General features: G+C 42.7%; 1 protein-coding gene across 1 annotated transcript; it reads left to right on the plus strand.

Moving 5' to 3' along the window:
• The first annotated feature begins 25,923 nt into the window (after nt 1-25,923).
• MOCOS (molybdenum cofactor sulfurase) lies at nt 25,924-115,226 on the plus strand. Its single transcript, XM_081885835.1, has 16 exons — nt 25,924-26,086; nt 31,287-31,376; nt 31,886-31,952; nt 42,071-42,709; nt 59,923-59,999; nt 83,164-83,363; nt 85,459-85,575; nt 87,535-87,984; nt 97,677-97,839; nt 103,018-103,099; nt 106,285-106,409; nt 108,179-108,284; nt 109,608-109,734; nt 111,338-111,442; nt 112,548-113,025; nt 113,056-115,226. Exons 1-15 carry the CDS (start codon nt 25,954-25,956, stop codon nt 112,659-112,661), a joined length of 2,595 nt encoding a protein of 864 aa, XP_081741961.1. The 5' UTR covers nt 25,924-25,953; the 3' UTR covers nt 112,662-113,025; nt 113,056-115,226.
• The last annotated feature ends 9,697 nt before the right edge of the window (nt 115,227-124,923 follow it).

The following is a 124,923-nucleotide window of genomic DNA, read 5'->3' on the forward strand; positions in this document are numbered from 1 at the left end:
GTAAAGTAACTGCCTTTTGGTTCCAGAGGGTACAGCTACTATTGGTTCATTTAAACTGCTGTATTTGGATCCTCTGTCTTATTGGTTTCCTCCAAAAGGCAGGACTGTGATTGCCTGATATTGCTCCCTCCAAAATGTATCCTTTCTAGCTAGTTCCCTGTCCCTATAAATGTAGCTCTCCCTTCCTCAGGCCCCAGTCTTGTTTGCTTGAATAAAGAAGTGTTACTAGAGAACTGTCTCCAGCATATTATGTCAAGAGAGCTGAAATCACAAACCCCACGTCACAACACAGAGATTGACATCCTGAGCAAGCATAGTGACAGCACTGAGGCAACAAATCCCACTGCGCAACACTTACCGGTATTTAATGCCCATTTTTAGTTATATTTATTGTTCATTTCTCACATATTCTTGATGAAGGACAGTTTATATATTAATAAATACAATTTTAATTAATAAATTAAGCTTGCGTGGTAGCACAGAATAATGAACTAGGAAGGACAGAGCTGAGGAAAAGAGGTAGCAGAATCACACACAGGCCGTTTTTAGCTGGTTAATTGAGCCTTAGCGCAAGTTATCTTGCCTGAGGCGTCTGAGGACAGGAATAACATGGAAAGAATATCCTGAAACTCTCCCTTAAGCAAGCTTTGAAACTTGAGCTTTAAGATTAAGGGCTATGAAAGGCAGTATAGCATTCTTTGTTATCCATATAACTTCATTTAAATTGACGGAATAATTCCAGGAGACTAGCAATGAGCATGCAAACTGCTGTGGTGCCTTGGATGCTGGGGGCATAACCAGACTGGCTTTGATGTTATCTGGTATATTGCTTATTTATATTGCTTTTACAGTCAACACATAATGTTACCCATGTCTGCACCACACTGTAAGCTTAATGGCAGACCTCATTAACTAAATCTTTCACTGTTCTTTCAGGGAAGGATAATTTTAATTGATGAGAGAAAATATTTAGTATTGAGGTTGCAAGCAAAGGGCACAGAGTGAGTGCAATTCTGTTAATTCTCCTGGACTCTTCAGTGGCTTTTGCTTTCATTGACCATGGTACCCTTTTGTAGCATGTAAACTAGTCACTGTACCCAAGTCCTTCCATTCCTATCTTAATAATCAGCCACAGAAAGGGGTGCTCTGCCCAACGGCACTGTGGTGTTCAGCAGGTTGTCATCATGTTCCCCATGCTGTTTAATATCTCTTTAGACTTTGTGGGGTTCCCACTCCCATCAACCCCACAAGCACAGCCAGTGGAAAAGGTGGATGGGAGCTGCCATCAAACAACAACAGGAAAGCCACAGATCCCCCCTTTGCTGACCTACATGAGGCCACCAGAAGAAATCATCCAGGGACCTGAGCTCAGGTGTCATCCACTTGCCTCCCAATGTCCTGACTCCCAATTGCTGATGGATGCAGATGATGTCCCACCCCCCAAAAAAACTTTAATGCTCAAATAAATGTGATATGCAGGTAATTTGCAATTTATGGACATTTGACTTGTGCACATTCTGCTTTATGCTCTTGGCAATTAAAAAGAAATTAAAAGGGGGGTGGGTGTCCAGGGAAAAAGACTTTGGCAATCACACCTGCCATTGCACTCAGTGTGTTTTGACTATACGTGATTTTCACTTTATGCACTATTCCAGGAATGTAACCCCCATGTACGTGGAAAGTTGACTATATGCAAAAAAGCTGTTCAACAGGCAACACACATATCTACTCAAAGGCTCATTTGCACAAAGGCACTGCAGGTAATATGGCTACTCAAGCAATGGCATTGATCCAACAACAGCCCCTTGCAATCCTGTTATAAAGGAATGGGTCATGCACCACTAAGCACACCCAGCGGTTCTGTCCCAATCTAATGTGCCACCTGGACGAGGGTATGCCATGGGAGTCTATTGTTCAAAGAGGTTTGGCTTTTCCTTTCAAAAGGCCCAAAAGGCCTTCAATGTATCCATTGGTCTACTGGAAACTTATAGATTCTGTTCTTAACTTCATTTTATAAAGTGCAATAAGGCCAAACAATAACAAAAATCTTGTACACAATGACTTTTCTGGTCTGACTATTTTTTAAATTGGGAGACAATTTGTTGTTGTTTAGTCGTTTAGTCGTGTCCGACTCTTCGTGACCCCATGGACCAGAGAACGCCAGGCACCTCTGTCCTCTACTGCCTCCCGCAGTTTGGTCAAACTCATGCTGGTAGCTTCGAGAACACTGTCCCACCATCTCGTCCTCTGTCGCCCCCTTCTCCTTGTGCCCTCCATCTTTCCCAACATCAGGGTCTTCTCCAGGGAGTCTTCTCTTCTCATGAGGTGGCCAAAGTACTGGAGCCTCAGCTTCACAATCTGTCCTTCCAGTGAGCACTCAGGGTTGATTTCCTTCAATATGGAGAGGTTTGATCTTCTTGCAGTCCATGGGACTCTCAAGAGTCTCCTCCAGACCATAATTCAAAAGCATCAATTCTTCGGCGATCAGCCTTCTTTATGGTCCAGCTCTCACGTCCATACATCACTACTGGGAAAACCATAGCTTTAACTATACGAACCTTTGTTGGCAAGGTGATGTCTCTGCTTCTCAAGATGTTGTCTAGGCCTGTCATTGCCCTTCTCCCAAGAAGCAGGCGTCTTTTAATTTCGTGGCTGCTGTCACCATCTGCAGTGATCATTGAGCCCAAGAAAGTAAAATCTCTCACTACCTCCATTTCTTCCCCTTCTATTTGCCAGGAGGTGATGGGACCAGTGGCCATGATCTTCGTTTTTTTGATGTTGAGCTTCAGACCATATTTTGCGCTCTCCTCTTTCACCCTCATTAAAAGGTTCTTTAATTCCTCCTCACTTTCTGCCATCAAGGTTGTGTCATCTGCATATCTGAGGTTGTTGATATTTCTTCCGGCAATCTTAATTCCGGCTAGGGATTCATCCAGCCCAGCCTTTCGCATGATGAATTCTGCATATAAGTTAAATAAGCAGGGAGACAAAATACAGCCTTGTCGTACTCCTTTCCCAATTTTGAACCAATCAGTTGTTCCATATCCAGTTCTAACTGTAGCTTCTTGTCCCACATAGAGATTTCTCAGGAGACAGATGAGGTGATCTGGCACTCCCATTTCTTTAAGAACTTGCCATAGTTTGCCGTGGTCGACACAGTCAAAGGCTTTTGCATAGTCAATGAAGCAGAAGTAGATGTCTTTCTGGAACTCTCTAGCTTTCTCCATAATCCAGCGCATGTTTGCAATTTGGTCTCTGGTTCCTCTGCCTCTTCTAAATCCAGCTTGCACTTCTGGGAGTTCTCGGTCCACATACTGCTTGAGCCTTCCTTGTAGAATTTTAAGCATAACCTTGCTAGCGTGTGAAAGGGAGACAATTTAGTACATGTTAATTACCAATACCATGTATGTATGTCAGTGACTAAATACTTCAGTGAATTGTTGCATGTGAAATTACCTAGGCTGTTCTTTATTATTCAAAAATATTTTTGGTTTTCCAATGCTATGGCATCCAGGCAGAAGCAGCAGCTAACAGCTCCTTGCTGACTCAGCAGGTATTGCGTGGACAGGCGGAGTCCCCAGATCCTGTGCGGTCCCCCCGTCATGTGGAATAACAACTCAAGACAACGTGCTATGGGATTAAATTGGCCACAACTTTATTAAATTTCAAATGTGGGTAGACCTTGGTTCAGGCATTGGGCGTTCTCCCTCCCCAGTCCCCAGCCGGGGACCTAGGGAGCATCAGGGTTATCCAGTGGGGGGGGGGATGGGCCGGCTCTGGAGAACATATGTTCAAGCAGAGATAGCCGCCCCCGTAACGCCGCTGCTGCAGGGGAGAGCAATGATGACCTTCCGGCGTACGGTCAAAGCCTCCCTTCAGAAAACCCCTTTAACGGGGAACCCTGGTATCGCCGCCGCAAAGAGGAAGATGGACTAAAGGATTCCGCCCAAGGCCTGATACCGCCAAAGTTGTGACGTTTCGCTACGGGAAAGGCGAAACCTGCCAATGCAGGGAAATTCCCTTCCGGCCCTTTAACAGCGACCTTAACGTAGCAGCGCCCGCATACCTGTGAAGAAAGTTAACCTGCAAAATAAGACATTAACTGAGGGTGGGTAGGGTGGGAGAAGCTCTGGAGCCAAGTGAGGATTCCCAGGTAAGATCCTCCCTCCTTTCTGTGGGCAGGTAATCCCTCCCCTACCTGGCCTGGTCTCCTTGGCAACTCTTCCCCCAGGTGGAATTGGACAACTGACTGAGGTAGGCGGAGACCTCCAGGTATCCCACCTGAGGGAAGATGAAGTCAAGCCTATGCTGATGGAGCCGCTCCAGATCTAGGGGCTGCATGCGTCCACGCAAAGGGCGCCCCCCGTTTTAGGCGGGGAGCGGTCATTGTAGTGAAGATCAAATTCTACTGCTTTCAAGGAGCCTTGAAATTAGGCAGACCTGATGAGTTGAGTAGTATCGTTCTGAGGAAATGCATAAAACTCATTTGGGGATTTCAGAAAGGAACTGTGCTCTACTCAGCTATAACCTAAAAGCTCACTGCTTCAGAAAGTGGAATTACAGTCATACCTTTGAAGCTGAACACCTTGGCTCCCGAACAAATTGGCTCCCGAACGACTGAAACACGGAAGTGAGTATTCTGGTTTCCGAACACTTGGCTTTGGATACCTTCAAGTTCTGAACTAGGAGCAGGGTTTGGGACACTCAGGAGGCCAGTGCTATTTGGGGGCTTATCTTGAACTCAAGGCCCCTATATTCCCTGAGAGTTTGCTGTGGGAGCTTTCCCTGGACTGCACAGTTTGACCTAACCTCAGTTAGTTAGAACCTTGATCATTGCTACTTTTTTGTTGCTGGATTCTCATCCAAGCCTTGTTCAGCACTTTGTGGACCTCACAGCTTATTTATTCACCACTTTGGCTACTTAGATACAGCTAAGCCAGGGGTGCCTGCTGGCATGGATTGGACACTGCCCCCGCCCCCTCCCCAGCCCAACTGATCAGTAATCTGCTTTATTTTGCCTTGGGTTGTTTGGTTTCCCTTGGGTTCTTTGTTCTTGGCTGCCCCCTAAATCCAACCCAAGGTTGATGGGAAAGGTGCGGAAGCATTGGCACTGAGAAGAAGGCAAAGTCAGGGGTGTGTGTGTGTGTGAGAGAGATCTGCCTCTTGCAAGATTTTGGAACTGTCCACTGCCGGATTTACGTATAAACTATACAACCTATAGCTTGGGGCCCCACTCTCTTGGGGGCCCCCAAAAAAATTAAAGGAAAAAAAACCTGGATGTACTTTTCCAAAATATAAGATAAAAAACAAATAAAATAAAACCTACATACAGCAATAGTGTTTTGTGTTGTGTTGGCTCCTATGATGTAAATAATGGGTCCTGCTTGCTAGCCTGCTCCCTAAATTACTTTGATAAAATATGTATTTTGTTATGTGCAAATGGCTTTAGATACCTATCAGGTCCATAAATTACCATATAGCATATATTCAGCACAAAAACAGTGACAATTTGTTGTTGACAAAGGGTCCCATTACCTTCAGTAGCTTAGGGCCTCACCAAACCTAAATCCGGCCCTGGAACTGTCCAAATTCCCAACAGCACACCTGGATGTGGAATCTCTAAAGGGAGTCTATGTGGTGAGTAACCTCTCCCAGACTCCTAGCATTGTTATATTATGGGCATCAATGGCCAGTGTGGGATTGATTCGGACAGCATGCCTACAGTACTTAAATTCAGCCTGTGCTCCTACCTTTCAGCCCTGCAAGGCATCTTGTAGTACCTTCAAATAATATTAATATAAATACAAATTAAATAAAAAAATAAAAATTATAAATATAAATAAAAATAAAAAATAAAATTAATAAATGTCTTGTGCTACAAGACTTTGTTGCTTTGCTGCCTACAGCAGAATAAGAGGCTACCTCCCTGATTTGCCTCTTGCATGTTTGTGCTGCCACTGGGCATAGCGTCATAACGATCCATAGTTTAAAGTAGAAGTCAGCAAATGTGTCCTCTTTTTTGCTCTTCAAAATGTGGAAACCCTAATTAATGGTTCTCAACTATGTAACTCAGAAGGAGAGTTTACTTATATAAGCAATTCCGCCGCAAGTGTAGTAGATTATATGATGATTACTCATCTCTTTCAATCATCATTTCTTCTCTTCACAGTAGGCTCCATAGTTGGTAGTGATCATCAGCCACTCAGATTTTCCTTGCATTGGTCTAATAGTGCTACCATAAAGGATGACACTTATCTAAATTTTGAACAAGCGCTACTAACTTCAAACAAGAGGATTAAATGGAATCCCTTGTTGTAAACAGATTTACAACAGAGGCTTTATTCAGAAGAGTTTTTGAAATTAAGAAACGATCTGCTACATGTATCCAGTATTGAATTAGCAAATGAACTATATGTACAACTTATAACTTATCTCAGGACATTTTTCCTTTAAAAAGGTATCCCTCATGGAAATTACCAAATTAAAAAGGACAATGTATGGTTTGATAAAGAATGCAGGACTTTAAAAAGACAGATAAGAGAAGTTTTAAGATCATATCACATCAGTAATTCTCCCACAATTCCCTCAGAATTATACAAAATGCACAAGAATTATAGAAGACTAGTCAGAGAGAGAAAAGGTCTATTATGAGGAACAATGGAAGGAATTAGGCCTCACACTCTTGCAAAAGAACCCAGCTAAATAAATGGGATATACTTGCAAGACTGGAAAAAAGAACAGCTCTCGTTCTGGAAGGAACTATTGGTAAAAGCGATTTGGAAAGCACTACTTTCCAGTGAAAACTGGAAATCAGAAATATTCCACTCTCCTTCATGCAGATGCTGCAAACTTGATCTCTTATACCCAACTGGGTTTGCGCAGACTGCTGAATCAGTTTAGTTTGTACTGCAAAAATGAACATATTTTTATCAATTATTACAAAACAAAAATTATGAAATTTGGAAAATTCAAGAAAACTTACAACTGATCACTTGATGGAAATAAACTGGAACAAATATTTTCCTTTAAGTACCTTGGTGTGGTCTTTCAGAGGATAGGGAAATGGTCTGCACAGGTCCAATCAAGCACCTTGCAAGCTGGTAGAACCTTAAATGGACTATTACAATTTCATAGTCTTGTGCAGCCTGCTTTAGAACTCTGTAAGACCAGGGTGTTGCCAAAGCTGCTATATGGAGCACCATTGTGGGCTATGGCCAATTTACATTCACTGGAAAGAACACAAAATATTTTTTTTTGCACAAACTACTTCCAGTCCCTATTGCCACAAAAATATCATTACTCCTTGCGGAATTGGATGTAATGTCCATTAAAGCTGAAGCTCTTAGACTAGCCCTGCTTTTCTGGTTGAAAACTATTTTTAAGCAGGTATCAAATTTTCTCCTGACAATTTTGGAAGAGATGGGCCCAAACTCATGGAGGCATGAAATGCAGAAGGTTGCCATGAGTTTGGGATTCTCTGTCTGTTTTCTTTTGATGCAAGGTTTCAAAAGAACTAAAGAATTAATACTTCAAAGGCTTAGGGATGTTGAAATGCAGTCATGAGCTGATGAAATCGAGACTTGTCAATCCAATAATTTGTAAGCTTCCTTTATTCCATTGAATATATCCCTTCCAAGATATCCAGTTGACGTCCAAATGTTAAAATGAGGATAGCCTTCACACAGTAAGATTAAATTTCCTTCCACTAGCAGGTTGGATGGGCTGACACAAGGGAAATCCGAAGAAGGAGGCGTTTGTGTGTCCAACTCTGTGTCCATAGAAGATACAACTCATGTGCTCCTTGAATGCCCTTTTTATAATGATCTTAGAAACAACTATATTTACCCCTTGTTAAGATCACAGAAGGGAAGGTCATCCCCAGAAAAGACTTGTTTTTTGCTGTCCAGTGTAGAAAAGTATATATCCAGAATATCTAAATTTCTTGCTTGGGCTCTACAAATCCCTGCTATTAAATTTAAAGAGGATATGGGAAAAGATTTATCCTTTAAAGATTAAGGAGCAGGTATGTGAATCTGTTGTTGTTGTTGTTGTCATTTTCATGTGTATAATGGCTGTCTCCTAAAACACAATAATCTGACTTGACTGGGACTATGACTGTACTCCTTTTCACAGCTCTGCTGTTGAATTCCCTAGTGGTAGCTGTGGTCAGAAGCACTTTTTCCACTTGATTAAAGAAGTCAATTGAAACTTTTTTTAATGAAACAAAGATATTGCCACAATTTTGCCTAGCTAGCTAAACTCAAGGCTCAATAGTTTGAGGTACTCTGCATGAGGCTTCCCTTAAATTTTAGTGTGAAACTGCAGCTGGTCCAGAAAATTGTGACTTACCTACAAGGATAAAGAAAATGAATAAACAAAGGTGCTTCAGAGAGTTATGGACCAGGGAACTTAGACAGCATAGAGTTGCCAGGGCTCGACCCTGAGATGGTACTTTATTTTACTTGTAGAAGGATAATCATGGTCAGGTGTGATTTTTCCTGTTCCAACAGTGCTGTGACCCAAGCAACCCAAATGGCCAAGACAAGGCAGAGAGGGGTGGGATATAGATTGAAATATAGATTTGAACTAAAAGCTGTAGGCTTCTGGTACAATTTTTATTTTAGTGAGTATTGATCACAATAAGCTATCACTATAGGTTGTTCTATCTACAGACATGAGAATGGAATAAATTGATTGGATTGTATAACAGAAACATTGGGTTGCATCTGTCTAAATCATACTCTGAGTAAGCCCTTTGAAATCAATAGGCAAGTTAGACACAACTAACAAGTTTATTGTTTTCAAATGAGTCTACAGTGGCTTGGATACAAACCCCATTATATTTAATGAAGTCATTCACATTTCCATAAAGCTAACTTGATGCTCTTTTGTTGTACAGCTCTACATGTATCGAAGCTGTAGGTTGAAAGGCCACTTCACAGATTGAAGCCCAGGATGGGATTAGATAGGGCCCTCTAGGCAGGGTCTGCTCTCTTGCCAAGACCAGCGTTGGCGTGATTCTGCTGTTGACCAAGTCTCATCTGAAAAATTTGGCACAGCCTTTATTCATCTGAACAGATGGATTTTTAATTGGTTCTGTCACTTCATTTTTTGTTTACTAAATACACATTAGTCTGTGTGTCAGGGAACATTAGGATCAGCTGCAAGGGGCACAATAATCCCTAAAAAGAATGTGATGATAAAACCAAAGCATAATTAGAGTATAAATGAGATGCTCTGTGATATACTATGCATGGCTCTAGTGAATCACTATTAAGGCTACAGACCTCTGTGTACTTACCTGGGAGCAGCTCCCATTGAATTCAGTGAGATGTACTTTGGAATAAACACATTTAAGATTTTACTGGAAATCACTCCTAAAATCTTGCCTGTTTGGCTGCAGCAGGTATGCCTCAGGTTTTGGGGCAACCTGATGCCCATGATAGTCGTGCAGCTTGTGCAGCATAAATATGTTAGTCTAATTATGTTTCATCTTACAGAGGTACCATTTAAGATTTCAGATGAGGGGGGTTCTTAAAGGTAAAGGAACCCCTGACCATTAGGTCCAGTCGTAACCGACTCTGGGGTTGCGGCGCTCATCTCGCTTTACTGGCCAAGGGAGCCGGCATACAGCTTCTGGGTCATGTGGCCAGCATGACTAAGCCGCTTCTGGCAAACCAGAGCAGCGCATGGAAACGCCGTTTACCTTCCCGCCAGAGCGGTGCCTATTTATCTACTTGCACTTTGACGTGCTTTCAAACTGCTAGGTTGGCAGGAGCAGGGACCGAGCAACGGGAGCTCACCCCGTCACGGGGAATCGAACCACTGACCTTCTGATTAGCAAGTCCTAGGCACAAGCCCTGTGGTTTAACCCACAGCGCCACCTGTGTCCCGGGGGAGGGGGGTTCTTAGCAAGGCTTAAAAGCCTTCTTTTAGACATGGTATAGGAATTCTAAGGTCATATATATATATATATATATATATATATATATATATATATATATATATAAAATGTTCATAAATGAACAAGGCAAACACACATGCACAAGTATAGTGTCTGAAACAGTACAGGAGAGCAATCCTAAAGCCATTTTGACTCTCCCAAATTGACCTCAAATATTTCTCTGCAAGGAGGAAGGAAATGGGAAAAGCTTTCCAGTTGTCTTTGGAATGTAGGGGCTTACACCTCCCTTTGCAGACAGGTTTTCTGCTGTAGATCGCCCCTCTGTGTTGTATGTATGATGTTTTGGGGGGTGGTCTTGAGCTACAGGGGAGGCAATTTCAAAAGTCTATATAAGAGCTTGCGCACCAATGGTCAGGATTCTCTCCTCCCTCCTGTGTGTGGTGAGTGAGGTCCCTGTTGCAACAGTTAATAAAGATCATGCTTCCTAGCTGCTTTGCTTCTCAATATTCTCTGGTTGGCCTCTGTTATTTTCTCCTACTGATAGAGAACCTATGGTACATAAGGACTCTGTACGGGCTCTTGGATACCCCATAAGGGGAAATGAGCAGTTTTTTCTTATAACAGTTATATTCAAGAGTTTGCGTGCCCCAAAGCACTTCCTTTTAATAATATTTGTTGCAGTTACTTTTTATAGCACACTGTAATTATAGCAATACTATCAGTATAGGGCACACAATCACTTTGTTAACCCCCCCCCCAATGTTTGTATATTTGACATGTTTGCTTCGTACAAACATCCGCATTGTTTACAGAAGTAAGCAGTGTATAGAACCAACAGGATGGAGACAGATGTTGGGGATAATCCTATGTTTCCTGAGCTGTGGATGGTGGCAATTGGTGCCACAGCCCTCCCTAAACTGCAGCCCAGCAATAAGAGTTTCTAGATGCCTGGTATTGCTAAAGTGGATGAGAATTCCAGGTTTTATTTACATAATTAAATTTCAGTTCCTCCTGGAGAACTATAACAGGCTGAAAGTGAGGTTGTTGCTTAATTAGAGGGCACTGGACGTCTTTCACATCCCAAAGACCAAGGTGCCAATTCCCCCTTGTCCCTGATATCATTAGTTGCCCAAATCAGGAGAAAGCTCTCTTCAGACTCTGCCACAAAAGCTTTTAGGTCCTATAGACTATGCCACAGTTTTGATAATTGTATGGAATAAACAGCATCACTGACATTAGAGTAAGATGACTGCTTAGCTTGGGGAGTGAATCTGCTTTCTTTCACAGAGTTAAATCAATCAGTGTCTAGAGGGGAATAGAAATCTGCCTGGAGCACCATATTTCAAAAAGAGCTTGATAAAGAAATGTTGGATAAATGTTGACTTTATTGGCAATACAGTTCACCTTTTAGCGTAATGGTTCCATTTCATATTTCACTTACTTTGAACATCAGTTGTGTTGAGCTCAAAAGTTGAGACCACTGACAATGTCCTCTTGGTGGAAACGTTTTGAGTTTCATTTGAGCAGAGAGCTAAAAATGCACAAGAGCTTAGTGTACTCATCTTAACAATATTAACCTTTTTGGGAAATACCGGTACGTTTCAGCTGGCTCCATCTCTCTACATCTATTTTTATCATGTTGCTGTTGCTTAGTCGTCTTAGTCGTGTTCGACACTCCGTGACCCCATGAACCAGAGCAAGCCCTGGACTCTCACTTTCTTCTCAAAGCTTCTCCTTTTTTATGTACAAATCATATTTCTATATTAAAACTGGATCCCTTACTCAGGGTTTTTTAAATGGTAATCTCTAAGTATTTGATCCCTTTATCCCCCACATTAAAATTATTTTTTAACTGAAGTGCCCTTTAATATCCTTTAGATAGCAGTAAAAACACCAATTTATACCAATTAGCTTAGACATGGAATATCTGCATCTGTTTAAATATTGAACGGATAAACATCAGTAGACTAGCTGACAAGCAGGGTGGAATAGAAGCTGCCTAAAGGTACCGGTAACTTGACCGAGGTGAAAACAAGTAGCCCAGAGTCATTAATCAATGGGAACTCTGTTTTGGCCATTGGGATTAGTGATTTGGGTGTAATGCACAACTAAATAATCAAAATGTCATATACTTCTACAGGTAAGTGTAATTGGCTGAGTAAAGTGCAGCCTTTGGTTTAAGTCACCTTTTAGCATTAGCTGCCCAGCTCAATTGCAGGCACATTTTAGATTCAGATCGTGTCTGGAATTGCACAAGTGCTTTGCCCGTGGGGGGGGGGGGGTCCAGTTGCAGACACAGTTTGAATTCATATCACGCCTGTTGCAAAAGGGCTTCCTCTCTGTGCCCATCCAGCTCTTTGATGCCTCTTTGAAGTCATCACCTGATTGTGATCATTACATCAGGCTACTGACAGATGAGTGGTCCTGCCCACCTGTCAAAGTTGGTCCATGGGAGGTGGGGAAGTAAGGATCTGGCCCCTTGGTGCTGATGTAGTACGTGTTGCTGATGTTATTTCTGTTGTCTGGTCTTTCACCACAATGAAGATTGATTGAATGGTGAAGTAAGTGAATTTAAAATGTGAAATTGAACACGCTTAGAATATTTTTTCGTTTTTAATCAAGGTTGGCAAAATGTTTTGTTTGTATTTTGCTGAGAGTTATGAAACTCCACAGGCTCCAAATATTTTTGTAATCCATGAAAGTTCATGCTGTAATAATTTTTTTATTCTCTAAGATACCACAAATGGGACACGGGGTTAAACCACAGATTCTAGGGCTTGCCAATCAGAAGGTCGGCGATTCAAATCCCCATGATGGGGTGAGCTCCCGTTGCTTGGTCCCTGCTCCTGCCATCCTAGCAGTTCGAAAGCACAAAGTACAAGTAGATAAATAGGTACCGCTCCGGCAAGGAGGTAAATGGCGTTTCCATGCGCTGCTCTGGTTCACCAGAAGCGGCTTAGTCATGCTGGCCACATGACCCGGAAGCTGTACGCCGGCTCCCTTGGCCAATAAAGCGAGATGAGCACCGCAACCCCAGAGTCGGCCACGACTGGACCGAATGGTCAGGGGTCCCTTTACCTAGGATGCCACAAAGCATTTTGTGGAACCTTAGTTCATGTGCTCCTTTTAGAGGAGGTGAGGTAGCTTTTAGGGGAAAACTGCAGCAGGTCCCCCCCCCTTTAATCTAACAGCCGAAGCCCCTCCTTACCTCTTGCACCAATCCCATGCAAAACTCCCCGTTTGCTGCTCCTGCTCGCTTACTCTGGGTCATGAGCAATCTATGCTATGCAAGGCTCCCACATGTAGAACAGGTATTCTACAGCTTCAGCATAACTGATTAGGTGTGTGAATGGCCCAGTTATGAGCACATTTATCTGCTCTGCCATCTCTATAAAGTGAAATATATACTGCATTGGAAAAAGAAGATAACTTCCACCAGACTTTCTACCTCTGGGAATCAAATTAAAACAGCTTGTATTATTGTTTACATTTGCATCTGGATCATGCAAGTAAGAATGACGTTCTTGTCTTTTCTCACCTGACCTCACTGGCAGGTGAACTAGGACACAGGGCTTTAAAATGTCTGGATACCCTTTAATGGTGAGCCCTAGAGGCTTTGATATGGAAATTCTTAGTAAAGTTATTCATTTATTCTGTTTGGAACTTGCAGCAGTATAAATACAGAGTTACAAAAACATGAAACTAACTCCCTCTATGCTTAAAGAGGGAAGACCTAAACCAAACACTGTGGATGCCTATCTTAACAGTTTCAATATAAAAGTCTGCATTGTATCTCGGTTTCAATGTAGATCTCAATGTTTTTCAGAGTTTATGAAAGTATTGTAACCTGAAAGCAATTTTAGTACTGTTATCTGACATGTAGCAGGATCCTCTGTACCCCATGCTTCTAACCGTTTACACAGTATCATCCAAATGATGCGCTGTATATTACATTTTATTCCCCGCCTTGCTCCAAGAGGTGATATTGTACGCCTTATCTTGACCTCCCTCCTGTTTGTAAAATTGAGAGATGGTGGTTTAATGCTGGTTTACCAACCATGATCGTAAAGAAACTTCAAATTGTGGTTTAAGCCCCTTGTTAGAAAAATGACATTAAACTACTTTAATGTTCCTCAGTTTGGACATGAAGGCTCAACTCAGCTGTGGCTTAATTAAACCAGGATATAAGCTGTAAGGAAGTGAGGCAGCAAAGGGAGGGGGGAGGAGCAATCATGTGGTCCTGTTGCTGGTTCCCAGCTGCTAAATAATGGTTTAACAAGCAGGGAATTGGGTGTCTAAACCAGGCCAGTATTTTCGTACAGCCAGATATTGAAGTTATTTACTCAGAAGTGCCAAATCTAGTGGGACCCATTTTCTAGCTTGCTTGCTCAGAACTGAAGCCTTAGCATTTTAATATCATAGCTTTTACAGCATCTCCAGGAGGACCTATTTAAAGCTGATTTCCTTTGAAACAAATAAGCGCTATTTCTAGATTTTATAGCAATGCTTATTGGAAAATGGATGCTCTTCCTTTAAGCATTTGATTAGACTTTTATCATCACACTTTTGCTCACCCTATCAGTAAAGCATCAGAATGATATAAATTAGGCCAAATATTGTTTCTGTCTGACGGTTGTCATGATATGTCACAGAATAATTAATCTTCTCTTGCATCACACTTACCCGTAAGTAGTGTACAACAACACCTCAACCTCCTTAACTAAATTCATCAAATTGTGAGGCTGATATTATTTTATACACTCTATTTACAGTAACTACTACATGATATAATTGGGCCATAGGAGCCAACTCCTAGGGGCTGAGGGGTCTTCACCCCCCATAAAAGATTTTAGGGGGCTGCCCCCCCAAAAGTTGATGGGCACTGCTATTCAAATGGCATCAGTGTCTTGCATCATGTAATTGATTATGCAAGGCAGGTTGGGGTGCCCATTTTATTCACATTGGCACCCCTGACCACTGTGTTTTATAGTTCTACTAATTATAAAGTATTAACGGTAATTTTGATAAATACCTTCATAAATTAAAAGGGCCCACTTTTATTGCATTTGCAGCAAAGAAGGAACATGTGTATAAACCATCAAAGACACATAGGAACATGTGGATCAACACTTTTTAAATGGGCAGCTACTGAATCCATGTTTTATTTTATTATTACTGGATATTGTTCAGGTTGTTTCGGGAGGAACGGGGGGGGAGGGCTGTAATTGATGGCATATTTGTTTCTGTATTCAAAATTATTTTTAAAAAATATAAATAAATAAATACCTTATTTCCCCATAATATTTCTTTGGGTACACATTCCTAGCTTGAGAGGCCTCCAGATATCTTCTTCTTTGGCAATCACTCGTAGCCGAGTAAGATTGTCTTCCATAAACACGGTTTTAACAATGAGTCTGTATGTCACTGTGGAGGTCAAATCTGGATCCACACATCCTTCCATAGTGGGGACATTGGTTTCCAGGCGGGAGCTGATCACAGTGTGGATTTGCCAAGTGTTTCTTCCTCCTAGCACATTTCTCCCTTGTGTCTTGAGTTTGAGTGTCTTCAAAGCCCATGACACCTTAGTCAAGGCTGTTCTCCAACTGGAGCGCTCTCAGGCCAGTGTTTCCCAATTGTCAGTGTTTATACTACATTTTTAAAGATTTGCCTTGAGAGAGTCTTTAAAACTCTTTTGTTGACCACCAACATTACGCTTTTCATTTTTAAGTTTGGAATAGAGTAGTTGCTTTGGAAGACAAGGATCAGGCATCCGCACAACATGACCAGTCCAACAAAGTTGATGTTGAAGAATCACTGCTTCAACACTGGTGATCTTTGCTTCTTCCAGTACACTGATATTAGTTCGCCTGTCTTCCCAAGTGATGTGTAAAAAATTTTGGAGACACCGTTGATGGAATCTTTTGAGGAGTTGGAGATGGTGTTTATATTTGTTTCTATATTTCTTTGGTACACATTCCTAGCTTGAGAGGCCTCCAGATATATGCACAGGACAGCACTTGCTTTGACTCCAGCTAGGGATCCTTCTGGGAGTAGATCAGGCAAACCAATTCCAGAGAGGCCAAAGGGTCTTCAGCCCCTTCAATGTCTGCGCTGGTGCATCACTCTGATGATTGCCAGGGCCCCTTTCAGGAAGGTGTGCTGGAAATCTCAAAGGAATGCACCAAAGATTCTTGCAGAGAGGGAGGAGGTGGACTTGCCACGGCAGCCTTTGCTTTGTGGTGGTTGCAGCAGCAAAGAAAGGTAAGGTGTTGGGTGGCAGGCGGTGGGTGGTGGGCCAAGTTGGCCTGGTTGGGTTGGAGGGGGGGTTGTGGCACGCATGATGTCACACATGGGCGATGCCCCCCCCCCAGTGTTGGGTGCAACTCAGTGCCTCTGAATTGGGCACAGTGCCCAAGATATGCAGCTATTCCTGCACCTGCAAACTTCAACACACAATGATGAAACCCACACCTATATTTTAAAAAGCAATATTCTAGTCTTCATAGGGAACCGTTTGGAAATAAGGCGGCAGAATGTAGTAAAATCTTCAAAAACAGCAGGGATATTAGGTGAGACTAGCCAGGGAACTTTATTGCTTTCCTAGCCCACCATCTCCCCTGGATTCAACTCTCCTGGATTCCTAGCCAACCAACTCCCCTGGATTGAAGTACATTCTAGCATAGGTTGTTCCTGGCACATGGGGGCTCATCTTGTACAGTGAAATTCTGTCTGATCCACTGAGTTGCTAAGGCAAACACAGAAACCTTATATGTAGTGTATTCATCCCCATCCACCAACAAAGAACAGATTTACTTCCTATTATTCAAAAAGTAAATTTTCTAGAGGATTCCTTTGAGAACCCGTCCCTAGGAGAATTATACAAGGAACAATGCAGAGTATTACAATATTTTCCACCTCTCCCTCACTGCAGATACACAAACAATGATTTGCAGGTATTCTGGCATATCTTGCATCCAAATATGTCATGGCCAGTGTTTGAAGGGTGGAATACAAAGGTGTAAATGCTCTCTCCAATGCATTAACTCTTAAATAAATAAAAATCTGGAAGATTCACAGAATCACAGAATAATAAAATGGTGAGAATTGCATTGTTTGGGCATGACATCAAATCAAGGCCCACTCCCTTGATTTTTTAATACCCTGCTTTGCAACTATAGGGGCAGCAGTCTTAAGGGCATCAACTCCCAGTTCATACTTGATTATTCCTGGAATTTACTTACAAAACTCTTCCAAGATCAGATTCATGTGCTTTTCTGTATAGCAGTCAGAAAAAAAATTGCACAGGGAGTAAAACTTTTTTTGGTTACAAAATGGTAATAGCTCCTAAACTATTGGTATAGGAAAACATTTGCTCTTGTCTGAAACAACAGAGGCTGGTTAAAGGCATGCGGCTGGAGGGAGCAACTCAAGAGTTCCTCAAACACTGAATTCACATGTAGACTGAGTACAACAAAAGGCTTGGTTGCCCATTTATTCCCAAGGTGAGAGGAGGTGACATAGGCTAAGTTTACTCTATGGCTTTAACCCCTTTGTGCATCAACTAGACTTGAGTATGGTGTCTACATGAGGCTGGTCACCCTACAATTAAAAGGGTTTCCAATGTATTGGCCTGGCTTTGTATGGATTTAATGGGAATTTGCTCCAGATAACAAGGGGACGGGCAACCTTGTATCCAGCATACAATGCAATTTTCACTGGTACAGAAGCAAGCCAATGTGAATTCTGGACAATACAGGGGTGGGGGTTCAACCTCAGATCTCATCATGACAGTGAAAGTGCCACATGGTGAAGGAATGGGTTTCCAAAACCCAAAAGTGACTGTGCAGGCAGTTTTTAAACTGCACCAAAATCCCCATTTCTCCTTAGCTAGAATGCATAAACTTTAGCCGTTGAGCAAATGCAAAACAAGAACACAGCTCTCTCCCTTATCAGTTTGACGGCAAGACTGGCCTTGACTTTACCAGTAGAACAGACACAGACATATCTTATGTCCTGACCACAAATGACGGCAGAGACCCAAGTCTGGGACTAACGCCAGAGCATGTTCTCGGAAGTAGTGACCTCTTGCTCCAAGATAGGAGTAGGAACAGGAATATCCTTTTATGGTCAGGAGTATAGGAAGGAAATCCCTTTTATGGTTAAGAGTGCTGGAGCAGGAACATCTGTGATGTCAACCTACGTATACAAGCTGACATGGTTGGAAGGAGGGAGAGGGTGCCTGGAGGATATATATAATGCATGAAACTTGTCATTTCTTTGGACTTGCTGTGGACTTGATCACACAAGTGCCTTCTGCTATCCGGAGAGCAGAATAAACTCTTTCTTTGAATCAACCTCAGGTGTCGTTTGACTTCCTTCCTCCTGTCCCGGAGCAACGCTGACCCAATCGGTGAATTCCAATAAGGCTACAATGGGAGGTTCAAGAATGACCTCAAAAAGAAATTCTGAATGGTTTCCAAGAAGCCCACACATATCACCTAACTTTAATGCACCGTTCCCTTCCTTTCCTTCATCTTGTCACTATTTGACATTTAGGTGCAAATACAGTCTCACTTTTCAGAAAAGCACCAGAAATGCTGATAATCATACATAAGTGACTGTCTTCTCCAATTAGAAGTCTTTCTAATTGGACTCAAGGGCATCCTGATCAAATTTGCAGATGACACCAAACTGATAACACCCCAGAGGACAGGATCACACTTCAAAACGACCTTGACAGATTAGAGAACTGGGCCAAAACAAACAAGATGAACTTTAACAGGGAGAAATGTAAAGTATTGCACTTGGGCAAAAAAAATGAGAGGCACAAATACAAGATGGGTGACACCTGGCTTGAGAGCAGTACATGTGAAAAGGATCTAGGAGTCTTGGTTGACCACAAACTTGACATGAGCCAACAGTGTGACGCGGCAGCTAAAAAGGCCAATGCAATTCTGGGCTGCATCAATAGGAGTATAGCACCTAGATCAAGGGAAGTAATAGTGCCACTGTATTCTGCTCTGGTCAGACCTCACCTGGAGTACTGTGTCCAGTTCTGGGCACCACAGTTCAAGAAGGACACTGACAAACTGGAACGTGTCCAGAGGAGGGCAACCAAAATGGTCAAAGGCCTGGAAACGATGCCTTATGAGGAATGGCTAAGGGAGCTTGGCATGTTTAGCCTGGAGAAGAGGAGGTTAAGGGGTGATATGATAGCCATGTTCAAATATATAAAAGGATGTCACATAGAGGAGGGAGAAAGGTTGTTTTCTGCTGCTCCAGAGAAGCGGACACGGAGCAATGGATCCAAACTACAAGAGAGAAGATTCCACCTAAACATTAGGAAGAACTTCCTGACAGTAAGAGCTGTTCGACAGTGGAATTTGCTGCCAAGGAGTGTGGTGGGGTCTCCTTCTTTGGAGGTCTTTAAGCAGAGGCTTGACAACCGTATGTCAGGAGTGCTCTGATGGTGTTTCTTGCTTGGCAGGGGGTTGGACTCGATGGCCCTTGTGGTCTCTTCCAACTCCATGATTCTATGATTCTAATTAAGACTTCTAAATGAAGGAGATCTATAAGCATTACTGTGCACTATAAGAATATGAATGCAACCTGCCAGGCTTTGTACCCCTGGCAGGAAGAAATTCAACAGAAACAGCCATCCCCACCACTTCATCTCTATCAGAGAGGGACTTTGTGATGGCCATCTGGCAATGGCTTTCCCCACCTGCCTTGCCCCACCCTCCAGCCCTAGGAGCCTTTCCCAGACCCTGACTAACAGCTGGGAAGAGAAAAGAGGAGTTCGGGGATATTAAAAAAATAATGCAGTGGTACCTCGGGTTACAGACGCTTCAGGTTACATAAGCTTCAGGTTACAGACTCTGCTAACCCAGAAATAGTACCTCGGGTTAAGAACTTTGCTTCAGGATGAGAACAGAAATCGCGTAGCGGCAGCGAGAGGCCCCATTAGCTAAAGTGGTGCTTCAGGTTAAGAACAGTTTCAGGTTAAGAACGGACCTCCAGAACGAATTAAGTTCTTAACCTGAGGTACCACTGTAATTTCATAGGTTGTCTTTGTTTCTCAATTTGATCCTTTTACATGGTTTTGTATGTTTTGTGCTATTCTACACAGTTTGACTTGTCGTTCTTTTTATTGATTATAGTTTATAAATTCTTTATGGTAATTTTTAAGTGCAAACTCTTTATTATTTGCTGGTATTTAGTTTTACTGCTTACTATTATATTCTAATGAATTGTGGGATATTGCTTTATTTGATATACAGTAAGTTGTTTATTTTAAAGTTATGTTTTTATTATGACTTATATTGGATCATATTGTTATTAGGTGTGTGAACTTTGCTGTCTATTTTGTTGTTTCTTCAGCTTGTAAAGCAGATGGTGTTTAGTAATATAGAAAAGCGGTATACAAATTTAAATGAAAATAAATGAAAATGAAAAAATATTCACCAGTACATTTGAGTTTTGGGGACAATTCCTCTGAGATTGTCTATATCCAACAAATGTTCTGCTATAATTTTTTCTACTGTATCTTTAACACATTCCCTCTTTGTTGCTGCTAAGTTAGTTGGCCTTCTCCCTGCAAACTCCTGCCTTGCACCCCACCATCTAGAGTAGCTGGCAAAAGTGAAGTCCCCCGTTTGCTTGTATTTACTTTTGCCCTATCACTGGCTTTTTCTCTGGAACGGGGTGTGGAGAGTGTGGCTGAATGGGACACAGCCATGGGCAGCCTGAGGAAGTGCCCTCCATCTTGGGGCTGCCCATAAAAACCAAGTCTAGTGTGAGAGACTGGGGTCATGCCTGCTATTTCCAGGTACTCTTCTCACTGTGAGACTTTTGTGGGTGAGCTGAGTGAGAGTTTGGACCCTGGGTGAGAACCCAGAGCCTGAGAGGGAGGGTGTGTCAACAGGAAAACAAATTGGTATTGATTTTTGTGTGTGTGTAGCTTTGTATTAATTTAACATTTTTATATGTAACAGTGTATTTTTGTAAAATTTTGTTTAAGTTTTCTGTATACCTCTTAGAAATATTTTTACTATATTAAGCAGTATAAAAATTAAATTAGCAATTAATCAATTTTCTATTACATTTTTCTGAACAGTACTTGGAATTCTGTTCTCCCTGCAAACTGTCACGCTTTTCTTTTCTACCTTGAAAAATGTCATAACAACTTCTCACTCCTCACTTCTTCCCATAAATATTTGCCTGCTTTATTCTTCTGCTTCTTTTTAAAAAAGAAACATCAGCACATTGCCGTGGTGTGCTGTCTCCCCTTCTGTCCTTTTTCACTCCTGCCAGAAGGGGGCCACCGGTTCTTAAGCTTTGCCTGCTTAAAACACAGCTAAGTCTGCACTTGCCTAGAGCTATAACCCCCGAACCGAATTCATCTCCTCACCAGCAATATCAGACCACGGGGGATGCAAGAACCAGACCCAGATGCCAGCTTCTTCCCCTTTCCTACTCTGAAAACACTGTTGCTGGAACAAATAACATCAGACACAATATCAGGAGCTCACTCACTTACTTTTTTTCTTTAACTTTAACTGACTCAAGAAAATCACCATTTTATAGTTCAAATCGGGGGAAATAAATACAGTAAATGGACAAAAGTACAAAGATTCACAAAATATTTAGGGGTGTGCATAGCCCTGCGTCCCCCCAGAAAAAAGCACTGGTTGCAAATATGGCATATGCCCTCGTCTGTTAGCAATGCTCTTCTGCATATAGCACAGATAGGCGAAGCTCTACCAGTGCTGTGCTGAAAATTTTGTTGGGGAGTGATGGGCCGCCAGGGACTTCCTGGTCTTTTGCTGGCACCTTATCCTTCCAGTAGCTACCAGTCCACACCACCAGCACCAACCAGCCAATGGCTCTTGGGGAGACCAAAACTGGATACTGCCTGTAGGCACCACCTGTGCTAGAAAGGGCAGGGCAGGGCACACTTATTCATCTGCCAAATGGGTGGGGAGGAGCTTGGCTGCAGGGCCTCTGGCAGAATGAAAGGCACAGAGGTCTGACTGATAGAAAATGCCTCAGAGGGAGAGGAGTAGGGAGAGAGATGGCAGGTGGTGGAGGCACAGGAAAGAGACTGAAACTGCTAGGACTCTAAGTGAATTACCTGCCAAAGGCCATCTTATGCCCCCCCCCTAAGCCCCACTGACCTGAGCTAGAGAGGAACAATTCTAGCTTCACCCAGCCCCTTTTCTCCACAGGCAGGCATAAGAGTCCTGGACCTAAGCCCCAAAGCCAGGCACCCTGGGAGAGGAGGCCGACTGAAGGGCCTTCCTTATCGGCGAGAGCAACCTGTGCCATGGGTGGAAGCAGACCTGGGAAACAACATATCTGGAATAAAGCAATACTTGTAACAGACCAAATGCGGACCAATGCTTTGTTTCTTTAAGCCTCTTAGTCCTGCATGGCCCATGGAAGAAGAGGTGGAGCGCTCCTCTTTTGAGGCACCCCTTCCCTTGGGGTACAGCACAGTGTGTTTTACCATTCTTTACCAATCAGTGAGAAAAGGAATTGTATTCAGAAATTCAAACAAAAGGGAAACGTCAATATATTTCTCATAGATGAGGTGAGTGTTCTTTACTGAGCTTATCTTGTTCTTGAGATGGCCAAGGGATTTTGTGAGCATGCAGACTTTTAGCCAGTAGTCTGTGTTTACAGTCTTCCTGGGTGTCTGCACTTTCTAAAAACACAAAGATTTTATTGGCTGGGCTTTCCTGAAAGAATGGGAAGACAGAGAGGATTTCCACATTCTGCAGTGCCAGATTTAGGACAGTGCAGGCCGCCCCCCCCCCGGGCACCATGTTGAGGGGACGCAAAATTGAGAAGATCCATTTGGGGGCACCAACAGTTGGCCTTGCACGGTCCCTGCTCCTGCCAACCTAGCAGTTCGAAAGCACTTCAAAGTGCAAGTAGATAAATAGGCACCGCTCCGGCGGGAAGGTAAACGTCGTTTCCGTGCGCTGCTCTGGTTCGCCAGAAATAGCTTAGTCCTGCTGGCCACATGACCCGGAAGCTGTACGCCGGCTCCCTCGACCAATAAAGCGAGATGAGTGCTGCAACCCCAGAGTTGGCCACGACTGGACCTAATGGTCAGGGGTCCCTTTACCTTTACCAACACCCACCCTTCCTATCTGCCTGACAATTGCTCATCATTACTTTTCAAAAGGAAGTGTTTTCTGTTTTAAAGAAATAACAGCAAGTGCACCAGCCTCAGTTGCCTGACAGCTAGCATTCCCTGGCTTTCCACATTTCCAATTAAAGTTCAGAGGAAGAAATCACTAGGTAAGCGCAGGCTGCAGAATCCCAGAGTAATGTATAAATACATGCTGCCCTTGTCCACCTAACAATGATAGGTAAACTCAACCCAGCACCTGCCAAACTAATAAATAAATTCTAAAGTGGGGGGGGGGGAGGGACAGGTTTTAGTATATAGCATTAGTCTCTGCACAAAATTATAGATGGACACAGATCTTCAGAAATGACAAGACTGAAACCTCAATAAACCAATAAAACTCTAAGAGAACACCCCCCCACACCTGCAACTGCAATGGTATGTTGGTTGAGCTAACATAATACAGTGGTGCCCCGCAAGACGAATACCTCGCAAGACGAAAAACCCGCAAGACGAAAGGGTTTTTCGGTTTTTGCGACGCTTCGCTAGACGATTTTCCCTATGGGCTTGCATCGCAAGACGAAAGCCCATAGGGAAATCTCGGGGACCTTTTTTTAAATGCTGGCGGTGGGGAGCAAAGCCTTCCCCCCCCCTCCGGACTTCAGAAGAGGTCCAGGAAGGCCGGCGGGGGCGAAAGGCTTTGCTCCCCACCGCCAGCATTTTAAAAGCGGTCCGGGATAGCAGGGAAGCGCTTCCCGCTATCCCGGACGGCTTTTGAAGGCAGGCAGGGGGGGCAAAGACTTTTGCCCCCCGCCCGCCTTGGGAAGAGGTCCTGGACCTCTTCCGAAGGCGGGCAGGGGGCAAAAGTCTTTGCTCCCCCCCTGCCTGCCTTTCCGGGAGAGCGGGAAGGCAGCGCTGCCTTTTCCGCTCTCCCGGAAAGGCAGGCAGGGGGGAGCAAGGACTTTTGCCCCCCCTGCCTGCCTAACCGGGGGCTTTTAAATCGCCCCGGGACTGTCCGGGGCGATTTAAAAGCCCCTGGACGGCTTTTGAAGCCTCCCCCCGCCGCCCGGCATCGGAACGATGTCCCGAAGCCCGGCGGCGGGGCGGGAAAGCCTGGGCGCGCTGGCAACTCTCCGCAAGGAGCGCTCCCGCTGCTTGCGGAGAGGTCCGCGAAGCCTGTCCTGGACCTCTTCTGAAGGCAGGCAGGGGGCAAAAGTCTTTGTCCCCCCTGCCTGCCTTCCCAGGGGCTTTTAAATCGCCCCGGACAGCGGAGAAGTCCTCCGCTGTCCCGGGCGATTTTAAAATGCCGCCCGCCAGAAGAGGTCGGGGGAAGGCGGTTTCCATAGGAACGCATTAATTGATTTTCAATGCATTCCCATTAATTGATTTTCAATGCATTGCAAGACGAAAAACTCGCAAGACGAAGAGACTTGCGGAACGAATTAATTTCGTCTTGCGAGGTACCACTGTATTCTGTATCTGTTTGAGAAAGAGAGAGAGAAAGTATTCAACAGGTGTGGCTTCCTCCTTCCCCGCCCCCAATGCATGATGAAAGAATGGGAGAGAAGCTGTTCCTGTGTAGTTGCTGCCTGGGGTGTGTTGCACAGGTGGAAATGCAGGAATTTCACCCCCGCTGTGCTGCTCATCTGGAAGTCCCTGCACTAGGCACCTCCAGCGCTGCATTTCTCAGTCCAAAGGTTAACTATAAGAATCTTCAGCCTTGGTATGGTTCAGAAAAGAGTAGGATTTAGATTCCTCTACCACACTGCCCTTTCTTACAGGGATCTTGCTGGTGTAGCTGATCACTCTCCTGAGCCCAGCGCTAAGAAGGATCCTGTTACCTCTTCAGCTTCCAGCACCTCCTCTTCCCAGTCCTCTCTCCGATCACTCATCACCACCACCAATCCTGGAGCTCTGAGACTTCTTCCCTTGGGGGTTCCCCTCCCACCATTCCTCTGCATCCAGACTGCCTGGCACCTTCATTATACACCTTTAGGCGCCAGGCAAAAATGTTCCTTTTTAGCCAGACCCTTGGTTGATTGGATTGACACCCTTTTAAAATGTGGTGGCTTTTGGGGGGGGGTTATTGGGTTGTAGCTGCTTTTATTTTATGCATTTTATGGTTTCATATTTTATTCTGTGAACTGCCCTGAGACCTGTGGATATTGTTGTTGTTTAGTTGTTTAGTCGTGTCCGACTCTTCCTGACCCCCTGGACCAGAGCACGCCAGGCACTCATGTTTGTAGCTTCGAGAACACTGTCCCACCATCTCATCCTCTGTCGTCCCCTTCTCCTTGTGCCCTCCATCTTTCCCAGCATCAGGGTCTTTTCCAGGGAGTCTTCTCTTCTCATGAGGTGGCCAAAGCACTGGAGCCTCTGCTTCAGGATCTGTCCTTCCAGTGAGCACTCAGGGCTGATTTCCTTCAGAATTGAGAGGTTTGATCTTCCAGTTCATGGGACTCTCCAGCACCAGAATTCACCTGTGGATATAGGACGGTATATAAATTCAATCAATCAATCAATCAATCAATCAATCAATCAAATATTGAGAACTACAATTTTATTTTTTAAAAGATGGCAGCGCTCAAAAAGCCACCATTAGCTGACCTTAAAGTACCCACCCATGAGCCAAGCAACTTCAGAGCGACTACAATATGAACTTGCAGTTCCTCCCATGCTGCCACCCGGGAGCCGGATCAGGCCCGGTTTTCGGTCCCCTCTCCTCCCCCCGCCCCGGAGGCGCCGTCTCTGGCGCGGAGCCCGCGCGGCGCCGCTCTGCCCGTGGGAAGCGGCGGCGGCGGCGGCGGCGGGAGGAGCCAGGGCCGCCCCGGGGGCCGAGCGCCCTTCCTGGTCGGCGCGGGGCGGGCCGGGCTGCGTCTGGCGTCCCCGGAGGTTCCGCCGGCCGCCCGCCATGGCTCTGGAGCGCTGGGCAGAGGCGCTGTCCTTCGGCGCCTTCCGGAGGGGGCTGCCCCGGGGAGCTGCCTACGGCTACGGCGGGGAGAGCCCCGAGGGGCTGCGCCGGAGGGAGCTGGCCCGCCTGGCAGGTAAGCCGCCCGAGTCCCGCCGCGCTCTCCGCAAGCCGCCCTTTCGGGCGAGGAAGGCGGGGAGACTGGCCCGGGCGGCCACCTTTCTGCCGGCGACTAACTTTCTCCGCCGGCTCCCGACAGGCAGGCGGCGGGGGGGGGCGGGGGGGTTGCAAGCTGATCTCTCCGCGCCGGACCCCCCGGGGCTGCTTGGCTTCGTCTCCTTTTCCCTCGGTTGCCGGAGAGGAAGGGGCGCCGCGCGGGGACGTGGAAGTTTGGCCCGCTGCGACCCAGTTAAGGCACAAGACCCTCCACTCCCAGGCTTACTTTGGAGTAAACAACAAGGGCATATCATGTGTGACAGCGGGGGAGTAATTTGCCCTGCTCTCAAATATCCGAGCGGCCGGGGAGTTTTCTCTCTTCAGCCTTAAACAAAAGTGGAGTTTAAAGTACACGAGCAATAGGAAGGTAATGAAACAGTGGAAGCTGTACTGAAAGATTTGTGTCCGTGGTTCCGTGGTGTGTGGTGTCTGCCCTAGAAAGATTCATTTTGGTCACTGTTTTAGTAATGTTGTAACCAAAGTTGCCTTTACAGGTTTTCACATGTTATATAGCCTTTTTGAAAAAACAACCAGCTCATACTTATTTAAATGCATAGATAAACCGCTCAATATTTTAAAAAAACATTTTAAGTGGTATCTCTAATTGGCAGAATCTTTTCCCACACCCCTCAAAAATGTTCATTTACGGAAGTATTCCAGATGCTAAAGTATATATTATAACGTACATCAGTATTTATTTCTAACCAGGAGCACCAGCAAGACTTTCTGAGCCCAGTTCGTTGCAGGTGGATTGGGCCCTTTGCTGCACTCCTGAGCAAAAAACAATCAGAATCTGCATAATGCAAATCTATTATATTGTATTACACATGTAATATAATGTCTACCAGGCAGAATACCAACAGGTGAAGCTTTCTCCATAACTGCAGTTCCATGCTAGAAAAGATTTACCCTGTATAATTTCTGCGTCCTACATAACTTTTAAAGGTGACGAGAGTCCTGCTGTACTTCAATGTCAACTTTAAAGCATGCAAAAGAGTTCAAGTTTCCTAAGTTGTACATGAGCTATGCTACAGTCTGTAGGTCTTTCTTTCAGCAGACCAGGTATTGCACTTCCAATGAATGGGGGTCAGAAGTGATTTAAGCTTTATAGAAGTTCTGTTCAGATGCACATGCTTTGCATAAATCAAAATTCAGTGTTAAAAAGTGCGCAACATATTCATTTGTTATGGGTACTCATTAACATTTTATTTGTTTCTTAAAATTCTATACTGCTCTTCATCCGATGATCACAGGGCAGTTTGCAATATCAAAACACAAAAATACATACTATAATGACAAATAAAGTAATACCCCCCAAGTTTAAAAGGCCATAGATGGTTTAATTAGCCAAAGGCCTGGGAAAAGAAAAATGTTTTCACCTGGTCCCAAATATATGTAATGAAATTGTAAGGCAAGACTCCCTGGAGAGAGCATTGTACAAACAGGGAGCCACCACAGAAACGGCCCTCTTGTGTTCCTTTCCTCTAGACCTCATGGACCAGGCACATGAAGAAGCATCTGTAACCTGAACTGAGGTACCACTGTAAAGGGCAATATACAAATTTAATAAATAACATAAATAATAATCATCATCATCATCTAGCAAATCTAGCAAATTTGCAAATAATCTGTCAAATCTAGCAACTTTTTTCTCACAATGGCCAACCAGATGGGAGGCACGCAAGGAAGACTTGGGTGCAAGAGCAGCCTTCATAATGGCAGGCGTTTCAATAGTATTTCATAATGACTCCCTACACCCTTAAATCTGAGGAATAAAATCATATGAGCTACATTATCATTCAAAGAAGGCTGGGTTATCATTAAAATAAAATGTGGCTGATGTGCTTCAGGCATGTTCTGAGTTGAGAAGTCTGCACCATGTTACAATTGTAAGAACTCTACTTGATGCCATTAATTTATTAGATATGCTCAGAAACAAATTTAATGCCTCAAGGTGTCATCTACCCATAAAGCTTCTCCCTTAAAGGGAGTACATTCTGTTATGTTTTGCACTCTGGCTAGGCAATGTCCTTAATTGCATTTATCAAATGAGTAAAAGAAGAGGTAAGACCATCTCTTAGAAGGGACCCATTTCTTGGGATGAGTAGTTATTTCCCTGTGCCAAGGATGCTCCTCGGGTGGTTGTGGGTGTGAGTGTCTAGGAAATATGGTTGTGGGTGATTTAACAAGGTAGCACATAGTCATTGATCACCATATACTCCATGAATTTGTCTAATCTTTTGAAGCCATCCAGTCAGTGGCCATCACTAACTCTAGGTTGCACATCCCGTAGTCTAGCTACGTGCTGTTTGAAGAATGTACTTCCTTTCATTTATCTGGAATCTTCCAACATTCAGATTTGTTGGATGGCTCTAAAAGGAGAAAACATTTTCTTTATCCACTTTTTACAAACCATGCATAAATTTATACATCTTTCATGTTCCCCTCCCCTTACTTGCTTTTTCACTAAATGAAAAGGTCCTAAACGTTCGTCCTGGAAGCAATATGCCACTGAATATGAGTTGTTTGGAAATGCAGGAGTTGAAGGAATGCTGTTGTTCTCAAGGGCTGCTTGTGGGTCGGCCACTGTAGGAAGAGTGTTAGACTAACTAGACCAGGGGTCAGCAACCTTTTTCAACCGTGGGCCGGTCCACTGTCCCTCAGACCATGTGGGGGGCCGGACTATATTTTGAAAGGAAAAAACCGAACGAATTCCTATGCCCCACAAATAACCCAGAGATGCATTTAAAATAAAAGGACACACTCTACTCATGTCAAAACACACTGATTCCTGGACCGTCCGTGGGCTGGATTAAGAAGGCGATTGGGCCACATCCGGCCCCCGGGCCTTAGGTTGCCTATCCCTGGACTAGATGGACTTTTGGCCTTATCCAACAGGGCTCATCTTATGTCCTTACGTGTTCTTGGGATGTTGGGAGTTGTGATCCAATATATGGATACCCACATGCACCAAACTAGCCTTTGCCAACCTCCTGCCCCCCACCCCCTAATCTTTAGGACTGGCCAGCCTTCCTATACTGGCTGGGGCTAATGGCAGTCATGTTACACAGTATCTGGAGGGCAACAGGTTGGCCAGTGGTGCCCTAAACCAAAGGTGTGGACTTGCAGTGCTCTGTCCTCTTCCTCAAAGCTTCACCCTTTATTTCCTATAACCATCGTTTAATGTGATGTCCTTGTTGGCACCCTATGGTTAATGGCACCCTATGGTTAGTGCTTGTCTTCTAAACCAGAATCAGAAACCATTCCAAATCCTGAATCACCAGCCATAGTTTTTTGAGTGGGACATCTCCGTATACCGGTAATTAATTCTGGACAGAAATGCGCGAGAAGCAAAGAGTAGGCTGGGGGAAGAGGGAGTGTGCAAGCTTGTGTTTCATTCATACTTCCCAAACCACCTGCCTTCATTGTTTGAGGTTTGATTGAATTGCACATAAGAGTCTTGTGATATCCTAAAGACTAAAATATATACGATGGAACACATTTTTATGCTTTTGTTAATCAAGAGTCAGCAAGTAAAGCGATTCCCTTGATAAATTAGTTGATGCAGTACAGTATTAGCTGCTGAATCTACATTGACCCAGCAGCTTGCAACAGGAGAATGCAAATAGGTGAAACCGTGGAGAACTTATTCATGCCTGAAGCTAGAACAGAAGCTATTTTTCTAGAAAAAGAGGTGCCAGAACTCACTATGAATACCTCCCTTGTTCTCTTATAATTGCAATGTTGCCCACCTGAGAGGTGCCAGAATCAGCAGTGACGCCCGCCCTGTGGAACGCCCTCCCATCAGATGTCAAGGAAATAAACAACTATCTGATCACAAGGACAGGCGGCCCTGTTTAGGGAAGCTTTTAATGTCTGATGTTTATCACATTATCATTATTATTATCATTATCATCAGTTCTGTTGGGAGCCACTCAGATGGGTGGGAAATAAATAAATAAATAAATAAATAAACAAATTATTATTATTATTATTATTATTATTATTATTATTATTATTATTATTATTGAGTTCCAGCTATGTTCCCTATGTTTTTAGCTGCTCTTGTTTTTATCTGTAAGCTGCCTTAAGTCCCTGTCAGGGGAAAAATGAGGGATATAAATAACTATATAATGCTACTAGTAATAATCCCTTCTGGATCAGACCAAGGGCCTGTGGTGGCCAGTGAGACAGGAGCAGGCACAAGGACCTCTTGTTTGCAGAGGCCTGCTCCCACTGATCCTCAAGGTATGGCTGCTGCCCATTGGTGTGATAGAAGTCGTTCTAAAGTGTGTTTCTAGAGCAAGATAGCTGTAACTGTGACCTCATTGTTAACGGTGGCTATGGCAATTGTACCAGTGACCTCATGAAAGTAGACTTACAACAACTTTCGTGCGTCCCTCCCGGTGTGACGCTGCGCGCTGACGTCACGGGGCTGTGGTGTGCCTCGAGATTTTTTTCTTGAAACAAGTGTGCCTTTGCCCAAAAAAGGTTGGGAAACACTGGTTTAGAACCCAAATCATGGTCTTAGTTTTCTTAAAGTACATGGAACACCATGTTTTAGAGCCAGGTGTCTTTTTGCTTTCCACATTTTTGGAATAACTATGAGTTGTCAGTTGAGAGAATGGCTGGTGTGTTGAATCTGGCTGTAATCAGCAAAGCTGCTCAATGACATGGATATTGGAAGCCATATTGTACAGTGGTCCCTCGGGTTACGTACCTCTCTGGATACATAATCTTCGGGTTGTGAAAGCGGCAAACCCGGAAGTATTTTTCCAGGTTTCGCCACTTGCGCAGAAGCCAACTTTATTATGAAATCTTCTGACCTGTCTTGAGAATAGAGTGGATCCTAAGAATACCCAAGCCACCTGTGGGCATAGAAAGCAGCTCTTTATTACAACTGTCACCTTACACTTCCTGGTATTACCTGAGTGGTATTGCCCGGATGACTATAGTACTGTAGTAGTGAGCTTCTTAAAAAAGATAATAAAACTTGGTTTCAAGTGATTTTATTCTGCACTGACTGAAAACATTTTTTGAAAATTCCTTGATTTTCAGATTTCCAGCTTTTATAGCATGGTAGTTCAGTGAGTGATGCATTTCTGCCTGTTTCATTGTAGGAATTACATACCTTGACCACGCAGGCACAGCACTCTTCCCACAGAGTTTACTCAAAGCCTTCACTGATGACCTCAATGAAAATGTTTACGGTAAGTAGAAATCAAGCAGGTGGGGTAAATCTTTTCTCCCTCTCTTTGGCATTGTTAAAGTTTCCAGAATTTAAAGCTGGGCTGAAATTTGCGACCTATTGTCGTGGTTCCATTCATTGCCAGCAAAAGTGAGGACTATGTTTTTGAAGCCTTTGCAAAGCTGGCAAAAAATCTATGGGATTGATTGATATCAATGCAGTGCACTACCATAGCCCACTAACCGTGGCTTTATAGCAATGGCTTTCACATGTATTCAACTGATGTGGGTTTCAGTTGCAAAGAAACTTCTTTTAGAATTGTAATTATTTTCACTAAATCTCTTTATAGGAAGCTGCTTGCTTGTTAACTAGTTGCTTTGGAAAACTGTTGTAAAGAGCTTGAAGGCACAGCAGTGAAATATAAAATGAATGTTATATTTAATCACATTTATAGGAGTTTTTTGAGGCCGTGCTTGACAAAAAGATGAAATGTCTTGTTTATGAGTCATGAACGTCTCTCTTGCCTCTTAGGGAACCCTCACAGCCAGAATATCAGCAGCAAATTGACAAGTGATACAATTGAACATGTCCGATACAGGTAGAGTGGTCTTCATTTTATAAACCCAATGTTGTACAGTGGTACCTCAGGTTAAGTACTTAATTCGTTCCAGAGGTCCATACTTAACCTGAAACTGTTCTTAACCTGAAGCCCCACTTTAGCTAATGGGGCTTCCTGCTGCCGCTGCACGATTTCTGTTCTCATCCTGAAGCAAAGTTCTTAACCTAAAGCACTATTTCTGGGTTAGCTGAGTCTGTAACCTGAAGCGTATGTAACCTGAAGCATATGTAACCTGAGGTACAACTCTATTTCACATTTGCCTTGGGTTTTTAGTTTCACTATAACCACTTCTGTTGCCATTTATTGTATTGCCTCACTGCTAGAAATGCCAAGTTTCAAAGTATCATTAAGAGTGTGTGTGTGTGTGTGTGTGTGTGTCTATTACAGTGGTGCCTCGCAAGACGAAATTAATTCATTCCGTGAATTTTTTTGTCTAGCGAATTTTTCGTCTTGCGAAGCACGAAATCCCATAGGAATGCATTGAAAATCAATTAATGCGTTCCTATGGTCAAAAAAAGCCCAAACAAAGCCAAATTTGGTACAACAAGAGTTCATTAAGTGCTCTTTACATACTGTAAAGAGCATTTCAAAATTCAAACCCATAATTTTTTTAAAAAAACAGCAGAGTGGCTCAATGGTCACAGAAAATCATAAAAATGCAGGGGGAAAAAACACAAGCTTCCAGATTCTTGCAAACCCCTCCCCAACTGTTCCCCCAGCCACCCAGCACACAGAAATTCAAATCCAGAAATTTTTTAAAAAACAGCAGAGTGGCCTAATGGTCACAGAAAATCATAAAAATGCAGAAAAAAACCCACAAGCTTCCAGATTCTTGCAAACCCCTCCCCAACTGTTCCCCCAGCCACCCAGCACACAGAAATTCAAATCCAGAATTTTTTTTAAAAAACAGCAGAGTGGCCCAATGGTCACAGAAAATCATAAAAATGCAGAAAAAACCACACAAGCTTCCAGATTCTTGCAAACCCCTCCCCAACACCAAGTCCTTGAATTCCAAACACCCCAACCCAAAATCCAAAACCCCCCCAAAATGTTTTAAAAGCTTAACTTACCAAATGGCTGCAAAAGAAGTTTTGGAAAAGCTTCAAAAATCACCAAAGTGTTTAAAAACCTCAAAAAAGGCTACTATGTACACTGCGTTCTATGAGTTGCTCCTCAAAGTCAAGTCGCAACTGTATTAATGGTGTTAAGAAAAAGGAAAAACAAACTTGCAAGACGTTTTCGTCTTGCGAAGCAAGCCCATAGGGAAATTCGTCTTGCGAAGCAGCTCAAAAAATGGAAAACCCTTTCGTCTAGTGAGTTTTCCGTCTTGCGAGGCATTCGTCTTGCGGGGCACCACTGTACTGTATTTTAAGAAGTTGTAATTTATTGTATTTCATAGTATCATAGATTTGTAGAGTTGGAAGGGACCCCCAAGGGTCATCTAGTCCAACCCCTTGCAATGCAGGGATCTCAGCTAGAGCATCCATGACAGATGGCCATCTAATCTCTGCTTAAAAACCTCCAATTAGGTACAGAACACAACCTCACGAGGGAGTACAGTCTGCTATCTAACAGCTTTTGCTTAACAGTTCTTTCTGATGTTTAGTTGGAATCTCCTTCCTTGTAACCTGAATCTATTGGTTCGTGTCATAACCTCCTGAGGGGGAGAAAACAAACTTGTTCCATGAGACAGCCCTTCAGATATTCGAAGACGGCCATCATATCTCCTCTCAGTCTCCCCTTTTCCAGGCTAAACATACTCAGCTCCTTCAACTGTTCCTCATAAGGCTTGGTTTCCAGACCCTTGATCATTTTCCACCCACCTCTGCACATATTCCAGCTTGTCAATATCCTTCTTAAATTGTGATATCCAGAACTGGACACAGTATTCCAGGTGTGGGCCACACCTTTATTTTAATTTTAATTTTTTTGTAACCTGCCCTGGAAACTTTGCTGAGGGGCAGCATGTACATATATTAAATTGTAAAAGTGGTAAATTAAGCTTACCCAAAGTGGACCACTGTTACGAGAGAAATGAGTGGATATGATGTTCATTTCAAATAGCTCAGTTTAATGTATGTGTGTGATTTTTAGCCTCTGCTTAGATCACCTACCGGTATATCTCCTCCTCCCTTTCTGGTATAAACTGAGGGCCAAATGGGGCATGAAATGACATGTACTGTAAATAGGAATGGACGAGAATTTTGCTTGGTCTGCAGATTAAAGCAAAATGACCTAATTTGCAGTTCCTGGACTTGTACATGGATTAGAAAGCAGGTAACAATCACATTCTCTAAGTTTTACAATGCAGTTTTGGTTCAAAACCATATAAAATTGTACAAATATATATATATTAGAAGGAAATGAAGAGAAAAGCAAACAAATAGCTCAAGCGGTAGAGCGTGAGACTCTTAATCTCAGGATTGTGGGTTTCAACCCCACATTGGACTAGATGACCCTTGGGTACCTTCCAATTCTACAATTCTATGAATCTATAAAATATGCATTTTGGGGGGGGGGTATACATACAGTTCATATGTGGGTTTGTTTTTTTGGTATGGCTTCTTTAAAAAATGAAACCTGTAGAAAATGGGACAGTTGCAAAATGGATGGAACAGAAATAGGCTGATCCATCCACTCCTATCAGTGCACTGTTTTCAAACAATTTTTGTTTTTACTTTAAAGTTCTCATCCCAACTTGCCTCTAGTTGCCAACTCGAACAATCCTTTTACCCATTCCCATATATTTTTGCTTCAAAGTTAAGTCTCTCTAAACTCAGCAGAATTTTTTTTAGGAAACATTCTTGGAAGCAGAGCCAAAATATATTAAGTAGCAAAAAAGATTGATTAACGTTGGTGCCCTATTTTCCTAGAAGTCATTGCTGGTTTTGAGATGACTCTTCTATATTGAAATTTCCCTGGTTTTCCTCTGAAATGTTAGCAAAGTCTGTCTCAAAACAGTGTTGTAACTGGTAAAATACATGAAAATCTCATTTGACCTTTAGTACGCAGTAAGAAACATCCGATGCAGTACCTGCTTAGTATTGATTTGTCCTTTTGAAAGGTCACTAACTGGAGACTGTTCAGATGAATGAAACTAGAGCACTCTACTGTGCTCAGTGCATCTGTTTAAAAGCCCAAAGTTTTGATGGACTGAATTGTTTGTGCTTGTTTAGAGATCTCTTGTAGTTTGCCTAATTAATTCCCTGATCCCATATTTCAATGCAACATATTTGTGTAAAGAAATCAGATGCTGCAGAGCATTAGTCAGAACCACTGGTATAATGCAGTCTCTCTCATCTGGACTTTCACTACATTAATGACAGAATGTGGATCTGTGAGGTGCATACTAAAAGCTAGTGTAGCAACTAGGAGAAGGAGCTGTGTGTTGGGAGGTTCTGGTTTGTTTGTTTAGAGATTTACATCCTGCCCTTCACTCAATGTTTCTCAATGTGGCTTACAAGCTATAGGTAATTATGCACCCATCCACTCCCCGTAAACCTCACTCACTCTTTCTCTCAGCAGTCCTTAGTCCTCTGGCTGATGGATACAACACACTTCCCTTCCATTCTGCATTTCCAGGGGGCAACTGGCAGTTGGAGACAAGTGTTCTTTTTGACAGGGAGGGAGGGAGGAAATTCCTTGAAGCTGCTCTTTCTCAAACCAGTGGATGTGGCCAAGTTGGTCTACACCTTGTTCTTCGTAGTGTTCTAATCTCATTACAACCAGCAACTCCTAATGTGAGTGCCCAAGCCCTGCCCTTTCACTTTAAGCCGGTACTTAAAGAAGCAGTGCTGTGGCTTGCAGCTGGGTTCCCCAGTGTTGATGAGTGGCTCTCAGCTGTGTGCTTTGTCAGGAGCATCCCAGGAGAAAGGGAGAAAGGCCTTTAACTTCAGTGGGAGGTCAGCATCATTGCATCCCACCGACAGCTTCCTAAGGCCACTCATCGGGCTTATCTTGACATGGACATGTTTAGTGGCTGGGATATCCTGTGTATATTGCAAGATGTGTATTATTTTTTTAAAGAGTTTCCATTAGTAGAGATGCAGCAAACTACTGTCTGGCATATTTAAGTTAAAACAAGCAGACTTAAAAAAAGTTCCCTTTCCTTGTAAGTCCTGAACGTTCTCCTTTTGTGTAGAGCAAAAGAAGGGACAATACAGCCGTCTGGGGTGACCCAAAGCCACAACTTCATTAACTTAACATCAAATAGGTTTATAAACTGGTTGCACATGAAACTCATTGAGATGGAATCCAACTTGGATGCTTGTCAACCAAAGCTGAGAGGGAGGTAGTGTGTGGAAGAGGCTGGTGGAAGTTGGATACTGCTCTCCTTTGTCACTCTTCAGCAGCAGAACTTTGACTGTCCCTCTCTAGATTGAGTGCTGTTTCCCTTAGGACTTTTAAGGAGAGCCCTTGTATTTTGAGGATCATCCCATTTCTTCACAAAGCCCAAGTCCCCCTGCTACCAGCTGGTGGGGCCAGGCAGCATATGGCTTGTCCAGCCCCACTGCCAAACCAAAACAATGCCTGACTGCTTTGTAATCATGGGGGCATGGAGCTGAATGTAATTTCATGTCCCTGCAAGGTGAACAACCCTCTTGAAATAGCTTAGGCTGCCGGACCCGGAAATGAGGCACCATTCTAAGCTGCAGAGCTTTCTGAATTGTCATCTTGCATACATGAACTTCCATGGACACTTGGCCCCCTGCAATACATCTTTTACCAGGAAAAGTGAGCAGATTACCTGCATGCCTGGAAACTGCTGGGTATACCTACTGATGATGTTCCTTGCTTGGCAGGGGCCATTTCCCCCTTTCCTTTTGCAAAAGTCATTATTGCCTAACTGCACCCCAATTACATCCATTGGGTGTAACACTCTGGTAGCAGTGAAGGATGGGAAATCTGCCCAGCACACGTCATGCTTGCCAGACTGCTGTTAAGCTGTGTGCCTTTTTCTGATGTGATACTCTATTGCCTGGCCCAGTAGTGAAAACAACACTTTTATATAGAAATATAATAAAAAGCTCCTATGCCAGAAAGGTGTGAAATGTAGCTGCACTAATGGAAGCAATTTCTGATCAGTGCTAGAGCAAATATTCATTTTCATGTTTTTTGCCATCCACTATTTTGAATGGTGTTGTGAATCAGCGTGCTCTAGTGAGCCAGGTAATGCTTTGGTGTTGTTGTGTAGTCATTTAGTCGTGTCCGCCTCTTCGTGACGCACTGGACCAGAGCACGCCAGGCACTCCTGTCTTCCACTGCCTCCCGCTGTTTGGTCAAACTCATGCTGGTAGCTTCGAGAACACTGTCCAACCATCTCATCCTCTGTCGTTCCCTTCTCCTTGTGCCCTCCATCTTTCCCAACATCAGGGTCTTCTCCAGGGAGTCTTCTCTTCTCATGAGGTGGCCAAAGTACTGGAGCCTCAGCTTCACAATCTGTCCTTCCAGTGAGCACTCAGGGCTGATTTCCTTCAGAATGGAGAGGTTTGATCTTCTTGCAGTCCATGGGACTCTCAAGAGTCTCCTCCAGCACCATCATTCAAAAGCATCAAATCTTCGGCGATCAGCCTTCTTTATGGTCCAGCTCTCACTTCCATAATGCTTGCTAATGTACTAAAATGCAAATATTGTTTGTTCCCCACCCCTTTTTAAAAAAGCTAGCTGCTTGTCAGAAAACATAAGAATGTAAAAAAAATAATAATAAAAAATAGAGGGAGACTATACCTTTAAATACTTTGGTGATTGTTGCCATGTTGATATGAGAGATCGGGAGAACTACAAAGGGACAAGGTTTTATTGGACTTACTCCTCTGGTGCCAAAGTGGTGGCCCATATCATGGGGCAGAGCTGCCTTCCTGCCATCACAGCCCTGATCTTGCCACCACCCAGTTCATCTTCAGTGAGGTAAACTGCAGCAAACCTGTTACCAAACCTGGCGCAAGAAACTTCCCTCCAATTAATTTCAGTGGGAAGAAAAAAGTGAAGCATAACTGCCCCTTCATCTCCCCTGCTGCACATGCTGCCAAGACAGAGTGGATATGATGTTACTTGGGATGTTGAAGAAATTCTCCAGATGTATAAATTTTCATTTATGAAAAATGGTATTCCGATTAAAATCATTTCTAAACTTCTTCATATTTCAAACTCTCCAAACAGTATATGGAAATAAAACCTAAGAGGGGAAAAACATACAAACATATACAAGCATAGCAATAAAACTCTACTATAAAAATAACCCCTCCCCCCAAATGAGAGTAGTTCCTAAAATTAACTTTTCGCAGCTCTGAGGAAAATTTCATGTCACTGCACCATTCTAATCTGCAGAGCAGGGGTAGGAAACCTAAGGCCCGGGGGCCGGATGCGGCCCAATCGCCTTCTCAGTCCAGCCTGTGGACAGTCTGGGAATCAACGTGTATCTACATAAGTAGAATGTGTGCTTTTATTTGAAATGCATCTCTGGGTTATTTGTGGGGCATAGGAATTCTTTCATTCCCCCACCCCCCCCAAAAAATATAGTCTGGCCCACCACATGGTCAGAGGGATGGTGGACCGGCCCACAGCTGAAAAAGGTTGCTGACCTCTGCTGCTGAGCTTAGACTTAGTTTAGGCAAATCTATACATCATTTTTTTGTGTACAATAAAACATTATTGGGGGGAAAGTGTTTATTGGCAACTGTACGGGTCCTGGTTGCAAAATAGTTTTGTACAGTACTTTTTCTGGGGGTACTAAAGCATATGCAGTACCAGCGCCTCCCCCCTCCATGTTGAAAGTGTGGTGCTTACAGTAACAACTTAATTGTGAGTACCTGCACCATTTTTTTTCTTAGAAAAAAGCACTGCTTTTGTACTAAATAAATCAAAACGAGGTTTGCAAGGAATTGATCTGAATTGAGTAATTTAAAAGAAGAAGAAAGAGTGAGAACAATTAACAGCTCTATGTAAAAATGAAGTTCTTTGGGCTTCAGAGAGATAATTGCAATATAAAAATAGCATGTCTGAATTTCTGCAGTGTAAGCTGGAACACTGCTGACTGCCAGCCTCCAAACTCCTGACTGCTCTATCTATGGCTCTGCCCGTTAAGGAAATGGAGTGGCAGGATGCACAGGTTCACATCACCAGTTACTCTCCATCAGTGGCGTAGCGTGGGGGGTGCAGGGGGGGCCGGCCGCACCGGGCGCAACATCTGAGGGTTAGGGTTAGGGGGCGCAAATTACTTGCCGTGCCCCGGGTGCTGACAACCCACGCTACGCCACTGCTCTCCATCCAGTGCACTTCCACTGCTAATTTTTGAAGCCACATTCACACATCCTTTTCCTGTCAGTCCTGCAGTTTCTTGGAAAATACTTGATGCGTTTTCACCCCTCAAACCAACTTCAGTTGGATTAGAAAACTGGTTGTGGTTTGCTTTAAAAAAGTATTTGGGTTGGAACCAGATCTTTCTGTGGAAAGGGGTGAGTGGGAGCTGACTTTACTGTCCTTCCTCATTTTGGTGTCACTCCCCCACAGAAAAATGCTCATATAGGGAGGTGGAAAGAGCCTGGCAGCAGCCATGGTTGGCTCATTCTGGGACCTCTGTGGCCTCTTTGTGGAGCCTGGAAAGTACCCTCAAACTCCCACCTCCGCTGCTCTCACAACTCATACAGTCCAGCAGAACAAGCAGGAAAGGACCTGAAGAGCACAATTGCCACTCTGAACCACCTGCCTTAGTTTAGAATCATAAAATTGTAGAGCTGGAAGAGACTCTGACGATCATCTAGTCATTCTAGTGCAATGCAGGAATATGCAGCTGGCCCATATGACCAACTGAGCTAAATAAACTGATGCACATGAAAGAGGTATGATAGTATCAACAGGGTGCTACCGTGAAATGAAAAGGGATCTGTTCTGTTTTGAGTGATGGTCTCAGCAGTAGGGAGACTTATTGATATTTTGAATCTGCAGTCAGAGGGGACCCTTTGCAGAGTAACTCCCTGTGCCCCTTCTGGCTCTCCATGTGGGATAAGCCTCATATACATAGGACAATGTGGGCAATGCTTTTCTAAATCTCCACAAAGTGTGATAGCGTAAAACTGGAAGAGTATTTTCTGATTTGGGCCAGTTAAGCTGCACAGTGTTTGCACAGCAGGATCCTTTCAGGTGGCTAATTTGCTTCGTGTCAGAACAATCCCCATTGTAATTATGATAACAAAAACCTTCTCATCATTTGCTCCATTAATCTGTTGTGGAGGAATGAGGCATAAATAAGCTTCCACTGAACTAACCATATTTCTTGATTCCTCCATCTAGAAATGTTGTAACAGAGATATCTTTGATCCAAGCAAAAGTGGAAGGGTTGCACTGATGCTTAGGTCTAATTCATGTGCTTGGGTCTTATCATACCTTATGTTAAATGTCCGCCCTGCAGTTGTAAGTGGCAGGATGGATAGGGAGCTGCTCTGGGATGTGTGCTATTTGGGTTTGAGTCCCAGGTGCTCCCTCTCTCGCTTTTCTTTTCCCTCCCCCAAGCATGAAAAACAGGTGTGTGCTGAGGCTTGAACTCTTGTTTGCAGTTTCCCAGCCTCGTGCCCTATGAGAGTGCCACTGTGATTGTGCAAGTGTTGATAGTGTGGTCTCTGTGTGTGTTGTGTGCATATTGTGATATAGATGATATGGCAGGGGAGTCACCAGATGAGTGAAACGTAAGTCTGACTCTGTCCCTGATGGATGGCTGTGATGTAGGTGCAAGCCACACGGCAGTACGTGTCCTTCATTTCTATGCTAGCTTTTAATTTTCTTTTTTGGCATTTCAGACAACTCCAAACAACTTAAAACAATAAAAGTTATATTCAGTTAGACACATAATTTCTTATACTTGTCTAAACATAAGACATAACATCTTAGATTACAAAGATCTTGATCCTGAGCTAACAATCAAAGCTGTGACTCTATCCAAACAGCTTCCATTTGCCTGAGGCAGTTTACAGGAGACAGAGAATTAATATGTCCATTCTCTTCAGTAGCTTGAAAACAAAGAGCTCTCACACAAGATGCCTACAGATTAGCATATGCATAGACCTGTCATGCAATCCTTTTCATGTGATTTAAACACCTTATGCCTGAGCCAAAAAGATACAGCCCTACTTAATAATTAACCTGTTAGGCTTTCTTCAGCTTCAATGGAAATTTCCAGTCATGCTTTACCAGTACAATACGGGGACATTATATATTTATTTTCCATTCCAATGTACATTAAATAATTATGCTTAATAGAGCCTGATGATGTTGCCAGCTAGCCACACAGGAAGCTTTTGGGGGGACTCTCCCTTGCTTGCTCATGGCCACGCTGAGCTGCCGCCGCCACCAAAAACAGTAAGTGGCCTTTATCACAGCAGATGGCATCATTTCCGCCACCCCCCAGTCTGCTTGGGAAATACCATAAAAGTTATTTCCCATGTAACTTTCACACAGCAATGTGCTCTGTTCTCTGCGTGCAGGTGCTTGACAACATTGCAGTTGTCAATACAGTATATGAACTTGAAATTGGATGCTTAATTTATAGTTTAGGAACAAAACAATTTTATTCTTCTTGTGTTTTTATGATAGTGCTCTGTGTTCCAGATCAAAGGGTGTTAGATTTTACAAGTTTACCCTGTCTCCTCAAACTCCTATGCTGGCATTTGTAAGACTCCCCCCCCCCCCTTCTCATCCAGTTGGGAGGTTTGTGTAGCGGACTTGGGATCAGAATGCCTTTGTGTTTAATTGCTATGTAGTGACGTGGTCTTACTCTATGTCCTTCTCCAGCATTAGATCAAACTACCCATTTGGGTTGCTGAACTATTTTCTTTCCTGCAGCAGTGTCACCCCAGGTCAAAAAGATTTTGCAGTGCATTGAAAGTCAACCTCCTATTTGATAGGGGAAATTAAATGTAAATTAAATGTATGTATTCCCCACAGGGAATGATGATGCCATTGGGCAGCTTTGTAAAAACCACTACTTGGTGCAGCGGACAGAATTAGCAAGGTTGCCAGGACACAAGAAAAATATTATAGTAGTATAAAATAGTGGAGGGAAAAGACCTTTTCCATGATGCCGTGTTTCCCTTCTCTTTTTTCAGGATACTGCAGCACTTCAATACATCTGTGGAAGACTACACAGTCATCTTCACTTCAGGCAGTACAACGGCACTCAAACTTGTTGCAGAGGCCTTCCCTTGGGTTCCTGAAACAGCAGAGGATCCTGGCAGCCGCTTTTGCTACCTCACTGATAACCACACCTCTGTGGTGGGCATGAGAGCAATCGCTGATGCAATGAATGTATTGTCAGTTCCAGTGAAACCAAAGGATCTACTGTTGGGGACAGATGACTCGGTGGCTGGAGGGAACAGCTGCAAAACACCTCACTTGTTCTGCTATCCTGCTCAGAGCAATTTTTCAGGGACTAGATATCCTCTTGCATGGATAGAACAGATAAAATCTGGGCAGCTCCGCCCCATCGAGGTCCAAGGGAAGTGGAGTGTCCTCTTGGATGCAGCATCTTATGTCAGCACTTCTCCGTTAGACTTAAGCCTTCATCAAGCAGACTTTGTGCCTCTGTCATTCTATAAGATGTTTGGATTCCCCACTGGTCTAGGCGCACTGCTGGTAAAGAATGAAGCCGCTGCTTGCCTGAGGAAAGTCTATTTTGGAGGGGGAACTGCAGCTGCCTACCTTGCAGGAGAGGATTTCTATTTACCGAAAAAATCAGTGGCTGAGAGGTAAAACACAATCTCCTTAATAAAACTCCTGTTACCTAGGTTCTGAGGTAATGTGTTCCATCAGACCTGAGGCACTGACGGAACCATACAGGTCCTGTGTCTTGGTGGCTGGGGATTGTTCTATCTGAAATTCACTTTGAAAATATACTTTTAATAAGTGGTGCAGCTTCACATGGGGTTTATGTTGAGTCACACTAAATGCCAAGGAATTAAAAATGCACTGAAAAATATATTAAGCCTTTCAAATCCACACCAACTAAATCTCAAAAGTGTGTGACTACGTGTTCCATTTAGACATCCAAATTCCAGCTTATGCAAAGTTACTTGTAGCAAAAAGATGTTCAGTATCAATCATGTTTCACTTGAGATGCTTCCGGTCCCACCCCACCCACCCCTGGCACTTAAATTACTTAAATTATTAAGCATTTTTAGTGTGTTTTCTTAATTTGCTGGGTCCTTCTGTGATGTTGCATTTAACTAATGAGATATAAAAGGGCACTCCCAGTGATAATTATCTGTTTTAATAAATGATCTGGTTCACGTCTACATAATCTGAGTCCGTATTAGACTTGTTAACTTAAATCAGAAATAAAAATACTACAATTAGAAATATTGTCCTGCAGGATTCTGATGGCCATTCTGAAATTTCCCATACATTAAATAAATGTGCTTACAGTCACATAATTTCAACTAGGGCTGATCTGAAGTCTAGCCTTGCCAAATTATCAGAAGTTTTAGGGACAGTGGTGGCACTTGTTTGAGTGGGAGGTAGCATGGGGTCATAGAATATGGGACAGGCTCTACCCCTCCCCAATCCCTGTCAACAGCGCTGTGTCATCACATAACATAATTTCCTGGAATATTTGAAACTGTAAATTCACTAAGTACCCTCTCACATGAAATACTTTCCTCCTGCCTCTGCCCCAAATAACTGGAAAAAGGTTTTAGAAAGGCAGATGGGAGGTGGTTTTGCCAAACTGTGGGAAACACTGTATTAAGGTAGCTGTGTAAGCTGAAGTCTGTCTTTAAGCCCAACTAACTGCTAGCTCTTTGTCTCATTGTTTTTTTTTAAAGGGTACTGCATTTTTCCATAAGAGGAAAAGGTCAGGGAATATACACAGTAACTTTTTTCAGTGATTAAGGTTTTGCTCTTGTGATATTTCAGGTGTATAGCATACCAGCATAATATTGTACAGGGGAGTCTGATGGCATCAACTACTGTTTGGTGGTTGATGCCTTCTTGGTAGATGGGTCTGTCTGGACTGCAGTGGATGGTATAGTTACAGATGTAAAGGTCAGCGGGGGCACTGACGTCTGATACTACCAGTTGCATAACCTGTTCTGTAGAACCTTCCTACCTCATACTGTAAGGATAAAACAAGCAGTCTTTCAATATTGCTCTGGATTCCTTGGATGAAAGGAAGGATATAAAGTAAATACACTTCTTGATTGAGGTGTTCATTCCTGGTTGTATTCTGTGCCATCAGTCTAGGAGGCTGATCATTTTGCTTCTTTAAGTAAGTATGTTTTGTTGAGAGTAAGTGTGCTTCTCAGGTTGTTGCAGCATTATTCTTCCTAACGAGAAGCAAAATGACCATGTTTTGGTGCCAATCATCTTATCAGATCTGCCTTTCATTGCTTGATACAAGCATATGAAAATATGGGTATGCATCCTATGTAAGAGTTGTAAGTGCCATAAAACTACCTCCAGAAATGGGAGCTTGAATTATATAGAAATGTGTTTTTTGGGATCCAGAAATAAAGAGGTGAAAGGATGTTAGGCCTGCTTGGGTCACAGGCATTTGTGCTGGAATAAATTAACTAGGGGCTTGTCCACTTATTTATTCAATTTATTTCTGCTTGTCCCATGCTTTCTAGGCACAGGTCCAAGTGGTGTTGCCTTTGTCCGGCCACTTCCCCTTAGAAAACCTGCTCTTTAGCACTAAATCAGAACAAGCAGCAATCTGTGGAAAACCTGATTGCCATTTGTTCCAATTCAGTGCTAAACTGCAGGTTTTCCCAGGGGAAAGTACTGGGCCAAACGGAAGTGTGGACAAGCCCTGGTTGAAAATGAGGAGGCATCTGATGTGCCTCTGTGAGTGTCACAGATCTGGAAGTACCTCTTTCCATTCAATCTCCTCTAGGGTTTGTTAATTCTTCTGTGCCTTTGCATTTGAAAGTTATTGCAGAGACACAGCAGTATTGCTCGCCTTCGCAAGATGATTTCTGTTGATCTCTGTGAAATTCAGTATTTGGGGCTTCCCTGTTTTGCATTCAGTACAAAGGGCAGCCAACTGTTCTCCCTGCCCTCCCTCCCACCCTTAGTACCATCACGACCTTTTTCTGATTGTACAATATATACTGATGTGTCAGTGTGCCCCTCAGTCCTGTGTTTGAATAATAAGGTCAACTGGATAATCTTAGTTAATTATAAACCCTTGTTCTACTATGAAAGCCAGTATTGGTGACGTTCAGACAAAAGCTGCAATCCTGTGCTTACATCAGGCTTCCTCAACCTTGGCCCTCCAGATGTTTTTGGCCTACAACTCTCATGATCCCTAGCTAGCAGGACCAGTGATCAGGGATGATGGGAATTGTAGTCTCAAAACATCTGGAGGGCCGAGGTTGAGGAAGCCTGGCTTAGATATTCATGCTCGGTTCCGTTGAGTTCAATACTTCTTTGTACACAGAAGGCAGCGCAGAATTTACAGCCAGGATTGCTTATGAATTCCAAAGCCCATCCAAAATATAACCTAGTTACCAGCTCTTAGGGAGGATGTATGGAAAGGGACAATGAGATTCAGGGCCTTTTCTTTTGGGGGTCCCTGACTTTGGAAACTTTCCCTAGGGAGGGAGACCTTCTAGCTGTTAAAAAGAACCTTCTAAACAGGAATGGCTTAACATATCTGAAGAGCTGTCACATGGCAGGTAGAGCAAGTTTGTTTTCGCCTGCTGTGGAGGGGAGGACCTGTACCAATGGATTCAAGTTACAAGAAAGGAGACTCCGACTAAAGATCAGAAAGAGCTTTCTGACAGTGAGAGCTGTTCAACAGTGGAACGGATCCCTGGAAAGTGGTGGACTCTCTTTCCTTGGAGGTTTTTAAGCAGAGATTTAATGGTCATCTGTCACGTATGCTTTAGTTGCAGGAGTTGGACCAGATGACTGTCAAGGTCCCTTCCAATTTTGCAATTCTGTGATTCTATGATTTCTGGCAGGGTAGGAAGAGGGAGCACGGTTATTGCGCTCCATATTTAGTTTGTGTTTTAGAATCTTCTGTGTTAGAATAATTCTCCATTGTGTTTATTGAAATAGTGGTTACACCTCTTTAAGATAAATAGGCTGCTTAAAAGGCGAATTGTTTTTTATAATGCCCTCCTGGTGGGAGAGCAAGACAGACTCTTCCCACCCCACCCCACCCACCAGATGTGCATATTCTCTGAGGCATGCATATAAAGCCATAGCAATTGAATAGGGTGCCAGGGCATAAAATGGAAAACACATAGGCATACAAATCAGGAATGACTTGTAGAATCCATGAATCCATGAACAGTGAGTTTTGGGCCTGTGAGCACTGGGGTTTTTTGCCTTTTCAAATTTTATTCTCACACATGGAGAATTTAACATACGCACTTTATTTCCCATCATTTTCTGGGGAAAATACCAGGCTTCATTCAATCATTATTGAAGACACCATCAAACAGAATGCCCCTGTGAGTAAGATTATTTGTGGTCCTTGTTAACTATCTAAAGAACTGTGATGTTCTTAAGAGAAGAAATTAAGTTCCTGAGCACAATTTCTTGAAATACACATGACTACAGAGCATGGTACATTGTTCTCTCTGACAGTAAAATGGAGTAGACTGAGAGATTGCCTCACAATGCTAGTGCCTTAGGCATGTGACCTAATGTATTGTCAGCATTGCTACTTGTGCCACATTTGTCACCAGTGTGTGGCAGTTAGAGATATTTTGCAGAGAATGTTAATAGATATATTTTTTCCCTCCCAGAACTGTTTGCCCAACAGTCTTCAGCTTGGCATTGTCCCCTGTGATGTTGTAAGCAAGGGCTTTTAGATTATGGTGTCAGAGTGACCTAGAGTTGTAACACAGGATGTTCTGAGTAAATGTTCAATATATGCTTAGTGTAAGATAAGAAATTACATGTCAGACAAGGACGTGAGGATCCTTTGCTTCATGACATGGTTCATGACACGTGAGTGCTGTGGACCCTAGTTTCCACACCATAAACCTCCAGTACTTTGCCTCTTTGGCACATATACGCTTTTGTAAATATGTGCACTCCTATGTTTAGGAATTGGTACATTGTTTAGAACCTGAGACTATGTAGATGGTTCTACATGTTTACTGGATAAATGTGTGGAAACTGGAAGAGCTCTTAAAATATATGGTTTTTTTTAATTGTTGGATAATCTAACCTGGAATGCTTCCTAATGTAAGCATTTACATTTGGCTGTGGATTATCGCCCCCAAAATGATACAGGACGCTTAGGAAATGAAGTGATGTGTGCATTCCATCACCCATTCTCTGCACTGAAATGATTGTGGCAGAGGATACAGAGGAGCTCCTTTGAGAACTTTTGAGACTCTAAATCAGAGTGATGGATTGTTACTTATATTTGCAGATACATTGTTTATTAATTGTTTACCGGGCAACATTTGGATTGTTTTTCTTACCAACAGTGGCAATGTTTCCACCAAAGCAACTAAATTTTTAAATTCATGTGGTGTGAGGTATGTTATGCTCCTTTTTTCAAATGAATCTTCCCCACATGGAAAAAAAATGATACAAGGAATTTAGTTTTTAATGGTTTTGAATCAAGACCTCCATTCACAGGGCAGGAATTGAAATGTATTTGGGAGCTATTACAGCACATTTAATAAATTACATTCTAAAAAGATGTGGAGGTAAGAAGTAACAAGGAAGGCTGTGTTCTAAAATCTTGTAACAAGGAAAGAGTTTATATGTTTATCTTAGTATGACAGCAGAATATGTTGGTAAAATAAATCACTTTAGCAGCTTGCCTTAAATCCATTTACAATGAAAATTGGGGCGAAAACCCCTGGAGAAACTTTTTTATTATGCTGCAGAGTTCTCAGGAACAAGACTAATTCCAACACAGGCATTTTTGATTAGGAAACTGAAGCAATGCAATTTCCCCCTTCTAGTAGGTATGAAAAGCCTGTTTGAAGAATATATTGCTACTCAGGACATTTCTGGACTATTCTTGTTTCCCTCCCTCTGCCCACTTAAAATATTGATTCCCTTACTTTGGACATGAGGTGTTATTGAAACGGCTGGAGGAGTATCTTGTGATGCTAATAGCTGCCCTCCTGCATTATCTGTGTCTCCTTAGAATGTGAAATCTTTGGCTTTATGAGGTAGAGGGGAAAGAGCTGTTGTTGAAATCCCCTTTCAGCCAGTGGCGTGAGGTGGAACTTTTCATGGGGGAACAGTTAGGGTTGTAGAGTTGAGGACCCCAAGGAATCTCCACTCAAACATCCCTGGCAGATGCCTAAAATCCTTCAGTCTCCCAAGGAAGTCCATTCCCAGCCGGTCAGTTTGCCCATTCCTAGCACCTTGCAAAAAAAAGGGGGGGGGATGGCTTTGCTTTGCTTTGTTTTTTTCAAAAAGACAACCCCAGGCGGAAGGTGGATTCCACCCTCTCACTAAAAAAAAACCATTTTAAACACCCCCGCTTTCTTCATCATTTCCCTTTCTATGATTGTGCTGTTAGTTGTTGAATGTTGCTGCTGTTCTTTCAGGTTCTGGCAGATTGGGGCTAGGTCAGGGGTCAGCAAACGTTTGCAGCAGGGGGCCGGTCCACTGTCCCTCTGACCATGTGGAGGGCCAGACTGTATTTTGAAAAAAATTAATGAACAAATTCCTATGCCCCACAAGTAACCCAGAGATGCATTTTAAATAAAAGCATACATTCTACTCATGTAAAAACACTCTGATTCCCAGACTGTCTGTGGGCCAGACTGAGAAGGCAATTGGGCCGTATCCGGCCCCCGGGCCTTAGGTTGCCTACCCCTGGGCTAGGTGGTTGTTTTATTAAAACACCATGCTTTCAAAAGACACACACAAACACGGAGGCTGAAGGTGGGGAGGGAGGAAGGGAGATATGAAGGTTCCAGGATTCTTGTCTTCCACTCCCATCCCATAGGCTTTCCGACTGCTCTTCCTTTACAATGAAGGAGGAGGGGCTGCAGTTCTGCTTCAAGCAGCCCCTTCCTGCTCTTGCATGTGTATTGCTGTGCAGGGTCATGCAGTTTTGCAGCCTTTGCGGAGGTAATCAGAGAGACAGACAAACACAGAGATGCACATGCACACATGGGCGTAGCCAGGATTTTTATCAGGGAGACAGGCCTTTTGTTGGGGGGGGGGGCAGAACCTCAGCTATGTGTTTTTATAGATTTTTATTGATTTGGGGGCTTCCTGCTCCCCTGGCTATGCACACACACACACACATACACACACACACACGGAGCGTGGAGACACTGGCTAAGCAGGTACACAGAAAGGTGCTGCTGGGAACATTAAGGGGGCTAGGCTAGTCCCACTAGTTGATGGACTGCACACCGTTGCTTTCAGCCCTTAAAGTTCACTGTATTTCTATGGACAAATGTACCAATGTCACAAGATGTTATACATTTATTTATTGCATTTACATACAATCTTCTGCCAAACTACCCAATTTTTATATACTAAAACAAACAATTGCAGATTTTCTCAGGCAGATTGATGGAATTTACTGGCATAGACTTTTTTTCTTCTGATTCCCTCAGGGCAGCCCTAGAGCCGATATAAGAGGAGTAACCCTCGCGATTTTCCCAAGGCTAATTGATGGCCTCATAGAACTGTGCTGAAGTTCAATATATGAACTTCAATATATGAAGTTGAATATAAATTCAATTGCTAGTTAAGAAGTTGGATTCAGTAATCGAGTGATGCTTAAGCTTGATTCAGTGTCAGGACAGTAAAATTGATCAGACACTCCCAGGGATTACCCCAACCCAAAACAGGCATGCTAAAGCAGACTCTGTGTTAATGTGGAAAGAGGGAAAGAGAAAATGAAGTTCATTTTAATTTGCTGTACTCTGGAAAGTGCTGCCTCTCTTCACATCTAGTTGGAACAATTCAGTAACTTTTCTCCATTTCATCCTTTTGCTCTCTCTGCATGCCTAAATTAGTTAATTATCATATTTCACTAAACAATGACATCGATTCAAGCACTTTCTACTGGATTTTGGAAACTTCTCCCTGTGTTTTTAGCCTGAAGCTGTTTTTCTGTGAAATAATCTGCATATAGTTAGCTTTCAAGATGTTCAGCAGGACATCTTAAGAAGACTTAGTTGCTGAGTAACTGTCACACAGAAGTGGGTCTTAGTATTATGTTCCAAATTACATTTCAGGCAGTATGACAAATAGAATCATAATAACTTTGACTCAGTTGTCATTAATTATAACTGAAATGTAATCACAGCTGGGATTTTGCCTAGTAATTGCAAGCTATAAAGGCAAACATTAATATGTACAGGGGAAAACATACTTTCATAAACTTAGGTAGTAAATCAAGGCAATATATCTGCATGACCTGAAAAATCCTAACATGCTGAGGTTAAGATAGGAAAATATTTGGAACAGTTTCAAATGTTTCCTTTACAGATTTTACTGCATTGAATGCCAGATTGTCTGTATGTGTTTTGTGTCATCCAGCTGCCAGTGCTCAGCTTGGAAGTAGTCAGGAAAGGACAGGCAAGAGGTATAGATAAAATATTTAATCCCATATAGCAGAGCTCTACTGGCTGCGAGTTTGTTTCCAAGTTAGATTTAAGGTTCTGATATTGACCTTTGAAGCCCTGTGTGACCTGGGGCGCATTAGAGTGAGTGCCTGTTTTTCATCACTGAGGTAGAGAAATGTTTCTTGGAACTTTGAAGTGTCAGGCATAGCCCTATTGGCTTTAGCCCAAACGTAGCAGAGTTTTCCTGCACAGCGAAGAAGCTAGTTGCGGCAGTAATGACTAGTCAGCTAGACTCAGAATAACTATTTACAGGATTTATTAAAAAGGAGAAAATAAAACCAGCAGAGTTTCTGCATACAAATAAAAGCAAAATAAATCCTCTCTTTTCTCTCTCTCTCAAAACCATACACAGCACTTCTACTCCTAACACACCTCACATCAAACTGAGCTAGCAATCCCTAGTTAAGAGTTGAATGCTGGTCGTTAACCAATCAGAGTAAGCAGTTTCTAGGTCAAGCTGACCTGGGCTTTCTGCCACGAGTAAATTGACACTGCCTTGAGTTAATTGTTTGAAGCCAGAATCTGCAAGTTTCCCATGAGAATCAATTAACAGAAACTGAACACCCCCTCACAGATTCTGCTGGACAATTAACATCAAATACACCTATGTAGAAGATCATTTTTCCAGCAAACCTAAACCCTTGCACATTCGCTTGTTCTTTACCTTTGCCAATGGTTTAGTTAACACATCTGCTACATTTTCTTCACTTGATACATAAGTACAGGTGATTATATTGTCTTGTACACAGCAACGCACATTTTGGTATTTTACAGAGATATGTTTGGAACGTGATTTGAAACCCTCTGTTTTACTTAAGGTTATACAAGCCTGATTATCAATGTAAACTCGTACTGATTCTCCACAATTTACATTTAAATCTGCTAACAAATGCTTGAAATAAATCACCTCGTTGCACAATTCACTCAATGCGGCGTACTCTGATTCCGTTGATGACACACTTACAACGTCTTGCTTGCGTGACCGCCAGCTGATTAAAGCTCCACCGACCATTATGACCAGTCCTGTGACAGATTTTCTATCCGGCAAATTTCCCCAGTCACTATCACAGAAGCAACTCAACATTTCATCCTCTGAAGAATTTAATTGTAACATATAGCCAATTGTCTGTTTGAGATACCTCAGAACTTGTTTTACCCCTTTCCAGGCATTTAGTGTGGGTTTTGAGACCAATCTACTTAATATGCCTACTGCATAACTAATATCAGGTCTGGACCACTGTGCTAGATACAATAAACTTCCAATTACAGAGTGATATACATCAGGATGTTCAAATTCAGGACTCTCATCTGTATGAAGTGTTTTTATGAAACCTGGATCCATAGGCACCACTGCCCCTTTGCAATCCTGCATCCTGTATGTAGTCAGTAGTTGTTTAATTTTGTTCTGCTGACTAATTAGGCAGCTGCCATCTTGGGCCCAGCACACTTCCAACCCTAGATATGTCCTAACCGGGCCTAAGTCTTTCACTTTGAACTTACTGGACAATTGTTTGGCAAACCTCTTAGTTTGTTTATCTGATTTGCAGGCATACAATACATCATCTACATAGATCAGACAAAACTCTTGATCACTGCCTGTACCACGTACATAAACACAATTGTCAGCTGTACTCTGCTTGAAACCAAATGACACTAAGGCCTCATGGAAACATTTGTTCCAAGATCTTGCAGCCTGTTTGAGACCATATAGAGCTTTGTTTAATTTTAACACTCTATTGGAACCTGTCTCATAACCAGGCGGTTCGGCTAGATACAGGTCTTCTGATATTGATGCATGTAAATATGCAGTCTGGATATCAAAATGGTTTAACAGGAGTTTTCTCTTTGCTCCAAGCGTTAGAATCAGCCTTACACTGTCCGCCTTAGCAGTAGGGGAAAAAGTCTCGTCATAATCTTTTCCAGGCCTCTGAGAGTATCCTTGAGCCACTAAGCGAGCTTTGTATTTGTACTCTCCTGTCACCAGTGGTTTAAGTTTGTACACCCACCTGCAGCCTACAATCTTTGCCCCCTCAGGCGCTGCTACTGGTGTAAAAACCTTGTGCTCATTCAGAGAGGACATCTCTTCCTCCATTGCCTGTTTCCAGCGCTCTGCCTCCTCTTTTGGTAACTTTAACACCTCCTGAAAACTCTTGGGTTCTGCAATCACACTAAAAACATTTGCAGTATCAGGAGAAAAACGCACTGGAGGCACTCCTTTGTTTTGTCTTTTAGACCTTCTGGGAGAAAATTTTTCTTCTGACCCACTTTCCTCTTCAGAACTACGACCTCTCTTTTGTTGCTTAGCAACTGGTCTCTGGCTAACTCCACTTTCTTGAGAGCTCTTATCTGAACTTTCCTCTCCCTCAGAGTCTGATTCTCTATGTTTACCTTCAGAGTCATGAAGCTCCTGGGAAGGTTCAAACCAAACCTCAGTATTGGCATGTAGTCTCTCCCAGCCACTATGTTCACAAAAACTGGCATTCCTGGAGATCACAATGCCATTTGTCCCTTCAGCAAAGCGGAAACCTTTTCCCAGCTCCTGGTAACCCACAAACACTAACTGTTTGGTCTTAGGATCTCCCTTCTTTCTCATTTGTTTTGGAATTAATACCCAGGCTTTTGATCCAAACACATGCAAATGGTCAATTTTGGGTTTTTTCTGAAACAATTTAAAGTACGGAGTTGTACCTATTGTTTGATGAAAGAGCCTGTTTTGGAGATAACACGCGGTGAGCATGCTCTCCCCCCAATAAGACATGGGCAAATCAGCATCATCAAGCATGGCAAACATCATATCCTGTAAAGATCTGTTTTTTCGCTCTGCAACGCCATTCTCCTCTGGGGAAAAAACGTTCGTTTTTCTGTGCCCAATGCCACGCTTTTGTAACCAATCTCTAAAAGCATTTGACATAAATTCGCCACCTCTGTCCGTCTGAATCCTTCTGAGTTTAGTGGACAGAAATCTTTCCACAGATGCCACCCAGCCTTTAAACTTAGTGAACACGTCACCCTTATTCTTCATGGGAAAAACCCAAGAATAACGTGTGGCGTCATCCACAATTGTTAATGAAAAACGCGATCCACCCCTGCTTACAGCAAATGGACCAATTACGTCCATGTGAACCAGCTGTAGCGGTGACTCACTAACTCTGTCACTTCTGGGGTAAGAGACTCTGTGGGTTTTAACCTTTTTACAAACATTACAATCAAGGTACTTGTTACAACTCTTTAAATTACCCCCATCAGCCAATTCAGACATTTTTAGTACACTTTTCCAGCAAGCATGCCCCAGTTTCCTATGCAATAAGTGCACACAGTTGTCATGTATAGCTTTGTTGTTCACTGCAGGCTGAGATTTACTGACTACTGCTGCAGCTTGAGATCCTGCTTTAAGCCAAAACAAGCCTCCCTCTGACTTAGCAGTGCCTAAAATCTCACCAGCCTTCTTAATGATGCAACTGTCTCCTTCAAAATACACTTTAAACCCAGCTTTTAGCAAACAATCTACAGACATCAGATTGCTCCTTAATGAAGGCACACACAGTACATTTTGCAGACATTCACGAAGACAAGGAACAAAAACTGCACCCCCTGAAATCACTTCGGAAGTACTTCCGTCTGCTAGAGCCACCTGGCTGCGCTGTGCTGAGTTCTTGGAAACAAACAAGTCATCTGAGTTTACGATGTGGCAAGATGCTCCCGTATCGACCACCCAGACCGCTTGTTTCTCATCAGCAATCTTGACCTCGCCGGTCACCAGCTGAGCCGACTGTTTTCGTTTGAAGAATTTCTTTTTTTGCTGCTGCTGCTGATCTCGTCTCTGCTCCTGCACCGGCCACTGAGACTTGACCAACTCCGGACATTGTCGTTTTAGATGTGCTGAAGACCCACATCGGAAACAACGCCTAACAGCAAACGCTGACTCCTCACCGGTACGCTGCTCTTGCTTCACCTCTGGCACAGCATGAGAACTCCCTCCAAACCGCCCACCTGTAGAAGCCTCTGCAGCAAACGACCTTTCTTGCCTCTTCTGCCATTCTTCAATCAAGCGCCCAGTAACATAACTGACGGATAAATCACGCTCCTGCATGCCTTCTAGAGACAAAACTAAATTTTCCCAGCTTTCCGGGAGAGAACTCAAAATAATAGCCACCTTCTCCTGCTGGTCTAACGCACAGTCTCTTTCCTGTAACGCAGTAAACTTTAACTGTAAACTGTGTAGGTGTTCCTGCATTGTAACCCCAGGCTGTAACATTGCCTTGTACAATGCCTTGCGAATGAACAGCTTGGAAACCGCTGTCTCACGCACATGGAGTTCTTTAAGTGCTTGCCACACACCTCTAGCTGTCTTGATTCCCCTCACATACGGCAACTGGGAATCTTCAAGCCCCAAGACAATTGTGGCCCTTGCTCTTTGGTCTTTATCGAGGTCTTCATCATCAGGCTTCGCAGGAAACTTACTCACCACTTGCCAGAGACGATCCCTCTGCAGCACTGCCTGCATGCGTTCCGACCACAGCAAGTAATTGGAGTCATTCAGACGCTCAAAAGCCATCTGAACTGGTTGTGAGGCCATCTTGAGAGCGATGTCCCTGGAACCCGGAACCAGCTACTCACGACCACCGAGAGAGAGAACAGGAACCACAGCACCCAGCACTCACACGCTGCAGCTGTTGTCCTTCTGTCCGCTGCGTCACCAGCTCACCACGGTCAGGAACCAGCCAGGAACAACAACTTCTGGAACTACTGGAACCAACGCCGTTGATGCTGACACCACCACAACTCAGGCTGGCAGCACAATACCCATAACCTCTTGGAACTTTGAAGTGTCAGGCATAGCCCTATTGGCTTTAGCCCAAACGTAGCAGAGTTTTCCTGCACAGCGAAGAAGCTAGTTGCGGCAGTAATGACTAGTCAGCTAGACTCAGAATAACTATTTACAGGATTTATTAAAAAGGAGAAAATAAAACCAGCAGAGTTTCTGCATACAAATAAAAGCAAAATAAATCCTCTCTTTTCTCTCTCTCTCAAAACCATACACAGCACTTCTACTCCTAACACACCTCACATCAAACTGAGCTAGCAATCCCTAGTTAAGAGTTGAATGCTGGTCGTTAACCAATCAGAGTAAGCAGTTTCTAGGTCAAGCTGACCTGGGCTTTCTGCCAAGAGTAAATTGACACTGCCTTGAGTTAATTGTTTGAAGCCAGAATCTGCAAGTTTCCCATGAGAATCAATTAACAGAAACTGAACAATGTTTCCAGCCCAAGGGCTCATTGCCTTCTCATAGGCCGCTTGCCAGTGTTGGGCAGGACCCAGTGGCACCAACCGGAGGGTGTGGAAAGGGCTTCAGCCCCCTCATTATTTGTGGGTAGGGGGCTGAGCCCCCTCAATATTGAGGGGGCCACTATCTTGTGTAGCCTGCTGCTGCCAGTCGGGTGGGATGCACGGAGGGCGAAGATCACCCTCCACGTACCCCCCCTGCTGTTGCCAGGTGAGAGCTTGTGCGGGGGGTGAAGAGCTGTGTAGCCCACCCACTGCCACCACCAGGTGAGCACTCGTGCACTGGGTGGGGGCGGGACGCACAGAGGGGCACATGAAGTCATGCATATGACGACATGTGATACCGGGCCCCCTCAACGTGGGGGGCAAGTCGGTGCCCCTGGCAGGGCCAAAGGCAAAAGTGAGTCGAGCAATATACACAACTCTTGCCTGTGTGCAGTAGGCGACAATTCTGCCGTGTATTCAAGGAAACAAGGGGGCTGGTGCCATTTCCATGACATTTCCAGCAAGGCCAAAGCACTTGAGGAGGGTCTTGAGCCAGTGAGGGGTGTGACCAGGGCAGAGGCATTGCTTGGGAAGAATCCCAGGGGCCAGGTGCAGAGGACTGGAGGGCCACATTTGGATTCTGAGCCAGAGGTTCAGTACCAGTATGTTATTGCTATATGTCAACATTGCGATCTTCTGATTGACCCCTGCTCTTTTCTTTCCCATCTCAAGTGCTGTGGTGGCCATCCAATCAGGACAGTGAAACCTTGTTCATTAAACGCTCCTCTTCACAGAGCCCATGAACCTAGCTCATACCTTGGGAGAGTAAATATTTCTGCCCTGGAGCTTTCCTTTTGTTGTGTTAATTGTAGAAATAATAGGGTTTTAATATGGTTAGTTACAAAGGCAACTTACTATAAACCTTATGGTAGTAAGCCATGTTGTGTATCTGTTGAGTGGAAAGGCAGGATTAAAAAATATATATTATATAATTCTCCAGCAAGGAACAGGACTTATTGAAGCCTTGGTAGCTAATCTACTTTTAGCCCATATGGAGGATTCTGGCGACTCTGTTCCCAAAGGAAAAGTGATATTAAAATTCCCCAACCCAGGGTTAAATCTCTGTGTTGCTGAAATTCAAACTTGCAAATGGGTTCACAAGAGGTATTAGTCAGTGCAATGCTAGAGTGACATAAATGCATCTCTGGCAGTTATAACAGCAGAACAGGTGAAAACGGTGCCTGTCATGAGCAGGATGTGGGTATGACATAATTGTGTCACATCCGAAGACCCTCTGAGTTCATTTTTTATCTCTTGCTAGTGTGTTTGGTGTTACTTCTCTTATTCCCCTGCCTGCCTCCCCTCCCCCCATGTCACTTAAAATAGAATATGAAATTTTAAAATAGCAGGATTGTTTCATAAAATTCTGCTTTGCACACTTGTTATCAAGGACATATTTCTAGGCTTCCTCTGACTGAAGTTCTGCCAGTAGTTCACAGTTCTGTGTATGTAAGCATTTGATACACTCATCAGGGAATCCCTTGGTTTTGGCAAGTGGTCTCAGATTTGGCAAAGAAGAGTGTCATCTCCTGGGTGAGACAGGGGATGCTTTTAGAGCCTATGTGGAGATTTACAGCAGAGGATTCCCTTGAGGGTTGCTTGGTGCAGAGATGACATATTCCCCCCCCCCAGATGCTATGCACAGTATTTCCACATACCCCACATTCTCTCTCTCTCTCTCTGCCTCGGAGATGCCTGGTACATTTTCTCCTCCAATCCATCAGTGTTTGAGACTCTCCTCCTTCTCTCTATTTTTCCTACCCCGTCTACCCCAAAAGGATTGGTTTTGTTGTTGTTTAGGCTGCTCCAGCCGCCCCACCTAACAGCTGGCGTGCGGGATAGCACAGCAGCAGCAGCCTCTTTCCTGCGCATCCTCCAGCTTCCTGTCGGCCCCAGAGCTTCAATTCTAGTGGTGGTTATTTTTTGATACAGTATTTTTGGTATGGATTGGTGTAAGAGTGGCAGAGAGGACGTTTAAAGGTTGTTTAGAGAATGCTCCCCACTTTATGTGATTTAACATGTGGGGAGGGCCCAGAACATAACCCCTGTGTAAGTGGGGAGTCACCTGTATTGTGGGGTGGGTGAAATAAATGTCTCCACAAAATACATGAAAATGAAAAACACATCAAACATGATTTAGCCGAGTCTCTTTTGCTGTTAACATCTTTGCAACTGTTTGCCAGTGTCTCACACTTGGAAAAGACAGACACTAACACATCTCACTTTTCTTTTAAAAAGAGAGAGAGAGGAGCAAATTATACCACCCACAGTCCTAAGTAAGACTGAACTACTTTTCTTTAGCCTCCTAGCCAGCAGATTTGGAGCACAGGTTTATGTTTTCTCCCTTGTGTAAGATGTCTGTACTGCAAGATGATAAATTGCAAATGAGTTTTTTTTGTGCATATGCTGAATTATAAGTTGATGCAATGTATACCAACTTGTAGTTTGTATCAAGAACCCCCCCCCCCCGCTTCTCTGGCATCAGTGATCATTTTCTTTTTCTCCCCCAATGCCCTGCAAATCTTGTTTCTTAGTGGGCTCATGCTAAGTCAAGCACTTTTGGGATTGGCTGCCCAATAATTACTGTTGGAGACTTAATTGAAGTATTTTGACAGTCTGTTCTAATTATCTTCCTTCAAACCAAGCAAGTAAAGTTTATTATGGGTTCTTTAAACCTGGGATTGGTCTCTCTAGAGAGATTAATATGTTAAATATCTGAGTTTTAATTAATACAGTTTCTTAGTCCCAAGAAGACCTTGTTCAAATACTACGGGGGGGGGGGGAATTAAGGTAACCATTTCAAAATAAGTCCCTACGGAGAAAGGACATTTGTACCCTGGTTGAGTTCTCCCTTGTGGCGACGTGTTACAGGAGAGATTCATCAGATAGTCCCTTGAGGAAGAATAATCGTCCAGTACAGGAAAGCCAGGTGTGTGCTGCTTGAACTTTTGAACCCCGCCTGGGAAACGCTGGAAGTCAGGGTGTCAAATTCCCATCTTGGGGTTGCAGATACATGGAGTCACTTTGAATTTCCTTCCCATAGTCAAGAGTGAAGACTAATTTAAGATTTATTAGATGAGAAAAAATGGCAGTTCTACCAAATTCACTTTGGCTATGGTGATGTCTTGCTTGGTTGCTATACATATTTGGATATGCTCCATGAAATACCTGAAAAGTCAAGCAAATCCCTTTCTTGTAATTTAATACTGAATATATATATATTCCCATATTTTTCCTGAGCGAGACTCAAGGCAGTTTACTTATAAAAACAAGAATGGCTAAAAACAGAGAAAAATATAATTAAAAAACAATTAAACATTAATCAAATTATAACTATTAAACTATAAATTAAAACTATAAAGCCTGTTTAAACTTTAAAACAGACAAATAATTCCCATAAAACAGCATGGCACCAGCCCTTTCATTAAAAGCAGTCAGTCCCCAAAGAAGGACCTGCCAGCGGAAGGATAACAAGGAGGGAGCCAGTCTGGTTCTCATGGGAGGGAGTTCCAGATTCTAGGAGCAGCCACTGAGAAGGCCCTTTCCCATGTCCCTGTGAGGGTGGCAGGACTGGGAGAAGGACCTCCCCTGAAGATCTCAAAACCCAGGTAGGTTCACTTGAAGGAACATGGTCTTTCAGATAGCTTGGGCCTAAGCCATGTGGGACTTTATAAGTAATAACCAACACTTTCAGGTTTCCCCAGAAACGGTCAGGTAGCCAATGATCTGTTGTAGCAAGGGAGTCATCATCTGCTCCCTATAACCAGTCCCAGTCAGCAGCCTGGCTGCAGCTCTTGAGCCAGTTGATGTTTCAGAGCACTTTTCAAAGGCAGCCCCACGTAGAGCGCGCTACAGAAAGCTCTCCCCCCGCATAGGTGAAATGGTGCCACTGCAGCTCTTGTGAGAAAGAGCCAATCTCTGCATTGTTATATCTAGGTCAATATCTTCCTAAGGTTTATGAATTTTTGCTAAATAACTTTTGATTTTTATAGTGTGTAAATGAATAAGCAACAAAAGTTGATTGCAATGTGATTTATTTATTTTTTCAATCCATGTAGGTTTGAGGATGGGACTGTTTCTTTCCTTGATATTATTGCACTAAAGCATGGATTTGATGCCTTGGAAAGACTTACAGGTTAGTCTGCTGTCCTGACATTATGTTCTGTGTCCATAAAACCAAGGTTTGTTCGTTTTCTAGGTAAAACACGTGAGTTACAACCCGGGTTACCCATGACCAAAGGCCTTGTGAAGCTTTAACGGGGGAAATAGATAATTACTTTGAAGCCTGAAACAGTTGAATCAGTTATTGTACAACCAGCTAGATGAGCAATGGTAAAAATCTTAGCAGTGTTCTTATCACCCAGTCTTCTAAAAAAAATTAAATTTTCACCAGACCCAGTACCACCAGCTGATTGATGTTCTAGCGTGGAGCATGAACGCAGAAATATGCAGCTCAGTCCTATCCATATTTACTAGCGCTGTGCAACTGCTTCAGACAAATCTTGAATTCCAAACCAAATTAGCTGTTTTCAGACCAAATTGCGTCCAGCCAGCTCCAGATTGGTCCAGAGTGTGTCAGATTGGTCCAGAGCTCCCCTTCCTTATTTCCTATCTAGAAGTAGAAGTCTTGCACTACCCAACATTCTTTCTAACTACATTGCAGGGTCAGATAGTTAAAGTTATTGAAGAACTATATAGTCAGTCTCATGAACAATTACACCTTATAGAACAGGTTAGGCTGGGTTAAGCTATTCATCTGGGAGCAAGCATTATTCAGCTCAACAGGACTTTTGAGTAGGCAGGTATAGAATTACACTGTAATTATTCAAAGTTTTATCACTAGGATTTGTGAACAAACTCTAGTGTTCTGCATAATGCACGGGAAGAATGTATTAAATGTATTCATAATACGTGGTATGGTGATCATAAGTTCCACCACAATGCCAGTCTTTTTCATTACTTCAGAGCACATCGTAAACAGTAAACCAGAACAGCTAAAATAATCTTATTACAAGATTCTTACAGAATTTAGTATATTATGTTGAAGTACTGCTGCTCTCAATAGGCCAAAACAGAACTGACCCACCCATGAGGTGGGGTGAAGCAGCTGCCTTGGGTGGCAGAAACCTCCAAGATGGCAACTAGCCTGCCCCACTGCCTCTGTCACTGGGGAAGATCTTGCCAGAACCTACCATCACCACCATTTTGCAACACTGCCACTCAAAGTGGGCCAAAATATTTTTTCTTAAGCTATACATGGGCATGGCAGTCAAAGTGCTTTAACTTTTGTGCTATAAATTATGTAACTGCCACAAATTCCGTTGAACTGTAATGACTGGATGAGATCTGTGGCTGAACATAAAAAAGCCCTGTCTCTATCTACTCCTGCAAAGGGAATTGTGTTTGTCCTGGGAAAAGTAGGCAAAAAAGATTTGAGGTGGTGGTACTTGCAGCCCAGGATAAAGAGTAAAGATAAGGGCAACTGCCGAAAGAAAAACAGACATTATTTATGTATGCAATGACAGAGGCAAGAATTCTGATAGCACAGAACTGGAAGACTGGAGAAATACCATCAAAGGAACAATGGCAGAGTTGGCAAAGTTAACAGATAAACTGCGTAAAAAAGACAATAGTGACTTTGAAAAAGAATATGAACCTGTTACATCATATTTGCAGAAACAACAACAACAACAAAAATTAGAGTCATTGGCAGGATTTAAATAAACACTTGCAATTTTATTTATAAAAAACAAGAAGCCTAATAGTATGGCAATATAGAAGTATATATAAACAGCAGAATGTAATATGAGATGGAATAAACCAGGGATGGAAGTTGAGGGAAGTCAGCAGGGAAGGGGGGAATTGAAATTTGAATGTAATGTAATGATTACAGATATTGTTAAAATAAAATAAAATAACCAATAAAAATGATAAAAAGATAAGGGCTAGAGACCTGGTCTTAGACTAAGGAACCACAGCTCCCCGTCAACTTCTTTCTTTTAAAAATTATTGTTTGGCTTTTTGCTTAATGAAAATGCACACAGAACCATTTAAAGCACAGAGTTGTCTTATCGGCAGCCAGTGTTTAAAGGAGTTGTGTTTTGCTCAAGAAGCTCTTTAGCTAAATGGACTTAATTAACTAAATGTAATCATTGACCATTTATTTATTTGATTGATGAACATATGACTGAACAAAGTTGAGTTTTGGCAATTTAATTAAGGTTTTGAGCCTAGCTGATGGATGAATTTTGGTTCTTTAAATGGGTAAATTAAACAACATATCTCATTTGAATTTTAAACAATAGTGTTAATGAATCAGATCTTTCAGCAACTGATTTTTCAGTATGATGAACAGAGTTTATGAGAAGCCTGGAATGAGTTTGTATATTGATCAGGTCATATTTAAAGATTTATTTTTAGTTAACAAAATTGAGTTTGCCTACAAACATGGCTATGGGTCTGACTAGGCCTTGGTCACCTTCACTGGGAGAAGGACATGGGGAGTGCAGCCCTGTTGGTGGCTTTGGATACCATAGACCAGGATGGTCCAACCTCCCAAACCACGTGGGCCACAAGAGTACTTCAGTACAGAACCTGTTGGCCGCACCCTGTTGTGTGGCAGGGTGGGGGGAGCCAGGACAAAATTTGATGCCCCCTCCAACCTTTGTGCTGCCTTCCCAAAGCTGTGTAAGCAAGGAGGTGGGCTTTGGGAAGGCAGCCCAAGTCCTGAGGGGGGTATCAGATGTTTCCGCAGGCTGCCAATAAAGGCGCTCAGGCCATGCATTCGACCACACTGCCGTAGGCCATGGTATTCTCCTGAGCTGACTTGTGAGAATGGGTCTGAGAGAGACTATTTCACAGTGATGTCTGTTTTGGGGGGTGAAGCCAAACCGTTGGAAAGTTACAGCACCTGCTGTGGCTGCAGAGACTGATATGGGAGAGTCATGTTTTGTTGCATCTGGGGAAGATGAAGGCATCCGGTAAATAAATAATATTCTTTGTGCCTTGCAGTGGATCAGAATATATTCCCTTCAAATTCTGCAACATTTGTAGAACTCTAGGATCTCAACAATATAGTCAATCTGTTTGCAAATGAAATACGGCACATTCTCAAATATGAATGGATTTACTTACAACTGCTGTGGGGTTTGTTTGATGAAGAATTGTAACTGCTGAGAATTGTGATGCATGAGGTTAAAACACAGCAGCTCAGCAATGCTATGTAGGTAAAATTCATTTTCCTGTGGATGCCTATTTAAATACTACATTTTTTAAAAAAAAGATATGTGTAGTATCCTAGCAGGGATTATTTTGTTTGTAGTATGTACAGTTCCTCAGCTGACTTGATCCAATCCTTTCTTCACTGCAGAAACATTAAGATAATTTCAGAAGGACCATATTAAAGCGAATGAAAGTTTGCATATTCTGTGAAATGCTACTTATTCAGCAGCTCCAGATTAAATGGCACTAATCATAAATATCAGATATAGAAAATCCTTCTGAAGTCACCGTGGGGTTAAGTCAGCTGCTTTACTCAGCCACAAACTCATGAAATATGTCATAAAGCCTGTTTGACAACTTCTCCTAATTACTAGAGGTATAAAGGACAGTGTCATGTTGTGGTTTGGGGACGGAACTGGGAAGTGAATTTAAAGTTCACTCTGAACAGCTCTGCTGTGTGTGACAAGGCCTGAGAAACACAGTCTGGGAATCTTTTATTTCCAAAAGGGAACACTAGGATAACAGAATGAAGAACCGGACCTCAACCTGCAAAGTGGTTGCAAGGGAATATAAGAACGAATCACCAGACAATGAGAGTTCAGAGGTTTATTTCCAAAATATTGAAAGGAATATTATTGCCTCCTCTCCCCTGCCCTCCCCGGATCCATTTATTTAGCCATTTTGACTTTAAATGGAGCTCACAATATTTTGTGAATGTTACAAGAGCCAGAGTGATGTAAGACCTGGGAGACCAGGGTTCAAATCCATTCTCAACCATTAAGCTGACTGAGTGACCTTGGGCAGTCATTCACTCTCAGCATAATCTACTTCGCAGGGTTGTTGTGCGGATAAAAACGGGGAGGAGGGAAAAACAATGTTTGCCACCTTGAACCTCTTGGAGGAAAGGTGGGATATAAATGTTATAGATAAATATATAAATAAATTTTCTGTGAGAACAACAATTTTTAAAAGTGTGAACATTTACTAAGCACCGTTTGAAAATTAAAATAGTAAATCACTTGCCCCCTGAAGATCTCAATCTAATAGAAATAGTAGAAAAGAAAACAGGAGTGAACATAAGCTCTGGAATAGGATTCTTTCTGGCAGTGAGAAGAAAAGCACCTATTCTGACTCTGGTCAACTGATGCGGCAGGCTGGTTTCCCCCTGGAATCAAACCTAAGTAATCAGTAAAGATTTCTCAGGTACGCAAGGACTTGCTGCTTAACTTCCCCCACCCGCAAGGTGTGCAAATCACCACAAACAGAATTTCAAGTGACCAGAGTTGAATGCAAGCAATTTATCAGGAAGTGCCATCTGAGAGAGAGACAGAACATTCTGCACCCATGTCCCTGGATCCAAAACAAGACGGTTAATCTGTGTCTCAAACTCTGTGTTTTTAAATTTCACTCACAATACATGATAGGTTGTAATGATGGGCTAGATGTAGTCAATATTACCCATAACTCTTGGGAAGATGCCTCAGGTATCTCCAAAAAAATCAGTTGACCCTTACATAAAATTATCATTCTAGCTTCCCCCCTTCATCTGCACCAATTAGACAAGAAGAACGAACACAACATTCTGTGCTTCTTTCATGTTGTCTATAGATAATTGTAGCTTGCTGGATGTCAGCCATCTTATGTATTGCCCCAGTGGGATTTATGAGAGTTCTCCATTGATTAATAACCAGAGAAAATCTTGGGATTGAAAAATGATCTTTTGAAAAAGCACAGAATGTACTTTGTGGCAGCTACTGTGCATACAAGGCTGACATTTGACTCTTATTGCTGCCAGCCGGAATACCTCTTCGCTTTTTTTAAAAAAAGAAGAAGCAAATTTCTAAGATACCACAGGGGGAATTGGGCTACAACTTGTGCAGGGAGAAGGGGGACAAAAAGCCAGTAAAGACTATCCAATTATTCTTCTGCTACTTGATTCAATAAGAGCAGGAACATCTAAATGGAGTTGGGAACTGAAAGCTTCTTTTATAGGTTGACTCAAGAACATGCATGTCAAGCTGGCTCTAGCTTTTGAGATTCCTGGGGTCAGACAGTGCTGATAGCACCCCAAACACCTGCTCCCCTAGGAGCAGCACTCCTGCAGCTGCTTGCCTGCCCCCATATCTGATGAGCCCATTTTCTCTAAGCGCTGTGGGGAGGGTGGTAGGCAGTTGCCAGCAGCCTTACCCTGTAGTGGGCAAAATGCCCCACCCCCCAAGATGCTGGCTGCCCTGCAGATCCAGGTTCCCTCCCCATCCCTGTTCTTGCCATTGCATCTGCACTGGCAATGGCAAAGGCACCAGACCCAGCACTGCAACTGCACCCTCACCTACAGCTGTGCCCGTGCTGCTGCCATGGGGGGGGGGCAAGGACACAGCAGGTGCAGTGGTGAGGGGGCAGTGGCAGGGGTGAGGGCAATGGTGCTGTCTTTGGGGGGGAGGTGAAGCCCCAGTGGGGTAGGCTGCACAGTGGTGGGGGCAGGGACGTTGGTCAGATCCACTGCCAGAGGCAAATGGCGTCCCCTCGCCTCATGCATGGGCTGCCCCTGGACATGGCAACAACTGCTACCACTCTTTGGCAAGCCCACTCATGGATGAGCAGCTACCAAAGAGATTGGTAGCTACTGCAGTGCTGCTGGTGGGAGGCCCAAGGGATGGTACCACTGGGGTGGGGCCAGGCAAAGTGTCAGCCTTGATGGGCCTTGCATGTCTGTGGACCACAGCAAATGCCCCAGTGGGCAGACTGCTGATCCTGAGCCTGTGTACTGTTTAACTTCTGAACCACCCGTAGCTCTTCAGATTAAGGGTGGTATATAGATGACGATGATGACACTGTGGAACTGGACAACTGAGCTACATGTGCTTAACAGCTAAACCTGAACACCCAAAGTATTTTTCTGCCGCGAGGAGTTCGCATTTATGTGTGAGTTGTGAATATTATTATTGTTGTTGTTATTTATATAGCACATCAATGTACATAGCTCTGTACACCAAAGGGCATGCAATCAATTGCATCTGAAAATGCTTGGTTTAGTTGACAAATTTAGTTATAATTTACTTGGGAGCCAGACTTCCCATTAATTAAATACACAAATTAAATTGGGAAACTACCTAAGCTGTCTGTTGCTGGCATATGTCCTTTTCTTCATAAGCATTAGACAAGAGATTAAATTGTAGTAGGATTTGCTGGAGTCTCAGGGTGTGATTTACTGAAATTACGGGTAGAGGAGAAATTTGTTTGGTCCACAACCTAATTAGCCAACCTAATTTGCTCATCCTGGATTTATATGTGGATCAGAACACAGCTGTCAATTGGAGTATAGTACACATGTATATGACTTTTGTGATGCACTTTAATGCACATTAATTTAATGTACGGTATTTTTAATCTTTGTTGGAAGCCGCCCAGAGTGGCTGGGGAAACCCAGCCAGTTGGGCAGGGTACAAATAATAAATTATTGTTGTTGTTATTATTATTATTATTATTATTATTATTATTATTATTATTACTACTTTAGGTTCACAAAGTGTGCACCAAAATGCATGTTTTATGGGAAAATACATTCAAAGATTCATACTTTAGGGAAAGAATATATATATAAAATGAGATAAATTGTAGCATTTAAATGCATTTTGAGGCAAACAGTGAGATGAAACATAACTATGATTGAGAGTATTTGAAAGTGATTTGGAATGAAAACAGACCCACCTGTCGCCACATGAGCGCATGAGCATTCAAACCCTTTGTTTTAAAAGTCAGTATTTCTTGTATTAGCAGTCAAGGTTTAATACAACCATCTCTTCTTCTTAACTAGAGCAAATTTTATTTTCAGATTAACAGTTTTTAATTTTTAATCTATTTTTCAGAATAACAGTTCTGTACCTGGCCCTGCCTCCGCCCCTGTTCTTCCCTCTTCTGGGTTCGAAAGGACCTGCACATCAGTGATGGCATGTCAGTTGGACACGCCTAAAATGGCCACCACCTGTACAGCCATTTCAGTTTCATCTGAAGTCTCATTCACAGTCCTATTTTTTAAAACAAACAAACAAACATCCGTACACATAGAGGCAGCCTGGACTGCCCTGTGTCAGAGTTGAGCGTTTGGTTATTCTTTGTTACCTGCATGTGAAATAACTGATGGGATAAGTAAGTAATGGGTGCAGGATACACCCTTACAGGAAAATGAATCCTGTATCCTGCTGGGGGCTGGAAAAGACCTCAGTAATCATTATAGTTAAGTTTAATTTTGTACATTGCATGTGTTGTTTAAAGACCAAAGGTCTCTCTTCTTCAGCACATAAATTTCAAGGGATTGTAATAATGCTACTTTGCAGAAAATAGCTGAAATTACAGGCTGAACTGAACTCCAAGGGGCTACTTTATCTGAATGTTGTGCATGCTCTCTACTCTCGGATAATATATAACACTGGATGTACATAAATGAGATAAAATGCCTGGGAGAGGACTGAATAAAACAATTGACATAAAAGGTCTCTGAGTAATGTTGGAGCACAGCACCTTGATAAATAAAAAAAAATAAAAATTTGAATTCATGAAAGGGAGCATTTAAGTAAAGCAGCTGTTACCTGGAACGTGCTCTTGCCATGTGTGTGATCTGCTCTGGCAATTAGGCACCTGGGAACTTGAGAGCCCCTTGGCATCCGTGGGGCCAGTCTCTGGGGAAGCTGTCTCATTGGGCTTCAGTCTCAGGACCTGGGGCTGGGTTCAGATCTTGCTGGTTCCTCCTCTGTGTCAGAGTGCTGGCTGCTCTTCAAGATCAGGGTTGTGACAGCTGATGCAGACAAGCAAGTTCATTCTTTTTCACTGACACTTCAGGTGCTCTGCACTCCTCAAGGAATGTCCCTTGTATGGAAACCTATCTATTGTCATCTGTGGACTCAGCTACATTAGTCAGAAGACAGTGTTATAAATGTGTTATAACACTGTAACTCCAGATGGCGCTGTAGAACTGAATACACAACTCAATGATATTTTCAATTGTGAGGTTTACAACTTTCTTTGTAGAGCGTTTTCAGAGCGATTTTTATAGCAGTGTAGATCTAGCTTGTGTCTTCAACAAAACAGGGGAGGAAGCGGAAGTGATAATCAAGGACTGTGCTGTCATTCATCTTTGGCTATTCTAGTCCAACAAATACGATATTTTTTTATTTTAAGGGCTCACATTAATTCCAGTTCAGATGTGCTTTCCAACAGTGATATTTTTTAATGCACTGAGAAGCGGTGAGCAGAACTCTATTTTTTTTTATTAGAGTTTAAATTTGATATTCTGGAGGACTTCCGGAGGCGGCGCAAAACGGCAATGGCGGTCCTCTTTACCCAGTGAAGAGGGGCTCCGCGAAAAAGGGTCGTCCGCTACGGCAAAGCGGAGACCCATTAAGATAAACCGCAGGCAGAGCGAGCCTGCGGCCGTGGGACTCGGCGGGTGCCAGAAGCCCCCCCAGAAGCGAGGAAGGGACCTCGTAAGAGGCTCCGGAACGTGAAAGGGGGAGCGGCGCTGTGAGTTCATCGCTCTTTTCGCGGAAGTGAAGCCGCGCTGCTGCTGCTGATGAGCGTCGACCTTTCTTCTTGAAAAGTATCGGAATTGGCTGCAATTTACCCGTGAGTAAGGGGTACTAAAGATTGACTTAAATTTATTTAATTCGGCTGAAAACGGGAGGCGAGTAACAGGAAGTCCGTCTCCCGACCCTGCTAATCAGAGCAAAGCAAAGAATTTGATGTGGGCTGAAGCGCTTAAAAAGAGACTTTGAAAATAGTACGAAGGGGCATCAATAGACTGTGTTTTTAGAAATTAAAAGGAATGAAGGATTAAATCTTTTGGTTTATTTTGCTACGGAACCTTCCCCCTACTGTGGAGTGACGTGGAGTTAAAGGGGACAACCGAGCTGTCGGGCTGCCAGTGTTGCAAAGGAGAACTGTCAGGCTGCTGAAACTTTTTTTGAAGTATAAATTGTTGCATGGATGGATACATTATCGCTTTAATATTGATACTGGAACCTTTCTGTCACCTTGTGGCACTATTTTGAAACAGATCTATCTGGAAACCTCCTTTTTGAACTTGGGGATTATAAAAGTTGATAGGAACTTTGATGGCGGAAAAGAAACCTTCCTTCTCATGAAACACCCCCCCTGGTGGATCTGCAGAGGTATAGAGGCCTGGGAACTGTACTATATTGAGATTCTTTGTGGTTTAATTGTTTACATTCTGGACTTGCCTTTCTCATGGATTGAAAGACTATTTGACCTTGAACAGAGGCAGCTGGGGAATGAGTGGCCCAGGGAAAACAAGAGCAGCCAAAGCTAAGGAAGCTAAAGAAAAAGATAAGAGAGCTGGGCAGCTTGTTCAAACAACGTTAATACATCAACGTAGATCCTCTGTACCAACTGTGCTGACGGCACAGGAGGGAGAAGTTGAAACGCTTGATACAGAAGAAATGGCAACTGGAGGAACTGATCCAGTCTTGAAACAAATCTTGGAACAATTGGCACTTTTGAATAAGAAGGTGGACGATCAGTCATCTAAAATTGATAGAGCTACATCTACTATCAGTAAGTTATCAGATCAGGTTTCCCAGCATACCCAGGCTATTGAGAAATTGCAAGGAGCTACGGCAGAGAACTATAAATTAGCTGCGGAAGCCAATCAAAAAGCTGAGCAAGCGTGCAAAAAGGTTGAGGAGATCAAAGGGGAAGTAAGACCTCTGAAAAGACAGGTAGGAGAACAGCAAGCCTACCTGTCAATGGTGGAACTGAAAAGTAAGGAATGCAATCTTAGGCTGAGGGCCGTCCCAGAACTGGAGCAGGGCAACCTAGAGGAATTTTTGACGCAGTTATTTTCTAAATTTTGGGGGGTTGAGGAAGACAAAGAATTCAAAATTGTGACGGCCTTCAGATTGGGAAGATCGGCTAAGAAAGACAAGTCCAGAGACTGTTTGGTTTGCTTGAGAACAAGAGAGGAAAGAGACAAGATACTAGGCCAACATTTTAAAAAATCTCTGGAAGTTGAAGGCAAAAGAGCAGAAATTTATAGAGACATTCCCAAATATCTGTTGGACCTTAGAGCCTCATATACAGACTTGGCCAAACTGTTAAGGTACAACGCAATTCCTTACAGGTGGGAATTCCCTCAAGGTTTATCATTCACCTATAAAGGAAAGAAGGTAAGAATTAAAACACTAGAGGACCAGCAGAAGTTCCTGCACGACAACGAGGAGGACCTCCAAAAGAGAGCCGCAGATTCTTGGCCTCCACCACCGGGATTACCACCAGGACACGTACCATCTGGAGGCGGACCGGCACCACATCCTTCGGGAACGGAGGATAACATAGATACCCAACTGTGATACTCAAGTACTAGACCAGGATGTCTCTACAGCTTCTTAGTTGGAACATAAATGGCGGGAACTCTCCAGAAAAAAGGAGAAAAGTATTTCATATTTTGAAAAAAGAACAATTGGACATTATCTGCTTGCAAGAAACACATGTGACAAGACTCCACAGAAAAGTGTTAATTAATAAAAGGTTAGGCCAAGAATTTATTTCATCGGACAAAGTCAAGAAAAGAGGAGTGGTGATATACGCAAAGGAGAACTTGTCACCAAAATTTGTATTTAAAGATGAACAGGGCAGAATTTTGGCGGTTGAAATTCAGACACAAGGAGAAAAGTTTTTAATTTTAGGAATCTACGCCCCAAATGAAGGGAAATCAGAATTTTTCAAGAGGCTGCATGAGACTATGCTGGACTATTTGGATTACAACAACATTATCATGTTGGGAGATATGAACGGAGTCGTCTCAGTGAATATGGATAAGTCGCAAAGTGCTAACATAACGAAAGACGGCAGACTACCAAAAACTTTTTTCGAAATGACTGACAATTTGGACTTGACTGATATATGGAGGATCAAGAACCCTCTAGGGAAAGAAGGAACTTTCTTTTCTGAGGCCCACATGACATGGACGCGAATCGACCAAATATGGATAACTAGAGGACTGGCACCTAAGACTAGAAAAGTGGAAATCTGCCCAAAAACCTGCTCCGACCACAATGCTTTGAGAATGGAACTGAGATTAAACACAACCGGATCTTTCAGATGGAAAATGAATGACGCTTTGTTAAGAGATCAGGAGATTGTTAAGAAGGCCCAAAAAGTTTTAAAGGATTATTTTGAAATAAATTTAAAGACAACCGTGGAAAAAAGAACAATCTGGGACGCAAGTAAAGCAGTTATGAGAGGGTTTCTAATACAGCAGAACACGATCAAAAAAAGGCTCTGGAATGAAAAGAAGGAGAAGATTTTGGAGAAAATAAGAGAAGGAGAGAAAAAACTGAGATCCAGGCCTAAATCGAAGGAAGTGTTGAGAGAAGTGAAGTTTTTCCAGGCACAATATTCGAAATTGATAAATCAAGAGGTGGAATGGAAAATTAAACAAATGAAACAAAGATCCTTTGAATCAGCTAATAAGTGTGGGAAGCTGCTGGCTTGGCAGTTGAAAAAGAGACAAAAGCTTAATACAGTTACAAATCTAGAGATTGAAGGGAGAATGGTTCAGAAACCTGAGGAAATTAGAAAGTGCTTCCAGAGATATTTCAGAGAACTTTATTCACAAAGGCCACAAAAAGATTCGGAGGTGGATCAATTTCTCATAACTAATGGATTACAAAGAATACCTCAGGAAATGAGAGCAACCCTGAATTGTAACATTACGCTCCAAGAAATTGAATGCGCCATTCAGAATCTTCAACTAGGCAAGTCTCCAGGACCAGATGGACTCACTTCCAAATACTATAAGGTATTGAAGGACTCTTTGATACAACCACTGTTGGAAGTTTGCAACCAGATTATGGAGGGGAGGAAGGCACCGGAAACGTGGAAAGAAGCTTTCATCACGTTGATACCAAAATTAGAAACTGAAAAAACTCAACTTAAAAACTACCGTCCTATCTCACTCCTAAATGTGGATTACAAAATCTTTGCAGACATTTTGGCAAGTAGGTTTAAGAAAGTATTAAATGAAGTGATTCATAAGGACCAAGCAGGCTTTCTCCCTGGTAGGCATTTATTTGACAACACAAGAAACATCATTGACATTTTGGAATTTTTACAGACAAATTCAAATACAAGAGCGGTGTTGATCTTTATTGATGCGGAGAAAGCCTTTGACAACATTTCTTGGATGTTTATGAAGAAAAATTTGGAAAGGATGGGAGTAGGGCGGGGGTTTGAAAATGGAATAGAAGCAATTTATTCAGAACAAAAAGCTAAATTGATAGTGAACAACGTGGTGACAGAGGAGTTCAAAATTGAAAAAGGGACACGACAGGGGTGCCCTCTGTCTCCTCTGTTGTTTATCTCAGTCCTGGAGGTGCTATTGAACAAGATTAGAAATGACCGGTTGGCACAGGGAATTGTGGTCGGAGAGAAACAATATAAACTGAAAGCATTTGCAGATGACTTGGTATTAACACTACAGGAGCCAGCCTCTAGCACTAAAAGAGCGTTAGAATTAATTTCTGACTTTGGTCGGGTGGCGGGATTTAAGCTGAATAAACAAAAAACTAAAGTTCTAGCAAAAAATTTGACAACTATTGAAATAGAGGAGTTCAGAAAAGAAACGGAATTAAATGTGGTTAAAAAAGTAAAGTATTTAGGGGTGCACTTGACCTCCAAAAATTTGAATTTGTTTAAGGACAATTATGAGAAATGTTGGTCAGAGATCAAAAGAGACTTGGAAACATGGTCAAGACTGAAACTTTCCTTGTTGGGTAGAATAGCTGCTATAAAGATGAATGTATTGCCGAAAATGCTATTTCTGTTTCAGGCCCTACAGATCGTGGACAAGGTGGAATGTTTTGGAAAATGGCAGAGGGATATTTCTAAATATTTGTCTGGCAGGGCAAAAAGCCCCGAATTAAGTTTAAAATACTAACGGATGCGAAAGAAAGAGGGGGGTTTGCCCTGCCGGACTTGAGGTTATATTATGAATCTGCAGCCCTCTGCTGGTTGAAAGATTGGATTTTATTGGAGAACACCGATGTCCTCGACCTGGAAGGATTTGATAATGCTTTTGGGTGGCATGCATATTTGTGGTATGACAAGGTCAAAGTTCATAGATCATTCAAAAACCATATTGTCAGAAGGGCAATTTTCATGGTCTGGTCAAAATATAAAGACTTATTGGAGAGTAAAACTCCGAGGTGGCTCTCACCGATGGAGGCCAAAGCACGGAAAAGACTCAATATGGAGGCCCACTGGCCTAAATATTGGGAAATAATTGAAAAAATTGGAGATAATTGGAGGTTGCAGAGTATGGAAAAGTTAAAAAACAAGGTGCGAGATTGGTTACATTATGCTCAAATTCAGGAAGTTTTTAAAGCGGACAAAAAAGTGGGTTTCCAGGAGGAAAAGTCGAAATTAGAGACAGAGCTGCTTGAGCCAAAATCTAAGTTAATTTCGAGAATGTACAACTTGTTGCTTAAATGGAATACACAGGATGAGATTGTTAAATCCTCCATGATAAAGTGGGCGCAGGATTTGGGGCACAACATTATGTTCGAAGACTGGGAAAGGTTATGGAACACCGGAATGAAATTTACGGCATGTAGTGCCCTGAAGGAAAATATTATGAAAATGACATACCGGTGGTACATGACCCCAGTCAAGCTTGCAAAGATATATCACCTGTCTGACAACAAATGTTGGAAATGTAAAGAGGAGGAAGGGACATTCTTACACATCTGGTGGACCTGCCCAAAGGTGAAGGCCTTCTGGGAGATGATACATAATGAACTAAAAAAGGTACTTAGATTTACCTTACCCAAGAAACCGGAGGCCTTCCTCCTGGGCATGGTAGACCAGAGGGTGGCCAAGAAAGATAGAATTTTCTTTATGTACGCTACTACAGCAGCAAGGATCCTGATGGCAAAGCATTGGAAGACACAAAATTTACCCACATTGGAAGAATGGCAGACGCAGCTGATGGACTATATGGAACTGGCTGAAATGACTGGCAGAATCCGAGACTCGGGAGAAGAAGAAACGGAGGAAGTTTGGGAAAAATTTAAGGACTATTTGAAAAGGCATTATAAGTTGTATGAATGTTAAAAAATGCTCCTTTTTAGGAAATTACAGCTTCAGCATCGGTTAATTTTTTGAATTGGAAAATAAGGAACAACAAGACAGAAGTGGTGTAATGAAATAATTTTATTGTGTTGAAACTAAAACAATGGATTTGGACTGAAATGTTTAGAGACCAGATATCACGATAAAATGGAAGATATATTATTAGGTTTAAAATAAGTTAACAATTTGCTGAGGTTTTAAACTTACAGAGAATGCAGTGTTCGGAAGATGGGGGGAGTCCACTAGATTTATGGAAATAAGTGTTTGGAAGTTGGATTTTGTATACTATAAACTTAATAAAAATTATATTAAAAAAATAAATAAATTTGATATTCTGTTTTTGGGAGGCAGGCAAGGGAAAAGTAAGTGGGCTCTTGGGAAGCGGGAAAGAACACATTACAGTTTCATTTCTAAGTGGAGGTTTATAATGTGATTATCAAAATGTGAATAACAATCAAAATAGTGTAGCAGTTTATTCCCAATAGGTAGAATTTTTATTATTTGAAATAAAATAAAATAAAATAGCAACATGCTTTTCCAGCAGGAATCTCCATTCATGCCAAGTTCTTTTCTACATTTGAGCCAAATGTATTTATATGATTCAAACATCAAACACTGGAATGATAAATAGCAGGAATAAAATCCTCTTTCAGGAAATGACTGCAATGGAAGGACAATTAAAATAAAACTGGCAAAAAGTTGAAAATATTATTTAAGCTTGAAGAAAACATGGGGGGGGGGGAGGAACATTGCACTGGAAACAAAATGTTAAGTCAAAAAGCAACCAATATGGGCAACAAATGTATTAAAAGATTTATACAGTGAAGTATCAGCAGAATATTCACATTCATGCATCTAAATTTCTTTCTTTATTTTTTAAAGTTCAAGCCAGTGTCTTGCACAGCGAATTACTCTGTATTATCTTCCCTGCCTACCAATTCATTTCCAGTCTCAGTTCAGTGTTAGTGTTGCCTCTAAAGCCCCAAGTAGCTTGGAACCAGGATACCCAAAGGATCATTTTAAAATTGTGTGTCCACAACAGAGCCCTTCTGCATGTCTTCTGACCGTCTGCAGCGCGGGAGGCATGGATGTATTAGAAAGCACCTTGGGGTTGGAGAGTTGTTTGCTTTCTTTTTTTTTCTTTTCTTATTTTTGTGGAGACAGTACATTTATTGAAACTTAGAATAGTAATAATATGAGCTGGGAATTAGAAAGTTTCTGAAAGATTATGTGAAACCAGACCAAAGTTTGTGACCATCAACAGCTGAGACACCATTGCTTTAAAAATTAAGAGGTGGTGGGAAAATAGTTATTGTTCCAAATTAAGAGAAGACACTTCAATAAAAACCAAACAGATACCCACAGATGAGTGTCTTTTGTTGTTTGCTTTCCATCTTTGCTGGCAACTGAAGACCTTGTTGTTTCGGAAAACCTCTGATTTGCAAGTTGTTGCAAGTTGATTGTTTATTTTATTGTTTTGCTTTTATTGTGATGCATTGGCTGTTCTGTGAGAGTAGGAAGATGAAATAATGGTTAATTCATAAATAAAATACATTATCGAGTTCAGCTGACTAGAAATGGAGATTAGGGGTCAAACCACATTTCAGGCTGTAAAAAATAGAGGAATGTTTTTAAATTCTATATTAAAAAAAGCAAAGCTGCTACCCTTTCCGAAACACAGGTGAAGGTCATGTCCTGATCTTCCCAGCAGGGAATCACTTCACTAAACTGGTATAAAATCAGTGTGTTTCTACCGTGGATGCGCTGCTTTGGAGCATAATATATGAAGGTGGTATAGCAGTTCCTTTCCCTCAAACAAATAGATATCAAATATTTTTCAGAGAGGAGGCTGGTTGAAAAAACCTTGTGAATTAATATGAAAGCAATCAACGCTGCATGTGGCTGCATGTGCAACTTTGGTCTGTGAGGGGTTGTGGGCATATAAATGCTAAATGTTCCAGCGGTCTTGAAAAACTATACATGCTTATTTTACAACATTGAAATAAATACTGAAGTTGTGAAAAAGGAAGGCAGGAATTTTATTTCATGCTATTGGTAGTTTCTTTAAATGGAAGCAATTCTCAGGAGCTTAAGTGGTTCAGTTCATTTTGTATGCAAAGCTTCTTTCAGGGTATTAGAAGCATCTTCATTTCAAAGATTAGAAATGTTAAAGAAGAATGACAGATGGAATGAAGAGCAGGCAGCGGGGGGGGGGGGTGTCCTGCTACAGGAACAGTGAGAGTGGTGCAAGAGCTATTTCTAGGTGCTCACAGGTTTTCTACCTAAACCTAACTTTTGATTTCTCAAGTGATGGAGTGCACATTTTTGCCACAAGGCCCATTTGTTGAATGTAGTCAATGGTCTGCTCTGCCTCATGGGAAGATCAGTAATGGTGGACAAATTACCCTGAAAGACAGCTCAGGGAACACTACGTTATTCTGTAGTGCACAGGCATATTCTGGGGCAAGAGCTCCATTCAGAATGGTAAACATTTGAGGTCCAGACCTCACCTGTGCCCTGTGGAAACTGGTGTGCTCTGAAACAGAATCTTTTACATTTTGCTAAAGTTTCTCTACACATAGAGCTGATGCACGCCCCTAGCTTTTGCACGCCTCACAACTGTAGTGTAAAATAAATACATTTTAAAAGTACATGCATTTTAAAAATGGTTCTTCTCCCATTTTCTCCTGTAATATCAGTAATACTGCCAGGCCCACTCAGTCAGCATAGGAGTATTTTTTACTATCATGTGTGAAACCACTAAGGCTTACAAACCTTATTGTCCAGATGACACACAAAGTTCAGTCACATTAAATTTCCCCATTTACTTGCTTACTTACTTACTTACTTACTTACTTACAGAAAGCAGCTACAGAGACTGCAGTCTTAAGCAGAGGATAACCTCCTCATCACCATTAGATCTCAGGGTTGTGCAATATAAGTCACATTATCAAATTCTGTCGGGCACTAAAACAATCAAACCATAAATTAGTTTACAAAAAGAGCTGGTAAAATTGCAGTACAGGGTGTGGTCTGAAGGCACACAAAGTCACCATCTTGCTAGACACTGCTTTCACTCTACGATGTTGTTATAGTTCCATCTATAGGAGATCACACACAAGGGTTGGGCTATGGCTGGGAAGTTTCATTTCTCCATTAGTAATTTCTCCTCTGCATTCTGTTTCTATCTGCTTTGTGCAGGAAGATTGTCCTGCTGTTCTGTGTGTTTCATAGCTAAATGCCTTTTTTGTTGGGGGGGGGGAGGTTGCATATGAAGAGTAGTGAGAAGTGAGCACAGCAATACAATTATTTTCTGCCTCCTGTGCACTTGTTGTTGTTTAGTCGTTTAGTCGTGTCCGACTCTTTGTGACCCCCTGGACCAGAGCACGCCAGGCCCTCCTGTCTTCCACTGCCTCCCGCAGTTTGGTCAAATTCATGTTAGTCACTTCGAGAACACTGTCCCACCATCTCATCCTCTGTCGTCCCCTTCTCCTTGCGCCCTCCATCTTTCCCAACACCAGGGTCTTTTCCAGGGAGTCTTCTCTTCTCATGAGGTGGCCAAAGTACTGGAGCCTCAGCTTCACGATCTGTCCTTCCAGTGAGCACTCAGGGCTGATTTCCTTAAGAATGGATCGGTTTGTTCTTCTTGCAGTCCATGGGACTCTCAAGAGTCTCCTCCAGCACCATAATTCAAAAGCATCAATTCTTCAGCGATCAGCCTTCTATATGGTCCAGCTCTCACTTCCATACATCACTACTGGGAAAACCATAGCTTTTACTATACGGACCTTTGTTGGCAAGGTGATGTCTCTACTTTTTAAGATGCTGTCTAGGTTTGTTATTGCTTTCCTCCCAAGAAGCAGGCGTCTCTTAATTTCGTGATTGCTGTCACCATCTGCAGTGATCATGGAGCCCAAGAAAGTAAAATCTCTCACTGCCTCCATTTCTCCCCCTTCTATTTGCCAGGAGGTGATGGGCCCAGTGGCCATGATCTTCGTTTTTTTGATGTTGAGCTTCAGACCATATTTTGTGCTCTCCTCTTTCACCCTCATTAAAAGGTTCTTTAATTCCTCCTCACGTTCTGCCATTAAGGTTGTGTCATCTGCATATCTGAGGTTGTTGATATTTCTTCCGGCGATCTTAATTCCGGCTTGGGATACATCCAGCCCAGCCTTTCACATGATGAATTCCTCCTGTGCAGTAGTAAACAGTAATGATTTGTAATTAAGAATGGTTCCAAGCCTCACAATATACACCCGGGTGCAAAAAGCGCCTGTCTTTGATTGTGATGCATAATATATGGGAGATCCTTCTGATCAGGTGCCAGTGCTCTTATATTAGCACTGTTGAACAGTCCTTGAGTTCATCTTTGGGCACGGCAGTGTCTAAGATTCTTAGAACCTCGGTTTTCTGGCCACACCCACATTTCATGGTTGATGTTCCTCACAGTCCCTCCAGGGGCTGTGAAGAAGTTCAAGCAGCAAGGATGGAGGGAATGAGGCATGGCTCCACCTGAAATTTCCCACGGGTACCAGAAAGGCCAGGGCACCTGCAGAGCTGCTTGACTCGTCTGCCACTTTGGAAGACAGAACGGGTGTGACACTGGGAGTAAGCCCCTGCCAAAGGACGAGCCTCCATTACTGTCCTCCTTTCATCAACTAATTGGCTAAACTATGAGGTGCTCTCTACACAAGATATGCAAATAAGCAGTGATTAAATCAGCTGCTGAAAAAATCAGGACTTTTCAAGGTATTTTGATGCTTTGAAAAATCGTTTCAACAGCCACAAATGGAAAAGGAGAGGGCAGATTGCTTTATGTTTTCTTTTTTATTTCTTTTCTTTCTCTTTCTGCCCTGTCCTTCATAATGAGACAAGAGGCATGTGAAGTTGTTTGTTTCTTGAAGGAAGAAAGGGAGACCTTTGATTTATGCTTTACAATGAATTTAATATGGTTTTACTACATCTGCCCCCCTTTGACTAAGGAGTAAGTAGGTGATATTTATTACCGTCTTTTGATGGGATGTTGTGGGAAAAAGAGCACAGTAAAGAATAACCCACAGCTGGACTTGTTGTGTAAGCCACGTAGAGGCTGAATTAAAGACTTATGTTACAATGGGTGTGTTTGCACTGGAAAAGAAAGAATCGCAAGGTGGAATCCTGTGGCTGAGATGGGTTTGGAAAGTTCGCTCTGTAAATTGTTTAGGCTGCAGTTTGAATCTGCTCTGTGTGACTGTGTTATCATCACGATGGGATGCGACCTTCGAAATACGAGCATGACAGAGGAAGCAGAAACTGCAACAAAACACCCAACCAGGGAAAGATTTATGATCTGAACAACGAAGTGAGAAGAATGCAACACTGGAATCGGGAAATAAGAACTTAATAAAAAACTACACATGCTGTTATTGATTATAAATACTAAGGTTTATTTTATATATATATATATATATATATATATATATATATATATATATATGCTTTCGTAGATTTTCACGGGTACAGGAATGCAGGTTTTGGTGTCCTCGGGTGTCTTCCCGTGTAAAAGTTGGGGTGTCTAGGCGACGTTTCGACGAGGTCTCACTCGTCATCTTCAGGCTGGTGCTTTCGGCTTCTTGTTACTGTTCCAGTAACAAGAAGCCGAAAGCACCAGCCTGAAGATGACGAGTGAGACCTCGTCGAAACGTCGCCTAGACACCCCAACTTTTACACGGGAAGACACCCGAGGACACCAAAACCTGCATATATATATATATATATATATATATATATATATATATATATATATATAGCACCTTAGAGACCAACTAAGTTTGTTCTTGGTATAAGTTTTCATGTGCACAAAAGCTTAAACATGAAAGCTTATACCAAGAACAAACTTAGCTGGGCTCTAAGGTGCTACTGGACAATTTTTTAATTTTTATATATATTTCCACTACGTCAGACCAACACGGCTACCTACCTGAATCAAGGTTTATATGAGTAATTTGCAGTATGCAGGGTTGTAGAGGGGCAGCTGTTCAAAATATTATGGTAATTGCAAAGTGATGTCAACTAGAGACCAAATGAGAATTGACGCCGCAGTGGGGGTATATCTTGGACATATTCTGTAATGAGAGCAGAAAACTGGTTTTGGAAATTGTATTAATTTGGTTTGATTTGTAATAATTTGGAAAATCAATAAAAATAACTGGCAAAAAATGTTTTTTAGAACCTGAGAAAGTAAAAGGAAGCCAGAAGCAAGTAATCTACTTTGATAACTCTAGAATTGAGGCTGCTTTCTGTCACAAATTCTAAGAATGAATTTTATATCCTCCCACCTCTACTGCTAGGATTGGTAGTTTGGAGTTTTTAGAAAGCATCTTTCATTTTTCAAGTTGACCTAATCAACCATTTTGTGCCAAAATCCCAATGACTCTTTGAAGTGAATTGCATAAGAGGCTTAATATAACTGAGCTTAAATCCTGAACCTTTTGCTTTTCATCTAGCACTGCTCTTTGAATAACAAGTTGGATTTTGAAGGAGGGGAATCTTACTGTGAATCTCAGGTTATCAGTTCTTTTGCCAGGTGACTGTACTGACACACTGTGGTTCTCAGCAGTTTTAAATCAAATGTCGTAAGTGCGGGATGTGTGCGTATGAGTAAACATCAAGGAGCTGACTTTTTCATATCTTTTAGAAGTGATACATTAATAATACAGTTTTTGGAATAGTGGCAAATATTGGTTATGTGATATTTTATATGCATTATTAAGCATTTATTAAAAAGGTTAAATTTAGAAGTTTTCATTGCTTTTGCTATCAACAGTAACTGGAAGATACAAGGTCCCCCCCCCCCAAAAAAAAACCCTAATTAAAGTCACTGATATTCTATTTATTTATGTTTGTGAATCCCTGGGAAACATCTCAAAGCAATACATAAGCTTATTTACAAAAAAAAAAGATGTTTTGAAATCAGATTTACAGAAAAATGTTTTCCTCTTGTGATGCCCTGGGATGATAAATCAGTTTTATACAAACAGTTTTATACAAACAGTTGACAAAAACCAGGAATAAAATAAAGCTGCTTTTGGCATACAGCTTTCAAGAGCGTCTTCCTGGCTTTACAGTTGTGGGGGCAATTATTTTACAACACTAAATTATATTTTACTCATGGGAGAGTGCAGGGAATATGGAGTCTCCTTTTGATTTGGAGAACAGAATTTAGTAGTGACCAATAGAAAGCTGCATAAGCATTGAGTGTGGACTTCCTTCAGCAGCATAAATGCTGAAAGAAGATGTCTGCTTTGTGCATCTTTGACGTTGCTGAGCTCCATGGTTTGAAAGCCCTCTTTCTCCTTCGGTTCTGGAACGGCCATTGCCAATCTTTTTGTTAAATGGGTGGAGATGTGATTACCCCTAGGTACTTTGATTCGTCATTGATTTGCTTGTCTTTTTGGATCAGATTACTACATCTAAAATCTAATAGATCAGTTTGACTTCAGCTAGATCCCATTGCCACTTTGTGTAATCTCCCCCACAAATTCTATATGTAAATACTATTAGTTGAGCAAGGACTACCAGTAATGGCTTTTCCATATAAGGTTCTTTACAATTGACTCTCAAAATACAAGTTGCTAACACCATTGAGCTGAAAGAAGGAGTAGAAATTAGCTATTCAACAAAATAAGATGGGGAATTTCCAAAAGCCATCTGTTCATTAAGATAAATACTGAAAACATATCACATGTGGTCTAAGCATGCCATCCTGAATGAGAGGATTAAGCTTTGGCTGAGAAGGCAGAGAAAGAGAGGAGAGAACAAAAAGGAATTGCACACCCAATTAGAACCGGGTGAAAATGAAATGTTCCTACCATTAATTAGAGTAGATGTGTGATTTCAATGCATATCTGACCCTTTTTAATATTAGTTTACCCATGTCAAGAATAAATTAGATGTGTGGCAGGTGTTGAAAGAAACCAAAACATTAGGGCCCAGAAAACTTTCAGTAGAGTGATGTACCATAAAATAAATAAATAAATAAATAAATAGTAAACCTTTATTGTCACTACACAACCTGTGTGCAGTGAAATTAAATGAGCCCCTCCCCCCATACACTCAGTCTTGTTCACGCTCTGTGTGCTTGTCAGAAGTCAATTACACCACTATTTTTCTCCAATCAGCAGCCCAACAGCCCACTGATAAAAACTGTTCTTTAACCTGTATCTCCTGCCTGTAGGAGAGTAAAGAAGTGCTGGCCAGGGCGTGAGTCGTCCCTAAGAATTTCCCTTGCTCTCCTGAAGCAGCCGTCATCTAGCAAACTCCGAGGACAGCCCATGATGTCATGCGCTGTGTTCACCACCCTCTGTTAGGGACTTCCATGCTTTGTTTGTTGTTTATAAGAATTACGCCTTGTCTATTATAATCTCTTTATTTTAATTATTTCCCACAATTCATGAGATGAACCTAAATATATAAAACTGACTATTGAAAATAATTGCTTCTGTAGTTATGAAAAATGGTGCAAAAATTCTGTCACAGGTATTAGATCTGTGATGACTCCTCCTCATGTGAACTGATGACACTGGAGCTGCTAGGTTTGCCCAGGAAACACTAAGAGTGAGTGCCTGCTGCTGTAGCTTTCATGAGAAAAATCCCGGAACAAAATGTATTTCTATGTGGCCAGGTTCTCTTATTGATATGTGAGTCTTACTTCCAAAATGTCCCTTCAAAGAATCTATTTTACTCTGATGTCTGCAAAAATGTATAGAACCTTCTTTTTATTTTTTTTAATATTGTTTATGTAAACTTAATAAACACATCTTTTAAAAACTTACATTAAATAATAATTACAATTGACTTGATTTTACAAGATCCTTTTAATGTCCCTGTAGAAATGGCTGAAAATGAAACTGGAAGTTGTTGAATTTTTCTCTCCTCTCTCCCCCTCCTCCCTGCAGGTGGAATGAAGAACATAGAACAACATACATTTGCCTTGGCTCACTACACCTATAGAATCCTCTCTACGTTAACATATCCTAACGGGGCACCTGCTGTGCATCTTTACAGTGATACAGACTTCAGCAGCCCTGAGGTCCAGGGTCCAATCATTAATTTTAATGTATTGGATGAAAATGGAGATATAGTTGGTTATTCACAGGTATGCTTTAATAATTCTCTTGTTATCTTCTAATGCATTTTTGTGATCATTTGACCGCCTTCACTCAAAATACCTGTTCTTGCTGAATTCTTTTATTCCTTCTGAACCTCCCACATGTTGTTTTATATTAAAAATAACAAACAAGGGAAGAAATATTTTGACAAAGTGGAGGACAAGTTGTCTGAACAAATTTGGACATGGCCACCAAGAACAGTGTTCAGTGTGGCTGGAATGTTATCTTCAAAAGTATGATAAAAACCTCCCCCTTTGTCCTTTTTATGAGGTACGTCACCAGAGTCTTTTGAGTGATATTGGAAAGAGTCAAGGCCAACCTCCTCATTTTTTAAAATAAAGAATATATTGTTCAACAATGATCAAAGAATATGAATTAGCAATTCTAATGCTTTTAAGAGCCTACCCACTCGTTACATTAAATGTGATGAGTCCAGTTAAGATAATATTCATAGCCAGGCTAATGGCTTTTTTGGCCATGTTCCCAACAGCCATCTCTAAACCTCGGGGGGGGGGTGATCATTCACTATTGATTTCCCCCCATTGATTTAGCAGTTAAGATTCCAGGCAGGCAGAAGAACTTGATGGACTGGAGGAACAGAATACAAACCAGATGATGAGGGGAAAGATTCTGCTGATGCCTCCAGTTCAGTTATTCTTTTGGCCTGTATCATCTTCACTGTTATGCAGCGAGTATCTTAGCACAAGTTCCCAAGCCAAAAGGGTTGGATTGTGTTGTTCTGCACTACTAAAATGGATCTGATATCAGAATGGCGTTTTGTCATTACAGCCTGGCAAAGTGCATTTGCAGTGTATTTAATCAAATCCGACTAGGTGTTGAAATGATTTGTCTCCTGCAGACAGTTAACTAGGTGGAAAACTGCTATCTTGGCTCAGACATGTGATCAGAGAACAACCTAATGGATGCATTTAGCAACTCTTATATTCTAGAAAACCTGAAAATACTAGCATATCCTCCAACATTTCTTTGAAGAAATTAGGGATATCCTATTCTACATTAGGAAGCTTCTCCTGCAATTGTTCCTGCCACACATATATACGTAATATACACATCAACATTGGTCAAGTCCATTACAACCTCTCAGCCTAACCTACCTCACAGGATTGTTGTAAAGAAAAACTGTGTGAGGGAAGAGATTGTGTACAACACCTTCAACAGACAAATGGAGTGAAATAACATTTTAGCTGTAGGCTGTCTTGAGTCCTTGCCAGGGGAGGAAGTGGGCAATAATAATGGAAACCATGAGAATGACCAGGTACATACCTGAGAGTAAATCCTATTAGGCTCCATTTACAATAATAGAGTAAGCACTCCATATGTTTCTTTAAAAATGGCTGGCTGCTGAAGCGTTGCGTTAAACTGACCTTTTCCTCAAAATTATAGGAAGGACTTTATATGCCAGTTTCACCATTTCCTTCATTTGGTGCAGGAATTTTATTTTCACTATAAACAGGACTTTGTTTTTGCACCTACACAGACAAACCACTTTTAATTGTTCTCTGAGACATGGAGAGGAGGAAAAAGGAAAACCGGAGTATTCTGGCTTCAAATCAGAAATGGAGACTGAGATATCAAGTCAAAAAGAGTTTGTGAGAGAAACTGCAATGTAGGGACAAACAGGGCTTTTTTTCTGGGGGCCGCAGGGGTTCGCATACCCCTAAACATTTTGTGAATCTAAGTCTGGCCTCATTGAGGGGCAGTATTTCAACATGAGTACGAAAAAGTACCCCTAAACATTTTTTTTTAGAAAAAAAGCACAGGAGACAAATATGTGTCTTCATTCCAGTCTGGTAGCTGCCATGGCATATGTACATTGTTAAGTTATAAAGTGAGGATTACATCATGATATATTTTAATGAAAAGTCTCTTTTAGGATGCAAAGGTGATATTGGGGGAAAATCTCAAGTTGCATTAGAGCGAACATGCATAAAATCTAAAGCAGCTAAATTATTAAGTAATAGAGGAAAATATTTTGTGATTTCTGAATTGTAGCTTTAATTGATAGCAAACTGATATCTTTATCTATGTTGAGAATCTTTCTTTCTTTGCTGAACCTACAAGGTAGACAAGTTGGCTGGGCTCTACAACATACACATTCGCACAGGCTGTTTCTGTAATACTGGAGCTTGTCAGCAGCATTTGGGAATCAGCAATAATGACATCAAAAAGAACCTGCAGGTCAGTATGTGTTAACATTATGGTTCTATTTAGGTGCTCCCAAGTGAAGTCTTCAGTCTTTCACTTGCTCCAACACTGTCCAATATTCTCAAACGAAAAGGTAATGCCATCAGCTAGTTTCCGTGCATTGCAGTCCTTTTTGGAAGTGAGCTCCAGTCACTTCAGTGGAGTTTGCTCCCAAGCAAGATGCGCACAGCGTTGCCGTTTTAAAGAATTATGAGTCAGCACTAAACTGGACACAGGTACGATACTTGCTCTGATGTATTATTAGATCTCAATTTTTGTTGTTGTTGTTTAGTCGTGTCCGCCTCTTTGTGACCCCCTGGACCAGACCATGCCAGGCACTCCTGTCTTCCACTGGCTCCCGCAGTTTGGTCAAACTCATGCTGGTAGCTTCGAAAACACTGTCCCACCATCTCATCCTCCGTCGTCCCCTTCTCCTTGTGCCCTCCATCTTTCCCAGTATCAGGGTCTTTTCCAGGGAGCCTTCTCTTCTCATGAGGTGGCCAGAGTATTGGAGCCTCAGCTTCAGGATCTGTCCTTCCAGTTGAGCACTCAGGGCTGATTTCCTTCAGAATGGATAGGTTTGATCTCAAATACGTAAGAGCAAATCCCCATCACACTCTCAAAATAAACTGTAGGCAAGATTCTGCAAAAATTATTTCTGCAACAAAAATCCTTTTTTGTTATTGTGATTGTTGCAGAGCACCTGTAAACATGTACATAGAGATATGGCAGTAGTTTACCTTTTTCGGGCTCCTTACAGTATTCAGTGTAATCTTCTTCTCAGCCTACCTTCTTCCTCTCATATACTTTTCTTTTTTGAAAGTCCTCTGGCCATGAAATTGTACAACAGGGCTGGGGAACACTTTTCAGCCACTTTCCTTCCTGGCTAACTTTCTGGCAGTCACATGCCAGTGGTGGATGGAACCACACACACAGCTGTCCACATGCTGAAGGTGGAAGTCCTGCAGGTGGGAGGATGCACACGCCAGGGCTCCCCCAGCCTGTTTGTACGGCAAGCTCATATGTTTCTCAGGGCAATCAAAGCCTTTATCACCCTTAACTTGCTGAGTGGGAGGCGGCTTACTCTGTATCCTTTTGTGAAGCAAGGACAACTTTCACACATCAGCTGCTGTTTTAAGGGAATTCAAAATTTAGTAAATCCACATGTCCTTTGCCATGTGTGCCATTTTATTTTCCTAGTTTATTTGTCAAATGCAAACAAACAGCCCTAGTGTGTTGTACATATTAGCTTAGTGAAAAGACACAGTAACTATCATGCTGTACTTTAATGGAATGAATAATGAAAACAGGACCAGAGCTCAGCGATGAGGCACAAAGTGTTTTTGCTTTGCATGAATAAAGTCCCATGTTCAGTCATTGTATCTCCAATGGGAAATCTTGGAGATGTGCTGACAGTCAGAGTAGACAGAATGATACCCAGAATCCAGACTTCATATGTGGCAGTTTCAGATGTTTATAAAACCAAGGGAGAGCAGCGATAGAGACTTGTTTGCAAAATGTATAAATAGAATATATATTTTACTATGTGCCTAAAGGCAATATATAAAGCATAAGAAGGGGAAAAACAACATCCTAAAATTAAAATAAATACTCCTTTTAAAATTGGGAGCTGCAGCAGCATACTTAAAAGTAAACCTCTCCAAGTGCCTGGTGGAATGGGTTCAGTTTTACAGAAACCTAAAACTCAGTAAAGGCAAATCAAGGTGGGGCTCTCAAGTAAGGTCATTCCAAAGGTTTGGGGTTGTGAATAACCAAACTTGGCACAAGGAATGAAAATCAAGATTACTTCTCTCTCCAAAACGAAGTCTTGTGGGAGGGGGGACATTCTGTGTTTTTACAAAATCTTATTGCTGTAAAATGCAGTACGTTACATTTTGATAGCGTATACAAAATGTTTATAATACCTTCTATCTCCCTCCCCCCCCCCACTAGGCTGGGCATGTCTGTGGTGATGACATAGATGTAGTTGATGGACGTCCCACTGGGTCTGTGAGAATCTCATTTGGCTATATGTCTACATTTGAAGATGCACAAGTCTTTCTAAAGTTCATTATAACCACCAGACTCATTGGCTGCAACATGGTTAATATTCCAAGAGAGACTATTTCAGAATTGGTAGCGTCTCCCAGGGAGAATGGTCACACCTGTGATAACAACAGTGCAAATAAGCTGCCTCCGAACAAGAGCACTGGGGACTCTGGTCTTAGTACCTCTTCCACTTCAGTGAACATGCCAGTCAATCTACAGCCAGCCAAGAGACATTCAGAAAGAGACATGACTGAGATTTTTGGGAACACAGCAGAAGACATGCCAAGTGGTAGAAGGCCAGTCACTGTCACCAACATTTATCTCTACCCAATCAAATCATGTGCTGCATTTGAGGTAAATGCTTTTAGTGATATTTAAAAGATTCACATTTTTTCAGGTCTGTTGATGTTTTACATCTATATATCTATATATCTATATATCTATATATCTATATCTCTATATCTATATCTATATTGTGTGTATGCATACATTGGGATGGGTGTGTATATCTCTAGATCTATATCTGCATAGATGTTTCATATATATGTGTGTGTGTGCGCGCATGTGCATACACACATGCAATTTTTTAGCTCACAAAGGCCTCCAGGGCCAGAGCCGCTTCTCCTTCACGTAGACAGAGACAATAAGCCTCCTGTGCCAATTTTAGGAATACCATTAACTGGTATTAAATTGTTGGTTATTTAGTGTCTGTGTATATCCATCCATCATGTGGCAGGAGAAGTACATCATTACGATTTTCTTCTAATGCATCAAAATGTTTTTGGCCTTCTCTGTTCAGATCGGAGAGATTTTTTTTTAAAAAAATTAAAAGTCAGAATAGAGCCTGGCCCAGGAAATAAAATATTTCCTGGCCTGGCCAAGGAAATAAAAAGAAGAAAAGGGTCATTTTGGTCCCCTGAAAGGATTGCTCCATTGGTTGGTATAATCACCAGGGAGGCTTCGGTACATCTTAAGCTGTATTTTCCATGAATAATTGGACACCAGTTTTATCCTCATATGCATCCCCAAAACAATTGTGTTGTGCTACAACAGTGTGTAAACAGCAGGTAAGGGTGATCGACTAAGGCCTATGTTTCACTCAAGTAGTGAACCTGCATCTGGCCTGTACAATGTCAGGTTGGGGTACACATGAAAAAAGTCTTTCCACATAGGGAAATAATTATTATATTATTATTAGTGTTATTGTAGGAGAATTGCATCACTGAGGATAGAGTGGCTATACTCTAGCAGAAGTCCCATCTGTGATGCTTTTGCCTATTCCATTTAGTAACTGCTCAGAGGGTCCACTGAAACCTCTTCACTCACTTTTTGCTCCATCAAGGAGGGGTTGCGTGCTGCATTATTTGGCTCTAGAATGGGCCTTTTTGCTTTTGAGGAGAAAGGGGGAAAAGAGGAAAGAACCCTCAGAGAAATCAGGACAAGAGATTTAAAGAGGGAGAATTGGAATATTTCTTCCTTAACCCTGTTGAAGATAGTGGAGAAGGTAGGGCAAGGTGAATGCCAACTGTTCGACCAACCTTGATGATGGGAAGGAGGAATTTGGAGAAACTGAGGGTTGATTGGTAATGGGGAGACAGAAATGCAGGAGGGGGAAGAAAGATGGGGATCATATAGAGGGCAAACGCAATCCCAGGGAGGTAAAGAACTCTTCAATGCAAGGGCAGTTGTAAGTCTGGAAATGGAAGACCTGAAAAAGAATGGCGTGCTTTTGGGATGACAACCTCCAAGGCTTGTTGACAAAAGTGGTAGTGGGCTTTAGGTTAATTTTAAAGTAGGGTTTGCAGTACTTCTGATACAGCATGCTTTACTTCTCAGAGCTCTGGTAGTCAGTGAGAAAGGAGGTCCCAGGTTAGCTGAAAGGTGCATCAGGACCCACACCTTTGCCCACGCCAAATGAGAATTTTGGCTGGAAACTCGTATCCAGATTTGACCAGGGCATATACTTGTAGTGACATTCAGGGGAAAATGGTGTTTTTAGTCAAGGCACTATAATGGGACAATAAAAATGGCCGTGGAACTGTGCTCTCTGGCAGCAGGGGGAGGAGGAAGGACTCAGTAATTTTCCAGTTCTAGCTGCCTGCATAAAACTACAAAAACTTGGAAGCTGTCAACCACTTCACAGACGACTGTGCAGCTGGAGGCTGCGCATAGCATTGTGGGTCACAAATTCTGCTGACTGGCATTCAGAGCATGAGGCAACTTCACAGCAACTAAAGTTAAACTTTTTTTTACTCATTGTCTTAAATATATGGAATGTTTAGTATCAAAATAAATATTATGATAATGTTCTGTTCTCTTGAAACAGCTCTTGTCTACTCAAGGAGTTCAGTGGTGTTAACAGTCCCATATCCTTGATGACTGTTTCTGGTGGGACAGTTGCTGAACAGGTCCATATTTTGAATTGAGCAGGGTTGGACAAGCTAGCAACATTGCCTCTGCTCACTCCCAAATATGTCAAAACACAAGACCTCCCAAGGGCGTAGCCAGGATTTATTTTAGGGGGGGAAGCATTGTGTTAGGCAGAGCCGAGTTACTTGCAACGCAACCGGTCAGTTAAGTAAGCCCCTTGTCTCCAGTATCAACAGCACTAGTCACGGATGGCAGGATATCAAAGAAAGATCTCTTTCATTCCTGACAGTCCCTGCGTAAATAGTAGCAGGGATTATCAATTTTCTGCTTATCTTCCCAGTTTTATTGAAGTCTGAAAGAAAACACAGCCTATATTTATGTTCATACTGGAGGGAGTGGCTTAAAGAGTCTTTTCCTTGTGCCTTGGCATGAGAGAAAGTGGTTAAAGTACATAATAAACAAAGAAATAAATCAGGCAAGCAGAGGACCAATCTAGGAGGATCATTCATAGCTGACAGTGTATCCCCTTGAAAACTGAATGCCATCCAACCCCCCCCCCACCACCCTGCATCCCAAAGATAACAACCCTTCTTTTGTTAGCCAACTCATCCAGGGCTGAAAGAGGGCTGTCAAGAGCTCTTGGTTTTGCCAGGGTTGGTTGAAGCTGCCTCCAACTTCTAATTCAACAGCAACAGCAGCAGTAGCAGCAATAATAGTTCAGAGACTGGACTGTAGGAATTGTTATCCCAGGGTCACTGACTGTGGCAATAGGTCTAATGTTGGGAATTTCAGGAGCAGCCTCCCTGAACCGGCTTCACGTAACACATACCCATCACTACATTTTAGTTTGGGTGATTTTACAAAAATCCCCCAAAACTGCTTAGTAGAGTGCATGGAAATGAATAACTTAATCCTAAAACTTACAATAAATATTAATTCAGTAATTAGCATGCTTGTATGCACTGACATGACATGGGCTGCAGGCGGTGATGGGCGTACAGCAATTGAGGAAACACTTGATTAACATGTTATAATTGAGAGGATGCTAATTTGCATTACAAAGAAATGTTAACATTAAAAATACATTTGCAACAAAAATACGGCATTTAAGTGTTGCGGTGCTATTTGAAAATTCTCTCTTTGAAGATTTTAATTGCTTTTCTTTTTCAAAGTTAATAGCATTATCACCTTGCCTGTGACACTCCCTCACCCCCACATTTTTTGAATAAGGCATGATGAAGTAGGTAGATGGTCTACACACTGACCTAGAATCTGACTTTCCTTTGCGATGTATTTTGCAGTGCTTTAATAGATGTCATTATTATTATAGCTTCTTTTATGAAAACTTCCAACTGTGGATCACAGCCCTGCATCTGCATGAAAATTGAGGTCAAAGCCATTGAAGGCTCACCTGCATTAAAAATATATTCTGTTCAGTAATAAGTTTTTTAGTTGCCTGGGAGTTTAAAGCAAAACATAATAAGAAACATTACCAAGGCAGTCACATATTTTTCTCAAATATAAATGACACATTACTTTTGCATGTGATGAGCACAGCCCTTAATTCAGAGGTGCAATCTTGGAAAATGAAGACTCGAACTCCAGTTCAGAATTCCATTGGCAGAGCAAAGCGACTGCTGAGGGCAGAGTTATGCAAATGAAGCATATTTGCATACAGGTACTGGTTCTTCTGGCAGAATTTGCAAAGTTTTCTTTTTAAAAGAAATGAAGCTGAATTCTGCAATCTGCATGAATTATTCAGGTTAATCTAATATACAAGCACCAATCACTCAATAAAGCCAGCTTTATTTGCTGTGGTAAAAGTTGTGTTTCCAATAAAGCTTACATGGGAGGGGGGTGTCAAAGGTCGAATTCTCTTAGGAATTCTCTCCCTCCTTCTGCTGTATCTGTCTCATCTCTGCCTGTCAGAGAGTCCCGTTCTCTGACAGGTGGTCCCAAACACCAGTCAAGTTGACCTATGGTGGATGGGAAGAATGGTGAGGAAGGGAATCCCAGTGGGGTAACCCCCTCGTGGTGCCCATCCCAGCAGGGCTCAGTGCCAGCTCCCTTTCAGCTCCAAATTCCTCATCTGTAGCCATGCCTGTACCTGCCCCATACCTCCCTTTTGTGCATGGGTAAATCTGTTTTGACTACAGTAGCGATGGGACTGGACATCAGCAATGGAGAAAACGATTCCATGAAAACACACACACATACTTATAAATGTTTAAAGCGCATGGATTTTGCATTGCAAATGCTGCAGAATAAAAAGGTAAATTTTAAACATTAATAACTTCATCGTAACAGCAGGTTTCAGGCTATTCATATTTGCTCAAGACTACATAAATAAAAGAGTATTTAATCTCAGACGCAATAAATACTTTAGACTCACTGAGATCACTGTGCACTAGATTTTATTCTAATTTTTAAGTGCTCCCAGGTCTAAGATGAATTATAATATTGTTCTCTTTACGTTTTCCTGAATAAATCCGTCCACCTTTTTCACTACCTCATTGCCAAATAATAAAACAGGATATTCTAATGGAACTTCCTCAGGCTGTTTCAACACCCGGCCACTGTGGTGAGCTTTTTCTTTCTTGTTAAAATCTGCTTGATTAGCTTGGCATCATTTTTTCTGGAAAATGCAATCTCCCTGTATGTTTGTCAGATACCATACAGGGGAAATGGGTGGCTGTTAAAAAGGAGGAAGGACGAAGGCAAGAACTTTTTCTGGCAGTTTTTTTGTTTTGTTTTTAGTGAATATATATGACAGTGTTTCCCAAACGTTTTTGGGCAACGGCACACCTGTTTACTGAAAAAAAATCTCGCGGCACACCACCATTAAAGCCCCGCCCCGTGACGTCAGCGCGCAGCGTCACGCCGGGAGGGACGCACAAAAGTGAAAGTTTTTTCCCTCCCCCTTGCTGGGGAACCTCCAAGCTTTGGGGGTGGGAGGAGGCAGCAGAGCGAGGGACTGAGGGACGGCGGCAACTGAGGCGGCGGCGGCTGAGGCAGAGCTGGGAAGGGGGTTTCCAGGGGACACGGCAGCTCCTCGAAAGGCTTCTCTCAGCTGCGCTCAATCCGCCTCGGAGAGGATTTCCCCTCCGGTCCCATGCGTTCGTTTGGGGCATCGCTCCGGCTGCTCCCTCTCCCGCCGCGCAGGAGCGATGCCTCTCTCTGGCTCTCCCTCCGCGCAGGCTGAGGGAGGGAGGGAGGGGCGCGTGTGACCCGTCTCTGCTGGGAGACCAAACCCAGCGAGGCAGAGTCGCGCGGAGGCGCCCAGGCAGCGCTGCCGGCTGCGAGGAGGAGCGCCAGGCAGCAGCAGGAGGCGCGGCCTCTCCTCGCCGCCGCCGCCCCGCCTCTCGCCGCCCGACTCGCCCGCCTCCCTCCAGGCATCTCGCGGCACACGAGGCAACGTCTCACGGCACACTCGTGTGCCGCGGAACACCGGTTGGGAAACACTGATATATGACATAGCACTGAATGCTTTTTAGGCCTGTCTTCATCTCCAGGCAGAAACTGCTCCGCTATCAAGTCTCTCTCCTGCCCCTCCCCCACTCCAATTTGTTTTCCTGTTTATTGAATTTATATTCTGCTGTTCCTCCCAAAAGAGTTCAGGGCAGCAAACACTTTTAATAAAATACAGTGGTACCTCGGTTTAAGAACAGCCCTGTTTACAAACTATTTGGTTTATGAACTCCACTAAACTGGAAGTAGTGTCCCGGTTTGTGAATGTTACCTTGGTCTAAGAACAGAATCCGAACGGTGGAAGGGCACCAGTGGCGGGGAGGCCTCAGCAAGGAAAGGGCGCCTCGGTTTAAGAACAGCTAAGTTTGTAAACCGAGGTACCACTGTAAAGACAATAAAAATAATTTTAAAAACCTGCTTCAAAACTATTGCAAACATCTGAAAACAAAACACCTAAAACTATATTAAGAACAGACGTAACCATTAGGGAAGCTTTTAATACTTAACAGACTACTGTATTTTAATACTTTGTTGAAAGTCGCCCAGAGTGGCTGGGGAAACCCAGCCAGATGGGCGGGGTATAAATAATTTATTATTAATAATATTATTAACCAAGGTGGGCATCCGAAAGAGTACCATGTCGCGATTTGGCATTTCTGCGCATGCGCGAGCACTGAAACGTGGAAGTAATCCATTCTGGTATTTCCACGTTCAGCGCGGTGCACAACCCGAAGACACGCAACCTGAAGCGTTTGTAACCCGAGGTATGACTGTAGTTGTTCTGGAGCACGTGCCCTAGTAGCAGAAGCAGAAAGTGAACAGAGGTCATCCTTCCCTATGGGGGGACATGTAGCGAAAATGTCACCCCAACTGCCCGCCCCCTCCATGAGGGAGGCATCAGCAGATCCAGTGTAACCCTGAGGTTTGCAGGTAGTCAGAATAATTTAGGGGGAACCCTGAGAGAACCTACAAAACAGCCCCATAAGAACTCTTCACACAGTGCGTAGCTGAACTGTAGGATCCACTCCCACAAGAATAGATGGCCACTAACTTGGATGGCTTTCAGGGTTAGGGTTAGGGTTATCAGGAGAGGATAAGGCTAATGTGGTGGTAGTGGTTAAGAGCAGCGGACTCGTAATCTGGGGAACCGGGTTCGCGTCTCCGCTCCTCCACATGCAGCTGCTGGATGACTTTGGGCCAGTCACACTTCTCTGAAGTCTCTCAGCCCCACTCACCTCACAGAGTGTTTGTTGTGGGGGAGGAAGGGAAAGGAGAATGTTAGCCGCTTTGAGACTCCTTATTTTAGTGATAAAGCAGGATATCAAATCCAAACTCTTCTTCTTCTTCTCTCAATGGCTACTAGCCATGGTGGTTGTATTCTGCCTCTGTTGCTGGAGGGAGAATGTCTCTGAATAAGTGTATCACAGGTGGAGAGAGTGAATTCGGGTTTTGCTTTTGCCCAGTAGCTGGCCATCGGCCGCTGGACTAGATGGGCCATTGATCTGATTCAGTAGGGCTGATACGTTCTGAACTCACTGGTGCAGGATGTTGACTGAGAGGGTGGAAACTGGTGAGTGGGGGTGGGAGAACAGAATGGAGTGTCTGGAATAGGGAGAGGAGGATGAGAAACACATAGATATCACAAGAGGAAGGAGAGCGATTGGGATATGTTGTTTCTTCATTCACTCACACAAAAAAGCTGTATTAAAATATCCTCAGGTATGGAAGTGGATGCTGCCCATAGATGTCAGTGGCGAAATCAAAGATTTTAATGTACCTGAGACTGGGCACATGTTTGTCCACCTCCCTTCTGCAAAAAAATCAAGACAAAAAGAGAAAAACAGCATGGTGGCCATTGAGGATAGAGCCTGATCAATGGGCACAGAATGCTGACTGGCTGCAGGAATGACAATGTTCAGGGGTCCAGCTACTTCAGCAGAAATGACAGTGGAGTCGCTGAAACCCTGAACAAAAGCACTCAGTGCTTCAAGATTTTGTTGAAGGGCCCACTTCTATAACATGGTGACAATTATCCAGATACCATTAAATTATGTAATATTTATAATTTTGTATCGTGTCCTTCAATCCTGTTTTCAATATTGTGGCTGAAAAGCCAAATCTCAGGGGTTTTTTTCTATCATCTATCTATCTATCTATCTATCTATCTATCTATCTATCTATCTATCATCTATCTCATCTATCATCTATCATCTATCTATCTCTATCATCTATCTATCTATCTATCTATCTATCTATCTATCTATCTATCTATCTATCTATCTATCTCTATCTATCTATCTATCTATCTATCTATCTATCATCTATCATCTATCTATCATCTATCTATCTATATCTATCTATCTATCTATCTATCTATCTATCTATCTATCTATCTATCATCTATCTATACAGTATCTATCTATCTATACAGTATCTATCTATCTATACAGTATCTATCTATCTATCATCTATCTATCATCTATATCTATCTATCATCTTATTAGCCACCCCTCTGACTAGGTTGTTCAAGGCTGTTCCCAACAAAATATTAAAAACACAGTGAAACATCAACCATTAAAAATTTCCCTGAACAAGGCTGCCTTCCAATGTCTTTGAAAAGTCAATCAGTTGCCGTCCGATGGGAGGGCATTCCACAGGGCAGGTGCCGCTACCGAGAAGACCCTCTGCCTTGTTCCCTGTTTCCTCACTTCTCGCAGTGAGGGAACTGCTAGAAGGCCCTCAGAACTGGCTAGACAAGGGGGTGGAGACGCTCCTTCAGGCAGGTATACTGGGCTGAGGCTGTTTAGGGCTTTAAAGGTCAGTACCAACAATTTGAATTGTGCTTGGAAATGTACTGGGAGCCAATGTAGGTCTTTCAGGACCGGTGTTATATGGTCCCAATGGCCACTCCCAGTCACCAGTTTGGCTCCCGCAGTCTAATTATTCCTAATAAGGGCAACACTCCAGGTAGAGTGGCCTTCCTGCAACTTCGCTTGGTCCTGCTGCCTAACACAATCAAGTACATTCAGCCACTGGATTCTGCTGCTGGGGAAGGAGCCTTGCCCTAAAACCAGACGTTTCCAGCCTTTTTGAGTCCACGGCTCCCTTGACCAACTACATTCTTTCTGCGGCATCCCTGTGGGGCTCAGGAGCCCAGTTATGTCACCCCTTGCCCTTTTTTGAACACCCTTGTGGAGTGTTCCCTCAGCCTCCTCTCCTTGAGAGTCCTCTGGGCAGCCGCTGCTGCTGCCCCTGGTCTCTGAACTTCCCCCCACAAGCCTTTGGGAGGCAGAGGCACGAGAGGGCATCAGAAGAGGGAGGGAGGGAAGGAGGGAAGGAAGGAAAGAGGGAAAGAGGCCAGGGTTGCTCGCGGCACCCCAAGATGCCACAGCACACTGGTTGAAAACCACTGCCTTAAACTGTTCCTAACTTCCCAAAATTTACTAAGTCTTTCCCCCAAATCTAAGGATAATCTCTGTTTTGTACTTGTGACATTTATTTTTATGTTGATAATTTGTATATTGCTTTGATTATTTATGTTTATAATTTATATATTGCTTTTCTTTGTAAAAAAATAAACTCAGACCAATTTCAGTTATAAAATCAATAAAACATCATATATATTAAAACTTAATGTATTAAAAATGCTTTCTAAATAAAAATATTCTCTCAGAATATGTTTTGGAATTTGTGGCATTCCAAATTCCTGCACAGGTTCTATCCTCCAGCAGAAAAAAGCTGGGGTTGCAGTGGGAAACTGATCCTCTAGAACAGGGATGTCGCAACAGGTCGATCGCGAAGCTCAACAACTTTGGAACTTTGGTAGATCACTGCCAGTTTTTGTTTTTTTTATAGTGAGAGTAGATCACAGTCTCTTGAAAGTTGGACATGCCTGCTCTAGAACATTGGAGCCAAATTCCCCCTAGACATTCATGATTTCAGAAGGACTTCTTCCCTGAACCCAGAGAAGTTTGGAATGCACCTTGGTCTATTAATCTTGTTTGCTGTTGACAGACAGTATGCTCTCATATCCTTTCAGCTCTTGCAATGAGGTATTGACTATTAAAAGTCTCTATTTTAAAACCAGAAGTAAATACCTACCATTTTTAACTTGTTTGATTCTCAGGTAGTTTCAGTCATGAATAGTTTTTCCATTTCTTTGCTCAGCATCTGTGCACACCTGTCGCTTAAAGACTGTTTCCCACCAGGTGATGCGGTGGCCCATCGGAAATACAGGTTTGCTGTATGATCGTAGCTTCATGGTTGTCAATCACAATGGCGTTTGCATCACTCAAAAGCAGGAACCGAGACTGTGTCTTGTGCAGCCCTTTATTGACCTGGAGCAAAATGTCATGATCATCAGAGCAGAAGGTTGGTATGCAAATCTTCATTATCATTTCATTGTAAGATGGTTTCAGTAAAATTTGTAATATCTCAAATTACTAGTGTTTTTGACATGCCTTGCTGAGAATTTCTGATGTTACAAATCATATAATAGATACCAAGTATGTTATGGTTCCAGCTGTTTGGAGCGCTTGGACAAACTATTAAGGGGTGGCTATCCTCTACTTTTGGGGTCTGATCAAGACCCAAAGCATTATTTTTTCTGGCCCCTTAACTGTTTTTTTCACAGTGACAAAAAGAAGAGAAAGAAGTTGGCCCAGTGTTGGTTTGGGCAGATGGAAACATGCCCCCTGTAATCAGATCAGATCTTCTCCCACTCAGCTGATCTACCTGCATTATCTGAGGAGGGAGGGCGCTGTGTGTATGTGTACATGAAAGAGTGGGGTGGTTGATGGAGAAGGGTTCTTCTTTTGTTCTTAACAGGCATGTGGCAGGAATTATGAATGCAACTAATCAACCGCAGCTAGGTTCCCCCCTGCCAAACTTTGTATATTTGCTCACATGTCAGTTTGCCAATGCAGAGGATTATGGGGCACATTCTGGGGTACACCCCATTCCCATTGGGCCCATTTGCGTTTATTGGGCCTTATTATCGTTGCTCCGTAGCTGTGCAGTGTAAAGAAAATTGGTATACAGTGGTACCTCAGGTTAAGAACTTAATTCATTCCGGAAGTCCATTCGTAATCTGAAACTGTTCTTAACCTGAGGTACCACTTTAGCTAATGAGGCCTCCTGCTGCTGCTGGAGCACGATTTCTGTTCTCCTCCTGAAGCAAAGTTCTTAACCCGAGGTACTATTTCTGGGTTAGCGGAGTCTGTAACCTGAAGCGTCTGTAACCTGAAGCGTATGTAACCCGAGGTACCACTGTATATGTGCAAGTCATATTTAAGTGAAGCTTGTCTGTCATTACTCATTAAATAACTCCTTTCCATCATTTTTCTGGCCCTCCCTTTCTGCAAGTAACTCAGCCTGGGACTGAGAGGCCATGTTTTGTTCATGCAACATTCCTGAGGTAGTGTCTTGTCAAAGGCAACCCAAGTGGCCATCAAGGTCCCTTGGATGGCTGAGTCAGGATTTGAACTCAGACTTAAGAGGTCCAGATCTAATACTCTAATTACTGTCACACACTGTTCCACAGCCTTTCAGCATGTCTGCAAAGACCCTTGACATTTCTGCAACAGAGGAGAGGTGGGTTGTGGTTCTAACCATCTCATCGTAGGTTAGTAATGCAGTGTTTAAAAGTCAGTAGTGACATCCCTGTTAGCTTGATCAGGTTCTTCACGCCTGAGTGTAAAAATACAGTAGCAGAAAGGATGGAGAGCCTTTAATATATTGAACATATATTTCACTTAGCTGCAGCAGCAGGCCTGTGCTTTTCATTATTTTTTTAAAGTATTTTTACTTTTCTAAACTCATTATTTATGTCTTATATATCTACATCTGAACTATGTTTGCCGTCTCCTGGTGATCTTCCATTTTCACTTGGCCTGCATGCAACATTATTAATAATGCATGTCCATTTGTTTGAGCAACTGGTTCCAAATATGTTAATCCTTTACCTGCTTTATTCTTAGTTGTTGCACAAAACATTGCTTCTTTTGGTTTCCTGTCAAGGATGCTCCTATTTTTATGAATTTTATTACTGAAATAAATAGGCATTGAACCGGGTTAGTAAAATGCTAAACTTAGGACAACAAGCCCTTCACAGAGACCTTGAGTCCTGCCTTGGGCTTCATTTATTATCCTGATGCCATAAAAAGAAGCCTTTTATGATCACTCAGTTGCACAGAAGGAGACTGGAATACATCAGCGTTAATTGTACAAACAAATGTTTCTTTAGTAATTACTCTTCATTGATGGATTAAATACTATGAGAACAATTCAGCTAAAAATTGAGACACTTTTAAACCAAGCTGATTTTCAATCTCAGTGGGAGACCTAAATGTGTTAAACGAAATCCAAAAAGCTTTAAAGTGCTTTAGCTTTAGTTGGATTGTGCCCCTGTATGTTTCCCATGCTGTGTTTCAGGTTCGTTGGCCACATTGCTCAATTTGGATTTACTTTCGCATCAAAAATCCAGTAAGTTTAAAAAATCTTTTGCCAAGGACCAATTTGCAATATAAAGTCTCCATCAGGAAAGACCTTCAGAGCAATTTTCTTCCTGCTTTCTTCAGAACTGAATATCTTAAAACCTTCAGATTCAATAGCATATCATATGTGTGTACATTGTTTAAAAATCTGGAGTATATTTTGCAGGCTGTGCCATAAAGGCAAGGCTGCACCTGACATAGTTGTATTGGCAAAGTGTATATTAAAAACCTAAGTATAAAACAGGGACGCAGGTGGCGCTGTGGTCTAAACCACTGAGCCTGTTGGACTTGCCGATCAGAAGGTCGGCGGTTTGAATCCTGCGAGACGGAGTGAGCTCCCATTGTTCCCATCTCTTGCCAACCTAGAAGTTTGAAAGCACGCCAAAAGGTGCAAGTACATAAATAGGTACCTCTCCGGCGGGAAGGCAAATGGCGTTTCTGTGCGCTGCTCTGGTTTCGTTGTTTCGTTGCGCCAGAAGCGGCTTAGTCATGCTGGCCACATGACCTGCAAAAACTGTCTGCGGACAAATGCTGGTTCCAGTCATCGTCTGCAACTGGACTTAACTGTCAGGGGTCCTTTTCCTTTACTTTTTTAAAATATAAAACACAGCATTGGAATGAGAAAATTTTGGGAGATGGCCCTGTTGCTTTTATCCTGATATTTTCTGAGATGATGCCTCTGCTATTCACTTGAAACTAAAATCTCTTTGGGTTAATGAAGTACTAAGATATGTGGCCCCGAGATAGTAAGATAATTTGTTTTGGCGTGTAAGATTATTTTCAATTAACCACATCCAATACCATTCACATTTTTCTCTTATCTCATAAACCATTTCAGCATCTACATCCCCTCAGTTCATTTTTTCCAGAAGGGACAATTACAGCTGAGACAGTTAGAGTTGAATTTTTTAAAAATTCTTTTTAACCTGAGAAGATGTCCTTGTGCATGCAAAAATGTTTTGGTGTGCTCTCATTTTGCCTAGTGAATATTTTTTCAAAAACATATTTTAAAATGTCAAGTATTTGAATTTTCTTCCTTTCGAACTTCTCTTTCCCCCTCTTAAAAGAAGCCTATATTCTCATTTATTAGAGGTGACATAACTGGGATAAGACTGCTTTTCATAGGCTGCAGCTATCACGGCTGCAGTAAATTTCTGCCTATTCCAATGTATGAAATACAGAGGGAATAAAGTTACTAAAAGCTAAAATTGTGCATTGACAAGCCTGCTGTGGGGATCAAGGTTGCACAAAACTCTGCTGTATCCTTGTTTAATGATCATTTGGAGCCATCTGCAGGCACAAAAATATATTTCTGTATTGAAGCTATAACATTTTGATCCAGCACAGATGTCATGCTAGCTCCCATAGCAAATGATAGTTTGCAGAACAGAAGCTGGCCTCAGGAAGGTGTATGTCCAACCTGGCATGGTTTCTGCCAGATGGCCCATGAGATGGAAGAAGCAGTAAATCAGGGGCTGGAAGACCCAGGGATAGAGAAGAGAAGAGGTCCTTCTCTTCTGACTCCAGGGGTCTCGTCCGTTCCTCTAGAGGAGCTCAGAGCCTCACCAGCGAGGAGGGAGGCCGTTGACCAGCCAGAGGGACCAAACAGGAGGAGCTGAAGGCAGAGGGGCAGATACATTTGTCAAGAACCATGTGTCACCTTTGCAGGTCCCCCGCCCCCCATAAGCTATCCAGAGGATTATTTAACTTTTAGAATATCTGCCAGTATGCTTTTTACTATATTTTTATTTTGTTTTTAATTGTTTATGTTTTGTAATGTGTTTCTAATGTTGATAAAGGATAATAATAATAATAATAATAATAATAATAATAATAATAATAATAATAATGGCCATCACTGCCTCTTGGGGGAGCAAGTTCCATAGCTGGACTATACACTGCATGTATAGGCATTTTCTTAAAAATTTGATCTAAATCTTCCAACATTCATTGGATGTCCATGAATTTTAGCATTATGAGGGCAGAGGGACTTTTCTACACACCCTGCACAATTTTATAAACTTCTAACATGTCACCATTTACTTACCTTTCCTCTAAAATAAAAGGTCCCATATGCTTTATAGAAGACTTGCTTCATCCCCTTGATCATTTTGCTTGTCTTTTTATGAATTTCTTTTCAACTATACAGCATCCTTTTTGAGACTGTCCTTTCCCTAATGAGGGGTCTGGATTAGTTTATTTTTTGCTTCTGAGTCTGTACCATTACTCTGCTTCAAAAAAGATCACTTCCTTAACTTGCAAGTACTGACATCTGCTGCTGTGTGTTGGAGCGGAAGCCAGAACACTGGATGTGTGCAACACTAAACTGCCCACCTAGCATTTCGAAAGCACCCTTAAGTGCAAGTAGATAAATAGGGACCGCTTTATAGCGGGAAGGTAAATGGCGTTTCCGTGTGCTGCGCTGGTGCAGGCTCACCAGAGCAGCTTTGTCACGCTGGCCACGTGACCCGGAAGTGTCCTCAGACAGCGCTGGCCCCCGGCCTCTTAAGCGAGATGGGCGCGCAACCCCAGAGTTGGTCATGACTGGCCCGTACGGGCAGGGGTACCTTTACCTTTACAAACTCCAACAAAGAAAGAGTGGCAGAATGTACTTGCTGCCAAGGCTTCTGATTTGCAAACTGTGGTTTGCAGGGCGCTAACAATCTATCTGCAACCAACTTTTGCCCAGAACCCTTTCAAACTGCCACTAAAAAGATTGAAGCTTCAATCCAGACATTCTTGTTCATAGATGCATGTAGGGATCTCCAAGATGGGCAGTGCTGTTAACTCAGAGACCATTCCCCCCTTATTGAGGATTGTGGACTGGCTAGAATCAGTCCCCTATAAGCCACAAATAGATGATCTATACTTCCTAGTTGCACAGGTTCACCTATATGCTTACAGCCTCAATCCACCACAAAAGGCATTCTCAGGCTCTAGGTGAAGAATTTTCAAGGCAAGCATTTGGTTTACGTTAGCCCATGACTTGGATCATCCTATTCAGTGCTATTAAAAATGGAGATATGAATAATGTTTTCTATAACTTTTTATGTAGCGATGGATCCCATTTCTGTATCCTTGGAAGAAGACAGTGAAAGTCTGACTCAGACCTGCCAGAGTAAAGTCTGCTCACACAGGTGAGGGGGGGGGGAGTGAACCTACAGAGCTTGTGTTGGTGGAATGAATGAATGTTTATTTGTATCAGCAAATATTGGCCATAGCAATAAAACAACAATGCAATATACAAAGAATAGAAATAAAAAGTCAATTATATAAAATATGTTTTAGGGTTTTGAATCAATAGTCAAATAGTGGATCTTATTCCGATTGCCCCAGTAACCTTGCAACCTTTGCTGTCTCCTGTTCAACTTGATCTGCCTACAGAAAGGACACTGTGTTGCTGGAAACCAATGGACTTCTTCCCAGGGCAGAAGGTGTGGGTGAAGGGAGCCGTGATTAATCCATGTGAGCACAGTAGCTGTGTTTGGATGTAACACTAAACTATTATTTGTCGTAGTGGGGCTTTGGAGAGAACCAGAGGAGTATGGTTATCTTTGGATAGAAATTCTAAGGAAGGACAAAAAAGAATGATACCATTCTGTACATCAAGGAAGATACAGAGTCCAACAAACTAAAAATTGTAAAAAGGGCAGACATATGCACAAAATTGTTATGGGTGGCAATACTGGGTGAAAAGAGTAGTTTAGTACTTGGGATGTGCTATTGTTGCCCTGACCAAAATGCTTAGGGTGAGCTTGAGATGAAGAATGAAATCAAGGAGGCATCCAAAACTGGAAGTGCTGCAGTGATAGGTGACTTCATTTATTCACACGTAGACTGGGTACATGTACGACAAAGACGTGACAATAAATAACAGTGCCTTAGAACCGTTCATGTCTAATGTTTATGTGTCATGTTTAATGCTCATCACTGCTAAAACCATAAAGACAAAAAAATGAAACATTATTTTAAAATGTTACTAGTTGGAGACAAGCCAGGAAGGTGTTTCTCCCTGTGGAACACCCTCTCACAGATGTCAAGGAGATAAAGAACTACACAACTTTTAGATGGCATATGAAAGCAGCCCTGTATCGGGGAAGGGTGGAGTATTATTATTATTATTATTATTACTATAATAATATCCCACTCTTTCTCCGAAAAACTTCTTTGAAACATATTTGGAAGGCAAGGGAGTCAAAGTTGTGCTTAAAGGAGGATAAGTATGGAGAGAAGCTCAGTAAATATTTGCATCTGTCTTCACGGCAGAAAATAAAAGGCAGATCCTTGTATCTGAACTAACTTTGGCAGGTAAAGGTAAAGGGCACCTGGATGGTCAAGTCCAGTCAAATTTGGAGTGTGGTGCTGATCTCCACTTTCAGGCCGAGGGAGCTGGCGTTTGTCCACAACAGCTTTCCGGGCCATGTGGCCCCCATGACTATACCACACCTCACCAAAGAACGAATTGAAAATCTTAACACCCCGAGAACGCTGCTGGAGGTTATTACAGTGGTTAAACAAGCTAAGTTAGGGAAATCGCCTGGACCTGATGGACTATCCTCAATGTACTACAAATTCTTCCAAGGAATACTGGCTCAACCACTGGTGGAGGTAATGAACCAAATTCTTCAAGGGGAAGAAATCCCACTTTTGTGGAAAAAGGCATTTATAGTATTAATTCAAAAACAAGACCAAAGAACTATACACCCAAAGAATTTTGGGCTAATATCTTTATTAAGCAATGATTATAAATTATTTACAAATATCATGGCAATTAGAATGACAGAATTTAATACTAATCTGTGAAGATCAAGCGGGTTTTTGCCATCTAGACAAATGAAAAATACCATCAGAAATATCTTGAATATATAATTGAATATCTGGAAAAAAGGACGGAGAAGCAAGTAGCGCTTCTGTTTCTAGATGTGGAAAAGGCCTTTGACAATGTTTCATGAGCCTTTATGACAAAGATCCTAGATGATATGGACTTCGGGCCAGCAATTTTATATTACTAAAGATTAAATGAAAATACTAACTCAGAATATAAATAACCAAACAAAGAGAGAACTGGAAAATGACTTAGGAATTAAAGTGGAAAAGAAAATTAAATACTTAGGAGTATGGATTGCATCTAAAAATCTGAACTTATTCTGAGATAACTATAATAGAGTATAGACTGAAAAGACTTTAAAAAATAGGAGCGTAATTAAAATGAATGATATTTGTCCAATCTCTCCCCCCCCCCATCAAATGCCCCAAACTGGCTGCCATCAACCAGCAAGGAACAAACAAGTGTCAGGCTGCTGCCAGTGACTCCCACAGCCGGTTGCCCAGGAACATACAAAGACAATGAATGTTCTTACCGCCCGCTTTTATGGGTGTTGAGAAGTGCCCTCTGTCTTTGAGCTCTTTGCTCTCCTACTTTCAAGGCTCGCCCGGTTCTGGGGGGCGGGGTCTGGAATGCTTTCTAAAGACTCTGTTGCCCCCCTGGTTATTCCTCTTCCTCCTCCTCCTCTCCCTTTATTTCCCAACTTTCCCTTTCATCTGTCTCTGAGCTGTGACCTCCCTCAAACCCCTGCTGTAAATCTATACTGTCTTCCTCTTCTCTGGAAGGGTCAGGATGGGAAGGCAGTCTCAACCACTCCTCCTCTGCCCAGACCCTGACAAGAAGTAAGGAAGTGGGGAAACTCTGGCTCTTTGGATATCTGAAGCAGCCACAATAATGGGCATAATTCTTTATGTTCAGATAATTGAATATGTTGATAATTAATGTTTTGATAGCAGGACCTGTGTGCAATGTGATCTGAATCTTATCCTGGAATGTGAACTGATATTAAAGAAGAGAAGTAATTGGGAACTTTTTCTTAATGCAAGACAGGATCTCTATGCAGAAGCCAAGCATGGGGCAGGGGCAAAGAAAGTGAGGGAAGAAGGGCACATGCTGTGGCACCAGCCCCCAGCTCCATAAACCTTGGTTTCCTGAACCAGGGGTCAGTGTTCAAACCTCACCATCATATTACCCTGGCTAATGCAAGACTTAATTTAGCCTCAAGCACCCATCTGAAATGGAAACAATAGGAAGAAACACAAGAAAACCTATAAAGCGGTTTACAGTTGTGCTATGTAAATAACAGAACATAATATTCTCGATTAGCAGAATGGTTCTTCCAAATGCTGTTTTTGGCTAAAACTGTGTTATAATGGGTACAGCGGGATTGTAGGTGGCTGGCATTAAAAATATCTAATTATGCATTGCTACCAGCCTGACATTAGTTTTGCATCTGAAAGGGGGCTCTGAATTCTTCCTTCCACTTTTCCCTTCCAGAGTGCAGACACACGATTGTGGAGGACGAGCGGCTGATTGGTTTTCTGCCTTTCTTGGCCGGCAGTGCCGCCTGATCAGGCAGAGTTCAGACTTCAAAAGAAATGCTAATAAGAAAGATGAAAAAGGTATACATTTTGCATGGTTGTTAGGAAATGAGTATCCCAGTGCTGCAAATGTGAAGTGTCAGCATGGCTTATATGCTCTTTCATAGATGAAAATCAAAATTGCCCCAGTGATACGGGATGCGCTGAAATTACAAAATGAACACACGATGGACTGACTTTTAATACCACACTACTTACAGGGGAAACTTCTGGGTTTTATAATAAAAGGAACACCTTTGTATCCAACAACATATAGTGAGCACTCCAAACCATCACTGAAACTATATTCATATATCCTATTAAATAAAATTGTAATTAAAACAATATCTGAAAATACCTTGATATTGTGCATTTCTGTGAGAAAACCAAAGACTTGAACATTATGTCACTTTATTACGTGCTGCAGCATAGGTGAAGCTGCGTATGGCTGCGTTGGGTTGGTGCTTTGATGGAAGGCTACTGGGATCCTTACACAGGGTGCTCCAAGCTTTCCAAGAATAAGTAGGAAACAACAATATTATTACCATTTCCCCCCCAACATATTCATTGTATGTTGCAGCCCAAGAGAGAAGTAGCTCTTCTCCTTTGCATTACTCTTTCCCTCTGCTCTTAATGCATAAGCAAAAAACAATGCACTCTTTTGAGCTATAATGGACACGGTACAAGAAACCTTCCCCTTGGTTTCTGGATTTAGACTTGGGACATGTGATGAGTCAGATGAGACGTCAGATGCTGATGGAAGTGAGCCAAGTCAATTCAAATGGACCAAGTAGTGGTTATGACCAGGCCAGTGGGAGGGCAGGATTGTTAAGGGTGCATAAGTTGAATAGTAAATGGGATGTTGGACGGGTAACGAGAAGAGATCAGCAAATGAATTTGGAGAGCGAGGGCTTGGAGATGCATGCAGAGTAAGGAGGAGTCTGGGTTCATGGATGGCAGGGATAGATCATATTAGGAGTGGTGCTCATTCATGGTGATTGCCCCAAGCAATGCTTCCATGCCTTTCAAGAGATGGTATGAATCATGTGAGACCATTTTGGCTCTGCCTGATAAGAGTTTTAAATCCCACCATCTACTGTCAGAGGAAGCTGGAGTGATCAGATGGACACACACAGGGATGGAGGAGCCTTTAATCCTTGCTTTTCTCTCTTTAGCAGCTGATTCACAATAGAAGTTCGGGGGAGCAGGAAAGTGGGCTCATCTGTGTGTGTGTGTGTGTGTGAGAGAGAGAGAGAGAGAGGGAGAGAGAGAGGGGGGGGGAGATTTACTGCAAATTCAGTCCTCTTCAACTTTCCCTGCCTATAGGCATGGGAGCCATAAGAATTATCAAGGGACATAGCTAAGCTGTTTGTTCTTGTGGGTGTCTGGCTCCAAGCCATGCAAATAGAGGCAGTCAGCTTGCATGTTGACCCATTCATGTACAGCATTAGCGCATAAGCAGTGTGCTTGCCTGGCTTCCAGTTCACTGACATACTGATGCATGAAATGACATGCACGGAACCAGGGTTTGTTTTTCCAGCTGGAGGTCACTGGAGCTTAGTTCTGGCACTTCTCAGGTGGGCGCCATTGCCATTCTAAGAGAACAAGGGATAAGTTTGTGGTGAGCTCCAGCATCTCTTTTTCCAGAAAAATTGCACTGCATGTAACACTTGCGCAAGTAGCAACAGCACCTTTATCCCTCATCTTCACAGTATCTGTTTTAGCTAAAAGAGGCCTTTGATAGAGACTGGATTCCTTCCACTGTGCTCAGAATTTCTAATGACCATCACCTTATACTGAATGTATTTTAGGAGAGACCTCTGCTGCAAGGGCCTCACTCTCTCTAGTAAATGAAGCACAATACCTCCTGATCAACAGAACAAGTATTTTGCAGCTGAGAGATAAAGTTGTGGAAAGGTAAGTGCTTCCTAACCTGAAAAGGCCCATTTCCTTGTGTTGCCTCTTTTTGTCCTTTCCATGAGCAAGACTTCTTCTGGCCCAACCTGCTGAATGTTTCACTTGTACAAAGACTACTGTACATGCACAATTATGGCAACTATTATTCTTAAGAACAAAATAAGAATGTGAGATGAGCATCTGCTGGATCCGGCCAGTAGCTTTTCTAGTCCAGTGTCTAGTCCATTGTCCACACAGTATCCCAGGTGTGGTCTAGCCAAGGCAGAATAGAGTAGTACTAGATTTAGAGACTAGACTTCTATTGATGCATTAGCTTTTTTTGCTACAGAATCACATTGCTGACTCGTGAGGCAGTCACTCGTGAGGCAGTCACTAAGACATAGGTGCAGCTGGTTATTTCAGGCTGAAAGGGACAAGTGGGACTTAGAAGAACAGAAAGAACAATCCCTTCACACGGGCTCCAGTGTTGCCGCAATTCGGGGATTTTTTAAAATGGGGAATTTTGTGACGCATATACCTAGACTTGGGAAGGTTTAAGATGGCAGCCCTCATCTGACCATACCACCCATAGGTGCCAACTCTCTATGGCTGAGGGGATGGAGTTGCCCCCCCCCCAACCTTGAGGGGCCAGGCTTTGCTGTGGCAGGCTTCGCCAGGCCTTCCCGCACCTGCCTGCGATGAGACAGGCCAGCAGTGGGCTGTGAGAATGTATTGCAGGCACCGGAGGGGGGGGCAGCGCCTATGACACCACCTAAACCCTCTGTAGTTGAGCAGTATTACGGCTGTCCAAAGAAGCAACATGCAGGTGTGAGAGATTACGTTCTCCCTTCTTGCTCCTGCTTTGCACCATTCTTGGGTGCTGTTGTCAGGCAGGAACAGGTGCTTCAGCTCTGCCTGTGGTTGAAACAAGAGAAACAAAGAAGATGATGAGGCATTAAGAAAAGCGAAGAAGAGGTGGAGTCTGAAGTGACAGGAACCGAATTCCTTCTTGCCTCTTGGGAAGTGGGGGGAAAGAAGGAAAGGAAATTCAGAGCGGGGGGGGGAGGACTGCGGCAAGCTGGTGGGGCTCCCAGATGAGGAACAGCGAGAGGGGCGGCAAACTCAGTGACCGCCCCAGGCAGCATAAGCCCTAGCTACGTCACTGATTGCACTTGTTCAAACTTTGTTCGTGTTGGTAATTAAGGCTATGTGAAAGCTTTCGCCTTTTGAATGCAATAGAATTCTGGCTTCATTGTACTGAGAAACATGAAAGCACGAGTGTTACTGAACTCATTTGGGTTAATATTAGACCATATTGTTTCCCCCTCTGCCTCTGTGGAACAGACTAGGTGAATCACTTCCACCGCAGGAACTCGTCCACCGCTTCCGTGCCAACATTGTAGTCAGCACAGATGAGCCATTCGAAGAAGACCTGTGGGAGGAGATTGCAGTGGGTCCCCTGTGTTTCAAGGTACAAATGGCTGCAGCTGTTTGTTAGTGTCATGCGGCATGCTGGAAAATAGCAGGCAGCAGCTTCTTGCAAGACAAAGATTCAGGCAAGGATCTGGAACAGCTGTTTGGGATACAGAACAGCTTTGAGCTACAGTAGTCTGAGCAGCAGTGTATTACTTTGTGTGTGCAATGACTCTCTGCTACCACAGAAGTGACCTGGCATGGCCCTGTGATGCAAGTGCAAGAAGGCAGCCGGTACTGTCAGATTTGTTGAATCCTGGGAGCCAAGACCCAAGTTTGGGGCAGGTACCTTTTGGTAAGAGAACCCCAGCAGAGATTTAACATCGCAAAACATTCAGCAACGAAAACCTGGTGCAAAGCCTTTAAAAAGTGTTCCTCCACTGAGTCCCTTAAATCTCCCCTTTTATTTTTTATTATTTTATTTTTAATCTCCCCTTTTAAAAGCTCTTTGCAAATTGTCCCACTTCCCCAGCATAGACATTGACCACACATTTGGGTAAGTCATAAGATAGTTTACTTTAAAAAAAAACACCTCTTCAAATGTCAGATCCATGTGCTTTTCCACACAGCAGCCAGAAAAGATGCACAGGCAGTCAAGATGTTGCTTAGTTACAAAAGGTAAAAGTTAAACTATTGATAAACTATTGAAAAAATGATCTGAAACAGAAGAGGATGGTCAAAGTCATGTGGCCGGCTGGAATGACCATCTCAAACCTCCTTACATTGACGTCCTTATGGAGAGAGAAATACTGTATAGCAAAGACATGGTGACCTATGGCTGCTAAGGTGGAGGATGATGGCATAGGCTCAGCCTGGCAGGACAGTTTATTCTATTATTTTAACCCCTTCATGCACTGATCAGATTTGCATGCTAAAATTATATGAGGCTGGAACCCTACAAGACTGACCAAGAGCCCAGCCAGCAGCACCATGATCTGCGCACTGGTGTTCCTGGTTAAGATAAGAGTTTTCCCTTTCCTGCTGCCTTGTGGGATGTTTTCAGAAGAAGAAAAGGCTAAGGAGTAAACCCTACACAAATCCAGAGTGGGGTGTGTAAGGCAGATGTTGGTGCCTTGAACGCCTCCCTCGGGCAGCGCTGGTGCCAGATGTATTCCTCTGGTTTCTTTTGGACGGCATCAGCGAGGCTGAGAGGCTGAGCGTCTTGTCGTCTGGGTAACCCGGGACCTCCATACACGCAGCTCAGGCTTGTGCCCCAGGGAGGTCACGTCAGTGCTGCAGACACCCTAAAAACAAGGCAGGAGGCTGTGTTATTTGATGTCTGCAGTCCTTATGTTAAGAGTTTCCCCCCAGATTCAATTTGGTGGCTGAAGCTGAAAGTATTCTCCAGGTGGCTGCCAGCTCATGGGATTCCAGCATGGCAGCAGTAGTTACTACTAGTTCTTTTCTGAATCCCTTATCCCAGACAGAGAGGAAGCATTTGTTTCTTGTTGTGGCCCCTGCTCAGCTTTGCAGGCCAAAAATGTTTGGTGCTGGTGATATGGTCAGAATGGTTCCTGCTGACAATTGAGTCCTCTAGAAGCAGATGTGTTGTGATTCCTGGTTAAGTGGGGGCTTCAAGATCTTCTCTGTGCAAATTTCAGGTTATCGGGCCATGCCACAGATGTCTGGTTATCTGCATTGATCAAAAAACTGGAGAACGGAACAAGGAATTTCTTCAGACTCTGGCTGCCACTAAAGACAAAAAAGTAAGTATACAAATACTTTTTTTAAAAAAAATGTGCCCTTTTCCCTTACAGGGAAGGCTTACAGTTAAAATAAGAACAGCTGAAAACAGAGAGAATAAAGAATAATTTAAATACAATTAAACATTAATAGAATTAATAGTAACTATGTATGTATGTATGTATGTATGTATGTATGTGTGTATAGAGAAACAGACAAACAGACAGATAGAAGATCTGTTAAAAACATACAGACAATTACAACAAAAATAGCATAGCATCAGCCCTTTCCTTAAAAGCGGTCAGTTCCCAAAAGCCTGCTGGAAGAAGGTTTTCACCTGCCAGCCGAAGAACAACAAGGAGGGAGCCGGTCTAACTTCTCCAGGGAGGGAGTTCCAAAGTTGTCTGGGAGCAGCCACCACCGAGAAGACCCTCTCCCACATGCCCACCGAGTGTGCCTGGGGGGGGGGGGATCAAGAGGAGGGCCTTCCTTGAAGATCTCAAGACCCAGGCAGATTTGTATGAGGGAATATACAAATGTGAGTGAGCTGCTCAGTGGAGCTTTGCTGCCACTTCCACAAAACCTTTTGGTTTTTAAAAAGGGGAGAAAGCAGAAAGCGAGCCAAGCTTTCATTTGCCTTCCTTTTTTTTTTTGCCCCGTCAAACCCTGAAAGATCTGTAAGGATAATAAATGTTAAGCTTAATTTTTAACAGAGCATCATGCCTCCTTTCCTGTCCGCTTGCTGTCTACATGGATGGGGGGGGGCGATTCTTAAAAGTGTTTACCCAGGTCAAATGCCACCCCACCCCACTAAAAAACAAAACAGGCCAGAAATTGTCCCACAGTACAGTAGGATGCAAACTAACAAGCCAAAGTCTGGGTAACTTCCACAGCAAATACTACAGTGCTTCCTCGGAATCTTTGCATAAACTAAGATCAAATTTAAGCAAGAAAAATGGAAATGGTTCTGAAGATCATCTTAAATAACTTGACCATTGTGTCTGTTCATTGCACTGCTTGTCGTCAATATACTTATAGGAATTTAGTTTAACCATCCAGAGGCATTGCAGTTGTTACTGTTCCGTCTGTTGGGTATTTGATCTTACTTACAAATGTTTCTCCCCTCAGACTAAGTTTGGAATATACCTGATGAATCATCCTGAGATGCAGGTCTCCCATCCAGATACATTGTCAGTGGGATCGCCAGTGTTTGCAGCCGTGAAGAACATTGTCGCATGTTGACCTTCGGCTGAAGAGCAAACAGGTGGAGGATTCCTCAGCTGAACCTGCAGATGGGACGGTCTTGCAGATTATTCATACGTGTTCTCAACAGCAATATGATCTTCTCCAATGTTATGAGTAAAAAAGGTCAATCACCTTTAAATATTCAGAAATGACATGTCACAGCTAATCAGGTGGATCAATTTTTGCAACTCTATATCATTTGATTTCTTTTTTCCATTCAGGTTCACGAGAGACTTGTTGCAGGGCAGTGATGCTGACTAGGAAATTTAATGTCCTCAAAATGCCACTTCACAAGTTAGACTGATAGTTAATAACCTCAAATAGTCAGCTGATTTAAATTAAGTGTGGTCTGTGTGTGTGTGTGTGTGTGTGTGTGTGTGTGTGTGCGCAGTGTGTGTGGGGGAGAAGAAATAGTGCTTTAGATAAGAAACAGAGATGGCTGGCTGGAAGTGAAGCACCTTGGGATTCCAAGGCTTTAACGTGGATAGCAAATTGGCTGCCTTGCTGCAGCAGTGCCTGCTGTTAGCTTCCACTGGTGCAAGTAGCACCTGCAACAAAGGACTCATCCAGACTTCTGCTTTTTTGCCAATTATTTTTATTAATTTCCCATAATCTTTAACAAATTGCCACCAAATTAATACAAGTTTAAAAGCTAGTTTCCAACCCTCTCCCAAATGTCCCCTCTATTTTCCTCCCTTCTTTGCTGCTCCCAATATAATAACTTTTAAAGCTATCTTTTCAAAGTCCACTCATCCCTTCTCCCTACACATCGCCTGTTCAATTACCAATTTCTGCTATGGCTTTTATACATTGTTATAACCTGTCCTGAAAATAGTCGAATAGAGTAAATCCTCTTTTATCTATCTATAATAGTCATTAATCAGTTTTGAAACATTTCCCTCTGATGCCTCTTGAGTAGCACTTTGCCTGAGAAAAACAGGTCCTGCTTCTTCCCAGACAACACACACATATTCCTCCCTAATATGGCCTTGAACATTGCTGTCTCACATCTGGCCCCAGTAATAAACAGAGTGAAAATGAACCCCCTAGAATTTGTTTTGTATAAATATATAATATACACTCCCCCTCTCACACTGCCAGTCTCTCAGCATCCCCCATACCTTGCATTTCTCCAATTTTAATCCTCAATTTTACATACAATCAGCTCACAATTAATTAATTAATTAACATAATCCGAACCTCTTCTTATTTCCAACTTCAAGCTTTGGGGCTGATGTAATCCCACTTTCTTTTTTTACCCAGCTTTTGGTTGCTCACCCAGCAGCTGGGCTTTAGCACCAAATATAAGCCTGAATGGAGGGGAAATTGGCCTGGTTTGTGAGCTTCTAAAAAGGCATGTGTTAATTATGAGGAGGTGCCATGAGTTTATCCAGAATAGATCATTCCAAACCAACCTTATCTCCTTTTTTGATACCGTTACTACTTTGGTCCTGTGCCATTTCTTTCCTATCTCTGTCTTTCTTCACCTTCATGCATGCACTGGCCCGTTTTGCTCTTCTTGCTCATGGCAAGGCTTCACCACCACAAACATAATGCAGTACAAGTTTGTGTCTTTACAGCCCAAGCCTACAGTCTCTGCAATCCAGTGCTTGCTAGTTCCGCTACATTCAGTGAGGCTTGCTCCCTGCTTAGTTTGCATAGGAACGCAGCCTGCATAGCAGTGTAGCAAGTTCATTACCCAATTTGTGGACTAGCACCAGATTTCCCCTTGTTGTGCATAAAAATTGGTTGTGACACTTCACTTGAGTGGCACATTTGACCAGGGCCAGCCCACTGGCAGGGCAAGGTGAGCCAACCACCACAGGCATCAAGATCACACACACACACCATGACTTCTGAAGTAGATCTTCACTGAGCCCTTCTTCACTGGTGGGGATGGAAATGCCGTTTTGTGGTTCACCTCAGGTGCCAAAATGTCTTGGGCCAGCCCAGAATCTGACCCAATGGAACAGTGAAATGGAATGGAGAGATTTACATGGCTACAGCCTAGATGGAATGCTGAAAAAATGCCAAGTGGTAAATTGAGCCACATTTTTTATTCAGGTGTATTTGTGCACTGTCTACTTAAACAAAATAATTTTGCTGTACGTGAATCCTGACAATAAATGCTTTGCAGATATTATCCAAATATTTTTGAAGCTAAATTATTTGTCTGATATTTGAGATCTATAATTGATATCATGGGATACTTGATTCCAATATTTTATATTTAATAATATTTAATAATATTTGATATGACATATGATATATTAGTATCTGAAAGCATTTTATGGAAGACATGAAATAGACATGAAATAGGACTCTTATTTTTTGTAATACCAGCCAAAACAATCAAGAGAATGTAAACAAATCCAAAGAACTCAACTTGGAGGGGAAATGTCTCTCAGGACAAACTATTCTGTGTTAGAATTTGCATTCATCTTTCTGAAAAGCAGGTTGAAAATATTTGCCAAATTTGAAATATTAGAAAATATTTGTTTCAGCTAAAATATATAATTTGTTTTTCTATGAGTTCATTTAATTAAACTGACATCTCTTATACTTTTGCAGAGAGGTTTGTTTGTCTGTCTGTTCTCTATTGGGGGCCTTTGAGATATTGTCACCCAATCTGTGAACACAAAGCAGTTGGTTTTTCTCTGTGACAACGTTTTGGATTGAGATGGTGGACTGAACTGCTCCAGACTGCCAATTTGGACATCTTTGGATATACCACTGTCCCTTGGGCATGGTGGTTCCTGAGACAGGAGGGCAAGCAGACCTGGCATGGCAGCTGAGTGCACAGAGGAGCAGCTCGGGAGCCACCCGCCAAAGGCTCAGGCTTGCCGGCCGCAGGACTCTTCCTCGCAGGGAACACACTGATGAAGCAGTACTCTGCCTGCAGGACTGACCCCTCCTGCTTTCTGAAATGTTTTCAGGAGGGCAGGAAATGAGATATTTGCAGGAAGGTTCCTGAGATCAAGGAACAGGTTTTCATCTGTTCCATTGGTTTAAGTCCTCCCCTCCAGAGCAGACAAACACAAGCATGTTCCATCTTCCATGTGACAGCTGTTTAGATATTTGAAGATGGCTATCATATCTCCTCTCAGTCGCTCCCACAATTACTCCTCCTAAGGCTTGGTTTCCACACCCTTGATCATTTTGGTTGCTCTCTGCACACGCTCCAGCTTGTTAACATCCTTCTTAAATTGTTGTGCCCAGAATCAGACACAGTATTCCAGGGCTATCCAAGGCAGAATAGAGTGGGACTATTACTTCCCTTGATCTGGACATTATATTTCTGTTGATGCAGCCTAGATTAGCATTAGTATTTTTTGCTGCTGCATCACACTTGGCTCATATTAAGCTTGTGGTCCACCAAGACCCCCAGATCCCTTTCACATGTACTGCTAGTGAGCCAAGTATCCCCCATCCTATATTTGTGCATCTGGTTCGTCCTAAGTGCCGAACCTGACATTTGCCCCTATTAAAATTCACTTGTGCCAGTTCTCCAATATGTTAAGGTCATTTTGAATTCTGATTCTGTCTTCTGCAGCATTAGCTCTCCCTCCCAGTTTGGTGTCATCTGCAAATTGGATGAGCATCCCTTCATCCAAGTCATTTATAAAGATGTTGAGCAACAATGGGCCCAGGACAGAGCCCTGTGGCATCCCAAGATGACAAGGAACCATGAATGAGTACTCTTTGGGTTCGGTCAAATCCACTTAACTGTTCATTTTACGAGCTTCCTTGCAAGAATATCATGGGAGACTTTCTCAAAAGCCTTACTGAAATCAATATACGCTATGTCCACAACATTCCCCTGAATGAAATGAGGTTTGTTGGGCAAGACTTAGTTTTCTAAATGCTCACAGACCAACTGTTGAATAATCTGTTCTATGACCTTTCCTGGTACAGTGGTACCTTGGGCTAAGTACTTAATTCGTTCCGGAGGTCCGTTCTTAACCTGAAACTGTTCTTAACCTGAAGCACCACTTTAGCTAATGGGGCCTCCCGCTGCCGCTGCGCCACACAATTTCTGTTCTCATTCTGAAGCAAAGTTCTTAACCTGAGGTACTATTTCTAGGTTAGCGGAGTCTGTAACCTGAAGCGTATGTAACCTGAAGCGTATGTAACCCGAGGTACCACTGTATTGGTGTCAAGCTCGCGGTATCTGATGATTGTGTTGTTTTGGTACTAATGGTTAGATCCAGCTGCTAGCTGCGTGTTTCATGGGGCACCTTCTGTGACATCACAATGTGGCTGTCAAATGACTTGCTCTAGTCTTTCTTTAGTGGTTTGGCCAGATGCACCATATTGCCCTCCTTTGGACTCTCCCATCTGATATTTCCATGAATCTTTGTGATTCTGCCAGGCTACTGTCTCTTACCATCTTTTCTCTCACCTCTTTCTCAATTTGAAGCTTAAAGAATCACTGCTCCAGGAACCTACAATTTTCTGGGGAGTGGCTTTTCACTGGCAATATCCAAAGCACGAAACAACCATTTCTATTGGTATGATCTGGGTTGTGCCCAGAAGGCATAGCTGTCAAGTGTCCCTTATTTGAAGGGACAGTCCTTTATTCCAGCACCATGTCCCGCTGCTGTCCCTTATTGATGGATGCCCCTTAAATGATGTCCCTCAAATTTCAAAGGAAGCAGCTCCTCTCCCTCCCTCCCTCCCTCCCTGCCGGCCAGGGAGGAGGGAGGCTCCAACTGCTTGGCTGTGTTGCTCACCCAATAAGAAGTCTAATAACGACTGGGGGGTGGAGCTTGCATGCCTTGTGTGTGGCTAGTTAATGCAAGCTGAGGGGTTTTTTGAATGCTGGATGCCATTTTGTTGCACGTGCTGCTGCAAACTTTGCAGTGCAAAGCCAGGCCAGGGAGCCATCTTAAGTTGAGGCTGCATAGGCCTTGTGGTGCATGTGATTCAGATTCTATTCAATTGAACCTCTGTTTACAAAGTTGGTTGGACAGTATTCTCGAAGCTACCAGCATGAGTTTAACCAGACTGCAGGAGGACAGGAAGACTGGAGTGCCTGGAACAGGTGATGTTGCAGGTCCCTTATTTTGGCTGCTGGTCCCTTATTTTCAAATCTGTAAGGTCAACCCCACACTCTATGCCAGCTATGCCAGAAGGGCTTGGGTGGGAGAGAGAGAAATATTTCACAGAGGATGGCCTGAGAGATAAGAGTGTGGGGTTGACCTTTTGAAATATTTAAATGTTATCCTCTGTGAAGGAAATGCTTTCATTTTTTGTGTTTTAACTCCAACCCCCAGACCTTTGTGGGCAAAATACACTGTGATACACTTTCTGTTGCAAAATTTACACAGAAGTAGACCTACAGCTTATTGCTTCTAGGGCACTGACACCTGCACAGCAGGAAACAGTGCCCCCAAATGTCAGAGAATTAACATTAACTGTTTGGGCTGAAATAAAATAACAAGAAAACCCAACTCTACAATTCACCAGATGCTTTCCAGGTTACAACAATGTGAAATACAGCATTAAAAATTACAGTCACAACCTGAGTGGGTCTATATGCTTTCCTCATATGAAGTTGAATGAAATTGTCAGATGCACTGCCTGGGGAGGAATCTGCACAGCTTTGAGAACAGAACAGGGAGAAGGTGGTTGTGTATCAATGTAATGCAAAAGTGTGTGTGGAGGGGTCCAACAAAAGCTGACCCAGGGGTACACAAATGCCCAGACAATGTTCCTTTTGCAGTAAAAAAAAGATGTACCATATTGGCCTGAATATAAGCCTCACTTTTTCCCCAAATTCCGACTGTGAGAAGTTAAAATGCGGCTTATATTCGCGACCTTACGGTATGCAGCCAGGAGCGTGGGGCAAACCGTCCCCATCCTCTCCCCCAAGGCCGGGATGGGAAAGAAGAGGAAGGGAAAAGGATGCCGGTAACGCAGCATGGCTCCCTCTTCCACTGCCCCCAGGATGCAGCCAGGAGCAGCAAGGAATGGAGCAGCTTTGGGTATTTTTTATCCCCCCCCCCCCCAATTTTAAAGCTGCAGCTTATATTCGGGTGCAGCTTATATTCAGGCCAATACAGTAGATATACCAGTATATCTGATATATATTTAGATATATATCTGGTAAAGCTCTTGATTTTGAGATTTTTTGGTACCAGCTACTATTGATATATTGGACTAAAATAAAATGCTCCATTTTTTTCCAAGCAAAGATTGATCCAGAGAAGCAGACTTCTGACACCACATTCTTGGTTTGGTTTAGGGACATTTTTTAAGTCCACCCCTAGAGACAATTTGGTTCATTTTAAAATAAGTGTGGTTTTAATAAGATATTATCCTGATTCTTTTTAGATTATGAATTTTTATTCCAAGAGTTAAATGAAGACAAAACATAAAAGTCTGACGTTGAATATAATTTATCTGCATAAAGGACTTCTTATTAATTTTTATTAAGTATTTGCTTGGGTTACAAAGGGACTTTATAATCGGAAAACGGAGACAATGTATTTACTTTGTAACCCAAGAAAATCTTTAATAAAAACAAATTTTCCTCATGTTGCCACTAGATGGCAAACTTCCCCTTTCTGCTCTATCTCTTTTCAAAAAGAAATGTAATCTCATCTGGCGCTGGAAAACAAGCGAGCAAACAGCCCTTTGGAGAGGTCGGACTACTTTAAAGGCGCCCAGCACAAAAGCCCCTAGTCCTGTTTGTAATTTGACAAGTCAGGGGCTCTTCTCTTATCATGCCTGCCCTTTTCAGACCAATTCCCCACGAAACAAATCTCCGGGGGGGGGGCACTGGGATGCCAACTTCACCCCCCTCTGCCCAAAGGAGTTTGGCTTCCCTCGGGGCTCCTCCCCTCTTTGCTGCTGAATCCGAACAAGCAGCAAACTGCAGAAGAAAGAGTCACTCTGCCGCCGGCTCAATTCCCTGGGGAGCGACGGGTTTCTGCCGGCGAAAGCGATGGGAACAGAAAAAGAACCTCTCGGACCCGCGACCAGAAATCCCGGAACAAGCGGACCTGAGGGGGAACCCTTTGTGCTGACGCAGCAGGCCTGGGACTCGCGACATTCGCTTCTTTAAAAAAGCAGCCTTTTAAGTGCGTTATAACATTGTGCCACCAGGCGGCGCTTTTGGGGCAACGTGATTTCCCCTTAGGAGGTTTTCCTGATGTCCCCGGACGCCGCCTCGGACTTTGCGCCTGGTCTGAGTCGCGCAGCCTCCCGCCAAAGCTCTTGGGACCAAAGCAGGCTGTTTTCCAAAGCACCAAAAAGGGGGTCCAGATCAAATCCTGTGACCGCCCCTGATGACTGCCGGTTCCATTCCCATGTCATTTTAAGCTCTTGTTTGGCATTCTGCTAGTTAATTACAGCTAATTAAAGATACTCATCCATTACATTTATTTATATGTTTTGTCGCAAAGGATTAGCATGTAACATATACCAATAAAATACAGTAAAAGCAAACACAGCCTTTGACAGGCATCCCAGCTGAATCCTGCACAGTGTTTACTCTTGCCAGGGAATTTCCCTATGACCATCTCTCTCTCTCTCTCTCTCTCTCTCTCTCTCTCTCTCTCTCTCTCTCTCTCTCTCTCTCTCTCTCTCTCTCTCTCTCTCTTTCTCTCTCTCTCTCTCTCTCCCCCCCCCCCCCACATTTCGCTTTGTTATTGCCAGGTATTTCTCTAATACTAATACAAAAAGGTGGAACTGGGAACTGCTCAACTGGGGAAACCCAGCCAGATGGGTGGGGTATAAATTATAAAACTATGGTGATGATGATTAACTGTGATGTTGCCTCTACCCTCTCTCAGAGTGGGAACTGTATGCAACCACACATATGCAGTTTAAGTTGTGAAGAGTCAGGATTGTCTTTAAGGATTAATAAGGTGTTGGTCAGGCACTCCCTATCTACACTAAAGGAATTCAGAATTTCAGGACCGGAAGAGTTGCATCATAGGATACTGAAGTAACTTGACAGTATTCTCTTGGAGACTCTGGTCTCTCACCTTTGAGGAATCCTGGAGAGCGAGTGTGGTGCCACTGTGTGGAGATGTCACAAAAACAACATCATGGTGAAGTTGTGTAGCTGCACATGACATCTGGACAAAGGAGGAGCCAATTCACTCCTGCTAACATGAAGGTGAGGGATTGCCAGCCTCATATAACCAAGAGGCCTAAATCTCTTTAATGCATGAAGGGAAGGAAGGAACTAAGTAATCAAGATTTGTTCTCCCTCTGTCTACATCTAGATCTAGATCCAACTTATATACCAATAATTTGGTATGTTAATTACCTATATACCAATAATTTAGGAACTTCCAGCACAGAACTAAACTTTTTTTTGCCTGTGCAACACATGAAGCCAACCTTTAGGGAGTTTCTAAGTAAAACCATTTTTAACTTACCAAACATGTAAGTTTCTATGCTAAGGGAACTGGGGAATTTTGGAAGGATGTAGAAGGGCATATTTTAAAGACAACAGCTTAGATTTCCATGTTTTGCTGCATATTGTGTGGTTTTAAATCTCTGCTAGGGTTCTCTCACCAGAGTACTTGCCCCAGCAATTCTCCTTTTATACTTGTTTTCCCTCAGTACTCAGATATAACGATGCCACAGGACTGCCAAAGTGCGAGCCACGGGGACACAGGCTGGAGCAGACCAGCAACCCAAGAGGCAGACCAGGACCCAGGGATTCCGGCCCACTTATGCCACATTCTGCTTGCAGTCTCTATGACGATCAACACAGCTCCCAGGGTGGGCTGCTTGCTTGGCACCCTTCAAGTGCTGCGTCGGCTGGTTGGGCTCCCCCCTGCATAGGTGGCGCAGCATGCTCCTGCTGGGCAGGGATGCTCCGGTGGTGTCGGCAGTGAGGGCTGGGTTGCCACGGCAGACTCCTTCACCCTCCATGCTCTCCCCCCCCCCCCCCAGTGCATGAGCCCCAGGCATTGTTTGGTCATGAGTGGACACTGCTGGACCAGTCCTGCTGGGCAGTTCCTTAGAAAACCTCCTTTTTCTCCACTGTCACTACTCCTCTCCCTCTCCTAGGTGGTAGCAGGAGCTGAGCCCCCTGCAATGGTGGAGAGGAGTGGGAGTGATGAGAAATGTCTTCTCAAAGATCAAGAGGAGGGTGTAGAGCCTGCAGCAGCCATGGCAGTGGCGTCCAGTGAAATTTCCTGAAGGGAAACAGTTAGGGTCAGAGGCACCAGCATGGTACCCACTGGCAGAGGAAGGGGGGTGCGGGTGTTGGGAATTCCATTCCACCCTTTGCTGCAGACATGGGATTGTTACATGTCACATGCCTGTTTACATTCCAGCACAGATTGCTGGCATGAGCAGAACTTCCACTCTGTATTGCTTTTGTTTTCAGTCTCTCTCCGAGAAGACAGCAAGGAGAGATGCCATGTTTTCTTTGTATTGATTTATGTATAATAAATGCGTAGTTTAGTATCTGTCTACAGCCTCAGGCCTCTTCTGTTCCACAGTTTGCACTGCTGAGGAAAGTTTGCTCAGGTCTGCAAGCTTGAGTCACTCCGCCTCTCCCATAGCCACTCTGCTAGTTACGCCACTGATTGCTCCTCCCTCCCTAAGGCTTGCAAAAGCTTCCTGGGCTTTGGGAAGGAGGCACCAGGAGAACATTAAGGGGAATAGTCTCTAGGGAATAGTTCCCTAGTCCACTGAGCCTGGGCAAGCACCTTTGGGTGGTGGGAAAGCTTACCCTTTGATGAGGTAACTGGGTGGTGGTCTTTCTCCCCCCTCCCCCCCGTACCCCTTTTAAACTTTAAACCAAGGCAAGCTACTCTACTCACTTTAGAAATCTCTTAAGAAGGTCCTGGGAAATACAGTGGCTTTGAGGTGCCCAGTGACACTGTTGGGAGAAAGATTTTAACTGGCATTTTTGTTAAGAAGGAAAATGTTCCTTGAAAAAAACACCTTTCTGCATTTGCTGTGGGGGCACCTGATTTTGAAAGTGGAGTGGCTTAAGCAGGGTTTATTTCCAGGCAGAACTCACCAGACCTCGGTTCTGGCACCTCTCAGGCAGGTACCATTGCCTTCTAGAAAAATAGCACTGGGCTTACCGTAAGTATTTAAGGGCACACCTCAAGTCTCTTGGCTTGAGGGAGAGATTTAGAACCTCCCTTTTCAGATGTTTCCAGGAATTGAGGTGTCTTGGGATACAAAGGTACCACACCTTCTTCTTTTCTTGCTTTAACCACCTGGGGGTCCCCATTTGAGGAGAGAGGCTACAAAATTGCCAGGCTGTGGGACAGCCCCCTCCCCTTGAGGCATGTCTGACCCCCACCATTGTACGCATTTTGTTGGTGAGCCAAGGCACACCTTTTTGCACATGGCTTGGGGTGGAAGGTGAGTCCAGTGCAGGGTTGCCTGTTGGTTTTGCTTGCTGTTTGACACAGTTTAATGGATAGCTTGGTGTTGCTACACACTATGTGATTTGCTTGTTGTTTTAAACTGTATGTAACCTGCCTATGTGGTGAAGAGCAGACTATAAATGGATATAAATAGACGTCCTGCTTTTAGACTCTTCTAGTAATATGGCTGCCTTGGATTCCATGTGGGCACCAAATTTCAAGATTTTCTAGAGAAGAGCACCCTGGCAATTTTGATAGCCCATTGTTGCCATGCTCTGCACACACGTGTACACCCATCCAGGGTGGCATGCTGAAAAGCTAGACTTGGCTTTGTGGGAGGCTTAGTGTGCGCAGCGGAAGACACTCCCCTCCACTGCAGTCCATACCTCAATTCTCCGTACTGCTGTTACTATTATTTACACCACTCTTATTTCAAGGAACTCCTGGTGGCATACAGGGGTCTCTTTTCCCCACCTAACATCCCTGTGAAGTAAAGAAGGCTGAGAGAGGGGGGGGGAGAGAGAGAATATAACTGGCTCCAAGACCTGAGTGGGCTTCATGAATGAATGAGGATTTGAGGCTGTGTCTGCCCACTCCTAGCCCTACCCTCCAACCCACTTTTTCTCTAAGGTAGTGATGGTCCACACTGCAGGGCAGGAGAGGATGGCAAGTGGGGCAGGAAGATTCAAGGACAATCAAAGAAACAATTAAACATTTCAGTGTAGTATCATATTGTATAAGGGGAGCAGGTGGCGCTTTGGTCTAAACCACTGAGCCTGGGGCTTGCTGATCAGAAGGTCAGCGGTTTGAATTCTCATGACAGGGTGAGCTCCTGTTGCTCCCGTCGTTCGGTCCCAGCTCCTGCCAACCTAGCAGTTCGAAAGCATGTCAAAGTGCAAGTAGATAAATAGGTACCACTGCGGTGGGAAGGTAAACGGTGTTTTTGTGAATTGTGGCTTCTGTCATGGTGTCCTGTTGCAACAGAAGTGGTTTAATCCTGCTGGCCACATGATCCAGAAAGCTGTCTGTGGACAAACGCCTGCTTCCTTGGCCTGAAGCGAGATGAGAGCCACAACCTCATAGTGGTCTGACTGGATTTAACTGTCCAGGGGTCCTTTACCTTTACCTAGTGCAGTACAGTATAGTATCAAAATATATTTTTTTTATTTGCAGAATATGGATAGATATATTTTCAAAATGAGACCTAGGGCAGCAAGGGATATTGAGGACAATCGTAGCTGTGATCAAGAATCACTGTTCAGAGTGCGGGAGAAGACTCATTTAATTCAACACCAATAGCAGGTCCAAGCAAACCTCCAAAAAGAGAAAGTTTGTTTATATGTGGATAGCTATATGTGTCTCAGTTTCACATGGACTGGAAATGAAAATGTTCCTCAGCCTATGGGCTTGATCTGCGGTGAGAACCTTTCTAATTCCAATATGGCCCCAAAACAATATGAGAAAACACCTGTTGTCAAAACATGGACATCTGGCAAACAAGAATGTTCAGTATTTTAAAAGGCTGTTGGTACAGCGGAAATGCCAATAATCATATTTCAAAAAATGTGTAGAAATCTCAGATAAGATGCAGATTATATCTTACCAAGTGGCTGAATTGACTACTCAACAGAAAAAAATGGGCAAAATAACTGAAGAATTTATTGATGATGCTGAGCTGCATTGTTTTATACTTTCTGGTTTGTCCTGTGATCATATTTTAAAGTAGTTCTGTTATGTTATAAACCAAGCACTGCTATGAGTTCTTTCCTTTTGTTTTCCAATGTATTTGTTATCAATAAAACGTTCTGTGTGGTGCAAGCAACACCCCCCCCCCAAAAAAAAGTGTGGCCCAGAGAAAAAAGTTTGAGAACCACGCTTCTACCCATTGCATCACATAGACTCTT

The sequence above is a fragment of the Podarcis melisellensis genome (genome assembly GCF_964234715.1).
Source record: "Podarcis melisellensis genome assembly, chromosome: 13".
NCBI lineage: Eukaryota > Metazoa > Chordata > Lepidosauria > Squamata > Lacertidae > Podarcis > Podarcis melisellensis.

Bases quoted from the DNA above. Each gene is read 5' to 3' on its own strand.
- MOCOS (XM_081885835.1), top strand. From the start codon at position 25,954: ATGGCTCTGGAGCGCTGGGCAGAGGCGCTGTCCTTCGGCGCCTTCCGG. The intron at 31,953-42,070 runs GTAGAGTGGTCT...CTCTTTTTTCAG, and splicing joins ATTGAACATGTCCGATACAG to GATACTGCAGCACTTCAATA. The intron at 87,985-97,676 runs GTAAATGCTTTT...GTTTCCCACCAG, and splicing joins AATCATGTGCTGCATTTGAG to GTGATGCGGTGGCCCATCGG.